Below are 144,179 nucleotides of genomic sequence, written 5' to 3'. Positions count from 1 at the left end.
GTCTCCCAGCTTGATCTTGAGCCACGTGTTGGTGTGAAGTAAGATGAGTTGCCTCAAGAGGGGGTGGGGTATCCCCCATTTTTTAAGCTTTTCCCATAATTTTCCCCGGTCCACGTGGTCAAAGGCTGAGCTATAGTCTATGAAGCACAGAATAAGCGAGTTTTTTCCTAATTTTGCCGCGTCTATTAGTAGGGATAGAGCCATGATATTTGTGGAAGTGCCCTGTCCTCTGCGGAATCCTGTTTGGGTCGGTGGAATTATGTGCATTATCTCTGCCCATGAAGTCAGTTCTTCTAATAGTATGCCAGCGTAATATTTGGCCTCTATATCTAGTAAGGCTATCAGCTGATAGTTGGCAGGATTGCTCGTGTCTCCTTGCTTGTAGATAGGGCTTACGATAGATCCTTTCCAGGATTCCGGGCATGTCTATTGACGGTGGTATCCCGTTTGGGCCCGGGGCTCCTTCCGTTTTCCCTTTCTTTATTTGAGTTTTTATCCGATTAGTAGTTATTTTGATGTCGTTTTCAGTGTTGAATGTTAATGTGCTGTTTTTCTTTTCTCCCCCTGCCTTCTGTTGGTCTTGTTGTGCTCTGATGTTTTCTTCTGCGTTTCTGGGCCCTTTGTCTACCTTCCTTGTTTCACTGATCTCCGTGATAAGCTCATGTCCTTGTGTTGACGAACCTGTAGAGTTGTCTACGTTTGGTTGATTAAAATGATTGTGCAGGTAATCTGCCCAAACTGGCTCTGATATATATGAGCTTATCCCATGGTGCCCTGGCCGCTGCAGGCTATGAATTCGTTTCCAAAAATTGGCGCTGTTTTTTTGTTTTGAATCGTGCTTTATTTTTACCCAAAGCTCGTAGTTCATCTGCCTTTTGTTCTCCCAAGTTGCCTTTTTCAGACTTGCTTTTAAACCGCGTAGAATATAATGTAGGGGCTCTTTTGTAGGCTATGTGCGCAATTGCTTCAAAGTTTTCTTGATGTCCCTTTTGAGGCTTTTTATCTCCGGTGTACTTATCTTTCTCAATGCAGCCTTCGAGGGTTTGCCTTTAGACGCCATTGGTTTTGTTGCATGTTTGATCCCAAGGGCCTTCGTGAACCCTTCCCAGCCCTCTATTTGGTTTCCGGCAGAGGTCCCTTGATGTATTAGTTCCTTTGCGTCAGTAGACAGCGCCTCAATGTTGTCTTGTTTGAGTCTAGTGTGTTTGAAGTCTGTTGTATGTTCAGAGCCTGCGGTTGCCCTGGCTTCTTTGGGGTTCCCACTAAGAGGTTTTAAGACTATTTCTTGTGGCAGGTGGTCGCTTTGGTCGCTGGCGCCCAGTTGATATGAGCTGATGACGTCGAATAGCGGGAGTGTTACAAATGCGTAGTCTAAATAGGAGGAGGTTGTAGCGGAGTGGTAAGTAGGTGCTGGGGGGGTGTCTTCTGTATACCGTCCGTTCAGCGCCCTTAAGTTTAGTTCATCTAGATCTTTTAGCAATTGAGTTGAGCATTTTGTTCATTTAATTACCGGCACTTGTACTTGCGCTGGGATTCCCCATGCTCTGTCGAGTTCGCATGATAGTTCCTCATCCGCGGCTGTTCCAAGGAGAAAAAGATTGAAGTCTCCTGCCAGGATTAAGTCCTCAGCTTCCCCCTCATCCAGGATTCTTGCTGTTTCCTTGGCCAGCTCTCTTGCACCCTTCTGCTTATGCTTCGGGTGTATGTAGGAGTTGATTATTACAAGAGGGCGGTCCGGCTTCCTAGTGTTGAGTGTAATAACTGCCGCCTGTAGCACTTTAGGAGTTATGGTTTTGGCTTTTATTTCCCTCATCGATCTGATTGATGATATTGAGGCAAAAATCGTCAATCCTCCTGAGCTGTGACCAAAGGTTGATGTCCTGGTCGCTGGGGAAGTTTGCATCATATATCCTTCCAGGGATATTTCTTCTACTTCCCAAGTTTCCTGGAGTAGTATTAGGTCAAATGACCTTAGGTACCTTAATGTGTCCTGGTCATCTAATTTGTCAGTCAAACCGTTGATGCTCCAGATGCAAATTCTGAGGGTGATCAGATTTTCGAGGCCCGGGGGCTCTGCTGAGTATTCTTGTCAGTGCCCACCTCTGTTTGTTATTGTTCGCAGTATTATGTCGGGGTTCAAAATTGGAAATTTTGTTGTTGCCACTTCGATGTGGGAAGGCCTCCCTTGGTAGCCTGGTGAGTGGCTGAGTGCTCCTTTCAATATTGATGTAATTTTGGGGCGATGTTCTTTTCCGCCTTCATTTAAAAAAGGTGTTGGGTAGCAAGGCCTTTTGCCTAGTTTTATTCCCCACTGGGCAAATTTGGTCAACTTTCCTAAGATGCGATCGACCAGGTCATTTGATGACCATGTCGTCTTAGTTGTTTCTGATTTGTTCTGCACTAGTGCAGGTAGGAATTCGAGTTCGAGTAGGTCAGTTGAAGAGATGCCCTCCAGGCCCTCAATTGAGTTTATCAATTTTATGATGTTCCCTCTGTTCAAGACGTCCACTCAGCCTCTAGTTTTATATTCTGGGATGAATATTAGTATGTCTGTCTTGTTAGATGGAGTGCCGCGTGGTTATTTGACTGCAGTGAGGCCGGGGTCATTAGCCCTGTTGAAAGATTGGTCACAGTTGTAGTCTGCTATGACTGTGATTTCCCTTGGTTTGAGATTTTTCTGGTCCTCCTTCAGAGTCGGGGGGCTCTCACTTTGGGGCGTGATGTTGTGGTTCCTGGCTACGCCACATTCATAGATCTCCTGCTCGGGAATTTTCCGCTGTTGTATGATTTGTGTGTCTGACTCCTCCTTGTGTTCAAGATTATCTGTTATTAGTGCAGTTACTTCTATTGTAGTTGTAGTTGGTTTTTTAAATTTGTCGTAGGAGTTTTCCTAATCCTGCTTCAGGCCCAGCAGGCTCTCGCTTTGAGACACAAAATTTTGGCTCCTAGCTTCACCGCGTTCGTGGGGCTCTTGCTCAAGACTTTTCCACTGTTTAATACTTTGTGTATTTAACTCCTCCTTGTGTCCTGATCCATCAATTATTATTGCAATTGTTTCTTTTTTGTTTGGTTTTTTGGGTTTGTCGGATTTGTCTAAGGACCTTGAGGCGATCGATTTTTTCCCTGGAGTCATTTCTTTGCCTGTGGTCAAGGTCTGCTCAATCTCATTATGGGAGGATGAGGTCTCTTCTTTTGTCTCTTGATGGTAGGACTCCTGTAACTGACTTTCCTTTCCTTGAGTTATGGCTATCATTCTCCTGTTCCTGCCTTTCCTTTTTTGTTTCCGGCGAGTTCGTGAATTTGTAGGTGCTACTGTGCTTTCTGTTTCGGGAATCTTGAGAGCTGGGGTTAGATTTTTTGGCGATTGAGTCGCTTGGGGAGAGCTGGTATTCCTGGTTTGGAGGTGTTTCTTCTCTGCCTGAGTCTGATTTCGGTTCGCTTGTGGGTCCCTAGTCTCGTTTCCCGTAGTGACTATGTCTATTGGTGTCGGTGCCTTGAGAGGTTTCAGCTCGTCCAGGAGGTTTTCTAGCATAGTTGGTAGCGTCGATAGCTTATTTATTATTGGGAAGCAGTCACATTCTGTTTTTGCTAACGCTGAAAGTTCTACTGCTTCCTGTCCCCTTTTTATGAGACCGTTTAAGTCGCCTAGTTTCCTCTCGATTCCTGAGGTAAACTCTGCGAGTGTTTGTAATACTGTTAGTTGCATGTCTAATTTCTCTGATTGATATTGTAGTGCTGTTGCCGATAGTTGTATTGTGTTTAGTAGATTTGCCCAGAACGTGATGCACAAGCCTTTACTCTCGTTCTCCGGTCTGGTGGTACTGGGGATTTTACTGGGCTTTAGATTGTAGGCCATCACTAAGTCTTGCCACTCCTGTGATGCAAGAAAGGTCATGTCGTTAGCTGTGGTGTAGGTGTTCTCTTTTTTCCGACTTTTAGGTGTGTTTGGTATGTTAAGACGGCCTGCATCTCTCTGCTCTGTAAGGGCCGTTTGATGAGTGTCTCGCGAGCTCGTGAGCGTCGGTGGACGGGTGCTGGTCGGTTGAGATGTTGCTCCCATTCCTTCCTGCTCACTCAGAGCTTTTTTGTGCGATGATCGGGATGAGAGGTCGCCCCAATCGTTTGAGTCTTGAAATTGGAGGATGATGGAGGCGTCTAGTGCTCCGGTTAATCTTGACCCACTTGGAGAGGTCTCCTTAACCGGGGAGCTTTCTGCTATTATCCTTCTGAGCGGAGTCTGTGTGTTTTGGGCGCTCTTTAATGCTATATTTGGTGGACTGCTAAACTCCGCTGGCTGGTCTATTGTCGTGCGGGCTGTTTCGTCTTTTCCCTTATTAGTTGTTTGTCCGATTTCAGCTTGTACCCTCTGGTGACTGTTGATGTGAATGTCCGCCATTACAAGTTTTAGGGGTCTTTCTGCTTCCAATTGTTGTTGTGCTTGTAATGGGGAATATTTTATCTTCCCAGGTTCCAAAGGAGTGGGTAGTTGTTCCAAGTTCTCGTTTTTGGTAAAAATTGCCGCTCCAGGTTGTTTTAGGAACGCAAATTTCGTGTAGATTTTCGGTTGGTAAGTATGTGAAGATTTTGCAACTGGTTCTCCATCTATAGTTATGAGGTCTTCAGTGCTGGCTCTTTTTAATCCTTTCAGTGATTTGCTTTGTTTTGATGCCTTTTTTTTGTCCGTGGTGACTGCGGGATTATTGTCTTTAGTAGGATCCAAGCCTGTAAACCAGAGGCAGCCCATATCATCATTAATTTCCTTGCTAGTTTTGATTTCATTGGAATTGACTTTTTCCTTTCCGTTTATTGTAGAACTGACATTGTCATCTGTGGGTAATGGAGAGGTTCCAGCATCTTTGGTTGCCCCCCTTTTCCGTCTGGGTGCTGGTTTTGTGAGGGACCTTCTCACTTTTCCTGACCTCGTAACTGTCTGAGAGCTAAAGATGGATTTAGGTTGTCGCTCTACGTTGCTCTGGTTCTTAGCCCCCCCACCGCACAGGCCTCTAGAGCTACTGCGCAGAAGTAAGTGCCAATTGCGGCGTGGATGGATCTTGTATCAGTCTTAGGGCTGTCTTTAGCGGTTCCTTTGCCTTACATCGCTGCACACTCAGCTCTGGCTCTAGCACAGAACTCCCCAGCTGTGCTCCAATAGTCGAGTGTTGTATTGAAAGGTACCTTGAATGGTAATTGCTTAGGCCCTTTTTGGCATGGTCAGATGTAGATATGCTTTTCGCAACCCTAAGCCTGCAAGGTTTCTTCAAAAGAAGGCTTTTGGAATGAAAAAAACAGTGCCTTGTGGCGAGTTAGTGTATTTTCTCTTGGGACACTCTCTGGTTAACAGGACATCGCATAGCCCCTTTTTTTTTTTTTTTTCTGTTACTGTAGTCTACTGCCACACTGTGGTTTCACTAATTAGTTTTTGGGTCCTACCTTAGATGCCGGTTCTATAGTTGGCTCGCCGAGGGAGACTGTAGGCTGAATGGAGCTGAATGGTCGGAGCTGAATGGAGCTCCTGGTGCTGCCTCGGCGGTGTTGTTTTTGCAGCACTCCACACCCGCTGGCAGCTCCTCACAGGTGAGGAGCCCGAGGCAGATCAGGTCGGGCCTCACTCAACTGCCCTCGGCAACAAAATCAGCAATGAGCCAAGCTGCTCTCCTCTCCGTGCCACGACGCTCCACTCAGGGAAATGTGGAACCAAACAGGCATGCAGGCAGGCAGGCGGACGAGCAGGCGAGCAGGATTCCCCAGGCCACTCACACCGCCGCCGCCGCCGCCGCTGGGGGTTTTGGTGAAGCTTCGGTGCCTTCCACGGCAAGGACCGCAAGATGGGACAAGACACAGTCACGGTCTAGGCGCGGCTGGTGCGCGACTAGGGTGGCCCCGCAAACTGTCAGCCGATGACAGCGCTGGTGGTACCGGAGGTACAGGAACAGCACCGAAGCAGTAGCACTGAAACAGCAGCAGCGATGTTTCCTCCCGTTGGTATGGCGTTTCTGGCTCGGTCTCTGGCTCGGCGTTCTCACAGCTCTCTGGTGCTCAAAAACCAAAAGCTCAAAGTGGCCGCAAAAACCACCAGACGTAGGGGATCTACAATCAATATTGTGAGGGAGGCAACGCCCTGGGGTGAAAATGACTGCGCAATGACTGCTGTCTGAGGGGTTCAAGAGAAGGACAGGTTAACTGAGCCTGCCCCAAGTCTGCCTTAGAAGGTCCCCCTGTCCCCAGAAACTCAACCTGATCAGGTTCATGCTCTTCAGGGACAGTTCCTCCAGGGGTCTCAAGATCATCTTCCTGTGAAGGCTGATCCTCACTTGTAGGCAGTTGGGAAGGCAGAGCCTTTACCCTCCTGTTCCTTGTCTTGGGAGGTGCTTGGTCCATTGTTCCAGGATCCAAGACCTGACGTTCAGAGAGCCACTTTTTGGCCTGTGACCTGGTCACAGCAAGGACATGTGATGATATCCCTAACATCTCTGCATGAGTCCTGTACTCAACTTCTGACCATAGAGAGCTCTCCAGGTCATTGCCCAACAAACATTCAACTGGGAGATCAGCACTAACCACAACTCTTTTTAGGCCAGTTACCCCTCCCCAGGAAAAGTTAACAATTGCCACACTATGTGTAGTAGTGAAGGTAATTATCACCTGGTATGTATTGTCCAGGGTCCACAAAGCTAGGTGTCACCATAGTGACACTGGCACATGTGTCCCTGTATGCTTGAGCCACTTTTTCATTAATCAAAGGCGTCTGCCTGTACTTGCCCAGATTACTGGGGCTGACAGTAGTGGACAAGTCTATGTCCACATCACAAATCAGAACAGCCTGTGTAGGGGTTCTGACTAGGCCAGACTCTCCCTCAGTTCCCAAGGTGGTACCCACTACCCCCTTAGTTTGTGGACCAACACTGTTAACTGTACTAGTGGGTGCAGGTGCCTTAGGGGCTGCAGTGTTGGGGGCTCCACCCTTTTTACACTCACTTGTCCAGTGAGAGGTGTTTTTACAGATACTACACCAGGGTTTTCTTTGACCTTCTTTCTTCTTCTTCTTGGAAGTTTGGGACCCACCCTCAGTATTAGTTTGGGGCACTGTTGAAGACTTCTGCTCTTTAGCTTTCTGCTCCCCATCATTCTGGTCTGTTTTTTTTTGGTCACCACCCTGGTTCTGGTTCTGGTTCTTTTGCTTAACTCTGGTTCTAACCCTGGTTCTAACCCATTTGTCTGCCCTCTTTCCCAATTCTTGGGGAGAGGTTAGATCTGAGTCAACCAAATGTTGATGCAACTGCTGGTTCTGACAGTTATTTAAAATCTGTTCTCTCATAAGCAAATTGTACAATCCTTCATAGTCTGTAACCTTACTTCCCAGCAACCTGCCCTCCAGAGCCTTAGTGGCACATTCAACAAATTCAGACCAGTCCTGAGTCCGTGTCTTCTGGGTATCTCTGAACATTAACCTGTACTGTTCAGTGGTTAAGCCTAACCCATCATTTAGAGCACTCTTCAGGACCAGGTAGTTTCTAGAATCCCCATCACTAACTGTGAGGAGTCTGTCTCGGCATCTACCTTCAAAGGAGAGCCACAAGATTGCTGCCCACTGCTCCTGAGGGATCTGCTGTACTCTGCAGGCTCTCTCAAGTGCAGTCATCCATTTGTGGATATCATCCCCAGCTTTGTAGGGGGGCACAATCTTACTCAGGTTTCTGTTATCAAAAGACCTGTCTTTATCCTTGGGGGGGATAATGCTGCCACCAGTGGATCCTAATCCACTCTCTCTAGGCTGCCTTGCTCTAGCAAGTTTCTCTTTGGCCAGGGCAACTTCTAATTCTTGCTTCTGGATATTAAGTTCAGCCTCTCTCATTTTGGCCTCATGTTCCCTTCTGTGAGGGCTAGTCAACCCCTTCTGGAGTGACCATGAGAACCTCTAGAAGCTTGTGAGGTATTGGATTCACCTGAGTGATTCCTCCTCCTCCTTTGCTCCTGGTTAAGTCCACTTGGGGGTCTGAATGGGTTGGACCCACCTTCAGTCCCAAATAAGCTTAAGTTAGCCTGGTTAAGCCTGCTGACTAGCACCTGACTATTTCTCTCATCATCAGACCCACTTTCTTCCTCCTCCTCTTCCTCTTCCTCTTCTTCCTCATCCTCAGGCTGAGTATCCCCAGTGGTCTGGTTTTCCTCATCTATCTGGATGACAGGGGCAGGGGCATCAGTGTTATCATCTTCAGAAGGAGAGCCTCCATTTCCAGTCCCTGAGGGGCCTGGTTTGGAGGTCTTTAGAGCTTCAGGCATTTCTAAAAGCTCTCTGAGGTGATCTGCTGTAGGGGTAGGACCCGTTTTGATTCCTCTTAAGGAACACAGCTGCCTCAATTCTTTAAAGTTAAAGATAGCAAATCTGGATGGTGCCCTTGGAGGGTCACTCTCAACAGAGATAGGTCCAGTGGATCCCTCTGCTCCAGACATTGCTCTAGTGTGGGTGGATATGTTGCAATCTACCTACACTGGTGTTTACCTACTAAACCTATCTAGTAGTTGTAGTCAGGGTGTGCTACTCCCTATCCTCTACAACAACTAAGTTCAGTAGAACTTAAGTATACTAGTCTTGTTTTAGTGTACCTATCAGGTACCTGTATGATCTTTAAAATGATACTCTCAAAGATTGTAATGGTAAAACAACAGCAAGCTCAAATCCCACCGCTGCCACCAATGTGAGAAGTTGGCCTGGTATATGATGCTCACTAGTTCTAGTTCTAGTGATCACCTTGTACCATGCCAAGCAACCCTTATGATGATCGGTTGTAAGTCAACCTGGTAGACCAGCTATCCTAGTGGTAGCATGGACAAAGCAGTCTTTAGGCTAAACTCTGTAAAGGCATGTGAAGCAAGCTGTTTTACTATACACAATCCCCTTGAATACCAAATGAAAGGACACCACACAGATATATATTGAAAATATATATAGATTTATTTACTACAAATATCCCCTATACTCTTTATGAGCACAGAAGCAAATGCGTTAAAACAAAACACAGTTTAAATATACAAAAGTTGCACTTTATGGATGAGCCCTAGGGGTCACGTAAACCATATACTAAAATAGTGGTATAAGAACACTATGGGGAAAGGAAGGAGGCCTAGGGCCTGGGGAATCGCTGGAGCTGTTCAGGACTAGCAGTGATGAAGTCGGGAAAGGCCCGCGGGACTCGGGTGCAGCGCTTAAAGCGCACGCATGCACCAATGCAATTTCAAAGGTGCATAAAAGTTACAAAGTTAGGGTTTAAGGAACCTTCTGATGGACCTACAAGGACAAAACTTTAGACACAGGCACTAGAGGTGTATACCGGTGTGGTAACACCGGCGTTGCTGAGTTACCTCACCCACAGGAAGAGGGTGCACAGGTGCGAAGTAGTGTCGGGTTTCGTCACGCAGGTCGATGGTGCTTGGAGCTGAAGATGCTGCAGGCGGGTCGTCGAGGAGAGTTCCGGTAGATCCAAGGGTGGATCTGAAGAAGTGAAGACCTGAAAGCAGATGGGATAATGTTCAAAGTCACTAGCCAGTGACCACCGTGGAACCAGGAGGGAACCAGGCAATGTCGGGTGCAAACAGGTGAAGACGGGAAGATTGTCTCTGCAGCCACGTGGACACGAAGAGGTCAAGGATGTCCAGGCGTTGTTCACGAGCTGTCCCACAAAGGCTCTCGCTGATGGTGGTGTCGGCAACTTGATTGGAGCAAACAGGCCTTGGCTAAAGCAAGCCACGCAGGAATCGATGCAAGCTTCTCACTTGGACCAGCAAGGTCAGAGTGGGTGCTCCTTTTCAGGGGAGCAAGGGCCAGTCTGGAGCAACCAGACCAGTGGTGTAAGTTGTAGTTTTCGTCGCCAAGATGGCCGCTAGCCACGTGGCAAGTGGCCGGGATGGCGCGTCGAGTGGCAAAGTGCAAAAGGGCCCCACGCAGATCGTGGAGATGCTGGGGGGCTGATCTTCAGTGCAAAGGCTTCTCGGTGTTGGGGCTTCTCAAACCCCAAAGCACAGTGTCGAGGGTGCCTCGGGTGCTGTGCAGTCAGCTTTTTGGGGGTCTTTCAAGAGGTCCGGTCCCACGTCTCTCGGTGCCTCCATGGGTCTCTTCTTTTCAGGGACTGTGGATCGGGCTATGGGATGTCTGGGAATCCAAGTCTTGTCGGGCTCTGGGCTCGGGCTCCGGCGGGAGGCGGCGGCAAAGCAGACGTCGAGTTGCTGGTTGGTGCCTGTATTCACAGGGTGGTCACTCCTTGGCCACAAGGGAGATTCTCTTCAGTCTTCTGTGCAGCAGAATGTCGAAGTCCAGGTTTCTTCTTTGTTTCAAGTCGAGTTCAGGATGATCTGAAGTCTTGGGACACAGCTCCTACTCTTATTCCAAATCTGGGGGCCGGATCACCTACTAGGTCCCTCCTCTGGTTGGGACCAGGAAGGGGGGCGGTTACACCCCCTTTCCTTTGTGCAGCTTCGCGCCAATACTGGGGCTGGAGAACCCCAGCACCGGTTTGAACTGGCAAATGCACAGGGACACCTTGTGTGCCCCAGGCATGTCTGATTCTATTCAGCCCTGTCCTACCCAATATACAAAATCCTGTCTGGGGTGGTGCTAGCACCCCCCAAGCAGGAAACCCTTTGTCCAAGCCGCCCTCGCTGGAAGGACTCCCAGCAGCAGAAGGTCAGACTTGTGTCTGTGGTGGCAGCATCCATTTTGTCATGCTATGGCTCACGTTTCACTTTAACCGGGGTTCAGGTTAGGTACATGTCGTATCCCTCTAGAAGGGTGGAATGCTACCCCCGTCACCAGAACTGGCGAGGGGGTAGTATTCCAATTCGTATGACACCTTACTCGACATGTTTTGATAAAGCCAAACCAAAGTTAGCATTTAACCGCGAGGTTCAAAATGCACTTAAGAGTATATGGTATGGCAGTATCATGAAACAGCTAAAGGACTTGGTTCCGAAAGCTGCAGACAGGCTCAGCTCATGCCAGAGCACTATCTCACATATTTCCAAGCACTCTGCCTCCAGGATTGATGAGGCCTTCCATAGGAGTGGCTGATAGGAATATTATGTGTCCATTTTAGGTTAGGTATAGGCATACTACACCTAAGTAAGGGGTGGTTACACCGACTTACCCCAGCTGAGTGATCAGCCAGTTGTGTCAAATATGGAGGCCAGGCCAGGGGTGGCACAATACGGGCTGCAGCCCCTGGTGGGCCTTGGAAGCACCTATGCCCTGGGTACCTGAGGTACACTGTTACAGGGGCCAATAAGGTGAATCAGTTCCAATTTCGTAATGCACCTAATGTACATTGGCATTAATTTAGAGAGAGAACAGCAGGCTCTGGGTCTGATTAGTAGGCCCACAGCCACATTAATTCATAAACCAGTGAAGCAAAAAGCAAAAATTTGGGGTGACCATAGGATAGCAGACCCTACTCTCCTACAGTAGGTCCCTCAGAAGACACCACAATACAGACTACGAACCACAACCCAGTGGTGAACATCTCATCATACCCCCCTAAATGAGAATGAAACAAATGTGCTAACTAAAGGATTAACATTTGTACCGACCAATCAGCTTAATGTTTTCAACATCAAAACTGAACTTTTTGCTTTCTTCAGGAAAATGTGCCTTAAATATTTTTTCAGGAACATTGAAACCCCCCTCAAAAAATCATTTACTTGTCTCAGAGGTCCCATCTACTTTCTTCCCTCCCAGCCACGCCATGTCAAACACTATATTAGCTTATGAAAGCGTTGTGGCCAGGGACGTCCTGAAGACACTAGAAACACACAAACATACTGTCCAGAATATCAGCAAGTCGGAGAAGGCAGCACTCACCAGTCTCAGGAACAATATAGAGATTGTGATAAAACCTGCTGACAATGGTGGCGCAATAGTGGTCCAGGACACATCGGCTTACAAGTTGGAAAGTGAGAGACAGCTACAAGATGGGATTAGCTATGTCCAATTAAGAACTGACCCTTGCAAAGATTTGGCCAGGGAAATATTAACCATGACGTCAGAGGCCCTACAACAGGGTTTCCTTAGTGAACTCGAGTTCCAATACCTGAACCAACTGCACCCTCATATGCCAACGATATACACGTTACCTAAGATTCACAAGGATTTGACCAACCCGTCCGGCAGGCCGATAGTGTCCGGCTGCGGCTCCCTCCTGGAACCACTGTGTAAGTACATTGACTATTTCCTGAAGCCCATCGCGGAGAACACAGTGGCATATCTGCGTGATACTATGCAAGTTATAGCATTAATTGGTGATCGTCCCTTCAACCAGTAACCCTCAGGACCCCGCTTTGAAGATAATAACCACCTATCTTGACAGACGTCCAGCACCTGTGGAGGTGCCGACTAAATTTATCATCGAGTTGCTCACCATAGCGATGAAAAAGAATTCCTTCCTATTCCAGGACCACTACTATTTTCAGACGAATGGGGTGGCCATGGGCGCTGCCTTTGCACCGGAACTGGCTATAATTTATATGGACCATCTGGAGCAATCCTTCATTTTCTCGAACAACCCATACCATCAGAACATAGATCTTTGGAGGCGCTATATATATGACATCCTTCTAATATGGACAGGTACTGAAGCTGAGCTGGAAAGCTTCTACAACTGGCTTAATCAGTGTGACAGCGAGATCAAATTCACTAAGCAGACGGACCCGCTCAAAATTGCTTTCTTGGACATCAAGATCTGTCATGAGGACAATAAACTGTATTCTACTCTATACCGAAAACCGACGGAGAGGAACTCGCTGTTACGATATAGCAGTCATCATCGCAGGGCCCTTTGGGACAACCTCCTGGTGAGTCAGTTCTTACAATTTAAGAGAAATTGATAAAAAAAAACGACTACCAGAAGGAATCTGACATTCTAAGCACTGGACTTGTGGCCCGAGGTTACCCAAAAAGAATGGTCAAAAGGGCACAGAAAAGGGTGTGGTATCTCCCTCTTCATCCCCCCCCGGCGGCTCTGCTCACCTTGGTACTGCTCGCGGTGACATCACTCAGAATGTCACCGCGACCAGCGTTCGAAGGCGAGCGCCGGGGACACACTGAGGGACATCGTACCTATAGGCTGTGGCTGAGGTCGCAGGTTCTCTGTACTTATTTAAATAAACATTCTGTTCACTCACGTGACGGCTCCGACTGTCATTTGAAGCCGTCACTACACTGGCGACGAGGGTGACCTCCTGTGACCTCAACACGCTGGTGAGAAACAGCTGACTCGAGCTTGCAGCCGGCCATCTGGAAGTGCTTCGCGTTGCTGTGGAAACCCAGGCGGCAGCGCGGAGAGTGTGCAGCCCGGGGAAGAGGGAGAGAGAGGAAGGATCGAAGCCCAGCAAAGTACTTGAAGGGGCGACCTCAGGTCGGGTTTTGATCTTCATCTCCCTGAAGTAAAGGTAACGAGTGTCTGCCTTCCCTGCACGCGTACGGAGGAATCTCCTTAATGCTCCCTGTGGCGAGAATTTAAAGCGGTGGACAGAGTGTGTGAGACGTCACTGGATGTCAGTGCCTCATCAGTTTATCAATCAGCGCTGTGAAGGAAGGCGGGAGCGAGGCGCGCAATTCACGTATCCACCTCAGGAGTTGTTTGGAAGTTTGCCTCCAGCTGTAATTCTTCTGTAGGAACTGTACCTTCATTTACGTGAAACTGCCACGCATAGGGAAAAGGAGTTTATGTTGGTTGCTCAAGCGTCGGAGAAGCTGGCATTTCACCTGGAGAGGGCACGCTCTGCGCAGTGCAACGCGCGAAGGGACCTGGCGCATAGGTAGCTGCCTAAAACATTGAGTACCCTTCGGCAAGCTGTGAGGCTCAAGTGACTCAGACTGGCGTGTAACCGGTGTGCTACCACCTCTCCGTCAGGGAAGTCTCTTCTGCATCGGAAGCACACGCAGCTGGCGAGCGCACGTTTGGCTGCTCTTCTGTCACTTCTGACGGGGGTGTAAATAGGCACGGCAGGCGAGACGGATCATTACTCCACGTTATTGATACCCTGCATGTGCTTTGGCAGAGACATCAATTGGTTACATCGAGAACTGTTGGTGGTTTCAGCGGTGGGCAGTGGTTGTGAATGAAGGAGTTTTTGCCACCTCTATTGGAACAGTGCCGGCAGTAGGGAGATAACTTCGTGTTTTCACACCCTGAACTTGTGGTGACTCTTTATTTCTCTGCCTACATTTGGTCATGTACTGAATACTCTCTGTTCCATGGTGCAAGGGCCGCTCAGGATATATATATGCAATTGTGTCATTATACTGCTGTTTAATATTTTCACTGTATATTCAATGTCCCTTTCACCTATTCTTGTGGATGTGAACTCACAAGTACCTCTGTAGTTGGTTTTTAACAATTGTAAGTACATTATCCTTTTGATCCAGAGGGTTACATTGCCATTGCAAGTTAGTGGCTTTTAGTAGTGTTCCCTGATATACCTTTGTAGTACAGGCTTATTGTGCTCACCTATTACTCCTCAAGTCACACAAGGGGGTTAGTGCAGGCTTACAGGTTCTAAGCACACTCTGAGACCGTTTGGCTTTAAACATGCAAAGTGTAACCCCTCCACCCTTTTTCTTAACCAACCCAGGTGACCCCACCATCCTATGGAAAAAATGGAAAAAAGTTTTTTTAAATTACGCCACTGTGTGTGGGCCTAACTTAGGGTTAGAGAGGAAGGTTGCTTTGTTAGCCTATTACCTGGGCGCAGAAGGGGAGGAAGTCCTAGATCATCTTCCGGATTTAGGGGCACAGGAGGCAAGAGGACTAAATGAGTTTGAAGTTAGCCTGAAGAAGTTAGATCTGCACTATCTCCCTAAGACTAGCACGATCATGGAGAGGTACCACTTTGGGAAGAGAGCACAGAAGGAAGGAGAGTCTATAGAAGATTTTGTGTCTGAATTGAGGAAATTGGCCGCCACGTGCAAGTTTGGGGGAGCGAGTGAAGAGAGGATTAGGGACCAGTTTGTCTTGACCTGTAGGATTGAACGAGTGCGTGAAGAGCTATGGCTTAAAGATGACCCGCCGTTGAGAGAGGTCCTCATCATAGCCAAACAGGTAGAGCACATGTTGCAGTGCGTCAAGGAGATTAAGCAGGATGCAGGGGAGAAGAGGAATGATGACAAGACCAATGTCAGTGAGGTGGTGTCTGAATGTGAGACTGTGTCTGTAGTTAAGGGTCAGAAGGCAGTGAGTAAGGAACAGAAGGAAGGCAGGCCTGGAGGTTTATTCAAAGGTACCTGCTACAGGTGTGGTAAACAAGGGCACTTAGCCAACGACAGGGAGTGTCCCGCCCTCCGATTCACATGTAACAAGTGTGGTAAGAAAGGCCATTTTAAACAATACTGCAAGAGTGGGCAGGGGGCCAGTCGTCAGAGTAGAGACAGAACCAATGTGGTGTGCGACGAGTTTGTGGTGCAAGTGAAAGAGTTGAAGGCACCTGGACCCAGAAGCCCCATGTGTGCAGAAATTACCGCACTGGTTGACGAAGATCAAGTCTATAGTCCCAAAGACACCATAAGAGTAGGAGAGGTAGAGCTAGAAGCATTGTTTGACTCCTGTTCCAGGATAACTATTATTAATGCCAAGGAGTTCTCACGCGTGTCTAAGGGGAGGATAATGTTGAAGAGGTTAGACCTGAGGCCTGGAGGGTATGCGGGGCGCCCCATCTCCATGAAAGGGTACTTTCTGAGCAAAATTGAGTACAGGAATAGGTCTACCGTGTCTAAAGTATATGTATCCACTGTAGGAGACAACATTTTGGGGTGGCGAGCTCAGAAGAATTTGGGTGTGTATCTCAATCCCAACAGCAATCCCCAGATTTTGATACAGGAAATAAAGGAATGTGGGTCAGACATCACCAAAGAATTTGAAGAAGTGTTTAGGGAAGGGCTTGGTTGTTTGAAGAATTACTGCCATAAAATTAGATTGAAGTCGAATGCCAAGCCTGTCGTGGCAAAAGTCAGAAGACTCCCCATAGCCATCCAGGAAGAGGTCAGATCCGAATTGGAAAAACTGTGTGAGGCCGGAGTAATTGAACCGGTGGAAGCGACTGAATGGGTGGCGCCCATCGTGGCAGCGAAGAAGAAGGATGGGTCAGTCCGGCTCTGCATTGATTTGAGGGCTCTCAATAAAGAGGTCGTCGTTGACCGATACCCCTTGCCGAACATCACCCAGATGATGAGCACGCTGGAGGGTGCCAAAGTGTTCTCAACCCTTGACCTCACCTCGGCCTATTTCCAGATAAAACTTCATGAGGAGTCTCAGGAACTCACTGCTTTTGTGACACCTATGGGCGCCTACAAGTTCAAAAGGATGCCGTTCGGTTTGGTCTCGGCGGCTGCCGTGTTCCAAAGAATCATGGGCAACATCCTGAAAGGCATCCCAGGTGTCATGTGTTACCAGGATGACGTGCTTGTCTTCGCTAAGAACCAAGTTGAGCACGATGAGAGGCTGAGATGTGTGCTGAGGAGGTTTTTGTCCCAAGGTCTTACTGTAAAGAAGAACAAATGTGTCTTCAGTTGTGCTGAGTTGGATTTCCTGGGTCACAAGATAACAACAGAAGGCATACGTCCCAAGGCAGAACTGCAGAACACCATCGTGAACCTGTCACCCCCCAAAAGCAAAGACGAGATCAAATCATTCATGGGGATGTTGGAGTTCTATGGAAAGTTCATAAGAAACTTGGCAGGCAGGACTTACGCCATCAGGTTATTGCTAAAAAAGGATAACGAATTCAAATGGAGCCAGGAATGCCAGAGCGAATTCGAGGATGTAAGGAGGGCTCTTGCAGAAGCTCCTAGTTTGAAATCGTACCTGCCCGGCCGGGCAACGATCCTCACCACTGATGCAAGTGCAAAAGGGCTGGGAGCTGTACTCACCCAGAAAGGCGTGGAAGGAGAAGAGACCGTAGCCTTCGCCTCGAGGTCACTCCAGAATTCCGAGAACAACTACTCAGTTATCGAAAAGGAGGCATTGGCGGTATCATGGGCTGTTGGAAAATTCAGAGACTTCCTGTGGGGTACGCAGTTCACCCTCCGCACCGACCACAAACCGTTGGTAGAAGTGTTCAGCAAAAAGGGTTTGGATGCTATCTCCAGCAGAATAAGGCGTTGGGTGGTCAGTCTCCAGGAGTACACATTCCATGTCGAGTATGTCCCTGGGACGCAAAATCTTGCAGCTGACTGCCTGTCCAGACTCGTCAGCGGTGTTGAAGCAAATGTAATGCGAGAGAAATCTGATGAAGAAGAAGAGGGATACATGGTTGAGAATGTCTGCGCCATTCAGAAGGCGTTGGGTGAAGATACGTGGAGAAAAGCGCAAGAAGAGGACAAGATCATGGAGGAAATTTGCAGAAGAGTGAGGGATGGTTGGAAGCACAGTGACAAAAGAGATGAAAAAATGCGTCCTTTTCAGGCCGTCAAGGACGAGTTAACCATTGTAGACGGATGCCTGTTCATGGGGACTAGGCTCGTGCCACCTGCATCTGTGAGGGATAACCTGATCGAGATAGCTCACGAGGTACACTTGGGTATCACAAAGACCAAGCAAAGACTCAGGGAGAGCTACTGGTGGCCGAATATGGACCTGGTCACCGAAAGGAGAATCAGGGAGTGCATCCCGTGCTGCAATAGTGACAAGGTATTGAAGCAACAGACGCCACCCATGGTGTGTAGGCCGCTCCCGTCAGAACCTTGGAACGAGTTGGCTTTGGACATCGTAGGCCCGATGACTGGGGAGCTGCGGACACCGTACATTCTAGTGCTCATGGATTTGTATTCTCGGTGGCCGGAGATAAAACTCGTCAGTGAAGTCACAACCAAGACTGTCATCGGATTCTTACAGGAGGTATTTATACGAGAGGGGCTCCCCAGCAACATCCTCACTGACAACGGTGTGCAACTGTGCTCAAAAGAGATGGAAGACTTCCTAGAAGAAAGAGGCATCAGACACAAGCGATGCGCTCTATACCACCCGGAGGCCAATGGTATGGTCGAACGTTTTAACAAGACCATCAAGGAGAGCATCCAGCTGGCAAAAGCAAGTGGCATAAGTTGGAAAGAAGAACTGTGGAGACGCCTGGAAGCTTACAGGTTCACCCCGCATCAGACGACGGGCGTCACCCCGTTCGAATTGCTCCGCGGGAGGACACCCAACACTAAGCTCGCTCCAGGGTGGATGGAATGGCACAAGGGGTGGTCAGACCGCGCCATAGAAAAGGATAGTCTGAGGAGGCAAGAACGAGCCATGAAATCGAGGAAAGAAGGTTATGACCAACGCAAGGCCACACGGGAGGTTGAGTTCAAAGTAGGTGACAATATCAAGATCAAAGCTCCCACCGGGAAGGCAAGCTGGTCAGAGTACAGCAGTCCCACGAAAGTCACAAAACTTTTCAAGAATGCAGTCAAAACCCGAGAGGGGAAAATATGGAACCTAGGGAGAGTTGTAAAGTACCACCCTCCAATAGAAGCCACTGAAGGTGCAAGGGAGGGGGAGTGTGGTTCCAGACTAGATAGTGGTTTCACTGTTAGGAGGCCTTCAGGTGTCCCCCACCCGGGCCACAGGCCCAACAGGAGAGTGACCAGACCTCCCAGGCGTTTTGATCAGTATGTGATGATGTAACTATTGGCATTCCGCCTTGAACAAAATGTAATGTTGTAATTATTACTTTCCTGCCTAATGTAAGCTTTTCTCTGTCTTGTTTTCTGCACATTGCCTTATCTAATGTTTTCCATGTCCGCAGGGAAGGGGGATGTGTGGTATCTCCCTCTTCATCCCCCCCCGGCGGCTCTGTTCACCTTGGTACTGCTCGCGGTGACATCACTCAGAATGTCACCGCGACCAGCGTTCGAAGGCGAGCGCCGGGGACACACTGAGGGACATCGTACCTATAGGCTGTGGCTGAGGTCGCAGGTTCTCTGTACTTATTTAAATAAACATTCTGTTCACTCACGTGACGGCTCCGACTGTCATTTGAAGCCGTCACTACAAAGGGCTTTGTTCAGCCCCCGGGAAGACCTTTTGACTCCACGCAACAAACTAGACCCGGCCAAACAGAGAATAATCTGTGTGACCACTTTCTCTAACAAAAGCAGTGAAATAAAAAAAGTGATAAACTGACATTGGACACTAGTGGCGGAGGATATTGACCAACCTGAGCACCGATGCATGCTTTCCGCAAAGCTAAAAGCATTAAAGATCATGTACTGAACTCTTTTATAGCCACAGACAAGAATCCCACGATACAATCTATGTGGAACTTGCCGCCTACCATGGGCCACCATCGATGCGGGCAATGTAAGGCATGCCCCACCACACTGCAGACTAAAAGTTTCACCCACAATGAGCAAAGACTGGACCTTAAATGGTTCACTAACTGCAACTCAACTAAAGTTATCTGCGACTTGATATGTGTGGGTCAAACCCAACAGAAGGTTAAGGCAAGGATTCTCCAACACCAGAGCAGAATACGCTGCCAAGTACAGGGAGCACCCTTAGTGGACCACTTTGTTAATCAGTCACATTCCCCTGATCAAATGAGATGGCTTGTCCTTGATAAAGCTGAATTAGGCCATAGAGGTGGGGATATAGGATCCATCCTTAATGTAAGGGAATCAAAATGGATGCTTAAGTTTGATTCTATCACTAAGGGGCTCAACGAGCAAGACACCAGCAATGCACAGTTAGCGAGCTTGGGTCTCCGCTAATGACATCTGCATCATGTAATGAATATAATTTTTCCAATAGTACTGAACATTTGTGCGATAATCTTTACTTCTGTTGATAGAAAACAATGAGTTTTTTCAGCTCTGTTTTTGTAGCCAATACGTTTTTTCTTAACATTATATGGATGTTCATTCTGCCACCTGTGATGAATATGCCACTCTACCCATGTGATAACTCGCTCTTTTGTGAATATATATGTGATATTTGTACAATTGTGTAATGTTTCTGCATATATGGGTGTTGTTAACATTGACCCAACAGGGGACACTAAGAGTTTTGTCATACGAATGTAACATCTAATGAACCCCTTTGCCACTGATTACAATTATCTTGTTTATACTCCAAATACGCTTTTCCTCATCAACTAGCATCATGATCAGCAAGATGCAATATTATAAGCCCTTCACAGTGTTCTCGTTTTCTGAATTCTAATTACCGCATGCTGCGGCCCCCCTCTACTATTTTTAGTATTGGGCCTCCAACTTATTATGTAATATTACAACCCCCTAACCCATGGGTAACAATATCAACCTGTGTGTAATTTTTTCTTTTAATTTCCTGCCTTGCTTCACACGTCTTGAGAACGCTGTGCATTATTGCTTCATAAATTATTTGAGTCCAATGCAATTTATCCCATGACTCAGGCATCGGACACACCCAAACATTGAAGTCTTTCTTCCTCCTCTACCCACGCCCCGACGTCACGCCGTCCGCCGAGCGTGCACGCTGGAAACGTTAGATTCTCTCATTAACCAGCAGCCGTCGCCACCACGGCTGCTTTGGAGGACGCGTCTGCTTTCAACCCTCGGGTAAGCCGGCTTTGTGGCTGAATACCTATTCCCCTCATAGACACACGATGGCGCCGCGGCCAAACATTTCATGTTTTCTTTTTAGTTTCACCCCTGGTCCCTGACCATGTGTGACTATCAAAGCTTGGTGTAATCACCGAGATGGCTTTTTAAATTATTTTTCGACCATTAGGCCAGTCTTTTTCTAAATCATTGATGCACGGCTTGTTGCCCATAGTTCTTTCAGCCTTCGGCACCCTCGTTTTTTTACACCCTTGTACTCCTGCTGTACAGAGGCTCTACTGGCCCATTTGGCTTAATCTCTAGTTTTTACAAAATGATAGTTTCTCTGATCATTTAGACTAACCAACCCATTGCATCTCCTCCCCTCCCCCCCCTTTTTTTGACATCATTGCCGGTGCCTATTAGCGCCCATTCGGCAGCATCCACACAAATCATGCAGGCCCTTGGCCTGCTTTGTTAACGTTCGACTTATTGAGTAGACCTATTTAAGGTCAGCTTCTCCGCCTTTGTCATGATCACCTTGATCCCTTGACAACCTCAAGGCTCAAGTTACAGCACGCCGTTCCACAGACAACCGGTTCATCCCTTTTTAATTCTGACTGCATGCACTTCAATACCCCAAAGCCGTTCCATTAATGCCCTGTTTTTACAATGCGCAGCCAACTGCTGCACACCCATTCATTCAACACACGCAGCCATGCGAATTATCGCTCACGAATGGCGCCCGGACATAGTGTCCCTGCACTTGTTACATTTATTTGGGCTTGGACACTAGGGTTAACTATATACAGGTTGTTTGCTCCTCTTCAGATTAATTCTGGGACACCCTCTGGATTCACTCCGGCCCGATCTACTTACCTGCATTGAATGATGACTGGAAGGTCCGATTAAAACGGATATACACACCACTACCACAGTTGTGTGATATTTAGTCGCAACAATAGTAAGTGCATCTGGGCATATTAAGATTGTGTTCCGTCATCCACATTTGCCCACAGCTAATCAGTCACCTTTATCCATCAGGTGACGCCTCCTTTCTACCACACAGCATCTTTGGAGAGCCTTGGAGCCCCCCCTTCTTCCAACAGTTGGACTGTGAGAGTTGCCCCTCCCTGCCGCTGCATTTATGGTAATGATTAAGTAGTCTTGCCCACTATCCTGGGACTTTGTTTAGTTTCTCCGCCTTAAGCTTGATTTTAAACACCGCCCTTTCCTTTTAGGTGCCCACTCCCTTCCACACCCCACTAGTCCTGATGAAAATCCCAGCAGTAAGGATATAAACACCTACAGACAAGGGGTTGAAACATCGACTTCAGAAAATTTGCCATCACCCGTTCAACCGTGATCTATTAACTGTGATTCTATGTGTGTTAAATGGCATTGTGTTTTTAATATTTTGATGTTTTGCATATGTGGTATATAAGCATCTTTTATATCAGAACTGCCTGTGATTCATTGTCACTACCCTAAACACTCTACCCATCACCAACTACCTTGCACTCCCCCCCCCCTGTTTTCCTGGGGCACCGTCCATACTAAAACTTATGAGATGTTCTCATGCAAAGTCATACATGTGAATAAGTACTTCCTCCAATGTGATTAAACAACAATGGCTGAAATTACATTTTTCCTTTTGTCTGTTTGAAGTTTCACTATAGAATGTTTTTCGTTCATGTTTTCCTCCCTATGTGAATTGAAATATCTCTATTACACTGGGATCCCCCCTCTTGCATTCAAATTAGTACCCAGATCCCAGTGATTCCGGGTTTACCCTTTTCCCGTAACTACTGATTAGGGACATGAGCACATGCCATGCGGTGCACATGGTACCCATGTTCTGTACCAATGTTCAAAACATTGTTTTGTTTGTAGGTACCCCTGATGAGATGTACCCTACTCCGCAACTCCAGACAATGCAGAACTCCGCCGCCAGACTTGTCCTCGGCATCCCCCGGCACAAACCTATCAGCCAACACCTTCAAAGACTCCACTGGCTCCCCGTGGAGAAAAGAGTCACCTTCAAAATCCTCAGTCACGCATACAAATGCCTACACAACAACAAACTCAAATAACTCAATGACAGAATCAACTTCCACGTACCCAAAAAAACCCTCCAATCTTCTAACCTTGCACTGGCGAAAACCCCACGCATCCACAAAGCCAGGGCAGGAAGAAGATCCTTCTTTCACATTGCAGCCAAGACCGGCAGACATCAGAAGCGCCCCCTCCCTGAACACCATCAGGAAGGCCCTCAATACCTGGCTCTTCAGATAAACAGATCTTCGGTCCACCGCCCCTGCTTTGAGACCCTCACGGATGAGTAGCCCAGTTACAATTACCCTGATTGATTGATTGATTGAAAAGGATAGTTTCACAAACACACACACACACATGCATTCGCACACACAGCTGTAACCGCTTAAAATCAGCAGTTTCAGTAGCATTATACTGTTTGGAATCTGGGGATCAGGGTTCGATCCCCGGCTTCGGCGGCAGGTTAGCCCAGCACCATGTGACTCTGGGCAATAGCTCGCTTAATCTTCCCGACGGCCCCCAGCGCCTAGAGACCCTTACGGGTGATTGTGCGCTTTACAAATGTGGATTATTATGGGAAACATCAATTGCAGTAGATGAAATGAGTTTGCTCATTACAGTTGATGTCTTAATACATGCAGCCATGTTTAAAATCAAATCATGGAACATCCGGGAAGGTGCATTTTAAACAATAGAGATAAAAACTGACTTTTAGTACATTCATGGGAAAGTGAAGTGATTTGTCCAGAATCGCAGGGGGTCTGGGATTCAAACCTGAGCCCAGATTAATTAAGCCTTTGCCTTGTCCTTGCATCAACAAGGTGAACACTTAAGTAAGATTGACAAAACCACACGTGTGATATGCATGACTTTGTAAATACATGTATTTCAACACATTGGCTAGTGCCTCTTTGCTTTGGATCTCATAGTTGTAGGCATTTGATGGGTGAAGCATGGGAATTCCTTTGCATCCTTGTGAAATATAAGCATCCATCTGCAACCACAATTACATTTGATGCAATCCTAGATATACTGAAATCAGAAAAACTATGTTTAAACCAAAATGGTGCACCAGTCCAACCATGGCGCCATGAGGAAAAATATGTTTACTTAGCCTCCTTATTAGCTCTTTCAATGCTTGAAACATTCTGCAATACACATTGAAAAAGGAAACATCTTCTATAAATTGTTTTGTGTGGGAAGGTATTCCTTTTTGCATAAAAACAATCGTGCCTATAAGGCAGGAACCCTTCCTCGATGTGCACGTGTGCCTACCTTGGCTCTAGGCAGCCTCAAATGCGCCAGTGCTAGGTGAGAGGTGAGGAGCACCATAACTTAGTAGATATTTATCTCTCTTTAATTAATGCAGCAAGGATCAAGACCATTGACTCATTGGCAGTGAAATGGCTCTCCCTCCCTCGCAGCTCCACCATTAAGTGAGGCCCTCCCCCGAGCCCCTGCACTGTCGAGTGTTGGTGTTCGAGGCCCTCCTCCACCTGCAGGTTTCACCTGCGCCTCATCCCTGGTGGTCCAGAATACCTCTGTCTCCATTCTCTTGCTCCGCTTTGTCCTTCCTTTTTTACTAGTTTTTACCCTCACTTCTATCTCCCCCCATCACTCTCCTTCTGGATCTTAAACTCCATTTTCTGTTGTTTTCCCCTCATTTCAATCTCCCCCTTTCACTCTCATTTGTCATCTATGTCTTTCCTCCACTCTTTCTTGCACTTTTGCTGCCTTATTTGCACATTTCTCTCTCTTTTTGCGTTTTTCCTATTGCCTTTTTTAGCCCGTTTTTCCCCGCCTCTGCTGCCCCCGTGGCCCTATCCCCTCAGCACGACAAGTGCGACCGGCCCAATCCAGCTCCCCTCCCGCTCCCGCCTCCCTACTCCTACTTAATGGGATCCAGCCCTCTCCGACCCCTACTTAATGGTGGCCACTGCGCGGCTGCTGCAAAGGTCGCGCCGCCGGGGCGCCAAAGGCAAGTCCGTCTACACCCATCCGCGACCCGACTGCGACCATCGCCAGGAACCCTGGATCTCTGCACCGCCAGCTCTACGACCCAGCGGCAATCCATGTTGCAACAACTGCAGGCTAGCATCACCGGCCGACACCTACGGACCCTTTGGCTGTCACCGCTGCCTGCACACCTGCAGCACTGCCAAAACCACTGACCCAGAGCAATCCGCCCGCAAGAACACAACCAAACGGAAGACCCTGCAATGCATCTTCCTCATCATCCGATCCCTCCACAAACACGCCACAAAAATCTGGGACCTGTTCGACAGCACTACCCCGGACGTAGCATTCTTTACCAAAACCTTTGGACCTGGCATCACCATCACCATTCCCCGATACAAGATCTCCAGGAAGGACCGCCCCACTGGCCCTGGAGGAGGAATCGCCATCATCCACAAATCTACCCTCCGCCTGAGCACACTCCCGATGAGCCCACAGACCTGATGGAAACCTTCACTTCAAGATACTGACCAGCCCTACTGCCACCCTCCGTGGAATCCTCATCTACCGACCCCCTGGACCACGTAGACTTTTCGCCAACTCCATCATTGACATCATCGCCCCGCATGCCATCGCGTCCACCAAATACACCCTACTGGGAGACCTCAACTTCCATCTGTACAACCAACTGGACCCCAGCACCACATCCGTCCTGGACAACCTCCACAACATTGGTCTACGCCAGATCGTGACCGAACCCAGGCACTCAGCAGGACACACCCTCGACCCCCTCTTCACAACAGGAAACTCCATCACCTTCAGCCACACTACCGAACTCCAATGGACTGACCATCGATGTGTTCACTTCACCTTCAGACCACCCACCATCCACAGACACTAGCACCTGCTCCAACAAAGAAACTGGACCAGAAACACCGAAGACAGCTAACCTAATCACTCCACAACTCCACCCCAACCTTCGTGGAAACCATTGACGCCAACAACGCAGCTCGAACCCTGCACAGATGTATCTCCGACAGCGCCAACACCATAGCCCCCCTCAAGAAAAACACCCACACCAAGAAAGCTAGATGGTTCACCACCGAACTCAGAGAGTCCAGACACACTTGCCGCCGCCTCAAAAAGGACTGAAGGAACACCAAATCCACAGAAACCCACAACGACTTCAGAGCCACCACCAACTCATCAGAAAAATGAGGAAAATGCAATTGAAGACAGAAATCCCAGTTTGCCCAACCCGCCAACGAGTCCACCGACATCCCTCCCTCACAATACTGCAGTGACAAACTCAGAACCTTTTTCCACCACAAAATCAAGAGCATCTACGACAACTTTGACGAAGACAACCAACGCACTTAACCCTCACCAACCACCCCGATACCCTGAAGCCAGTGATCGACAACTGGAGAGCCCTCACCACTGAAGACACACTGAAGACAATGAAGTCAATACACTCCGGGGCCCACGGAACCCTGCCACCACCACATTTTCAACAGAGCCACAGACACCATCACACCCATGCTCTGCCACACCATCTACCGCTCCCTGGCAATCGCCTCATTCCCTGATGACTGGAAACACGCTGAGTTCAACCCCCTCCTGAAAAACCCTCTTTGGACCACACCGACTTCAAAAACTAAAGACCCATCTCCCTGCTCCCGTTCCCAGCAAAAGTCATCGAGAAAGCCATCAACAGCCAACTCGTCACATTCATCGAAGAGCACAAAATCCTTGACTCCTCCCAATCCGGCTTCAGAAAAAACCCACAGTACGGAAACCGCCCTCCTTGCCACAACAGACGACATCCATACCTTACTGGACAAAGGAGAAACAGCAGCCCTCATCCTCTTGACCTCTCTCCACAACGTAGGGATCCAAAAAAAGGCCCTCAACTGGATCTGCTCCTTCCTCTATGGCAGAATGCAGCGGGTCAGACACCCCCTTTCCTCTCAGACCCTACACCTACCACCTGCGGAGTCTCCCAGGGGTCCTCCCTCAGCCCTACTCTCTTCAACGTCTACATGGCTCCACTCTCTCCATCGTCAGAACCTTCGTACTCAACATTATGTCATATGCAGATGACACCCAACTCATCCTCTCCCTATCCAACGAACCCAACACTGCCAGACACAACTTTCGAGAAGGCATGGAAACCGCCCGTCGCCAAATGGATGAAAAACAGCTACCTACAACTACACACAAACAAAACGGAAGAACTCATCATGGGCCCAAACCCCGATGCCTGGAATGACACCTGGTGGCCCACCGCCCTTGGAAGTCCGCCCACCCCCACGGAACATGCACCCAACCTGGGAATCATCCTGGACTCACAGCTCAAAAATGACCCCCAGTTCAATTCTACCTCGTCCTCCTGCTTCCACACCCTCCGCCTCCTACGTAAGACCTTCAAATGGATCCCCCTTGAACACATAAAGACAATCACTCACGCCCTGATCACCAGCAGGCTCAACTATGGCAACACACTCTATGCCGGAATAAACAAAAACCTCACCGCAAGCTACAGAACATTCAAAACGCTGCCGTAAGACTGGTCCTCAACCTGCCAAGCCACTGCCACATCTTCCAGCACCTGCGCACACTCCACTGGCTCCCCATCGAAGCTAAGGACAAAAGAGAAACAGCAGCCCTCATCCTCCTCAACCCCTCTCCACAACGCAGGGATCCAAGACAAGGCCCTCGACTGGACCTGCTCCTTCCTCTCCAGCAGAACGCAGCAGGTCACACCCCCCCCTTTCCTCTCAGACCCTACACATTCCACCTGCGGAGTTCCCCAGGGGTCCTCCCTCAGCCCAATGCTCTTCAAAGACCTTCAAATTGATCCCCCTTGAACACATAAAGACCATCACTCACGCCCTGATCACCAGCAGGCTCGACTACGGCAATACACTCTATGCCGGAATAAACAAAAACCTCACCCGCAAGCAATAGAACATCCAAAATGCTGCCGCAAGACAGGTCCACAACCTGCAAAGCCACTGCCACATCTTCCAGCACCTGCGCACTCCACTGGCCCCCATCGAAGCTAGAGTCACCTTCAAGATGCTAACCCACGCTCACAAGGCCCTCCACGACACTGGACCAGCATACCTGAATAGCAGACTCAAATTCCATGCACCCCAAAGTACCCTACAATCAGCCCAGCTCTTCTACGCCGTGGTCCCCTGCACCAGAAAGACCAGATCGGGAGGCCACCCCTTCTCCTTCCGCGCGGCCAGTGCATGGAACAACCTTCCGCTCCACCTACAACCATTGGACCATCATTGAATGCTGCTCTTCTTTATCTCATAGTGTGCCCCACGTTTAGTCTGCTTTGTACCTGCTTATTGTATTACTTTCCTTTGAAGCATTTGTCTTGTAATTATGTGATTATTCTTGCTTTTATTCCTACTTAGGGGCCGATACCGATCCGGTAAAATTCTCGTCCGTATGATTCGCATCCGGAGCCGTCTCCGTATGACTCATACACACACCGTACGACTCGACGAGTATGATCCGGACCGGGGTATCAGGACGCTATTCGTACGGTCTACGTCAGGTAAGGGTGATTCGTACGGAAAAGCGCACATTCACATACACACCGTATGGTGCGTACCCCCCCATGATCGCAGGGGTACGCACCGTACCCCTGCGATCATGGGGGGTACGCACCGTACACCCAGCGGACATGGGGTACGCACCGTACACCCAGCGTATATGGGGTATGGTGCGGACACCCCAAGATCGCGGGGTATGGTGCGTACACCCCGTGATCACAGGGGTACGCACCGTACCCCTGCGATCATGGGGGGTACGCACCGTACACCCAGCGGACATGGGGTACACACCGTACACCCAGCGTATATGGGGTACGGTGCGTACACCCCAAGATTGCGGGGTATGGTGCGTATACCCCGTGATCGCAGGGGTACGCACCATACCCCTGCGATCATGGGGGGTGCGCACCATACCCGGGGGGGGGGGCGTTCCGTACCTGTTTCGGGGCAAACTCTGCTTTTACGGCTGTTTTCAGCTCCCGTAGAAAAAGGGTTGTACGGTGCGTACCCAACACAAATCGTACTTGCCGGTTCGGAAAAAGCAGCCGCGAACCGTACAGATGTCGCGTACAGTGGGTTCCGAGGGCGATTCGTACGGGGATTTGATTCGTACGGTCCCTGTACGATTCGTACGGAGTCCAGCTCCTGGTACGAATCGTACTTCGTCGTACGTACGGGGGACGTTGCAGGGTACGATTCGTATGGGAAAAACGCTCCAAACAGCAATTCGGAGCGCTTTTTACCGCATCGGAATCGACCCCTTAATGTCGATGTATGTATTACCCTCCTTTCATCCTTATTGTAAAGAGCTCTGATATCCTTTGGGATCTTGTTTGCTCTATATAAAACTTTATAAATAAAGAAATATAATAAAATGCATTTTACATCTCCTCTAAGATTTCCACTGCCCAACAATCTGACCTATAGTCATACATGTACAAGCGTAAGGAAAATCACAGTTGTCAAAGCACTACTAAGAGAGTCTAATATGGATCATTGGATTCACAGAGTTTGTTCAGGTGGTTCACGAACACCAAAACCCCTGCCTACTAGGAAATCTATCAAATTTCCATCTAACAACATATCTGCCGATAGGCTGAACATAATGAAGTAACAATCCATCCTTATGAGGCTATTGTTTTTAGCAAATGCTTTTCACGCTACGTAGCTTTGGCCTACTGACTTTATCATATTGATTTATGATAAACAGATGAAATCTTTGAAATCTGTCACCTTTACCCTTTATGATTGCTTTACACAGGGAAACATCCACAGTCATTACAACCACCTACCTTTACAACACAACTGTAACAACGCAACTGCATTCACATCGTATGCCATTGCAATGCATGCCATTTATTGATTATTTATTATTTATTTTTGGCGCTTATATAGTGCACAGCTACCCCCAACGGAATGTCACTTGCTACGGCGGTAGGCAGCAGTAAGTTTCTCAGTGTGGCTAAGGGTTGGAAAACAGCCAGGTTTTCAAATTGCGTCTGAACAGGCATTCAGATTCAATCATACAAAGAGACAATGGCAGGCTGTTCCAAGATTGAGCAGTAATAACTGCGAAGGCTCTGCCCCCCATTCTGGAATGATAAAATCGGGGAGCACATAAGAGGCACAGATGATTCGATCTAAGTGATCGGTTAGACTGGGCATGCATAAGTCTGGCTCTGAGATATGCAGGCCCATGACCCTTCATTGCTCTAAATGCCAGGACCAGAGATTTGAACTGTATGCGGCTAGTCACTTTTTTAGTGAGGAGACATTGAGTGATGATAAGGGATGTTGCATATCATCCTTGCCGCCGTATTTTGTACAATCTGGAGGCGTTTGACCAAATAGGCTGTTGCTCCAACATACAGGCTGTTTGCATAGTCCAAGTGTGATGTTATAAGGGAGTGGATAATGGTCCTACGTGTATCCTTGGGCAGAAAAGGGAGAATTTTACGAACCATGCGAAGCTTACCAAAGCACGCAGAGGTGACCTTATTTATTTGAGCCTTGCAAGACAATTCATTGTCAAATTGGAAACCAAGATTCTAGCTGAGTTCACCGGTAGAGGGGGAGCGTTTAACTCAGGTGGCCACCAAAGTAAGGGTAGAGGGTTTTTTTAAACTAAAAAACAATGGCTAGGTTTTATCCAAGTTGAGTCTGAGAGTGTTGAGTGACATCCAGGACGAGATGTTGCTCAGGCAGCATCTGAAGTTGGAAAAGCTAGCGTCAGTGTGATCTCTAAATGAAACACAAGTTGAGTGAGATCACTCTGACCCCACATGATTGAGCCACCGTAGCCAGCAGTGAAAGATAGACATTAAAAAACAGTGGGCTCAGGGCAGAGCCCTGAGGGACACCGCAACTCAGTGTTTTTTTCTCTAAGACAAAAGGTTGAAGGTGGACCTATTCAGTACTTAGGAAGAATCCAATCCATTACAACGCACATCACTGCAATGCATGCCTTTGTAACGCATACCATTACAACGGATGCTATAACAATGCATTATAAGGTAAACAAAGGGGATTTTTTTTAGTATAACGGTGGGTATGAGTTTTGGGTTGCGTGGGAATAATAATTTTTACCCCTACACTATCTAACACTTTCACTCGTCTCACTGGAGTGGGAATAGTAATTTTTACCCCTACACTATCTAGAACTTACCCTACTATTGCACTCACTAAAGTGGGAATAGTAATTTATACCCCTACACTATCCAACACGTACCCTACTGTTGCCATAAAAGTATTAGGTGTTGTAATGTTATGCATTTTAATGATATGCGTTGTAAAATCATGCAATTTATTGGTAGTTGCAATGTAAAGACTGCGTTGTAAAAGCATGCATTTTAATTGCATGTGTTATAACATCATATATACCTTTACACTTTAACAATGACAGGTGTATTCAAGTGCTCATATGCCATCATGCATACAGATCAATTACAAATATGTAGCGAAATACAGATGCAAGAGAATAAACAACCCCTCTAAATGGAGTCTATCACAGACTATCAAATTGAAAACCTTCAACATTTGCTAAAGTGGGAGGCCAATACAATGATTCTTGCCCTCTATGATAATCTGTGAGATTACATATAACACAAAATCTGTCTAGAGCCTGTAACACCATGTAATAACCAACTCTGAAAAACATTCTGGCTTTAACATCTGCTTTTCACTCTTGGTAAAGTAGACCAACTGCCTTGTCATAATTCTTCATAATAAGAACAACAGACCTAAGTGATTGAACATAACATTACTAGTGCACCAAACAAGTTTATAGCTTGTCACCCTAACCTTTCAAGGCTTACCGTTTTGAGAGTAAGCTTTTACATAGGACAACCATTGGACACACAGTCATAACACTATAAAGGTGTACAACATACTTAGAGCCAGATGTAGGTAAATCTCATTTACCGATTCATAAATACCGAATTTTACAGATTCTGTATTTATGAATCTGTAAATGAGATGTAGGTAAAAATTCGGTATTTTTTACCGAATCGGTAAGATTCGGTATTTACCGATTCAGTAAATACCGAATCGGTATTTGCTATTTAATCCTGTGGGCCTTGAAGCCCATAGCATTCAATAGCAAATACCGATTTGGTATTTACCGAATCGGTAAAAATACCGAATTGCTAAGGGGGACAGGGTGTCACTTTGACACCCTGTTGCACCCCTGTAACTGGCTTTTGCGCCATATGGCACACATACATGCCCTTAGGGAATGTCTGTGTGCCACATGGCACAGGTGTACATGCACAGATGTGCATGTACACAAGAATTCGTAATTTACAATGCAATTGTATTGCATGGTAAATACCGAATTCTTAAGGCCCTGTAGCACTGTTAGAAGTGCTACCTACATCTCGAAATACATATTCGGTAATTTTACCGAATGGTAATTTTACCGAATCGTTAAACTTTACAGAATCAGTAAATTTACCAATTCTGTAATTTTACCGATTCGGTAAAATTACCGATTCGCTAAAATTACCGAATATGTCCGTTTTTTGTGCCCATACATCTCCATACCCCTTTACCGGTCGTAAACGGCCGAAAATCGGTATTTTTGGCCGATTCCGACCAGTAAAGGGCTACCTACATCTGGCCCCTACTGTCCAAATACAGGCTAATAAGTATTCTCACACAGCAAGCCTTCTATATGCACAGTTTGTTACCTCAAGTGACCAACACAAAAACATTGGCTACTACGGCACATATGTGAGATTCCATATTATATCCTACCTCTTTGTAGGTTTTAAAACAGTCTAATAACATTCCAACCTGAAAGCCTATCGACCATAACATATGCATTTTACAATAAATGTGTCAGGTCTAGTGCCATTATCCTAACATTTTATCATAGACCATTCAGGCTGATAGTCATAATCGCTGACTTACCACTATAAACTGCTCAGTCTGCTACATTGAGTGTACATTTTGCACAACACAAATAGTGAAATACAAGTAGTGTTTTAGTGGAAGAACATGCAAATCCAGTTATCTTGAGAGCCATGATGTGGGTGGGGCCTATGCCCTTCTCTCAATAAGATTTCCAAAGCTCTTTTTTGATGATCAGATACAGTCAGGTAAGCGTTTCACTTTCACGCTGAAAGAAAAGTCCATATAGAATAGTTAAGCTGTCGGTCTCAAACACAAAACTGCAGTCTGAAGTGCAAAGGCAATAAACACCATTCTTTCATGTGTGCTGATGCCCGAGAACAACAAACACTGTATATTATCTTGATACCTAGGACAACGTTTAGACTCAGGAAGCTGGTTACATATGTTAAGTTAATCTAGTTAAGCTAGTTTGTTTGTATAGCGCATGGCTACCCCAGCAATGGGGCGTCCCAGCGCTTGCAGACATGCCAGATGACAGAACATTCAAAGCCAGTGAGAGTGTCTTAGATGGAAAAAAACAGCCAGGTTTTGATTTGTTTTCGAAAGAGCATGTGGTTGGTGGTGGCCCGTGCTCTTAGGGGGATCGAATTCCAGAGTTTAGGGGCCAGATACATAAATGAGCGGCCTCTGGCTCTGCTCCTCCGGATCTTGATAGTACGAGCAAGGAAAAGGTCCACGAGCGGAGAGCACACGTAGGGGCATAAAAGGAACAGAGTCCTTACAGGGTTTGGGGGACGACGCAGTACAGGATTTTGTGAATTAGGCAGAGAGTCTTGAATTGAATACGTTGTTTTACAGGCAGCCAGTGCAGGTGACGAAGGATCGGGGATGTGTGGCAGTGTTTTGGAAGTGCAAACAGGATGCGGGCGGCGGCGTTCTGAGCTCTTTGTAGCCTATTTATCACTGTGAAGTTGGAGCCAAGCATAAGAGTATTGCAGTAGTCTAGATGGAATAAGACCAGGGCCTGGACTATGATCTGACTGGTGGGAGGCTCAAAGAAGCCCAGGATGGGCTTGAGGGAACGTAGGCGGCCATAGCAAGTGCCTGCCACTTTTTTTGCATGGGACTCTAGGGCAAGTGAGTTGTCCAAAATCACACCCAATTTTTGACTTCCTTCTTAGGAATGGGAGGCGGTCCCAGTGTAGGGGGCCATCAATGCTCGTCCCATTTCTGTGCATCACTGCCAATTAGGAGTACCTCGGTTTTGGATGAATTCAGCTGGAGACAGTTCTTTGACGACCAGCTTGAAATGGCCAAGATATCTTCTTGGAATTTGGCTCGGTCCCCCACAATGTCATTTGAAAAGTTGAAGATAAGTTGCGTGTCATCCGCGTACGATATTAATTTGATGTCAAGTTCCAGAGCCAGCATGGCCAGGGGGCGGACATACACGTTAAACAGTGTGGGGCTGAGCGCAGACCCCTGCGGAACCCCGCAACCAAGAGTGAGCCTGCTGGACGAGTACGGCGGAGCATGTACCTCGAAGGAACGGTCGGATAGAAATGACACAAACCAATCCAGAGCTCTATCCCTGACTCCAATCTCCCAAAGTCGCGAGAGTAAGATCTCGTGGGAGACCGTGTCGAACGCCGCACTCAAATCTAGCAGGACCAAAATCGAGGTATTACCCAGGTCCTGTGCCGCCCTAAGATGTTCCGTGACAGCCAATAAAGCAGACTCCGTGCTATGTTCAGCGCGAAATCCGTTTTGAGACTCGTCCAGAATCCCATTGGACTCCAGGTAGCTCGTCAAGATGGAATTCACATGTACTTCCGCCACCTTAGCAAGTTACGGTAGTAAAGAAATAGGTCTAAAACTATCTGGCCTGTAGGGGTCCAAAGTGTTTTTTTTTAACAGGGGGATTACCTTGGCATGTTTCCAAGATTTGGGGATTGAGGCTGACTGAAATGAACTGTTGATCAACTCCCGCCCCTCCCGCAGAATGGGGTTCTGGAATAGTCTAAACATTTCAGGGTTGACGGGATCTTCCGGAGATCCAGACTTTACTTTTAAAAGCCAGGAGATCCATGTCTGCCTGCGCAATAGGTGGGAGGGCTTGTAGTGAGTATGGGAGAACTGGTGAGCCTATGGCGGGGCTAGAGGTCGTAGTGGATCCGTCCGGATATAAAGAGTTATAGATCCCTTTGACTTTATCGACAAAGAAACAGGCTAGTTCTTCGCACTGCGAGTCGCATAATATCATGCTACTTGTTTCCTCCGAAGTCTTGGTCATATCCTTCACTAGAGCAAAAATGGTTTTAGAGCGATTGGTACTGGAATTGATCAAGTCAGTATAATAGCTGGCTTTGGTCTTTTTTATAAGTCTGTGATAGGCTTTGAAGGCGACTCTGAAGTTTGTTTTAGCCAGGGGATCATATGATCGCCTCCAGATACGCTCAAGTAACTTGCATTGCTTGTTTTTTAATTGCAAGTGCCTCAGAGTACTATGGATGGGACTGCTCGCGCTTGGGCCTCGACCTTTTCTTAGGAATGAAGTGATCCAGTGACTTAATGAGCCACTCCCTGTATGCTGCGTCAGCCTCCTCCATGCTGTCAGGCCAAACTGGGCGGGAAGTTCTCAGTCTGGCCTCAAACATGGACGCCTCCAAAGAGGGGGGGCTTTTCCCTAAAACTAGCTGGGATCTTTATCGAGATGTGGATCGGGAAATGGTCGGTCCAGCTGAGGGGACTAAGGGTAGAGGATGTAATTCCCTGCAAGTTTGTGAACACCGGGTCTAACAGGTGGCCTGCCAGATGAGAGGGCCCATCAACCAGCTGATTAAGCTGGCAGGCCTCCAGGTCACCCAGAAACTTCAGTATAGTAGGGGAATCACGATGCTCAAGATGGAGATTGAGGTCCCCCAGTACGCTAAAGTTTGCTGACTGTAGGGCTCACGCCGAGATGGTCAAGACCAGTGACTCCTGGAAAGCGCTCGGAGACCCAGGGGGGGCGATATATCAGGAGCCCCGTAAGGGTGAAGATGTCGGAGATCCTTATCTTAAATAGCGCACATTCACAATTGACTATGTTTGTGGGGAAGAGGGTACAGGAATAGTTAGATTTGAAGATCACCGCTAATCCACCCCCCTTCCTTTAGGTCTGTTCTGAGTACGTATGAAATAGCCAGGGGGAAGGGCAAAGGCTAAAATAGCCAAGGAGTCATCGGTTAGCCACGTTTCCATCAGAAATAAGAGATCGGGGAAGCAATCTATGAGGAGCTCATAGACATCATCGTGATGTTTAACTAGGGACCTGCAATTCAGGCTCAGTATGCTTAAATTTGTGGTATTTATTGCCACTGAGGCTATGGGCGATGGGGGTAATAAGATCTCTGTGGCCTTAAAGCCGCAGTGGTCACACTGTGCACAGAAGGAGCCGGGGTGCCACAGATGGGACATACAGGCTGCCTGACACCGGAGAGCAATCAGCTCCTCCCGGGCCTATGGGGCCATTCGATTACCTGTCAACCAGGGGTCCTAGCGACTAGCGACGGAACAGCGCGGACGGGCGCAGACGAGCTCGCCTTTTGTGACCCGCCGGCAGTCCGCTGCGTGGGAGAAGGTGGTGCTGCCTAAAAAGGCACCAGTCCAGCCTCTGGCGGAAGTGTAACGCCCTCAGGTGCCGGGCCAAAGGTCAGGAACGCCCTCCACACTAGCGGCACAAGCCGTGGTGGAACGGGGCGGCGACCGAGTGAGATACACAGTAGGTTTTTACAGTTTTAAACACTTTCAAAAGACAACACACTAAAAGAGCAGTTTCGTGATTTAAAAATAATCAGTAAAAGCACACAATCACCGCTGCGGCGCCTAGAACATCAGGCACGTCCGCTGCGCGGGAGAAGGTGGTGCTGCCTAAAAAGGCACCGGTCCTGCCTAAACAAGATGATCACAGCTGTGTATAGGACAAGCCATTTTCTGTAGAAGCCTAACCAAAATATGTATTCCAGGCTTCAAACATGAGGACAGAGTCAAAGCCTCTTACTTGTAAGTGCTCCTTAAAGTTTGTTTTTACATTGATCGCATAATGTCTGGCAACAGCTGCAATATCAGCCAGATCCCATGAGCTTGCTTTTGAATACAGATGACAACTGTACCACAAGTGATACATTCCTCTATCGGGGGAGCAAAACCCATTGGCAAGCAAATTGTTCTGTGTTTTTCCTGCGGGCCCGTTTGGGGAAATACTGCTTCCCGATGGTGTGTTTTCCGTGCTATCCAGATCATAATTTGCTCCGGTTTAGTGGCCATTCTTGCCATAACCGAGTTTAGAGTTTGTGGGCTGATTGTTTGTGTCATCATTTGATGTTGGGCAACATGAGCAATCTGTGCAGGTTGAAGTGTAAGTGTTCACATTACGAACTGTTTAAGGTTTCTATATAGTTTTACGACATCTCTGTAAAGTGTACTAAATTCGACTGCTGGCAAGGTAACAAATATTCACATATGGAAAGTATTCTTCCAGTGTGCTTTTTTCAAAGTAAGTATTTAAGAACCCATGAATAGAATACCTCTGTTTTGAATGCCTTGTGTGCCTCAATAACGAATGTAACTTCACCACCCGTTGTCGGGAAGTCGTGTTGTAATAATTTTATAGTAATTGCATGTCTGCAACTTTCTGTAATGTTAAGCTTCTGCTCTTCTTCCCCTGTATTTTCAAAGCAATCTCCATGGACATACTTTGTGAGAAAAAGAGATAAGGTTTGCACAATGTGGGGAGGTTTTTTTTTATAACTTTTTTTTATTTAAACAAAGATTGCCAGGACAGAGAAGCAGATTGTGGATAATCATGTTGGTACAATGTAAAGCCGGTGAGCGGTAATATTTGATGGCACATTGTTCGATAGGCTGATTCTAGGGGAGTTACACCCACGCTACCCTCCCACCATGTGGGCTTTGGACCCTGGGAGGAGCTGCTGGTCCCACCTCATTCCTCTGTCTCAGTCCGGTGTGTGACTGCTGTCACTGTAGTTTTTTTCCTATCTCTAGGCCATAATGTCTCAGCCTTCAGGTCCAAATTCTTTTTGCGGTACCCCAGGCTTTATATGTCACCCTTTCTGTGACCATTTACAAGTACATACCCGTCTTCCATTCTGTGAGAGTAAGGAGATCGGGGGCTCCCCTGTGCTTAGAAATGTCTCTTTTGGTGACTACTAGTCCCACGTTGCATAATATGCGCTTAGCATAGGTTATATCAATTGCTTTTTAGACTCTCAATTGCAAATGTTTGATCTCCCTGCAAAGATGGGCTTCCAGTATACCGCTCGGCTCCCCCAATATGAGCGCCCAACAGTTCTCTACAAGAGGACATTCCCATAATGTTTATATGTTATGTTATGTTATATAGTTTTGTATAGCGCTCAGCTGCTCCAGCTAAGGAGCGTCCCGGCGCTTTTCAAACAGTAGAAAGAGAGCTGCACCACCACACCTTGGCAGGCATAACATAACCGAATCAAGTGCTCCAGATTATGGAAAAAGATACGTCTTAGCAGCCTTACTGGATGTCAGAAGGTCATTTAAGCCTCGCAGCTGGAATGGCAGTGAATTCCATTATTTTACAGCCAAGTAGCGGAATAAGCGGCCGCCCATCCGCGCACGTTTTATCCGAGGTACCACCACCAGGTGCTGGCCTTCCGAGCGTAACGCTCGCTGGGGAACATACGGGGTTAGCAAAGGGCAAAGCATAGGTGGAGTCACAAGATTCCGAATTTTGAATGAAAGACAAAGGGCCTTGAACTGAATCCGCTTAGCTACCGGTAGCCAATGAAGTTTCATCAAGGTGTCAGTTATCGGATGAAAGCGGGGAAGACCTATCAAAATTCTCGCTGCCGCATTTTGCACCCTTTGCAATGTCTGAACCTCAGCCTGATTTACCCCTAACATCAGGGATCTCGCATAGTCCAGGCGCGACAGAATAGTAGATTGCACCACGAGCTGCCGAGTGGGGGGATCGAAGAATTTTAGGATAGGCCTAAGATTCCATAAAATCCCGAAGCAGGTGGCTGCACTTTTCTTAGTGTGAGTAATAAAATTGGGAGAGGTATCTATCCAGACTCCCACGTTCTTTACTTCAAGTTGTGGGTTGGGAAGGTTGCCCAAATTCTCTGGCCACCAGTTTTCTCCCCAAGCAGCTGCATTTTTCCCAACCAGCAAGACCTCTGTCTTGCTGGCATTGAGCTGTGGATAGTTTGAGGTCATCCAGTTTGTCACTGCCGTTAGGCCGTTCTTAAACTTAGACGAACTCAGGGCAGATTTGTCACTCAGTGCCACCACTAACTGAGTATCGTCCGCATATGAGACTATTGAAAGCTCCCATTGCTTGGCGACCTCAGCCAGTGGCTGGACATATAGATTGTATAATGTGGGTCTGAGTGCCGATCCCAGTGGGACCCCTTGCTCAATTGGCCGCTCCTTAGATAGAATTGGGGGGGTTTGAAACCCGGAAGGATCTACCAGTTAAAAAATTCCTGAGCCATTCCAATCCCATGCCGCCGACACCAGCCTTCTCTAGTCGATGCAGGAAAACCGCATGAGAGACGGTATCGAAGGCGGCACTCAGGTCTAACAAGATCAGTGCCGCCGTCTGCCCTGCATCCAAAATGGTTCGAATGTATTCCGTCATACTCAACAGCGCCGTTTCGGTACTGTGGTCAGCTCAGAACCCATGCTGCGAGGCATCCAGCGTGTCATTGGAGTAAAGGAACCTCGTCAGTGTGTGATTGACGTGTGATTCTGCCACCTTGGCTGGCCAAGGGAGCAAAGAAATAGGCCTAAAATTCTCTGGCTTGGTAGGGTCTAGTAAGGGCCTGTTTCCACTTGGTTGGGATCACTGCTGATTTAAACAAGGAGTTTATTATCTGGCAGAGGGGATCAAGTACGAGTGTTGATGCTTCTCTAAATTGGGCGGGTTTTAGAGGATGTGCCGGGGACCCAGATTTTATTTTCCCACATATCCTGAGAAGTTCATTCTGAGACATCTCAGGGAATATTGTAAGTATGTTAGTCGCCTCTAAGCGAGAAGGAGAAGGGCAAGGTGTAAATGAAAAAGATTCAGAGATCACCTGTACCTTATCTACAAAAAATGAAGCCAGTTTTTCACAGTGCGTTTCAAAGACCATCACTGGTTTCAGTACTTTCTTAGCACTAAGCTACTTCAAGATTTTAAAGATAGATTTTGAGGGATTCTGACTAAGCCTGATCTCATTGGCGTAATATGCCGCTCCTGTTGTACAGATTGCTCTGTGATAGTTTTTTGAACGGAAGTGTAATGACCTTTTATCACTGGGTCATACGAAACCCTCCATTTGCGTTCCATTTTTTTACAAGTTTTCTTTAAAGAAGCTAGCGCCTCGTTATACCATGGATTGAATTCATGAGATCGGGCCTTGATCCAGCTAGCCGGGATTTGAGAGTCTAGGGCCTGGCATATCCAGGTACAGAACTTCTCATATCCCTGCTCTGTGTTATCTCGAAATTCAGGGGGGTCAGCTTTCAGCAAAGCGTAGAAATCTTCGAGGCGTAGTTTCCTCCAAGGACGTTTATACACTGAGTGTGTGTTACTCTTGTTAAGCTGGTCATTTAGCGGCAGAGACATAGTGACCACTGCCTCTTCCATATTGGAAAAGATGGGGTCTAACAAGTGGCCACCTCTATGAGTGGGGCTGTTCACCAGCTGACTTAGTTGGAATGCCGCAAGGTCGGCTACCAACCCATTTATTTTCTTATCCATGAGATCAAAATGAAGGTTTAGGTCTCCAAAGATGTTGAAATTTGACGTCCCTATTGCCAATGAGCCTACCACTTCTGGGAGGGCTTTAATAAAGCTGCTGTCTTGTCCCGGGGGCCTGTATATTAGAACACCAGATAGAGTCAAATGAGAGTTGATCAATATACTAAAGCGAGCGCACTCGCATCCCTCCATGTCCACCTTGGTGAAGACGCAAGTATATTGAGATTTAACCATCACCGCAATACCCCCACCTCTAGCTTGCCTGTTTAAGGTATAGATATCATAACCAAATGGCGTCGCTAAGTTAGGAACTGTAGTCATGTCATCCTGAAGCCATGTCTCCATGAGAAACAGGATGTCCAATGCCTTGTCCTCGACTAAATTTATGTACTTCAGCATAGTGTTTTGCTAAAGACCTGATGAGCTATAGACAACTGTTGTTGAGAGCCAGCATTTATTGGTGTCGTGAGTGCTATAGGTGCCAATAAGGAGAATCCGCAAGTACAATAAAACGGGCCTCCCCGATGGTGTATTGGGGCCTTTGTACAAGTGGCTGCTTGCTTATTGAGGTCTAAGAGGGATTCCCTAGTATATGCAAAGCCAGCCGACTCGTCACAACCAGGGTTCCTGGCAAGAGTCGACGGACTGGCGCGGACGGGCGCAGACGGGCTTGCTACGCGTTTGGGAAAGCATCCCCTTATAATTCTAGGGACCGTCTGCCTAGTGCAGGATGTGCCGTCCCGGAAGTCTACTCACTTCCAGTGTGCTCAACGCCGCAAAGCTTCCCTCCACATCAATCTGACACAAGTCAGTGGTGGAATGGGAAAACGGCAAAGGTGCTATTTAAAAAACAAACAGGGTAAGTGTCTTTAAAAAACGCAACTGCAGTACATAAGTTATCAGCCCTTCGCGCAAGCGTTCCCTTACTTTTTGAATCAAGAGCGCTGGCAGGAAATGGCGCCTTAAGTATTGTGGTCCAACAAACGACTAGACTGCTGCCTAGTGCAGGATGTGCCGTCCCGGAAGTCTACTCGCTTCCGGTGTGCTCAACGCCGCAAAGCTTCCCTCCACATCAATCTGACACAAGTCAGTGGTGGAACGGGGAAACGGCAAAGGTGCGAATGAATGTGGCGAGTAGGGTTTCACACCTCAGGTGAGTCCGCTCCCCCCATAGTATGAAGGCTTGCCCTGTCAAAGTATACTGTATGCAAGATCAAATATTGCACTAGCCGTAGTCGCAGCTTTATTGCGACTTCCCTCAGGTGCATTAGGGCCTCCTACTAGTCAATGTCTTGCAGCTGTCCAGTTGTTGTTTCCCATCTGGACATAAGGGGCCCCAACTTGTCTGTGATAATATTGATTAACGTTTTATAGGTGCAAGACTGTGTTAACTGGAATTTAATCCGGCAGCGGCCTACCTTCAAGTGGGTTGAATTTGGGGAGAGCAATAAGGTATAACGCCTTCTGCTTTCCAAACATGCTGTAATTAAAATCTTTGAGAAATGTGCATCTGGAACTCTCTAAGTGTATCGCCCAATCTGGAGATCCCTATTGTGTCCCACTTTTTAAATCCCTGAAGTCTGTTTATCGCAGAGTGGTGTCGCCTTTGACGGTTTTCGTGTCCCAATTCATTTAAATGTTCGGCCCTTTTCCATGCCTCTATGACCCTTTGGGTGGCAGACAGTGTTCTGCTGGTGCCCCCACTCCTGTATAAATAGTGTATGTATGAACGCTGTAACAAATTGCAGCCTCTCCAAGGCACAGGTGGGGTTGTCTCCAGGCATATGTCCCCAATCATTAATGACTGTCACATGTGCTACCCAACAGTAGGATTTTATGTCATGTAGGGCTATCCTGCCATTGTATAGGTTGTGTTGAAGTATGGATATGGCTATACGCGGTGATGCCCATCCCAGAGGAGGGTGCACAGCTCCACATTGATGGCAGCGAAGTTTGACTCCAGTATTTGCCAGTTTGTGTTTTGCAATCCATATAAATCCATATAAGAGGTTTTGTTTTGAACATAGCCTCTCCCGTCAGAGGGAGCCGTCTACAGTGCACCCCGTCCTCCCTGAATTCTAACAATACCTGTTTGATGATACGGGTAATGCATGTTGCATCGTCGGTAGAGACATAGAGAACCAGGCACTGAAAGCCCTCTGTTGTGTCTACCAGAGGTAGCCGCCTTTTCTTTCAGGTATACCTTTATTAACTTCTTGGTTGCAGGATGGTACATTCATACACCCTTCTATGAGTCTGGTTATCCTTATACTCCTGCTTCTTCTGGACATACACCAGCCCCACCAGGAGCAACCTTCCTGCCTGTCAGCCCATCTCCAACTGTCACCACTCATCCACACAGAGACCCAAACATTCCATGCATCACAGTCACACCAGCATTCCAATTCCAACTCTCACTTTGCCTGAGCAGCAGGGAGACAGCTAGGTAGGAAACATATACTCATACAATCAGGATATTACACCCTCCTTGGACTCTGCAAGTAGTAAACAAATTCTCTGGAACACATCAACGGGAGTACCGTATCTGGGTCGCTAATGTATAACAGTACATCATCATGTGTGCATAGGGAGATTCACTCATCTCCTAAAACTACTGTGTCATCTCTAAAACCACACAGTTCTGGGTGGTCCCTGAATAACCATGCAAGTGGCCTTACTATAGAAGCAAATAGCAGTGGGGACAGCGGACACCCCTGTCACATGCCTCTTTTCACTGGAACGTCAGCTGATGTCTCGCCGTTGACATGCACCCTAGCTCTAGGGTTTGTGGATATCAGTTCTATCCATGCCATGAAAGCTGGTCCAAAACGCAACTTCAGCAAGGCCGAGTGCATGAAAGGCCAGTGAACCACGTCAACATTTTTCTCCGCATTTAGCGAGAGGAGGGCATGTGGGGTTGGCCTGTTCCTGATGTTTTTTTGCCAATTAGGCAAGCAGCAGAGGCTAAAGGGAATGGTGGGTTTCTGCATGATCCCTGACTGGTCACAGTGGATCAGTGAGGTGTTTATTGTGAGTAGACTGGATGCCAGGATTGAGGCCAGTATTTTGGTTTCTACTTTAAATAATGCTATTGGGCAAAATGATCCTCATTTCGCGGAGGGCTCACTCAGATCACCGCTATGGTGGCTTGATGCAGGTCAGGTGGGAGTGTCCCTACCACCAATGTTGCATTAAACCTATTTAAAAGGTGTGGAGCTAATAGTCTGGCATTGGTTTGAAAAATTCAGATGGCAGTCCATTTGGTTCCAGAGTTTTGTATTGTATTGTATTGTATCTGTGCTTATATAGCGCTACTGCCACCCTACGGGTATCCTGGCGCTTTAGATATCCAGACACGTGGTCAGCTGGCTGGTGAAGAGAGAGATTGTAACATAGATCAGAGTTTTGGGAAAAGCCAGGTTTTCAGGGTTTTCCTAAATTCTATTAATGAGACACTCTGTCTAATCACTTGTGGTACCTTGTTCCATAACTGTGCCCCTACCACACTGAAAGCCCTCCCTCCCATCCGGGAGCGTTTACATTTCCTGACTGCCAGCAAGCCGGTACCCGAGGAACGGAGCTGTCTCTGAGGGAGAACCAGGAGAATCTTTCCTGTAGTGGGACTGGGCCCATCTCATGTGAGGCCCTAAACACCTGGCAGAGTGACTTAAAAAGAACCCTTTCCCTGATTGGTAGCCAGTGGAGCTGCCTCAGTGCGGAGGTGGAGGAAGTGTCACGTCGCAAATATAGGGAGTTACAGTAGTCCAGTCTGCTCAGCACTGTGCTGCTTACTACCACAGCGCGCTGTTCTCTTGGTAGCATGAGGAGTATTCGACAAAGCAGGCGCAGCAGGCCAAAGCAAACATTAGCTGTCTTGGTTGCCTGCGACTCCATCTGGAGGTTTTTGTCTATTAGGACCCCCATGTTCAGCACCGTATTGGCCGGGGTCAATAGATCTTCCTCGGGAGTAAGTCTAAACTCCAATGGGGAGTAGATGGTCGGCCTTGCAGGGGAGCAGTAGAGCACTTCAGTTTTTCCTCCATTGAACTGCAAAGAGTTCTCCAAAGCCACTCCGCGGTTTGGCGCATACACTCCTGGAAGTGCTCCAAGGAAACTGCCTGTTCTCCTTCCAAGGAAAATGCCAGCTGCGTGTCATCCGCATAGTTGACCAAGTCAACCCTGAACTATTTGATGATAGAAAACAGCGGCTGTAGATAGGCATTAAAGAGAACAGGGCTAATAGCAGAGCCCTGAGGCACCCTGTGGGTGACCAACCTCTTGCAGGAGGTGATAGGTGCCATAGAAACTGTCTGTTCTCTTTCTGTCAGATAGGAACCAAGCCATTGCAAGGCTTTACCCCTGACCCCCACCGTGTCGAACACCGCCGACATATAGAGAAGTACCAATACTGCACCATTCCCGTTGTCGGCCCTCATTCGTAGGTTGTCCAGCATATTCAAGAAAGCAGACTCCGTCCCGTGCGCCGGCCGAAACCCAAACTGATCCTTGTCCAACAAGTGATGTTCCTCAAAGAAATCTGACAAGGACCTGCTTACCGCTCTCTCCAAGATTTTGATAGGAAAAGGGAGCAGCGAGATTTGACGAAAGTTGACAGGGTTTGTGGGGTCTAAGAAAGGTTTTTTAATAAGTGGTGTCACCACCGCCTGTTTCCATTTCCCTGGGACAGGGCCTGTTTCCAATGACTGATTGCATATCTGTCTAAGCCAGAGTTTCGTGGCCGTAGGTTTTCCATATTTTCTGTGCAAAGGGTCAGAGGGAGATCCTGAAGATATATTTTGCACTACCTCACTAAAGGCGGAGTTTGAGAGAGCCTGAAAGCCATCAAGAGTGTATAATTGGTTTAGGGCCCTCTCCGTCTCCAATGGGCTGTGGGGCTGGGTGTCGGTATTAGGCACCCCAAGTGATCTAACAATCTTTTCCACTTTATCCAGGAAGTGCAAAGCTATATCATTACATAGTTCCTGGGAGGCCACCACTTTAGTGCTCAGACATGCTGGGGCTGATAGATCTCTGACTATCCTGAAGAGTTCTCTAGTCCCATTAGAGGCGTGCGAAATGGAGTTAGCATAGAAAAGGGCCTTGCAGCCTAGGATCCGTTGTTTATACGCAGTCTGTGCTGCTCTCAGCTCAAGCCTATCTCTCTCCAAATACCCCTTCCTCCATTTCCTTTCCGCCTTTTTACACAACAGGCATAGATGTCTCAGTTCATCATTATACCATGGTGCTGAGATTTTATTTCTTATTTTGATTTTTTTATCGGGATTATTTGATCCAATGCACTCACGATATAGTTCTGATAGATGTTGCAGTTAGTCTCCACTGAGGTGGAGGCGCAGAAAAGGCTGTCTGGTGGTGGAGTTAATGTGGCCCCTGACCTACCCAACTTCGCCCATTCTCTTCCGACCCTAAATGCCACAGGTATCTTAGCTTGTCCCGTGTGTTCTGGGAGTAGGGTTTGAAATGAGACTAAGTGGTAGTAAGTCCAATTTTGGGGTGTTACACTCAGTACCTCAGTCTCCAAGGCATTGGCAAAGAGCAGGTCAAGTATATGACCTCCATGGTGAGTCGGGAGTTTAGCTAGTTGTTGAAGACTTAGGTTAGCACAGGTGTGTGTCAGTTCTCTCAAATGAGTACCCAAGGAGGCATTCTCCCACATATTAAAATCACCAAGGACAATCATTCTGGAATGTGCAAGGGAGAGACTGGTAATGATATCCAGGGCATCTTGATAGTGGGTGACACTCCCTGGTGGTCTATAACAAACCAGTCCCGTGAGTTGGCTACCTTTGGGTACCTGCAACGAGAATTCCATAAGCTCTAGCCCACTAACTTCTTCCACTTTTATTGAGGCAAAATGCAGTCCTTCTTTATAGATCATTCCAACCCCTCCTCCATTGCCCTTAGGCCTTGGATTAAGTAGGATATTAAAGCCCGTTGGGCAGGCAAGTCTTATTTCGAGTGCGGACTCTGCTCGAATCCAGGTTTTGGTTAGGAATAAAACATCTAGATTCATATCTTCAATCAATATAGAGATTTCTGTGTGATGCTTGAGCAACGACCTACTGTTGATCAGTCCACAACTTAGTCTGATATTCCTAACCTTACTTCTCTCTATTCCAGCAGGGTCTTGATTAATGTTACCAGGCTCTACTCTCCCACCTATTTCCGGTAGCTTAGTCCTTGTATACACAGTGCGATGTCCCTGGCTCCCCAAACGGGCAGCGTGGCTGGAACTGAGCAAGTCCGGAGCGCGGACGGGCGCAGATGGGCTTGCCCCCTGGCGCGCCTCCGGTGCACCATCGGTGCGCCCGCTGCGCGCTTGCATTGCCCGGATTAAATAGTTGCCACGCGTGTCTGGCCCAGCCACTAGTGCGCTCTCCAAAATGGCGCTCTCGAGTGGCACCTCCTCACCCAAGATGGCGCTGGAGCCCCCGGACAGACAGAAGATCCCGCTCTAATCAGCGGTGTGTGCAATTACTTTTAAATGCAAGCATGCGACAATTTTTAAAAACAAAGATGATTTAAATGCAAAGAAAAATTTATTTTAAAAAGCAAATTACAGGTCAAAGGACGATTTTGATTTCCCTAAAAACGCTCTTGTTCCTCCAAACAGCAGCCCAAAAAGCGCTAGCGTATCTATCAGCTGGCTGCTTGTAATGCCCCAGATTAAATACGCGGCACGCGTATCTGGCCCAGCAACTAGTGCGCTCTCCAAAATGTTTTTTTTATAAGGTTTTGCCTGGAGATTGCATTTGCCACTTCCTTTATCAAGGGCTGTCCGGTCCTTGTGTGTGATCTCAGGGAGTGTATGGTAGTAGGGTAGTTTACGTTTTGTGACTCACTCTCTAAATGTCTGTCTTCATAGTGGGCTTTGTAGTAGCGAACAAACACGTCCGCCACTGCTTGTGCAGTTGTGTGGGCCACCCCATTGTCCTAAACCTCTACAACCCACTTTGCCTCTCTCTCTCTCTCCGCTGCCTAGCCACGCTAGAAGATTCCCATCTCTGTCCCTGGACTCGTAACGTCTATGTTGCATGGCAAAAAGTTGGGATTTCACCTTTCGCTCCACTAGCGCTCTGTACTCTCCTCTCAACACCACCAGTCTGGCCTGGGACTAATGCATCTCTCCAGGTAAAGGGGGTTCAGCTCTAAGACTTCTGTCTCTTGAGTCACCTCTCTAGGGTTTAGGGCTGGTGTGTTTTGAACCAGTACTGCATTGTATGCCTCCCATAATGTTACTACCAAGGGCACTGTGCCCTTGTTTTCATGACAATACAGCTCAGTGGCAGTGTGAACCTCCCTGGCCACCTTTTGTTCATACAGATCCCAAGCAGACCTCCTTAAATCCCGCCACAAACTGGTGGTGCTCCCACCTTCTGTCGACCACAGACGTGAGTGCTCGGATATACCTTTAACTAAGTACTCTGCTCTTTTAACTCCATTCAGTTACCCTGCGGGTGCGAAAATGTAGTCACGTCAGGAGAAGGTTCTATGAACCCCTGAGAAGTATGAGTAGCCCCATACTCTGGAGTTATGTCTACTCCAGAGGTCAATCAGTCCTAAAGAATCTACAAACTCTTCTAGCAGGATAGCTGAACGCAAACCTTCAGTTATTTTGGAGCGGTACATATGAGGGTCCAGGACATCATTAAAATTGCTACCCATTATGTGTGGAGAGGGGTCAGACACAAGGAGTATCTCAGCTGGCATATTCAATGTATGGCTATGCAATCATGCTAAAGCATATGCACTGGTCAGGGTGCACCCTGTACTGTGGCATATGTGCCATTGGTATCTGTTCAGGTCTTAGGTAATGTGTATGGGTGTAATTTTCATGACTAGTATAGTGACTCCGATCGATCCTGATGAAAAGCCAGTGTGCGGTAACACAATGTATGGCCCCCTCCCAAGAAAGGTACAGCACTGACTGCGTAGGAGTGTCTCCTGGAGGAGGACTATGTCTGGCTTAAGCCTCTTGAGGTATCTGGTGACAAGCCCCCTTTTAACCATGTTCCCCATTCCGTTGACATTCCACATCAGCACTGAATAACTCCTGTGACCCATTATTCCTGTGTGTGCTCTCCTACCTGCAGCTCATTTGCTCCCTGCAGCTGCTCGGTGTGCTAGACTGTTTGTGGGCTGCTCCCAGTTCCTGGTGTCTGGCTTGAAATGTAAATAACTATTTCTCCAGCAACATTATTTGTTGTCTGTCCCCCCCTTTCATCCCCTCACCCCACACTCTCAGGACCACCCACACCAAATTCCCCAATGGTCAACATGACAATCCTGGCGTAGGTGTAGGATGAGAGCTCTGTAGCCCCTCCTCCTATTAACTCAAATCAATCTGATGTAAATTGTGAACAAGAGATCAAACAATTTTCATTCTTTATTAAAAAACCTATACTTCCAACATCCTCACCGGGTTGTAGTTTGAACATATCGGCCACTAAGGACCATCCTGCTATTATAGGACCAACAGGATCATTAGTTTGGATTGGTGCACCGGAATTGGGGGCGAAGTTGTCAATCCGGATAATGTACAAGAATCATTAAATACTGTCCCTACTACCATTGACCCCACTACTGGTATGAAGCACTGGTCGGCTGCAATTGTTCCAGCATAAGGAGGAAACTGCTCTGTCAACTATCCAGAGTGGGAATTCTGTAGTAAAATTGTCAACTCCAGATAATAAGCCAGCTGGCGATCATGCGGAAGATCTCGCTAAGCGTTGACACAGTACTTCATCACCCTTGTTCACAACTTTGGCTCTGCCCACTGACTCGCAACAGGAGGAGTCGGTGCAAGGAACTTTATTTCCGGTTGTAAATCTTGTTAGCCCCAATCCTAACCTCAACTCTACTCTTAATCCCCACCAAATTCCTAATTCAAAGATATGCTTAATCTGATTCTAGAGGAGGTTCAAGACCTGAAGAAAACCCAGAACGCGGAACTGGCCTCTTTTAATTCACGTCTAGAGAAAATCGCAAGTACAATGGGGAGTTTCCAAGTTAAGCTTCAGGAGGCTGAGGAGAGGTTATCAGCCCTGGAAGACCAGTTATTATCGGTCGTGCAGGAGGTTAAAGCAGTAGTCAAAAGCAAGCACACTTTGGAAAACAAGGTGGAAGAATTGGAGAATCACTCCCAAAGATCAAATCTCTGCATAGTAGGTCTTCCAGAGCGACTGAAAGGGTCCCAAATGGTGCAATGGGTGAACACTTTTCTGAAACAAAAAGTCATCCCTGAATTCCAAGGTGATCTCACAATCACAAGGGCTCATCGTGTTCCGGGTCACCCATTCCCCAACTCTATACTGCCACGTACTATATTGATAAACTTTGCTGACTTTCGCGCAAAAGAAACTATCCTAACAAAAGCTATTCAACAGCGGCAATTTGCAGAGAACGAGACAGCTAAGTGTCGAATTTTTTCAGACATGTCAGCCGCAGCGGCCCGTCGCAGGAAGGAGTTTGTGAAAATTCTTCACTTGTTTAAGGCAAATGGGGCTCAGGCTTCTATTGCCCTATAATATAGAGAACAGTGGTCCCTATTCTAAAAGAGTAAACAAGGGGTGATAATCATACACTAGATAGTATGTCTTTTGTCCAGCCGGACAAGAATGTATTTTCATAATAGTTTTCAATTAGTAGCGTTAAAGAAACAGTCAATAACAAGTGGGCACAGCCGTGACCCACAAAACACAAGACAGAACAATGAAAAAGATTGGCCAAAGGCAAGCCAAAATTGGTCTGTATGCTTGTACTCAGTTTACACAGACATGGATCAATTTCTAAACACGATTGCACACTCTAATAAAGCTCAATCTTAGTGCATAAGGTGTATTGGTGTCGACGACGTTTCGATGCCACTATTAAATACAAGGCATCATCTTCAGGACAATAGAATTATACATTGTAGTCTTGACAGTAATATGCTGCGCCTTTTTACATTACTTTACATTTTAAAATGACAAGGGACAAAGGTAAGATACACACAGGAAAAAAAGAGAGGGAGAAAAAGGTGTAAATCATATTTAGAAAAATAAGCTAGGCATGTTTTCAGCATAGAATTGGTGACATTTGTGAATAAAACGGTGATTTGTATGGTAATTGCTGTGCAAATTTCATGCTCGGGTGATATAGATATGAGAATCATGTCAGAACCTCGTTAGGACTATATAGGTGGTTGTTCATAGTTTTCTCAAGCATAAAGCGCGTGACCCAGTCCTGTAGGTTAAAAATAGCGTGTTTAGCGGGTTAGTCCGGACTTGGCTCGTGAGGACGGGCTCCATCATAAGTACATGCTGATACAAAATGTAAAAACGTCGCAGTACATAGTAGTGAAGGGTGATTGGAAAACCGGGTAGTTATTAATGCCGCGTGTGGTTTAAAATCGGCGCAGTGCATACTAGTAAAGAAAGTGCAATGTGAACGGGGATTTACCTATGGCAGGAGTTATAATCGAGTCTCACGTAATTCTGTGAGGCGCGCGGGCCTTCACAATTTAATTATTAAAGGTTGCTCGGCCAGCAGCCAGGGTACCTGTGTCGGCGAAATTCCAAGGTTACAAGGAGTCTATGTGGGAATACACTGGTGGGTGGAAGAAAACCAGAACACATATTTACCAGTTCCACTTAATAAGTCTCAGAGCGTCCCTGCGCAATCGCGTGTGTTGGACGCCAGCCGGTGGAAAATGCACAATCGCATTATCTGAGAACAGAATTGCAAACAGGGTTTAGGCGGGACCGCCAGGCTGTGACAGCAGGTGGCCGGGGATCGCAGAATTTAGGCGTGAGCACTTACTGTGGTAGTGGTGAGCCGGATTGCTACATCTACTTCCGTGTTTCCTGAGAGACTGGTGATTGCCGATTACGGGCCCGGTCTATAGATCAAGGCAGCACTATCACCAGAAAGTGATGAAGGACTAGGGAATCTCAGGTGAAGGGATTAGGATGAAAAGGCGGCAGCCATCTTAAGGTGGTGTGGGATTGGTAGTGTTGGTGCAGATGGGGTGAGATAAAGTTACAGGGGTGAAAGCATGCAAGGTGACACAGCATGTGACTTAGATACATGTTATAGTACAACGTACAGAAGGCATTTTATAATAAGGAGGTCCAGTCCTCAAGGCGGTTGAGGCCACTGTGAATGCTGTTGGTCCTTAAAATCCAGTGTAGTCCCTCTTTGTTAAGTAGTTGCGATATGTCAGCCCCTCGTGGAGGCGGTTTGATCAATGTTATTATTGTCCATTTTAGGTCATTCTCAGTATGTCCTTTGTCTGTAAAGTGATCCACAAGGGGGGCATTAGCAGTTTTGCAGCGAATCCTGCTGCGATGCTGTCCGATCCTGAGTTTGATTTTCTGGCTTGTTTGACCTATGTAGATCATCATGCAAGGGCACAAAATAGCGTACACTACATTTGCTGAGTTACAATTTGAAAAATACTTTCTCTCAAATTTGATGGTTCCATACTCGAAGGTTTTACCTTCAACAGTGTAATCACAACATACGCAGCTGCCACATTTAGCATGCTCTGTCAAAGTAGGTAGGCCCCATGCATCATTAAGTGTGGTTTTCAAGGTTGATTGAGGGAGACATGCCCGGACAAGATGATCTTTTATGTTTTTTGCCCGTTTAAAGGCGAACAGCGGACGAGAATTACGTGAGACTCCTGCCATAGGTAAATCCCCATTCACATTGCACTTTTTTTACTAGTACGCACGGCGCCGATTTTAAACCACACGCGGCATAAATAACTACCCGGTTTTCCAATCACCCTTCATTACTATGTAGTGCGCGGTTTTTAAATTTTGTATCAGCATGTACTTATGATGGAACCCGTCCTCACGAGCCAAGTCCGGACCAACCCGCTAAACACACTATTTTTAACCTACAGGACTGGGTCACGCGCTTTATGCTTGAGAAAACTATGAACAACCACCTATATAGTCCTAACGTGGTTCTGACATGATTCTCATATCTATATCACCCAAGCATGAAATTCGCACAGCAATTACTATACAAATCGCCGTTTTATTCACAAATGTCACCGATTCTATGCTGAAAACATGCCTAGCTTATTTTTCTAAATATGATTTACACCTTTTTCTCCCTCTCTTTTTTTCCTGTGTGTATCTTACCTTTGTCCCTTGTCATTTTAAAATGTAAAGTAATGTAAAAAGGCGCAGCATATAACTGTCAAGACTACAATGTATAATTCTATTGTCCTGAAGATGATGCCTTGTATTTAATAGTACAAAAAAGGGGGAAATGTACCTAAGCCTCTGATCTTATTTCAAACAATTAATGCTTCAATAGGGATAAACAAAACTTTATTAGTTTATCCTGACATCTTATTTATGTCGTTTTGTTTAATTGTCAGACATATTTAATAGTTAGCCAAAGAAAGAACATCATCAACTGAACGTGTTGTCATACAATTAAAAATTCATAAATCAAGCAAAAATAGACTTAAAGGTGAAACACACAAAGAAATACTGAATATATTCAAATGTGAGAAAAACCAAATTAGTACAGTTGCCAAGAAACAAATATATACACAAATGAATGTACAATTATAAACAGTTCCGTGAGTGAAATGTAATCAACCGCACTGGAGGTCAGAAAACTATAAGGCTAGAGGACCGCGAGGCATTTGACAAACAGCAGCATTGATTCCCGCCCCTCTCCGGTCACCTGACGAAAATGCAATTCTAATTAAACCAGCACTTGGTCAGAGGCTTAGGTAAATTTCCCCCTTTTTTGTAGTTTTCAGGGGCCCAACCTACCCTCTTTCCCACAGGGCCCAACCCCCCCTTCTTTTCAAAATTGTATTTAATGGTGGCATCGAAACATCGTCGACACCATTACACCTTATGCACTAAGATTGAGCTGTAGTAGAGTGTGCAATGGTTGATCCATGTCTGCGTAAACTGAGTACAAGTATACAGACCCATTTTGGCTTGCCTTTTGGCCAATCTTTTTCGTTGTTCTGTCTTCTGTTTTGTGGGTCACGGCTGTGCCCACTTGTTATTGACTGTTTCTTTAACGCTACTAATTGAAAAACTATTATGAAAATAAATTCTTGTCCGGCTGGACAAAAGACATACTTTCTATCTAGTGTATGATTATCTCCCCTTGTTTACTCTTTTAGAATAGGGACCACTGTTCTCTATATTATGATACTACCCAAGGTCCCTACCTAATTACCTTTGGGTTCCCTTGTCCTTGTATAATAATAGGCTTCTATTGCCCAGCAATAAAAGCTGAGAGTATTGGTGAAGGGCACATTTGTCATGTTCACCGATGTAGATGAAGCCCAGGAATTTTTAAAAGAGATTTCCCAGGCTCCAAAGGGTTGAGGAAAAGTTATATATATTCTTTTTGATTATTGTTGTCAGGGCATCGATTATGATTGTTTAGACGGCCAAATAGGGGGCCAAACAGAATGCTAGTACGGAGCTTGGAACGCTCACTAAAGGTCACATTGCTGGGCGGGGGGTTTGGGAGCATCAGGGTGTAATTACATGACACCTGAGTATAATGGGGGGGGGGGGAGTGCGGATTGAGGTGGAGGGAGGAAGGCCCACTTTATGGGGGGGCACGGTACGAAAAATGGAAAAGTGAAGCTGGTTATTTTTCAGGTCTGTGTCTATTACTGGCATCTACTACCAAATGACTCTCCGCATGATGGTGGGGCTGTAAACATTTTAGTTTGGTTTTTGATATGGCTAATAGGTTAATGTTAAAAGTTGTTTTGTTTAATGTCAATGGTTTGAATGATAGTAGGAAAATACTGGCAATTGAAATATGGCTAAAAACTGAAAAACCGGGGGTTATTCTACTACAAGAAACCCATATTCCAATTATGAAACTTCCAGAATTTTCAATGTTCAGATCTTGGGCAGCTTAAAGGGGGTTTTCCTCGCCCACAGCCTCTCATAGAGGGACTGCCAAATTTTTGAGTAAAAATCTACATGCTAAGTAGGTTAATACTGGTAAGGACCAACAGGGACGTTGGTGTTGACCTGTTCATTTAGAGAAAGACTCCGACCTTTGACGTTTGTTTGTTTTTATGCTCTGGTGGAAGATTGTCCTCAAGCATATGAGGAGTTGTGTCAATCACTGCTACAGGTTCCGGGGGACAAAATAGTAGGGGGGATTTCAATATGTTAATGAACCCCCACTTAGATTCCTCAGTGCCGGGGAAAAAAACAAACCAAATCTAAGTCTTTTAAGGTCTGCAGAATTATGCTAAGATGTTAGATCTAGGAGATCTTTGGCGAGAAGCATTCCCTTCCAAAACTAAATACACTTGTTGGTCAGGCCGGTTCTGTACCTCATCTCGGATTGATTTTTTTCTGATTTCACATGGTTTAGATTTTTTCCAGCAAAAATGTTTTCATAACGGTTTTTCCGATCACCCAATGCTGGCACTGGAAATCAATTTCGGCACAAGGGCAAAACTCCCTAAGCGATGGACTTTAAATAAACAATACCGCAATGATGAGGATTGGGTGAAGTCAATGGGGTCCGAGATTAAAGAGTTTTTAGTCCAAAATATTCAGTCTGCCGTCATAAATATAGTCTGGAACTCACTCAAGGCTTATGTACGGGGTTTAATAATTGGAAGGGATGCAATATTCTCAAAAAAAGCGAGATCAGATAAGGAGAAATTGGAAGATAAGATCCAGGTACTCCACGAGGCATTTTTGCATAATCCCTCCCCCCTAATTAAAACCCAGCTTGATCAGGCCAAACGGGAACTTAGTTCCTTTTACTATACCCAAAGTGAGACCATCCATCAACAGTATTGTCAGAAGACGTATGAGGACAGTAATTTCAGCGCAGGCGGCAGCAAATCATATTAAAGAATTAATTTGCCCCCTCACTGCCTTGTGTACAGAGGACCCGGTAAAGATCGGGGGTATAGTGTTTAATCATTACTCTTCTATTTATGGCAGGCTTCAGACGGTGGATGATCATTTATTGGAAAAGTTTCTCCAGGATAATCCGCCACCAATACTCCCGGAAACAGAGAAATTATCTATGATCAATTCTTTTTCTCTGAAAGAGTTGGAGGAAGTTGTCCAAAGCCTACATATTGTTACGGCCTGTGGCCCAGATGGTCTCCCCTCCGAATTTTATAAAGTTTTTTGGGGGCTTTTTTCTGATTTTTTTCTTCAATTAATTAATCCTATGTGAGAAGGGGGGGTAGTCCCAGAATCTTTCAGACAGGGGAATATAGTCAGCTTTGTAAAGAAGGGCAAAACAGCAGTGATCCAAATCCTTATCGCCCAATAACACTGCTTAACTCGGACTATAAATTCGTCACAGGACTTCTGTCACTGAGGTTTAATAAGTATGCGGCGAACTTGATCCATTCAGATCTAAATGGTTTTATTGCAGGCAGACAACTTGCTACTAACACTCACTTTTTGACAGAGGCTCTGGATTATTTTGACATGCAGAGGATTCCAGCCCTGGTTCTACTATTAGACGCCGAAAAGGTATTTGACCTTGTGTTTTGGGAGACACTGGTCACAATCTTACAGCATTTTGGCATTCCATCCCAGATGATATGTTTGATCCGTAATCTGTATGCCAATGCAGTTGCTAATGAAGTTATTAACACGGCTGTGGCAGGATCGTTGGTAATAAAGCGAGGCACAAGGCAAGGGTGCCCTCTATCGCCAGTTCTGTTTAGTTTTTTTATTGAGCCCTTAGTTATAGCCATTCGGAACTGTCCTGAGATTTGCCCACCAATTCCGTCAATGCCAAAATTAAAATTGTACGCAGATGACATCATGCTCATAATAACACCTAGAATTGAGGTTCAAGCCAAAGTCTTCGTGCTGTTTGCAGACTTTGAGGCTTTAGGCAGCTATCGTATTAACAAATGGAAGACCGAAGTTTTGCAGTGTGGGAGGGTATCGTTAGATTTGCATCCCGATATCCTTGCCTCTGTCAATACCAATCCAAAGAGATATCTAGGTGTATTTTTTTCAGAATCGGTTAACGATCTTTATCATTTGAATTATGCCCCTCTCCTCAAGAAGGTTCAGGGCTTGTTTACACGATGGAGTATGCTGCCCCTCTCCATCCTCGGGCGAGTGGCCTTAATCAAAATGTCTGTTCTTCCTTTATTTAATTTTCTTTTTTCTACTATACCATGCACTTTATCTGGTTCTTTTTTCTCTCAGGTAGAGTCCATGTTTACAGCCTTTCTCTGGGCAAAAACAACTCCCCGCATAGCACTGAGCCCTTTATATGAAGATGTGAATCAGGGAGTGTTATCTCTACCCAACCTTAGGGAGTACTATTATGCGTATTTTGTACAGTATTTATCTAGATTTTAGTCTTCGCCACATCTCAAACTTTTTTGTAATGATTTCATGAACTTATTTTGTAAAGACAGTCAAATCCATTCCCCCTTGCTCATTTTTAGACCCCCGAAACTAGTTTGTTATAAGTGCCTTCTTTGTTTTTTTTTAAAACGACAGGCTTTGTTCAAAAAGTACTCTATGCCAGCAATCAATTCAGCCACATTGCTAGAAGAAATCCTTCCTCTGGTGGGGGTAAGAGATTCTCTTCATCTGGCTTCAAAATGGGCGCGACCGGATTTACTAAAGTGTTGGATTTCTTGTAAAATGGTAAATGGGTCACGATAGCTGAGATGGCACAATTAGTCCCGAATGATTTTATTTTGGCTAACTCTTATGACACTTTGTATAAATATCTTATGGAAATTGATGCTTCTCTTTTAATTGAACAAAGTAAGTTGTTAGATGAATTACAAGTGAGGGCATCGGATAAGAAACCCGGTGCCTGGAAGAAATATTTAGCTTCAATTAAGGGAGTCGATCTTGAGCTAAAAGCCATTTAAAAATGGTCGGATCACGAAAATGTTGAGATGTCATCCCATATATGGTCAACTATTAATAAACTTAATTTCAGTACATTGAGGGGGGCACATTGGTGTAGGATGTTGTTTTTAGTAAATGGTTATTAGATCGCACTCCCCATTTTTTATCTAAAATATATCCTAACCAGTCCTCTCAATGTTTTTGCTGCACAAATCATTCATTTGCCAATTGGTCTCATATCATGTTGAGCTGTCCCCAAATTCATAAGTATTGGATGGATTTATTTAGTTATTTGGGATATGAATGTAACATCCAATTGGCAGTGAATGATAAATTAGTTATTTTCTGATTCAATCCTGATCTGTCTTTTGTGGACCCGAAGATAAAATTGTTATATATAGCAATGGCAGTAGCTAGGTCGCTCCTACTGCAAAAATGGCGAACTGACTTGATTGCCTCGGTTTTGGAGTGGGGGCACAAGATGAAACTAGTAAAGAAAATTGAACACACTTTTGCACTTCGAAGGGGAAGTATTAAGAAATGTAATAAGATATGGGACAGCTATTTTGATTAAATGGCAGAAGGGAGTAACTGTCTTTTTATGATTTATTTATAAGATGGGTGTTGTCTATTGAAATTGTATGTGTTTCTTATTGTACAAATGCATTTTATTTTATCCTTGTACTGTGTATTATGATTGTATTATTTGCGAATTCTGAACTTGTTGTAAGGATGCAAATGTTTCTATGTTTTTTGGTAAAAATGTCCGGCTTCAATAAAAAAAAAAAAAGGATATGTAGGTTCCCGGTCGTCCTGGACTAGCTCGGCCATAGGTTAACCCCGGATTGTGTCCTTCTTCATTCTCCCCAAGGGGTTGTTGATCTGCTAGTGTTAATTTGGTGGGCTCCTCGGTCGTGCGTTCCATGAGATTAATGTTGTGAAGTAGCGAGTGGTCATTGTCCTCATCTGCTGAGTCATCTCCGTCCGACTGATACAACATTCTGTGTTCCCACTCACTAGGTTGTTTCCTCCTGGATTTAACTTTCGATGACTCCTCCTCTGAGTTTGAGAATTGATCCCCACTCCTGCCTCAGGATGGCATATGAAATGGGGTTCATTCTCGCATTCCTTGTGTTTCGGCAATCAGGTTTCCTCTTTTTTATCTCCTTGGCCTGTGGTGCATTCTTTTCTGGATGCCCCTGTGTGGAGGTTCCTTCACTCATTGGCTTCGCCTCAGTGTGGGACTCTCTTCAATGCATGCCCAGGCCTCTATGGGCATTTGAAAAAAGTATGTTTTGTCCTGAAAGAGAACTTTAAGCTTCGCAGGGAAGAGGAGCATATATTGGAGAAAAATAACTCTGAGTTTGACCTTGACTGAGTAGAATGTGCCTTGAAGTTTTTTCACTTCCTTGGAGTAGTCTGGGAACGCCATTATCCTTGTGTTTGCATGTTTGAACTCCTGGAGTTTTCTTCACACCCGGAGTATTAATTCATGGTCTTGGAAGTTGAGAAATCGAGCAATCATCGTTCTCGAGGGGACCCGGGTGCAGTCGCATACAGATCATACTGTGGACTGGCTTAATTATGAAGCAGTCCAAGAATTTGGCCGCTAGTAGTGAATCTTTAGGAACGCACCAGGGTCTGTGTCCTCTGTGCCCTCCAGAAATCCAATGAAGCGCAGATTGATCCTGCAGACCCTTTTTTCTGCCTGATCCACTCTCCAGGTTACTTCCTTTAAAGACAGTGTTAGGCCAGAAATCTCTCTCTGCAGGTTGCCTGATTTATCTTCCACTTCGGAAATGAGGCATTCTCTTTGCGTATTTCTTGGTGCAGGAGCGTCATGTGCGATTGTAGCACAGCTATTCTCCCCTCCAGCACCTCCCTTAAGGAGTGGAGGAGTGGATTGCCTGATCGAGAGTTGCGTTATCTGGCAAGGTGCTCATATTACTTGCAGCTTCTGATGGGGGGATCGCTTTGGTATATCTATCTATTTTTTCCTGCTTGGTGGCTTTAGGGTCTTTATCTCTTGCCATTGTGCACTGTCCTCCACTGGCAAGTCTAGGGGCTTAAGTGCACTGTTGCGGTACAACAGCGCTGTCCCCCAGAATTGCCCTCTGATGTCTGCTGGTCCCCCGGCATAACTCTCAGTGTTCAGTGTATGGCACCTGCTTCTGTACCCCCGCCTTTGTGCTGTGTCAGGGGGCAAGGAATGGCAGTTGAAGATACAACTTCTGGTGTCTCCCACCTCTTCACGGTGTTTCGGCATCCCTGCCAGCCAGCAGTTCCCCACACCTCCTCCACTATCTGTTGGCCACCTGGTGTGTGTTGTAATTCCCTTGTGCAGTAGGTCCAAGCTGGCTCTACTCTCGAGGTCCCAATTTTTTAAGTTTCAGGCAGGTTGATGTACACAACCCTTCCAGGCCTCAGTCGGCCCACAAGCCTTTTCTTCACCTTTGCCCCCAAGCCGGTAAAGCCCAGGGCTTACCTACTCTCTGAGTTTGTGAACAAGGCCCTCTCCCCACTCCCTTGCAGCAGCCCGATGAGCCACAGGGGAACCTTGCCTGATCTCTGGGCCTCGCACTCCCCTCTTGTCTGGCAGTCTTCAACCTTATCACTGGTTGTCTCCAAGCTTGATAAACCTACAAACAATACATAGGCTTTTACCTACTCAGCTGAGGTGTATTTCCCTTTCCCACTACAGACACCTCTGATTAATATGAGTAGGGGACTCTGAGAAAGCACAACTGAACTAATCAGATTTGACCATTAAATGATAACCAAACCAACGTTGGCGGCGCCAATTAGTGTAGTTCCTAATAATATATAGGATCTCTGGGCCTCGCACTCCCCTCTTGTCTGGCAGCCTTCAGCCTTACTGCTGGTTGTCTCTGGGTCTGCAAAAGGGAGTGCTGGTGCTCCACCCCCTGCCTGCAGTCCTCACTAGCATGTCCAGGTGTCTGCTACCACGGCCACAATTCCTGCTGGGCGGCATCTGCATTTTTTTTCCCTGCAAGCCCCAGTTGGGGCCCACAGAGTTTGCTGGCCATCATCTTGTCAGCTGGACCTCACATCAGAGTGTTGACACTCCCCCACATCAGTGCTTGATTCACCCTTGAGCGTCCCGGGGGAGGTCTGGTGTGACACCTCTAACGACTGGCGTGGAGTCTCCTCAGTCACGGAGGGCGCGTCCGGTACTCTGTTCCTCTTCCTGTTCCTAGCCGCTGCATGGCCCCAGGTCTACACTGTTGCTGAGCAGTCTCTGCAGGGTTAAAGCGCCCCACTCACCTGCTCCTCTCAGGCTGTCACCTCACCTGAGGTGCTGGCTCTTACTCCTTCGCCATTTTAGGCAACTGCTGTGATCCCATTCAGGGTCGCCGGAGCTCGTTCCGGTATGCTCCTTTTCTTTGAAGCATGACCCCTCACCTCTCTAAGTACTTTGGCACTGGAGGGTGCTGATTTAGTCAGTTAAATTGAGCTTGGAAGCCAGGATTTATTATAGGATTTAATATAGGCAGCTTGGTCATGCTGTTAGCCACGCACACCCCAATATCGGGAGGTTTTAATCTTTCAAACTTGATAAACCTAACACCAATACATAGGCTTTTATCTACTCACCTGATGCAAATGTCCCTTTCCCACTACAGCCACCTCTGATTAAGTAGGAGGCTCTGAGCAAGCAAATCTGAACTACTCAGATGTGACCATAAAATAAGAACCAAACCAATGTTGGCGGCGTCATGTAGTGTAGTTCCTAATAATACATAGGATCTGTTTTTTAGGTAACATAAACTAAGGGCTTGGTGTCAAGGCTGGGTCCGGGTAACCCCAAAGGATATATCTTAGCAAGGAGAGAACATTTCTGACAACCATTAAACATGACAACCCTTGATCCGTCAGGGATCATGGAAACAGTGCAGTGCTTTTTACTCAAACACTTGAGCTCACTTGGTCTCAGAGAGCATTTATTGAACCAGTGTCACTTTAGCGTAAAACATGTTTGCTGCGACATCATTAGACAGAAGCAAATGTAGAAGATTACAAGCCCCAACAGAGTGAATAGAAAATAGAATTCTAACATGATGCTAAAATAGTGAATATATGAAGGCATATATAAACATGAATGCAATCAAGCTTACCCCTACCATGTGGACCCTACCAAAGTGTACCTAAATGCACCTAGCATGTATGTGGGTGTAAAGACAAGAATCACCTAGGAAAGAGCCAACCCAATTACCTGATTAAAGAGAACAAAGGACTCTGTATTGGTCTCGAATTAAACACCATGCAAGGGATGTCAGACTACTGAGTGCTGGAATCTTCTGCAGGCCGGGACACCAGTGTCTTGTGTCAGTGTGGAAGTGTCTCCTCCATCTGCCTGGTGAAGGTATGGAGCTTTCATACCATGAAGATAGACTTGCAGTTCCTAACACAATCTATATGTTGTGAGTGTAATTATGTAAATGACCCTAAATCAATAGCTGCAATTATGCAAAGTAGTTCCTTTGTCCTATGATGAGGATGACCATGACTTTTATACAGAGCATCTTCATCCTGTTATGTTCATCACATGCAGGGGACTTTTCTAAGCATCCTAATGCATACTACATGACGGTAGTTTCAGGGAATCCAATCAACATTTATTCAGCACATAACGGGGTCAAAGGTAAGTGCTAGAACTGTTATGCAGAGCAAGGTAGGACACATGAAGTTAAAAGGTCACTTTGCTATTTAGGCCTAGTTTAGGGAACATAACAAGAGACTGTCTAGGTTAGATTTAATCAAAGAAGGCCGTGAAGGTTTGCCATCTGCTTTTGCAGGAATTAACACAAATGTAACAAATCTACAACAACACTGCTGGTGGCCTAATTTATATAAACAGACTAGAGATTATGTTAAGCAGTGTGACATTTATCAGCAGATTAAACCCTTCACTTTTAGAAGACCATCAGCAACTCCCTTCATTATTTCAAACATTCCCTTCCGGGTGATTTATTTGCAATACACTCAGCCATCAGCTACATTTACATTCTGTTGGCTTTTGATTCATGCTCTTAGTTCCTACTGGTTTGGCCAGAGGGAAATGCATGCGCTTCAACAGTAGTAAAATATTTACAGGGCCTAGTGGCAATTGGGATGGTTCATTCATTTAATTCAGATACCAGTCCTTCATTCACCTGCAAGACTTACAAGGTTTCAAAGTCTACCCTGTGAGTGTGTTTGCAATACAGCAACTAGTTCAAAGCTGATTCGAATGGCATTGTATTGTATTACAATGACATGATTAAACATACTTTGTCTCATAGGGTGCTAGATATAGGTCTAGTTGGTACCATAACTTTTAGGGAGTTTAAAGATCATTAAATAACTTGCTTGGTGAATTATTAGGAAGCCTCTCTCCATTTGAGTTTTTTTCAGAATTCCCATGTGTGTACCTGACTCAGATATTTCCGTGAAGATGATGGTCGAAGATACATTTGACTTGGAGACATGTGTGAGTGTATTACGTAGTATCCAAGTAGTCAGAGACAAACTGCCCAGCTCAAACTGCTCTAATACCACCACCTGTAAAGCAAAATGTATCATTGCAGCTCATGGGTGGGTTCCCAAAAATGGGAGAAAAACCACAATAAACAATCATTTGAACCATACTACAGACCCAGAAATGATATTCTGCCTCCTCTGCCTGGCTCAAGGAAAAACTGACTGGAGTCTATCAACCATTTTAAGAAGCCTTAAATACACACTTCATTTGAGCCAGTGGTTGCAGGTCCCAGGATAATGTGCTGCTTGGATAAATATTAAGAAGGTCCCAAAGGTGAGACTAATTGCACTGAAAATGCTTGATTTAAAAGTTGTAAAAACATTGACACAGGTGTTCCTGAAATGTTTTTTTATAATTTAAAAGATGTTGCCCTGTGGAGACCTGACTTCTGGTCCCCATGGTGAAATCAAGTCCCAACAGTGTAAGTGTGTTATCACACCCAAGTCCCCACAAAGATAGTAAAACAAAGTCAAACACACACACATGCACATTGCTGTCATTTCTTAACATCTGCACTTTCAATATCATTATACTGTGTCGGAGACATCAGTAGCAGTATAAATTAGGTCAATAAAAACTGACTTTTACTTTCATGAACTGTTTTGTAGAATGAACAATGGACAGCAGAAAGGAGATTCTCATGGTAGTATTCATTCGAAACAAGAACATTGTATGTAATATGATTTATATTCAACTGACTCTAATACTTGTTTGCAAAATATTACTAACTGCTTTTGATGGGTTTTTCATTACTACAGGTTCTGCTTTTATTCATCATGTATGTGCCATACTTTGTCTTGCATACAGCAAAACAAGATTCTAATAATGTAAATAATTTCTGGAATGATGACGGTGTGACCTACAATTCTGCCATGTTAAAATGACTTTGGATGTCATATCTGCCTTTGGCCTCTTTGCTCTATTGCCAACATAACTCATCCGTGACCTGTAATAGCCTTATAATATACAGCACTATGTATAATTCATCTCTAGGCATATTTTACATGTGTAAACTCTTTCTCTCATTCCATTCCAGCTTCTTTCTATAGCATTGTATATCACCCTTATCCCTCAACTCTGTATTCTTCAAACCTTCCATTACTATTCATTAATCAAGGTTTTTGCATTGATGCTGGGTTTAGAGTAAGGTGGAAATTATTCATTCAGAGCACATTTTTCAGTGAAAGTGGAGTTTAACCTGATGGTGTCACACGATTCTTTGCATCTGGTCTTTGCCATATGTAACAACTGACTGCTGTCTGCAATATCAGCCTTCAGAGTCACCAAAGAGAAATTATCCAGTTTATTACTGGCAAAATTGGAAACATGTGCATTATATTAAAAGTCTGCTATTACCCTATGGCAGGCGATTTATATACTGTCTATTATTTCATCATTACATATATGGTTTGGCCAAAAGAAAAATCAATAGCTGTGTCATGATTATGTCACAATCTGTATTAAAACATTTTGTATTCTTTCTACTTTTTCCGTCTAATTTAGCTATTTAAGGAATTCTCATCATCTTTTCCCTTTTTTTTTTGTAAGATTGCCTCTTCAATTCTGGCAAGGTCAGTGGTAGGTGTTTCGGAGTTTGAAGCTTGGCTTTTGTCATTTTTGTGAAGCATGACTAGTATTTATGTATGTGATTCTTTTCTTCATAATTGTTTTTGTCTTTCTATGGAAAAAGTCATTTAACCCTGAGAATACTTCTCTTTGCATAATTATGAGTACCTAAATTCATCTTAGGACCTATTTTACACATTTCTCTAAATGTATATGTTCAATCAGTGGTGCAGTAAACATGATGCCAGGTTAAATGGAAGTTCTGTGCAAACAATGGAATATGCTTTTCTTCGTTTTTATTTGATTTTAATCAGTAAAAAGCTAGTGGAATCTTGATAATGAGCTCCCACATATAATTCATGGTCCGCTTTAGAGTTGCAGAGAAACATAACAGTATATCTTCATACTACCAAAATATTATGTTCATTCTTTAGGTATGGCTCTCATGTTGCTCCACTTGACAACATGAATATTCAGCAGTGCATCGACCTGATAAGAATAAAGAACTGAGCAGCAGCTGCATTGAGTCTGACCAATGTGAATTATGACGTGTGAGTCAATGCACACTCTGGGTTAAAATGCTATTTTTATTTGCAAGCATTACAGTGAAAATTGGTTATGAAAGAAACATTGGTTAGTATACAGTCAATCATAAGCCAGAAAAGTGATAGTCACATTGAGTGCAGATATTCTGTGAAGAAACTCAATGGCATCATAATCAAGAAGCATAAATTACAAAGCAAGAGAAACACAGGTGCCACCTTTAATTTGATGTATTTGATAAAAAAAAAGGTAGATGTCCAAGTGATTATCTTAGCATAGTGGCAATGGGCATTGCATCGTACTGATAATTTCAGATTCCATTACTTTGGAAAAATGCAAGTTAGTGTGTGGAAAAGTCTGAATTCCTTCATACTATTAGGGTCAGAAATACAAGTTCCCTTTCATGGTTAGTCGATGTCTTTCAGGTTGAAATCATCGCAGCATCTGTTTCTCACAGTTTCATATTGCATGGACCTGACCGGGGGGGCATTGGAACACTTTGCAATAGAACAAGATGTACATCCATGGGGAGATTTGCAGGATTTTGAGCTGAGGTCCAGGATTCAAACCAGGCCCAGATTAACTCCAGGTCCAGGTCCAGGCCCAGATTAACTAAGCCTGCATCATCACGGTAAAGGCATAAGTAAGATTTTCAAAAGCACACACGGGGCGACATGCATGACTTTGTCAATAAATGTGCTCTAGATTTCATAGTTTTAGTAATTTAATGGGTGAAACATGGGCATTCCTGTGCATTCACATGAAGCATGAGTATTTCTATGTATCCATGAATAAATGTGATGCAATACTAGATTTAGTGAAATCAGAATAGATGGGAGTACCCCAAAATCATACGCCACTCCAACAATGGCACAATGAGGAGAAATATGTTTATATAGCCTTGTTATTGCTTTTTCAATACATGATGCATTCTGCATCGAACATTGAAAAAGGAAATTTCTTCTTTGAATTGATTTGTGCAGGAAGGTATTCCTGAATAAAACAATTCAAAAACAAGCAAGCAAAAACAGATAAGCCGGGGTTTATTTGGCTTGATAGCATCAGAAGCCTCGATCTTGTTATTCTAAATGGTACACACTTAGAGCCTTTTAGACCATGTGATTGTTTCTTACCAAATGTTTAGGGCTTGTGATAACCTCTTCGTCTGCCCATCGATATGGAGCGACCTCAGTATAGTGGGTATGACAGTGGCTTTTGATCTACCCACATTGGATTCGGGGAATGCTGGTCAGGGCATGGCCACTTTTAACATAGCAAATGGTTGGTCCTTTTGGACGCAAAAAAACATCTTTGAAGTAGGCTTGATTGTGAAGATGGCTTATGTAGAAAAGCAGGGTTTTACTCAATCCAATATTATACCCTTCTTGGAGGATCAGATGGAGAAGATTTGTAATTTAAGCTCTACATCTTCTGAACCTCGCCTGTATAAACAAGAAACGTCCCATCTGATATCTTTAAAACAGGCAATTAACCATCTTGTCCGAAAACAGCATATACATTTCTCACTGGTCGGCAGCAGGAAATTATTTGCCTTAAGCAAATGAGAAGATGTTTTATGCTCAGTGAAAAAAGAAGGGAGCCAAAGACTCAAGAAAGTATTGGCTCTTGATCACGGAATACTGCGATTCCAGGAAGAGGGCTCTACCCATACCGATTCCGGAAAAGGACTGGGTGAATTACATCTCCCTATTATTAGGAAATATTAGTCCAGTTTCTCTTGTGCTGATGGATGAGGTTAAATTCACGTCCACTGAAATTTCTGATTTTGGCTCCCCGTCTGGAGCGGAAGTGGTAAGTTATATAAACAATGCTAGATCCTCCAGGATGCAAGGGCCGACGGAATCCCAATTGCACTAATCAAAAAAGAGCAAGATGCCTAGGGTGATTTTTTATGAGACACTTTTTAAATATTGTTTTTGTACGAATAACATAAAAAACTCGGAAGGGAAGCATTATAGTCACCCTGTAAAAATGAAAATGGTGCCGGCTAGTTTTAGACAGATTGCCCTCTTATGCCTCAGGCGAACTATTTACAAAAAGCATATTATGTCATCTACAACAATGGGTTTATGATCTGAACATTCTTCCACCGAAACAAGCTAGTTTTAGGATGAACCATGGCACCCTGGATAACATAGCGGTTGTTCAGACAATCATAGAGAAATATGTTTTCTCCCGGGGTATACCAATATATTCAGCATTTATTGATTTCTCCCTGGGGTTTGACAAAGTGGCCAGCCAGACGCTGTGGCATACCTCATCATCCTTTGGGTCTGATTATAGAATTGCACACAGACACCTGGTGCCAGGTTCTAATGGGAGATTCATAGGGGTTATCTTGTAAAATTAGAACGCACAAGGGGCTGAAGCGGGGTTGCCTATTAGCACATATTTTCTTTGTATATTGCTGATCTCCTCTGCGCTCTGAATTCTGTAAGGGGGGATGCCTCCAAAATTGGTACAATGCCTGTTGACTCTTTATTATAAGCAGATGATGTTGCAATATTCGATCTAATGCCTATTGGCATGCAACATTGTCTGGATGCCCTAAGTAAATATGCAGAGGCTCACTTCTTGGAAATTGATATTGCAAAAAGCAACACTTTGTTTTTTTGTAAGAAGGGGCTTAGAATAAAGAGAAGTCTGAAATGAATGCTTGGTTCTGAAGAATTGGAATTGGTTGACTTGTACCTATATCTAGGAAAGTTTTTTTCTAAAACAGGTGGAGATTTGGAACATATTAAACACTGAGTTAGTAAAGCTGTCTCCCAGGCAAGTGCAGTAAACAGATTCTATAAAACTTGCGGGAGATGCCATTCTGCCCATGTTTTATCTGTTTTTAAAGTCAAAATCCCTCCTTTGTTAATATATGTTGCCGAGGTGTTGGACATGACTTATTGGCTCTCTATTGATAAGGCAGAAGTACTAATCTTGGGCCAAATCTGCAATATAAACTCTCTATCCCTGGCAGTGGTTCTTAGGTGGGGTAACTCCCTCTTTTGGGGGAGGAGGGCACACTTCGGGCTACCCTGAGAATAGAAATGTTTGGCACGCTAAAAGAACAATCAACGCTTTTTAGGTCTTTTGTATGTGCAAGTGATACATTTGGTCTTAGTCTGAACCCCGCTTCTCCTATGCCTAAATCTGTACTGAAACAGCTTTTAACAAAGTCTAGATCCCCTGTAAGTTTGGCGAGAGACGCTGCCTCAAGTCAGTCCAGGTCCAGTAATGAAGGGGTCAGTGGAGTCAGCCGCGGCCGGTGGAGGGAGTTGCGGTGGGGCAGAGAGGCGGGGTTGGGAGGGGCAGGGTTGGGGGTGCTAAAAATCAGAATAATTGGAGGTAAGTAAACAATTGAATTAATGAAACAAATTTCGTAGCGCGCGCTGCATCGCATTTTGCAAAGCAGGGCACGCTACGAAATTCGTTTTATTAATTAAATTGTTTACTTACCTCCAAGTATCAATGGGGTGGGGGGTGTTTAACACCCCCCACCCTGCCCCTCCCCCGTCCCACCTCTCTACCCCACCGCAACTCCCTCCACCGGCTGCGGCTGGTGGGAGTGCTTTCAGGAATAAACCACAGCCTACTGAGATTTAATTTGCTGCCTCTAAGAGAAGTCACTGGTATCTCGGATAAAACACCAAGAGAGAAGAGAATTTGCGAATTGTGCCAGTTGCAAATCCATGATCTGAATCATGTTTTTTTTCTATGTCCAAAGCTGCGAAGTTCTAGGTGAGTATTTTTCCAGCCACTTTTCATTAAATGTAATATTCATTCTGCCAAGGAGGCACAATCTTTGGTTTTGTTCCCTCCGATTGAAATGGTTTGTTTTAAGATATATCAATTTTTAAAAACATTTCTGTCTATTTACTAGGAACTTTTTTTAACAGTAATTTTATTTTCATGACATAATATTGATTGATTATTTATTTGATTGCTTCGTGTATTTATAACACTATTTGCACATTTCTCAGTATGTTTGATATATGAATTTTTACAGCAGTGTATAAGGAAGAATGTTGTATTGTGTGAAAAGTTTGTCTTTGTTTAATCTGTTGGTGTGCTTTTGTGGACTTCCGTAGGAGTTCCATCACAAAATAAAGAAATAAATTGGTAACATTGGTAAATTGATACAGCACATTCCTGGCCTTTCCTTTGTTGTAGGGCAGCAAAAAGGCGTTCAGAGCTGCTCTATGGCAACATATTGTAAATGTGGCCCTATCTTCATAAGAAGTGGCTTTGAAGGAGTTCAAAATGATGGTGAGATTGGAGAGAGATAGGAAATTGAAGACTTATTGCTGCTGGATTTTATGGGAAGGTGAAGGTGCAAGAAATGAAGGAAGGTTGATGTTGTTAATGTGCTGTTGGGTGTTCTTCATTCATTCACTGAAAAAAGTTTCATGGGATTGCATTTTTCTGTACAATGAGTAAAAGAAGGGCCAGGAAGGGGGTTGATGCCGTGCTTGGTTGTATGCCTTCTTTAGTCTAGAGGACCTGGTCAGCTAGCAGCCCATTCACAACTCAGGAGAGAAGCTTAGGAGAGGTGAGAGCTCCACCCAAAGGTATTGCAAAGAAAAATACATGAAAAGAAGCAGATGACAGGGATTGCACACAAACTGCAGTGCTATAGGAACACACTGATTTAGCGTGCTGCAGCTTTCTTCAACCTGCTGTTCGCCTCTGTCAGCTTGTGTATGATGGTTGGTAATTTAGCAGTGATCAGGAGTGAGTACTCTTTACTACTCTCAACCAGGGGGCGTAAAGTCACAACGATTTCATCCAAGACTCCCAGCAGACCATTAAACTCAACGGATATGCTTGCTGCACTGGTCTTGCCAGCCAAGGTGCTCAGGAAACTGGTGCATTTCCTCAATGGGATGAGGAATTTGTTTAAGTTTTGATACAGCGCCTTTTCCGAATTTAGGTCTCGCTGTAGGAGTTGAATTAGGTCAGCGTTAGCCACAATTTTCTTTTCAATGGAACGGATTGCCGACTTGTCGGATCGAAGCTGAGATTCATACTGGTCCACATCAGCCTTGTTTATATTTTTCATCCTTTTAATTTCTTCAGCTTCATTTAATGCTCGTCCTATAGCTTCATTTGCTTTAGCGATCATGACACTACCTAAAAGAAATGGAAAAAAAACTACATGTTTATTGGCATACTTTAACACTGAAGTGTGTGAATAAATATGAATGATAAATTATGAGATTATTCAGGTCATGCAATTACCAGTGCATAAAGTATTTATTTGCAATTTATTTTTAATTTGGCTATGAGACACCTTCTTAAAAAGATGTCATGTTTTGCTACTAGGATGACATGCTAACTGTTAATATTGGCCCTGGGTGTATTTTTTAATTCCATCAGTGGAATTTGGTAATTCTGCATTACTCTTGTTATGAGTAATTAATCTCTGTTGCTTCATTATTGGGGCACCACTGTGTAGTGTAGCTCCTATTTTCCCAATAGGCTCTGCGCATTGGAATAGTACCTACAGCAGTAAAGGCCTAGGCCAGACGTTAACTAGGTCTACTACTGTCGATACTAGACTTAATTTTTGGGTTTGCTAGCTAAGCTCAGAGTTCGCTAGAAACTTTCTCGAATGTTCAAGGAAGGATTAACTTCCCTGATTAGACAAGAAGGGATTTAGTTTCTGACAACCATAGAACATGACAACTTTGCTCTCCCCTAATCAAGAGTCAATCTCAAGAGTCGTGTGAGCACAAGGCAATTATTTTACTCAGTCAGTACGTGCATTCTTAGTCTCATCAGAATGTAGAGAAAAGGAAGAGACGGGCGTGTTCAATAAAAGATGTTATTTATTGATCAGTCTCTTTTCTCGTACAAGAGAAATGGATCGATATTATTGCGATACTTATAGTTAAGTAAAGTGCATACATTAGAAGCAATAGTATAAAATAATACTGTAAAAACATTGATATGGTTTCTGAGCCATATGATGTTTAAAATGATTAAAATATATTTACATACACATATGCATTTGACTAAACGTACTCAACTGGTGTTTCTAAATACGCCTACCCCGTGTACCTGACCTAAGTCTAATACGTGGGCGGGAATAGAAAGTTACAGTTTAAGTTAAGTTTGTTTTTGCCAAGTGAATAACTAAAGAATTCTCTGTGAGGGGTTATTCAGTTCTGTACCTGGAATTTAGGATGAATGAGGAATGGTATCTCTTTCTCTGCTCTCGATATTCCAGGCTGCCTGCAAGGGCTGCCCAGAAGCGCCGGTGCCGGTGCTGGGTCTCTCGGCTTGAGATAGCAGCGTGTCTCTCAGCGCGTCAGGAAGGCGGGGCTGCTGCCTGCGGGGTCTGCTTCGGCTCTCTGCTTCGGCAAGTATGGCTGCTCCGTCTTGTCACCACGCGTGTGTTTTGCATAGGGCAAGGTCGGCAATATTTATACCTTAAAGGTGCCGGGATTGACGTAAGGATGGACATAGGTACGTCAATAAAGATGTCATACGACTTGCTCGTTAGCACATTCTTTACTAAAGTTCTCTGTGAAATCAAAACAATGGCCGCACGGATTATCCAGGTTGTCATAGGTTTGATTTGTTATGAGAACGTCGTATGCCTTATCAGGGGCTGGAGGAATATCGCTTGTCTAATTAGATCTCAAGCGTTATGACCTAATCAGATAACACGTTCCTGTGCCGTAGTGTGACTGCGTCAGATAACGGTATCTGCATCATGGGGGATTTCTTGCCTCATGGGCTGACTGTTAGTTAACTAGCTAGTAAGTTTAACCAGAATAGGGTCAGGAATAGGGGGATCGATTCAGAACCTATAGAAATACACGACACCCACTCCACGCTAACTATGGTCATATCTACTAATCTATGCATAGTATAACATAGTACAACATACTATAGAGTATAGTGTATACCTTACCACCCCAAAATACATAAATGCATTTTGAAATTTTCAAATATACTGGAAAATTGCAGTCATATATATTGTATGCACTTAAGCTATGAATTAAATGCAAAAGTAAACACGCATTGTTATGCATTATTGCTTGTTGGTATATGAGAAATACACATGAAATGGCTCTTAATATGGCTATACAGAAAAAAAGTCGAAACCATTTCATCACATAAAATATATTGTGAACATACCAGTGGGCAGCTAAAGTCTATATAAAGTCTATAAAGTATCTAAAAAAAATAGAAATCTTAGTTCTCTAGGAATAGTTTCTTACTTTAAGCAGAAGATCAGTGTCCCGGGGAAAAAATATATAGAAAAATATTTTAAGGGCTTGCTGAAAAAAGTTGCTGTCCGTGAACTGGATTGTAATTGTTCATGTGACTTTATTTTTAAAGTTGAAGGCCGAATTCAGGGAACGCCGTGTGCGAGTTTACTCAAAAGTCTCTATTTCTGTTCCGGAGAGAACATCATATCATTCAGGCTTTCGAAAAAACTGTCAACAGCTTCATGGGAAAGTTCCACTAAGTCGGAAATAGGGGTAACCATGCATTCGTGTGCATGATTGTCTCCATTGACATTCTGATTTGCATTGCTGACAGAAGGTCGTACCTGTTCGATGCTGCTTTCATCTTGAACTTCACTACTCTTCAATCGCAGTGGTGAAGATTCCAGGAATGCCGTCATCAGAATTGGCAGCCTTTGAGGGCAGCACAGTGCGTGAACCTTGGTAGGAACCAACAGTGTATCTGCATCCACCGGCGCATCCGATTGTAGCGTCAGACAGGTGTCTAACACGCATTCTTCTCCGCATAGCAGACACCTTAGTACAGGTAAAACACACCTTTGCCACATTGGTCGAAATGATAGAAACCAAGTCATGTTTAGGTCTCTAAGCCGGGAGAGTCCCAGGATTTTTGATATCCGGTCCCGGTATCCAATGGCTAGGATCGTATCTTCCATTGTCGTGAGATTTTGTTCTGTGACATGGGTTGCCATAACGAAAAATAAGGACCAGGAATAGGATTCCTGCAATTAGTCCTAGGATCAGGGGAAGTCCGCCAAAAATCGAATGGACGAAATCTGGAAAAATACCCAGTATGGCTTTGAATGGTGTTAATGCCATTGAAAATACTGTCTTAAATACCTTTGAGACCCCAGTGGTATCAGAAATATTTAAGATTTCGCTCAGGATTTCCGCGAAATGTACGGGGGAATTGGTTGATAATAATGTATGTATCTCTGCAGTCGTCCTTGCGACTTGTAGATCATACGTTTCTTTAGATGACGTGAGCCTTGTAGGCGTCTGAAGAAGCACTGTTTTCATTCTGCTTAAAGTGTCTATTCGAATAGAAGTAATTTTCAGACCGGGCCATGCCCTTGCCTCCCTGTCTGGAAAGGAGCTGGGGAACAAAGAACGTCCACAGCACTTGACCTTCGCCGTCGTAGTGACGAGATAAGGAGTCCCGGGCATAAGACTACAGCATCTGCGGTCTACAATAAGAATGTAACTCCCATTATAGAGTCTTTGAAAGAATGGTTCTGTTTCAGTTGCAGGTGCGCCTTGCTGGTGACATGAAAGGTTGTATGAATTCCCTTCACAGGCTCCGTGCAAACTAATACCGTTACACAGAAGCGTGCCGCTTAGTGACATAGCACAATTGTTGCCACTAAGAAACACTTTCTGTCCTTTGTTACTGACACATGCATGTGAATAGGGCAGGTTCCAAGTTGTTTTGAGGTACCCCTTTCCCAATTTCTCGTACATGCCAGCCTGTATATATTTTTGGCAGTATTGAAACCTGAAGGTTGAGATTGGAATATTTATGATTCCGTGGATTATCCATTCACTGACAGGTCGTTCTGACATTGTCATTGGTAATCTTTCTAGTTTTTCAATGCTCAAGATTGTATAATCAGCACCCTTCTGCGCCATACCGATTTGTCTATCAGTAAGGTTAAAGATTTGGAATAGTGACGTAGTGTTGATTAAACGCCAAGGCACGTAGCCTGAACGCAGATTTTGTAACGTCCAGCCAAGCTGTACGATAGAACGCAATTGTGACTGACCATGTTGTAATAACAGTAAGTCTTGCGATAATATATCGATTGCTGAAGACACAATGCTGTCCAATGAAAAAATTCTGGAGGACAGAGTCATTAACCCATTGTCCACTACAGAAAGTGATTTTTCCAAATTAATACGGTCAATTTCCCGTATTCTTTCTGCTGTCTCAATTTGAGTAACCTTCCAGGCCTCATTGTATGCTGCATATACAGAGGCTGCTATGAAACGCTTATGACGCTGTTTGCGTGGTCCCAGTATGAAATCACGCAAGTCAGCACCATCAGTAAGTAAAGTTAGGTGTTGCTTAATTTCAGGCAGTGTGGAAGTTTGTAGCCATTGAAGGCATAATTTGCCCACACTGTAGGTTGTTATTATCCCTGGGTGATGTCTTTGGGGATATCTAGGGTCTGGCCTGTTCATTTTGAAACCCTGTGTTTTATTCAGGAATCTATCTTGACAGTTATTTGTATCTGTGGGCCAGATCAACCATTGTTTCCAATCAGGATGTGTTCTGTTTTGGTTAAGTATATGGTTTATGTCTATATCAGAGTTATTGCTAAACATTGTTGGCTTTGGAATAGACAGGTTATTTAAATCTTTGATTTTTGCTAGGCCAAGACAGGTGGTTTGTTGAACGGTGTCATTTAAAAATATCATTTGTTCTGGGATCATGCAGGCTCTAAACAAAGCTTCTAAACCCTGTACTTGCCATTCTTTTGTACCCCAAACACTTTTCAAATCAACATTTTTGTCCCAATAATCAAATCCAAAGGTATTCATTTTTTCAAAGAAAGAATCTGAATATATCAATTTTGTGTTGGTTATCATGGTTTTCATCCCTGTCTTGTTTGACAATTTGTAATAAAATGTTTCAGCATTAGTTATGTTAAAACCTGAAAAATATGAATATTTGTCATAAACGGTTCTAGAGCTCCCTTTTGGAGGTGTAGCACAATGTTCCCATTGATTATAACTTAAAACATTTCTAGGTTGTGCAGATTTATGCACGAAATGGTTACCATAATGGTTATAGCAGTACATGCTGTCATAATTTGTAGAACCCTGCAAATAATCATGTTTTGTAAATTTAGCAGACATTACTAAGTCAGACATCATATTGTTAATACTTTCAAAGTCCCAATCATCAGCAAATGAGTTTGGTTTTGCAAAGTCACTCAAAGAGATCTTAATTTGGTGTGGATATTTCAGGATCTCGACCGGACCATAAATTTCATAGTCAGTGTTGTCCCAGGCTACCCCACCAGGTATTGGAATTGCTGTGAAGTTGGCTGAAGAAAGTTCTGAAGAAAGTTCTCGTTTCTCGACGTGTGAAGATGTGTGTGGTTTGAGGACCAAGTTGATGTTCTGACTTGCTGTGTCCATTTTAGCATATTTTCCCTCAATGAAGCGTCCCAAAGTAAATACCATGATGAGCCAAAGTATGAGGATAAATGCACCAAAACCCACACAAAATTCAATCCATGGAGAAACCAGATATGTTTCTTTCAGTTGTTTCAAAAGTTCCTTAGCTTTGTCTTTAAAGGATTTTGATGATGGCTGTGTCTTTTGTTCGCTGAAACCTTCAGAGGAATCATCGAAGTTGATGAAGTAACCAGATGCAGTTCTGTCAATTGTTCCAATTGGTTCAGGATTTTTGTTTCTTGCATTTTCACTTGGAACTTCATTGTAGATTGGTGTGTCTCTGCTAAATGTTTTTATTTGGGTTTTCAGAGGTCTTAGTTCTATTGCATTGTTGCATAGTCCTTGTTGTTCTTCTGTAGGCGTTTCGAATGTGATGAGCCTCTTTGATAGGACCTCTGTACTGGTAGCAAACCTTGGTGTTCTGCTACTTATTGGGAGTCCACTTGGCCTACTGTTTGTTATCGGCCACATGTTGTGGTTTTACCAGGTCGATGGATACAACTCGGTTCTCCTTTTTTCCAGCAAGTGGCGGTAGTACAACTGATCTTGTCCCGTTGACAGACAATACAGGAACTGCTTTTCTGTAAGAAGGCCCAAATTCCTTCTTTACCGCGATCTTCTCCCTGACTAGATCCCCGACTTTTGGAATCCAGACAGGTCTTGCTGGGACAGGTGGTGAATCTTCAGTGGTCGTTGGCTGTTCTTTCAACTGTATGTTGCTCAGGTCTTTTCTTGTTTTGTTTAAGTCCTGCAAAATAGCCAAACGGTCTTTGACATCAAAGGTTTTTTCTGTTACCACTGAAGTCTGACTATCAAGGTCAGAGATCAACATCCTAGTTCCGAATAATAATTCGTACGGACTGAATCCCTTCAGAGAATTTCTTGGCAAGTTATTTAGACTACGTTGGACACTTATTAGATGTTTGACCCACCCAGCTCCCGAACCTAATATCCTTTCTATTATAGATTGCTTTCTGTCTTGGTTTTTTCTTTACACCATCCCATACCCTCAGGAAGGAAGTGAGAAGATTCCCGCTGGGCTGTGCTCATTTGGCCATTCTTTCCCCCCCCCAGGCTGGATTGCCTGAGAAAAAGAAAAAATTGGTCGAACGTAGCATGCTCTTAGCGTATATGCCATTTAGACTCGCAAATCTTGTATAACAGTCCGGACGTCAGCCGAGTGCTGTGGATCTACATTATAAGTGGGAACTAGCCTGTATATGTTAATCGCAAGCCATTCTTTTTACTGGTAATATTATCTGCCTTGATACGACGAGGTATTAAACTGCTTCTCTCCCCACTGCGATCTCTGTTGCAGTTTGGGCAGTTTTTTACAAACATGGTGTAGTGCAGGCTCATGCCTGGCCACCAGTACCGTGATTGTAATTCTTCCAGAGAATCTTTTAATTTAAGGTGTCTGAGACCCTCGCCCATGTGTGCGTCTGCGATTAACAGGTTTCTCCTGTCCATGTTTGGAATCACTCTATCCCCCACTCCAGGGATTCGAGCAAAAGGAATGGAGTTTGCATCTATGATGTATGTGTAATGGAGTGGATAGTTGATCGGTAACGCCGAGCAGTCGCCTTTTGATGACGTTTTTACTGCCAGCAATGTTTCGCCGTCAATGTATTTTAATGTACGCTTTTTCCGATCTACGGGAGCCGGTTTACTGGCTGCCGCTGCGGCTGTTTCAGCCAATGAATTCCCTACAACGTGAACGCCATCACGCTGGTGACTCAGTGAGTGTGTCACGTGAGTCTTCGGTAGTTCTTTTTTTCAAAAGAGCTACCTGTTCCCAGAGCAGTCTCTGCTTTATTGGTGCATCCGTGTCATCTTTGTAATCGTTCTGAATCCAGGTCTGCAAATCCTTGTTATATGTTTTGACGCAGAAATATGAATCTGACACTATAAGTGTCGGGAATTCGCGATCCGCATTATCTAGCGCCATTTTCAAAGCTAATATTTCAGTTTGTAGTTCTGAATTAGTTTCTACTGAGTGTGATTTTGTTAATAGAGGTCTTAGTTTACCTCCGTGCCACACTTCTTTTGTAATCTCACATGTGGGATTGTATGCATGTTCTCCCCAAACGGAGGGTTGAGCATGTCCGTCTGTATAGATTACACAGGCGTAGTGTCGTAGAGGCAGAATGTCGATTGGCAGAGGATACGTTTTTTCATATTTTAGATTTTTTAATTCTTCTAGTTCTGGATCAAAGAAGTAATATACTTTGTCCGTTGTGATTGAATTTACCCATTGTAACCATTCTGGATCCAATGTTGTTGTTGGTAAATTACACGGTGTTGTTAATGCCTCAAAGGCTGATTCTGCTGTTCTGACTGTGATATGTCTACCGTCAGCTATGTCTTTTTCTCTAGCTATTGCGGTTTGAACTGCTTGAACAATTTTTCCTTTGTTGTTGAATCTCTGTTCAGCTTTTGTGTACAAATGTGATTTGAATGCAATTGGTACCTTATCTCCTTCATTAGAAGTCAGGTATGTGAATCCGCATCTCCCTGGGATGACTCGAATCACAAGGTTGCGTGTATTATCACGGGTTTCTAATTTTGTTTTAATTAGCATGTCTGTTTGTAAGGATCTCAAAATTTCTGTGTGTGCTTGAGTCCAACTGGATCTTTTAAAGTCTGGTTTAATTAGATCATAAAGGGGTTTGACCCTTTCTGCGTAATTTGCAATATATGTTCTTCCGAAATTTAGGAAGCCTAGAATTGACTGTAGGTTTTTTAGTGTTTTAGGAGCTTGGATTACGGCACATTTCTCTAGGAAATTGTCTGCCAGGCTTTTGCCTTCACTTGATAACTCATATCCTAAGAATAGGACCGTCAGATGGGCAATTCTGGACTTTTTGAAGTTGAATTTGTAACCCTCTGCAGCGAAACCAAGTATTATGGTGTTCACTCTTTTCAAGTGAGTCTCCAAGTCATCATCTGTTAAGTAAATGTCATCGACATAAGATAATGCTTCATCATCATATAGTTGTAGTAATTCTGTTACTCTCGCCGAGAATACCCCCGGGCTGTTCTTGTACCCCTGGGCTAACCGACAGAATTGTTTTTGAGTGCCATTTACTGAGAATGCAGTTAAATATCTGCTCTCTGGTGCTATGTTTTGACAAAAGAATCCGTTGGAGATGTCCAAGGTTGTTTTGTATTTTTTGCGCACTATGTTATTCATTAGTGCAGCACTGTGTGAGTTTTGCACTGCAAAAGTTTTGCAACATGTGTTAAGGTGTCGGTAATCCAAAACTAGACGGTACGAATTGTCTGGTTTGGAGACCGGAAACAAAGGATTGTTCATTTGTGAGGTGCAAGTTTCAATCACCCCCTGGTATTCTAGCTGATCTAGTATTTCATTTACTTGTTTTTTAGCTTCTTGCTTAATTGGGTACTGCCTTTGTGCAGTAGGTTGTGATTTTAACTGGATTTTGTGAGGAGGAGAATCCTCATCCCATCCTACATGATTTTTATATAAAGCAGGTGCTAAGGCCACTGCCCACTTTCTAGCAAGTGTGTATTTTTTATGAATCGGTATTTGATTCGAGAAGGCAGGCATAATTACTTCTTCGCCATGAGGGCACTCCCTGACAAACTCTGGTGGCCAGTCTTTTTCAGCTAGAAGTATGTCATAACCCTTTGAGAGGTTATCCCAAAATAGTCCCCTTATTTTCCTAGTCTTATCTCCCTCTATACGTAATGTTATCTCGTATATTTTGTGGGGCTTGCTAACTCTGGTATCTGCAGTTTCCACTTGAAGGTATTCATTCGTGTCCACTGTCTCCAGATGATCCATAAGGACTTTGCGAGCTATGCTCACCTCTGCTGCGCTGTCTAGCATTGTCTGAGCCCATTCTCCGTTTTTCAGTTGTGTCCTCAGTATTCTCGGCATTGTTAACTACCTTGATACTGGCTACCTTCTTTTTTGGAAATTGTGATTTCTTTTTCAGTTGAGCAGGTTCCTTGTCTTTGGACTTGGCGTGCTCTTCTGATCGTCCTCTTCTTTCCGATTTCTGCGAGGAATTCTGAAAAGATTGAGAGGGACGTGTATCAATGTCTTGATATCTATCAGGTTTTTTAATATTATCCCTATTTCTAAGGTTATATCTATTCCCAGAGGGTTCACTCTGAGGTGACCTTTGTCTCGGGTTTGGAGATTTCTCTCTTCGCCTAGGAGACCTTCCTCTGGACTGGAATTTCTTTTCTTTTGGATTGGATTGTTTGTTTCCATCCCAGTTCTTTTTTGGTGAATTATTATTATTATTAAAAAACATTTTTTCTGGACTTGTAGTCAGTTGCGGTTTCACTGGTATTCCACCTAGACTATCTCTGCCTAGTTCTTCATAGGATTTTTCTATGATTCTGGCAATTTCAGCTGGTTGGTCTGCTATATCTGTCTCTTTTAACCTCTGGCGGATCGCCACGTTTGCTGCTTCACCCTTTATGTTGGCTAGTAATATAGCCGAGACCTGCTTGAAGTCTTTTAGTAATTTCATACCAAGAGTTAAAGCAGGCTCTGGACCATATTCATCTTGAATTTGTTTTAGCACATCTGGTATTACCGAAATGGATGGAACACCGTGCGTTTTTGTGTAGATGGAAGCAAAGACTGTACCCCAAGTGTCACAGTCCTCAATGTGTGGTGCGATTCCCATTGGGAGACATATAGTCAGAATTCTGTGTTTTTCCAGCGGGGTGGTGTCAGGAAACACCGCCTCTATTTGGGTAATTTTCTGTGCCAACCAGAATGGTATCTGTTCCCGTTTAGCTGGAACTTTACCTAGGCAGGATTGGATGTTCTGTGGTGTAATTTTATTTGTGTTCCCCTGGTGAGGGGTCAGCTGTGGAAGTTTAATCGCTGGCTGAATTGTTGAAGTCCGCATTACATACTGAACTAATTGTCTGTGAATTTTTAGTAGTTGTTTTAGCTGTATTAACAGCTCTGCTGCAGGCATTCTTTCGATGTCTGGATATGGTGGTAGGCTAAGACCGGCCACGTTGCTCCTGGTCTTCCTAAAGGACCGAGCCTTGTAATGTGATTATTATGTTTTAGGGCGCCATCAAATAAGAGCAAATGCTCTTGGAATTTGAGTGGTACTTCCACCTCCTCGAAAGGAGTGTACTCATTAGGAGGTTCCTCTACTTTGTAATAGTGGAAGTACTTTGTTACAGCATTTGCTGCTGGAAAATGTATCCATGTATAGTATACCTCTGTCTGCCGATATTCGTGTGCCTCGATTATGAATATGACTGTGCCACCTCTAGGTGTCAGTCCATTTTCTATAAGTTTTAAGGTTATAGATCTCCTTTTAATGACCGGAATGAGTATTATATCCGCGTCTGCTGCTTGCATGGTAGCATCAGCATCTGCTATTTCAGTAGCTAATCTAATTGCCTCTCTTTCTCCATCACTGTCTCCCATTTTACTGACAGGATGGTATTATTTTTATTTGCAGATCAGGTTTCTTATGGAAACAGAGATTAGATGCACAATATTCTGGAACTGTTTTATCCTTCAACGTTGACTAGACCAAAAACCATACATAGGAGTTCCCTCCTGCGAGGTTTTGGAGGATATAATAACCTTTCACCCACTCCAGACGTCTTTGGAGTATTTGGAAAAAGGGGTCTGAGTGAGAAAGCACGACTGAGTTACTCTAAATGTCTTACGTTAGTTTTATCGCCCTTTCCAAACGCGTTGGGCGCCATGTAGTGTAGCTCCTATTTTCCCAATAGGCTCTGCGCATTGGAATAGTACCTACAGCAGTAAAGGCCTAGGCCAGACGTTAACTAGGTCTACTACTGTCGATACTAGACTTAATTTTTGGGTTTGCCAGCTAAGCTCAGAGTTCGCTAGAAACTTTCTCGAATGTTCAAGGAAGGATTAACTTCCCTGATTAGACAAGAAGGGATTTAGTTTCTGACAACCATAGAACATGACAACTTTGCTCTCCCCTAATCAAGAGTCAATCTCAAGAGTCGTGTGAGCACAAGGCAATTATTTTACTCAGTCAGTACGTGCATTCTTAGTCTCATCAGAATGTAGAGAAAAGGAAGAGACGGGCGTGTTCAATAAAAGATGTTATTTATTGATCAGTCTCTTTTCTCGTACAAGAGAAATGGATCGATATTATTGCGATACTTATAGTTAAGTAAAGTGCATACATTAGAAGCAATAGTATAAAATAATACTGTAAAAACATTGATATGGTTTCTGAGCCATATGATGTTTAAAATGATTAAAATATATTTACATACACATATACATTTGACTAAACGTACTCAACTGGTGTTTCTAAATACGCCTACCCCGTGTACCTGACCTAAGTCTAATACGTGGGCGGGAATAGAAAGTTACAGTTTAAGTTAAGTTTGTTTTTGCCAAGTGAATAACTAAAGAATTCTCTGTGAGGGGTTATTCAGTTCTGTACCTGGAATTTAGGATGAATGAGGAATGGTATCTCTTTCTCTGCTCTCGATATTCCAGGCTGCCTGCAAGGGCTGCCCAGAAGCGCCGGTGCCGGTGCTGGGTCTCTCGGCTTGAGATAGCAGCGCGTCTCTCAGCGCGTCAGGAAGGCGGGGCTGCTGCCTGCGGGGTCTGCTTCGGCTCTCTGCTTCGGCAAGTATGGCTGCTCCGTCTTGTCACCACGCGTGTGTTTTGCATAGGGCAAGGTCGGCAATATTTATACCTTAAAGGTGCCGGGATTGACGTAAGGATGGACATAGGTACGTCAATAAAGATGTCATACGACTTGCTCATTAGCACATTCTTTACTAAAGTTCTCTGTGAAATCAAAACAATGGCCGCACGGATTATCCAGGTTGTCATAGGTTTGAATTGTTATGAGAACGTCGTATGCCTTATCAGGGGCTGGAGGAATATCGCTTGTCTAATTAGATCTCAAGCGTTATGACCTAATCAGATAACACGTTCCTGTGCCGTAGTGTGACTGCGTCAGATAACGGTATCTGCATCATGGGGGATTTCTTGCCTCATGGGCTGACTGTTAGTTAACTAGCTAGTAAGTTTAACCAGAATAGGGTCAGGAATAGGGGGATCGATTCAGAACCTATAGAAATACACGACAACTGAAAAAAAAACATCTACAAGAACCAAATTCATATTAGACCATCTCGTGCGTTTCAAAGATCAATTAGCTGCAACATCATTTTGTCGTCTAACCCAAATTGAGTTATATCAGAAAAAAAGAGATAAACCTATTTGGGTTAGACCACATCTGTTTAATGAAAATAATCACAGCAGGAGAGTTATCTCGACAGAAGCTGCAAGTAAAAAGTCAGCGTATTCTTACATTGAATATCCATCCCACTAGAGCTGTTTTTCTTAAATGTGATTTCGAAACTGGGAAGGAAGGTTGAAGCAGTCCCTCTATGTTTAAAAAACATATTTTAAACTTCAATCTGCAGTGTTTTTTTAATGCAGAGGAATTTCCCCCACTTTCTGCCCTGTTTAGAAACCACTGCCCAGCAGTGCATACCCCTAAGCACCCATACATACTCTGTAGTAATCATTGTAGAGTATATAAGGTCACCAAGGGGTATGCAATGCAGTGCAGTAAGTCTTAGTGCAAAATGCATAATCGCATTAAGAAAATAGTATGAAATGCTCACTCTGCCCTATCGGAATACTACAGAATTCTGTGGGATTTTAATAGAATTCAGCAAAATCAAACTCTGCACATTCCACCCGACGCTTGTCATTCTATGGAAAAAAACTATTAATTCCTTGAAAACATAGACATGAGTGAGGCTGTTGTGAGTGCCCCCCCCGCAGATGTCCCATGTGCGTTTGATTTTAGACTAATGAGAGCAGTATATGTGTGCGCCCGTTGGGGTACTTCTATGCACATCTCTGCAATAACTCCCCACAACAAAGGCTAACCAGATCTGTGGTAGAAACTCAGACCCCGGTTATGGACACCCGCTTCTTATATAATACTGTTAACCCGAGCGGACCTGGAAATGTTCTCAACACACGGAACAAATCTAATTTCATGGGTCATCCTCAGCACGGGTTTAATGTTAATACACAGAATAGGTACGAGATTTTATCTGGCCTGGACATGTGTGATTGACATGAGGTGCCTGTGGGTCAGGGCATCATAATTCCAGACGAACAAGTGCACATTATGAACTCACAGGACAAAATTTGTGGCAGTAACGTGGACTCGTGGAACATTGCGGGGCTGGCTGCAAAAATGGCAGACACAAACTGGGTCAATTATATCAAGCAATTCAATGTTATTTGCCTACAAGAGACTTGGCTGGTTGAGTGCGATCTGTTTTTAGAAGGGTACAAGGCTTTTTATGTACCAGCTACACCATCAATTAGAGGCAGACCAAAGGGAGGCCTGGTGATTTTTGTTTCCATTCTTGTCACATTTAAAATTCGCAGAATTGATGCACACCACTCTGGTATAATGGGCTTAGCTCTAATCAGAGAAAATTGTTGTGTCGGTTTGGTGAATTTTTATAATGCTACTAATGATATTCCAGCACCTAATCCTATATCTGTTTTGTATGCTTTTATTACTTCCTCCATGAAGGATTTAAGTCACAACCTTATGATCATGGGTGATCTCAATGTGCACCCGTGTGGAGACCCACTGAAGAAATGCCTAGCAGAATTACGTTGTGAGCGCATGGATGGTTTACATCCGTAACATACACTGGATGGGGAACTTTGTAATGCTTTATTGGACAATCTGGACCTCTCTCTGGCCATGACACTTAGGGATCCTTTAAAATGTTTTGAAACTCCCACTTTTAAGGGGCATGGGAGGGGCACCTTCATTGATCACATGTTATTATCACTGACTATGCTACCTTTTTTGGATTTGTTTAATATTGTCCAAAGCGAATTCAGTGACCATAATCCTTTAACTATTCGTCTGAAGGGACCTTGGACTAGCAAGTTAAAACAGATATGTAGTTCAGGGAGGCTGGGTACAACAGATGGGAGGCGGCGACTCATATGGTCAATGGTTACCCCTGATCTACTGTATAAAAATATTGTAGACACATGTACTGAGGATATTGTGAACTGCACTCAGGAGGGGGCAGAGCCACGGCGAGTACTTACTGCCTATCAAAATCTGTCGGAGAAGGTGTCAGATCTGATGTCGGTCCCAGTAAAGAGGAGTATGGAGAGATGTGGGCCAAGGTGGTTTAACCATGATTGCTCCAAAGCTGCCCGTAACCTTAGGTTAGCCCTGGCAGCTACCCCGAGGGTCCAGGAGAATGTCAACTTGCGCCGCAAAGAATATAAGTCTGTTCTCAAATCCCATAAGGAGTTTTTAAGAGAAGAAGCATGGAGCGAGATACTTGACCCCTCCACCTTAAAATGTAGCTCCAGATTTTGGGCAATAGTTAAAAAACCTTTCCTGGTTGTAGAGCCGGGTGATGGTCTGGATTGCTGCATAACCAAGGAGGAGTGGGAATTGCACTTTAAACAATTGTATTTTTCAGAGGCCCCTGTAGAAGTTGAGTCACTCCTTGGCGTTAGGGAAGGCACTATTAGGTTTGATAGCAGTGAGGTCATGGAGGCCATAGAAGGACTTACTGCCAGAAAAGCCCCAGGTGCTGATGGGATCCCTCCAGACTTGTATAATTCTGACCCGAGTTTTTGGGCGCCCATTCTGGCTGCAGTTTTTAATGCAGCTGCGAAAGTGGGCTGTCCCATGTCCTGGGGACTTTCAACGATTGTCCCCGTGTTTAAAAAAGGAGACAAGGGTAGTCCCCATTGTTATCGCCCAATTTCTTTAATTGACTCTATGGTTAAAATTATGGGGAGAATCCTGCTGCAGAGAATAACATGCTGGGCGATCGAGAATAACATCATGTCGATCTCCCAGTATGGTTTCTGCGGCGGGCGCTCCACCATAACTCAGTGCCTTAACCTCTTTCTTGTACTGAGTAAATACACTGTTGTGCAGAAGGGAACAGTCCACCTCGCCTTCATGGACTTGTCATCAGCCTTCGACTGCGTTAACAGGGGAAGGCTGTGGCAGTCCATGAGGGAGAAAGGTGTGGACACAGGGATAGTCAATTTTTTGGTGGATGTGCACAGTAATACCAGTGCCAACGTCAGGTATTCTGCAAATGGGAATACCACTGGCAACTTTGACATTAAGAAGGGAGCGCGTCAGGGTTGCATTCTTGCTCCATTTCTTTTTCATTTTTATAATAATGAGTTAGATGCTGTTTTACAGAAGGTGCAGGCAGACTGTCCTAGAGTTGGCAGGCGGAGCATTTCAGTTCTTTTATACGCAGATGATGCGGTTTTAATTTCTAGAACGGAGAAAGGACTCCAGGCGCTTTTAAATGCTTTTAACATTTTTATGACTGACAGAAATTTACTGGTCAACAATTCTAAATCATACATTATGCATGTTGGCCGCCAACCTAAAAAGAATTTTGTTTTTAAATTAGATGATGTTTCTATCCCCGTCACGCAAACATTCTCATATCTTGGTGTCCTATTTGACTCCAAGCTTAGCTGGGGTCCTCATCTGGCTAAAAAAAAAGGGGAACTGACGAGGGTTAATGCCTCTATTTTTAACTTTGCAACGAAATTAGGGAAGAAGCCAATTAACGCAATAACTAAACTCTATAATGCTAAATTGGTTGCAACAGCCGCATATGGCAGCGAACTATGGGGTTATGTAACCGGAGAACAGTAACAGTTCGCTGAAAACAATTTCCTAAAACGTCTTCTCTGCGTCCCCGCCAGTACACTTAATTTCGTGGTACATGAAGAATTGGGGACACAGTATCTATGTGACACCTTTGCTCTAAGGCCTCTGACTTGCTGGGTAAAACTGTGGATAAATCAAGATATACCTCTTACCCATTTGATTGTAAGAGACCTTGTGTCTCAGGATAACTCAATGTGCATCCCCTGGTTAAAATACTTGAAAACTGTTTTTTCCAGGTTGGGTCGCTTGAACTTGTTTGAAAACCCAGGCGAGATTGTAAAGGGGGATGTAGCCGCAATCAAACATGCATTTTATAAGGACAGGCTGGCTCAAAGAGAAAGTGAGGAGCTCATGAAACCAAGTATTAGGAAATATGTTATGCTAAAAACCTGTGACAGTATGGAGCCATATTTCATGGGTACTTTTACTTCTCATGCAAAAATGTTGTTGTCAAGGTTTAGATTTAATATTTTCTATCATCTTTTAATTAGACCAAAGTCAGACATTTTTAACAAGGCTGCAGCACCCTGTGGCTGCGACGGGAAGTCTCCACAGGACATGCTGCATTTTATGTTTTTATGTAGGTTTTATGAATACCCTCGCAGACGTTATCTCTTTGCCCTCCTAAGAAAACTTAATTTTAACCATATAAGGACAGCATTTATATATTTACAGCTTTTGTACAGTGACAGTGTTCTCCAGGTAATAGAATTTTTATAACTAACTGTTAAATTGAGAAACTGCTTGGACAATTGATACTGTATTTTCCAATGACCGTCCAGCCTACCCATTGAAAGATCTTTTTGCGGTATCGTAGCTGGCACTATTTGCACTTTACTATCTACCAGGTTTACTTATTTGGCATTTGGACACGTGTAATATGATTTTTTAATGTGACTATGAATTATTGTAATACTATGAGTAATGTTATTTAATTGTATTGTATATATGTGTACTTTTATGGTATGAAATATAACCGAAATAAAGTCTCTATTGAATTGAATTGAATTGAATTGACTGCACTTGTCACAGCCAGGGTGAAACATTTAAATACATGTCGATTTCGATATTCATAGATTCATAGTGAGCGAAACATAACTTGCAGATCCACTGGAGGTACATTTACTAAACATCCCTGCGATCGTGAGCAGCAAGCAAAGATGCTGGACTGCACTGATTTGCGAATAATGGATACAGCAGAAATGCACTATTTTTACAAAGATATAAAACATTCCTAGTCTCCTCTGGACATAGTTCACTGTGTGCAGCTAACAGCCATTGCTGACACCCGTGCATCATAGTGAAAGGTTCCTGCATTGCAGGGAGAACTGTTTCTGTACAGAAAGGGTAACCTTCTTGCACAAAACAATCCTGGGAGGTATTTTCCTCTTTATAAGTGTGCTGCAGAATGCAGCTCAACTGAAAACAGGAAATAAACAGAAATAAAGATGTTTCTCCTCCCACACCTCACTTGGGAAGGTGCAACATTCTGATGTGATCAAAGGTTTACTGACCTCAGTAAATATGGGATTGTGTCAAAATTAATAGGCGGACCCACGGATCTCCTCATCAATACAGAGTAATCTAAGACACTGATTTAGGCCAAGACATGCAGAGCCACTCAAGGTGGGTATACATGGCTCAGTAAATGCCATTTAAAGGCTAGTGTTGCCTTCTGTCACCTTGATGTCTTTCTGTAGTTATGCCTGGAGAGTTTGTATTTGTCGCACTGTGTGTGTGTGTGTACGTGCAGGTGTGCACGTGTGTGTTTGTGTGTGATTTCGTGTTTGTGAGTTATGTTTGCAGCTGAGCCTTTTCATGTGTATCTATCAGTGTGAGCATGGTGAGTTTATGTGAATATGTCTTTCAGTGGATTGTGCCTCTGTATGTGAAAGCGTGTGTTAGAAACCAGCAGGGCCCACGGTGCACCGCAAGGGTGGGGGCCGGTTTTGGGCCCCTGGGGGCCGTTTTTTGTTACAGGGCCGTTTATGCAGCATGCAAAATCGGCCAAAAACCGCCCTGGCAAAGAGCTCAGACCTCCCCCCGGGGGCCGGCCGAGCACTTTGCGGGGACGGTTTTTGTTCCCAGTCCGGCACAAATTTGCAAATATTTTGCATAAAGTTTGAGTTGCAGACCCGATGCAAAATCCAGGGTGGCATTTCTAAACTAATGCAAATGATGAGATGTGTTGTCAAATGACCAAAAGTAATGCAATGCGGTGCAGCGCTCTGACTTGCTTTAATTTGCCTGAAAGGAGTGTACTGTGGACAGTGCATAGGCATTCCTCTGCGTCCACCAATGGATTTTAAAACAAATTCACATCAGCGCAGACTGGTATACATGGATTTACACCTCCCTGCGGCTGGCATCATTATTTTTATGTTTCCTCCTTTCTTCCTCTCTGGATGTGTGCTGCATTCTGCAGCACACCAAAAACAAAGGAAAGTGCATTAAAAATAAAGCATCGTTTCTGGGCAGAGAGGAAATCATTACAGCACAAAAACGTACCCACAACTCATTTGCCCCCGTCCTAGGTCGCAAGGGTGTCTGCCTTGATGCAGTGCTGCAGAAAGAGTGACAGCACATGGAGCCAGCATCACTGCGCCAATTCTTTGTAGAAATGGCACAGGTCAGCTCTCGCTAAAACCACACCGAGCACCAACACGTTTTTTGCTGCTCTGCGTTGCAAAAAATCTTAAAAAATCTGGCCCTAGGTGTTTATCTGAGTGTCATCTGTGACTATGTGATAAGAAAGTGCTTTTGCTATTCATTTTATGACAATCAATACGAGCCAAGAGCAATATATACCTGCTATTGTTCCAACTATAGGAATAAATACCAGGCCCATCCCCGCTTTCTTTTGATTCTCTGCAGACTGCCATGCTTGCATCGTTCTTTCTAGTGCAACATCTGCATTCTTAACAGCATCCTTTGCTGCCTGTAGTTGCTGTGTGGCAATGGCCTCCTGCCCTTGAAGTCCAGAGAGTAACCCTTTAAGACTTTGTTCCTTGGCTTGTTGAGCCTTCTGATCATCATTCAGACGGTTTATGTTGTCTAAGCGCTCTTCCATAGTTGCGCTCAATGCTTTCACTTGTTCCAGGGATGACTCCTCTGCCTTTGACAGACTTCTCTCGGATGCCTCTAGGAGTTGGCGGACATTTTGAATGCCCTGCTGAAGGTCGGTGCTGGCCAGCAAGGTATCAGCAACAGACATCAAGGAATGTAGGCCATCCACAAAGGCCGGCAGAACATCCCGATCAAAACTCATTTCTTTAACATGAGTGGCACCCACACTGTAAACTTAAATGACAGAAGAGAAGAATAAATGTTAGAGACCTATTCAGGAGGAGGCAGTCGTGTTTTACAATAGTTTTAGATAGGGGGGTTGTCAGAATAGAAAGGTTATACTCTACAGTTTGACAATATTTTTAAATAACAAAGCCAAGACACTTCAGGCCCCAAAATAGTGTTGGAAATGCAGGAGATACATCTGGATCTTGGATCTGGCAGCTATTGCAAAGCAAGATCCGGTTAACCCCGGTGAAATGTGCCAAATTTGTCCTGGTGCCGACATCAAGAAACTTTTAGCAGAGTGGCACATTGTGTGCTTTGCATTCAGAGCATTAGCCTGCAAGAGATGGGGAGATGGGGAAGGCCTCTTGATGTCAGTTCCAGCTGGGGCCGCATAAATGGCTCAACTAAGAGGTCAGCAACCCTCCTTATATTTGATTCTTAGGGCCACAAGTACATAGCATGTTTGCAGTTGGAAACAGCCAATTAGGTTGTTTCTGATTGAACAAATGCTTATACATATGCAAAAAACACAAATTACGATTCAATAACACATTACTGAATTGCAATTTGTGTGTGCAATTTGGTATTTGGAAGAGGCGTGTTTAAGGCGTCACTTCCAAATAATGAATCTCAATGGGTTAATGTTTAGGGCCGCAAAATATTTATGATTTACCAACTCCTAAAAGGAGGCAGTAAACTATTTGCAAATAGGAAGAGGTCCCGAGAGCACCCCTTTCCCTTTAAAATGATAAAAATATATTTTTTAAGAGCAGGCAGATTCATGTATTTCTTTTTTAAATGCATCCCATTTCCCTTTAAGAAAAATGGGCTATATTTTTTAAAACAGATTGATTTATTAAAAAGCAATCACAGATATTTTGGTCTGTTGACCCTAGCAGGCCACCATCTATATGAAGGCTGCACATCCTAATAGGTCACACATTGCGACCCACACCAAGGAATCGCTAATGAACTCAAACTCAAAAAGGTTTCATTAATAAAGAACTCCGATTTCTTAATCGTGTTTCATGAGGACAGCTGAATTAGGAAACCAATATTCCTAAAATTGATACATCTGACCTTAAGTCTTGGCTGGCGGCTCCATGGAGCTTTAATATCTTTAACATCTTGTTGCCAGGAAGCAAACAGTTCACAGGTATTCAAGAGACAAACTGTGATTTGGGGGGACGTTTTGAGTTTTCTAAGCTTGGTATGAAAGTTATGCATGCACTTTAAGACTGTCAGATTAAACTATCTTGGAAGCATTTTTAAATTTTCAAAGCTTTATATGAAAGTTATGGATGTCAGATACAAATGTACCATTAATTCTTTATAACTCTCGAAAGGAATTCATTTTAGGAACACTGGAACAACAAAATATTAAGAAGAAACAGGAAGGCACTAACATTATGATTTGCTATTTAAATGTAGCTCCTAGATGCCAGTCCAAAAAATTCAATAACTGGTGGTACTTGTGTCACACCAGTATTTTTGCTACGGAGCCAGTAACCTCCTAAGCTATCTGTATAAAATGCAAATCAGTGAACCTTCATACTAAATGTAGTTTGTTTCAGAAGACTCCATAATTGTCTATTCAATTTTTTGATGAGTCAACGTGGTGATCAGACTGCATGCTGATTTTATGAACCACAGCATCAAACACTAGAGGTTTCTTGTTAATTTCATACTGCTTAACTTGCATGGGACACAAAGGTCTCTGCAGCAGCTGCATTAATTCCATATGCAATTTTAAAATACAGAAGATTTTCCACAAGGAAATAAACCTGAGTGCATTAACTATCACATTTGTATTTTTTGCTAATTTCTTTGTAGGAGTGTTTAAAAAATAAAAAAGAGGTGGAATTTGACATTCATATTCATACACATTCTCTCCAATGCCAATCCTTCTCCCCAAACTTGTAAATTCTCACAGTAGATTTTGCCAGTTCAAAATCATTAAAAATCTTATCCATTGAATCACTGGAAGTGACATCACATGATCTTTGCCCTGATAAAAACAGTTATATAAATCATGACAAGACACAGGGTCCTAATCAGAGGAAATCTCTGTATGGTTCTAACTACAACAACATCTTGTGATCTATCAGCAAAACCTTTGAGCACTACAATAACCCTTCACCTCACAAACACTTCTCTTCGTCATCACCACACTTTAGCAGCGTATCATGTTCAGTTAGTAACCCCAGAAAAATTTGAGATACATCAATTTCAGGAAACTGTGTTGCTTTTAGAGACGTTTTTGCCATTTTAGTTTTGCAAGGAGACTTTTTTCATTCCCTTTACCGTATCACTATATAGATTCCCAAAAATCAGGATGATAAATGAAGTAATTGGTAGACTAGTTTGAGTTTGAGTTTAAAATATTTGTATAGCACACTTTCACCAGCGGTTTCATGGCGCTGCAATAGACAGATCTCCAGAGTGGAGGTGGGGGAAGCAGAATAGGAAAGGGGAGACACCGAGAGGTTTAGTTAAAACATTTGACAAATAGGTGGGCTTTAAGTTGCTTCCGAAATTGAGGGTACAGAGTTATAGATCTGAGCTCAAAAGGAAGGGAGTTCCACAGAAGTGGGGCAAGAGTTGCAAACTTGGATCCTCCCCATTTCTTCCTCTGAAAGCGGGGGACTGAAAGCAGGAGTTGCGAGGAGGAGCGCAATTCTCTGGTTGGGACGTAGGGAATAATTTCAGATGTTATAAAGGCCGGAGTCACGCCCAGTCGTGCTTGACTATAGGCTATGTCATGAATAAATCATTTTTTGTGGGTATGACCCAGGTAATCACAGTACAAAACTAAAGTGCAGCCTCCACCATCTACATGTAAACTCTCTCAAATATGAAAATATTGCACATGGAGGTGTCTCTCCATTCTCCAGTTCTAAACCAAAGCCTGTTTCAAAGAATTGTGTGCTTCATCCCAATAACATAAACGTACATTCAATACACTTGTAGAGCACTGTCCTTACTGAGGATTGTAATAAGTTCTGTGTACTAGTCGCTAATGTCTCCTTCCATCTCATTACATACTGTTCCAATTCAAGAAACATTAAGGGAAGCATATTCTCACTTGAATCCAAAATTGTGATATTTGAGAGTAAGAAGTCATATACTAGGAATACTTGCATCTTTGTTTTCTGTTTTGCAATTCCTGATTCCAGATTTCCAGTCATACTCAGGCCTAACTCTAGTGTTGCATTCATTGTCTGAGACATCCAGTGGTACCACATGAAGTGAACTTTGGGCACTGCCATGGATCTGCTTCTTCCTGACTGGAAAAACACTGTCAGCCAGCATGATACTGTACACCTCTGATGCCTGCAACCTCGTCTGCAGTGTTCTGCAATGATATTTCCTGCATAAATGATTTTTTGGGCCAGAATCATCTGTTCTCATGACATCAATGTCCTTTGCTATGGCAACAATACACAAATCATTCTCTCTCTCATGGATTAGACTCCCAGTACTCAATCAAGTTCAATGCATGAATGCCACATATTGACCATTGGATGAAGACCAACTGACTGAAGCTGAACACTGCCTAGGCTAAAATTGTGATATTTGGGAAGATCACTCCACAACGAGACACCACCTGGTGGCCATCAGAACTAAGAATGACTGACACCCATCACCCATGCCAAGAACCTCAGGATCCTCATCACCATCAAACTCGATTTGACCACCCTGGGTAATTCCATCAACATCTCAAGCTTCCATTCTCAAGATGCTGAAGACGATTGTCAAATGTGTCACAATCAGCACCCAGAAAACCGCCTCCCTCATCCTAAGCAAGCTGGACAAGGCAACACACCCATATGCCGGGAACAACAAAAAACTCACCTGAAGGCTATAGAACATTCATAACTCTGTAATATAAAATACTACGGGGTAACCCAGTATCCCTCAGAACCTGGGCAGTACAGTATTAAATAAACAGTGGTTATGTCGGGTTTCAGACCTGGTTGCTTTCAATTATAAACAGTTTGTTCAGAGTTTCCTTGGTCTTTAGTTGAGTCAATCAAATCTATAGACAATACAAAACTGCAAATCCAAACCAAGGTAGGGTATAGACAAATCTTTATATGAATGAATTGCATTCATAGATACCCTGTTTTACGTGTTAAAAATTCCAGCACATTTTCAGATCGGCGCATCCAATACAGTGAGCGTGATATTATGTGCGCAGTGACATGTAGTGATTATGTGACATATAATAGTGACTTTATGTACAAGTGAGCAATGGGATGGGAGAAGAAATATTGGCCAGTATAGCACTCAACTGCAGTTATCCCTATATGCCACTTCTGTTATCTTTTGACACAGAATGCTCTTTGCTGGTCCAAAGGCTTTTGCCGTCGACGTTTCAACCCTACATACGTCCAGTTTGTGGGTCATGGTGGGTCTTCATCAGGACTGGGGGGCAGGAAAGGAAGGAGGTACCGCCTCTGGTACCCCGTGTGGATGTACCCAGGCCTGTGTGTAAGTTAATTCACATTTAATGTAGCAGGGAGTCTGGCCCTCCTGAGGATCAATTCTGATTCAAGAACAAACAGCCTCCTAAGTCTCTTTGTTCCTTTCAACAATTATAAACATGTAAAGTTCCAGCAATGCTGTTCAAAGCGTAGAAAACATGATCTTAGATTGGCTATTATTTCTCCTTCACAGGCAGCTGACACGATATGTTTCTTTCTCGTTGTCAGCGTGCGGTATGATTCAGGTTTGTGACAGCCGCGACGCTGCGAGGCTGGTATAAACTAGTCCGACAGCCTCGAGGATGATAGGCTAGCACAAGTAACCTGGAAGGAGTACTAAAGCTTATATGAAGATTTTTTGTTCCAGGGCAGTGTCATGTGGAACCATTTCCCTGTATATTCTTTGCAAAGTGGCTTTGGGTGTTAAATTCAAGACATTTAGTACAAGACTCTGAGCTATGAGAACTATTTCAGGTCAGTAACAACAACTAAGGGCCTGATTCACAATGGTTTTGATATTCATCAATTGAAAATGCAAATACAGGTCCCTGGTTTGCAAAATGTCAAACTGAACTTCGGAAACCCACTTACTCATATTTAAAATGGTGAAAATATGGTGAAATGTATTACCAATGGTGACATTTGTGGGTGGTCAATGACATTGATTTGTACCTAAGTAGGTGAGGGTGTTCGCAGATATGTGGCAAATACATTTCAAACCGTCAATATAGTTGACATGGACAACTTTTTCCCTATATAAATTTTGCATGTCCATTTCCACACTGGAAATGGTGGGAAATGTATACCAGATACATCTTGTATGGTGGTTAGGTTAGGAAAGGATGGGGACTATCTCTAACATGGGTAGGGGCAAAGGGGAAACAGACACTGAACTGAAAAAAAATGCAAACAAAAATCTGTCATCTGCAAAAGAAATGTTCTGTGGTGGAAGTCCCGGGTATGTTCATAAAAAAATATATATATTGGGCATGTTGCTTAACGTTTTTTTAATCTGTTTACACAGTGTGTAAAATCGTTGCATGTGGAGGACTCATCTAGACAGAAGACAATCATGGAGTTAGCAGTAAAATTACTCAGGCATGGTGAGAGCAGTGGAAGTGGAAATAGAGGGAAGCAGCAGAGGAGCGGAAGTAGAGAGCCGCAGCAGCAGAGAGTAGCGCCATGGAGCACCGAGGTGCAGCCGGGCGTCTGACCGAGTCCGGGGGGAGTAGCTCTAAGCACAAGCCACTCCTCAGGACAAACCGGAGGCGGCCCCATGAATCTGCAATTCTCTCTCATCATTTCTGCTGCGGTTGCTGCGATTGCTGCTAGAGCGGGAGCTGTAGAGGAGGCCCGGCTAGGTCCAGGTGCAGTCTGCAGTTCACCTAGTCTGCCCCAGTCGCTTGGCAGACTTCTGGAAAAGGCACCGCTGGTGGGGGCACTGCAGGCGAAAAACCAGCAAAACGACCAGGATCAGGACCAGGTCCAGACTATTGGGATCCATTGAGGAATCAGACCAACCCTGAAAAAGTGGCAGCAGAGGGGGCTCTGCTACAGGCGGCGGTTCTGTGCCTTGCAAAACTGTTATGAGGGTGTTTCTGACTGCCTTATGTCACCCTGCACTATCCCCCATTAAGGGCTGTGAACCTGTGAAGCAACTTCAGAGGTATGCTGATGGCGCAAGGTGGCACGCAGTGGTGAAAGCAGTAGCGGGTAGAGTTGCGGAGGTGACCAGTGTAAGGTGGGTGCAGCTTGCATGTTTTGTGTAAAGCAGACCTCTTTCCTGCCCCTTGCCTCAGGCTGCCCTCAGACTGCTCCGCCACATCCTGTAGGCCTTCTGCCTTCCGATGATGCTCTGCTTCCTTCCCCCCACCTGTTGCCAGCTAGTCTCAAGCCTCCCTGTACCCTTAAGCATTTGTGGGGGTTGGCAGTATAACAGGAGGGCTGGGTGGGGCACTGGCGTGGCTCAGTGGAGCAGCAAAATTCAGAGCCCCCAAATAAGAGCAGGGCCAGTTAAAGGAAACGCATTAGACTGCCCGCCAATTGAGAAGCATTGTGCAGGCACCAGCAGCAGTCCAAGCAGGGGCCTCATAAAACAATCAAAAACTGTTTGTACTGGACACATCTCAGCGATCAACCCCGGCATTTTACCAGTATCAACGTGCCCCTAGCTCAGACTACGCTTCATCAGTCCAGGCCAGAGCCAACCAGGCAGGATGGCCTGTTTAGTCAGTTAAATCACTACATTGTGCCATTCAGAAAGATGGGACCTAAAAGAAAGATTGCCTACTTAGGATCCCTGAAGAAATGTTCGGCCTGCAATCGTCCATAAAAAGGATTAAAAGGAGTACAATTCTGCCAGTGAGTCCTAACAAAACCCTCCAAGCTGCCCCATAAAGTGGATCAATTATGAACTTTAATTGTTTTTGATTGCGACCCCAGCACCACCCAGGGCACTGTTTAGGGCTGGCAAAAGGATGAATCCCAGGATGCACTGCTTTCCGGTTCGAACATGCACATTTTAGGGGAAACCAGTATCACAAGTGCTAGCCGTAAGCCAACCGGCTGCTCGCATATCCCCAAAAGAGCCCTACTTTTAAGTCTGGCAAGCTGCAGTGAGCCGGAAACGGATGACTCTCCTCTTATCACTGGGTCTCACATTGGCAACACTGCATCCTCATCCAAAAAAAAGGCGCCTGACCTCCCACTTGACTGGAACTATGAGGCAGCATCGTCAAAAGTGGAACATGCGCTAGTGGAAGTGGCTCAAATTTACTGGACCAAAAGCCATGATCAAAATACCCAGAATGTCATGAACACAAAGCCTCATCTATCAGCCACAAGCTTTGTCTCATCTTTAGATGACACAATTCCAGATTATCCAGTGGTAGGGGACCTCACCACCTCGTTCCTCCAAAAACTGGGCAAAAAAATGTAAAGAACTCCAGAGCTAACCCAAAAACTGATAGGGTTATTAGAGCCTCCACGGGACGCTAAAGTGGACCGCTGTATTTCAAATGACAGTGTTAATGAACATTTACAAAAAATGGTCCACAAACAAGACGAACAGCTCCATTAATAGAGCATTACTGTGGCAATCATCAAAGATGGAGGTCCAAATAGACCTCCTGCAATCAATAGCAGCCCACCTAGTTAATTTAAGCTCCAGGGTGGACAATCTGGAAAGAGGATAGTTCAGAATCTTGTTACAAACCATGGTACATTTTCCAGCCCAATTCTCATTGACAAGTGGGCTTCTCTCCCTGAGGTCCTCATGGACATAGTAGAGATAGTCAGAGGAAGTAAGGTCATGTTGACTTCCAGTACAACAGATGGCCGGGCGACCTCAAACATTCACCATCTGGCTTTGAGCAAGAAAGAGGCAGTCCCTCCAGGCCCGCAGTTAACAGACAATGCCAAACCCATTCAGGTACAAAGGCTGGGGAGCCCAGCAATGGGTCCAATGCATCTCAAGGCATACACAGGGAAAACAGCAGGGAAAGCGATGCTCCAACAGCCAATACTCAAGAGAGTAAAAAAAATAAATCTTGGGAAACACCTGAAAAAAGAAGGGAGTCAACCACAGCTGTGGAAGACAGGTCACTTCCCTCCACAAAGTCATGTTAAAAATAGACAGTTCTAGCCAATATTTATAGCCAAAAAAAGGGGACAAGATGAATGCTTCTGATGAAACCAGGTCAGGGACAATCGATATTTGCCCGGCGGTATCGCCTCTTTAACCCACGAATTATTAATCAATGAAGAGGCAGGCGCTGGAGACGGGAAGGCAGGAAACGGGGTTTATTCTCTCCGGAGGAGAACACATCAGTTAGACAGCAGGTATCGTCATGAGGTGCTCTAACTGCATCTCTGACGCCTAGCCTCTTATATACAGGTTTACTGCTTTATTACATATAACACATTCTTGGAAATGCTTTGATGTACGGAAAGACATTTCTCGGAATCCCCGCTCCAAGCCCGTTCCCACACACATTTACAGTTGAAGTCCCCATCCTGGTCACAACAGGTGATGATTATCGCGCAGCTGGACATTCCGCCGATTCACGGAATGTGGGGGTTTGATCGGATCTCATAGGGTGGGGGCTTTGATCAATTCGGGGGTCCTTTGATGAGGGAAGCTTTCTACTGTACGGGGAGGGGCAATAAACAGTATCGGCAGAGCTAGGTGTCGGCCTGGGAACGAGGAAGACAAACGGGCACAGGAAAAAAGGGGTTTTTGCATCAAAGGATCTGGGACCATGAAAGGAATGAAGGGAGGGGTCGCGCCGGGAACAGGATGGGGCTTTGAGGCAGAGCTGCGCTAGAGAGGGGTTTATGACCCAAGGCATGTGAGAGCGGGGGGTTGTCAGCGTGCGGGCTTTGCGAGGGTGAAGGGTTATGCTGGGGGGGCTCAGTGGCGTGCAGAGGGTGGTTCTGGTCGAGGTACCTAAAATGGCGGGTGCGCACGACAAAAGTGTGGCATCCGGGGAAAAAGGCAAGATGGCGTAGATAATGTTTACCAAAATCGTACTAATTTTCCACAGTCCTCCCTTTAACATATCCAAGACATCTTGCTAGTCTATTTCCTATTCATGTCTATTGTGGTGGTCATAAGTAAAAAGTAGGAACCCAGGTGAAGGAGCTATAAACATTACATTTAAAATCTTTCGTCTTAGGAGGCGGGTCTATCGAAAAACTCGTTCGCAGGAAAGTCATAGTAATGTAATACAAAAATGATTCTGTAGTGAGAGCAGTGGGTACATTTCATAATGTGAACCGATAGGTTATTACATATACAAGTTCAGTTCAGATTTGGTTGGAGCATAATCAATACAATGGTGGCTGGGAGAGAAATGAGACGTAGTAGAAACGATGATTGAGGGTGTCAATGTTCGAAGTTAATGAGTTCTCAGCATTCTTTGTCGTCTTTTGTTGGCGCTGTGGAGCACCAACGGTGGAGCTACGGGTCCAGCTCTATTCTAGGTCCCGCGTTGCAGGGCACGACCTTTCCCTCGCGTTTCTGGTCATAAAGGTCCTTTTCGCCCTGTGTCCTTTGAGTTGATTGTCAAAAAGTTCAGATGGAAGAAATGTGCGTGTGAGCAGTCCTTTAGGGTAGGTCGGAGAAAAAGGGGGATGGAGCAGGGCCAGATCGGGAACAGACTAGGGGGACGGAAAATTTCAGGTAGGCGGGCTCATGACCGAGTTCAGAGAGCGGGGACTTTTCGGCGTACGTTGAACATCGAGCAGGGGCATCAGGTCAGCCCTTTCCTCTCATTTTGTCGAAAACAGTGCCTCGTCCTGCAGCTCCTTACTGTCGCGGTCTCGCCTTGGCCAATGTCGCAGATGTTCCATAGTCTGTAGTCAGGCCACGTGCTCCCACATCCGGTCCTTCTTTCCTCCGACAGTCGTACCCTTAAATGAGTTTGAAAAGACAGTCTTTAGAGAATTGGTAGAGGAAGGTAATCACATAAGTCTATTTCTCTCCCAGCTCCAGGCAAAAAATGGAAACGTCCGTTATATTAGGGTTCACAATTAACATATAAATGATTGATGATGGGCCTGCTGGATTTACTATAACTTTCCTTCACAACTATTTCTTTGGTGTTTGTTGGTATTACAGTTACTTCTGATGGAGACCCACCTTCTTAATACGAGCCTTACAAAGCTATACTGTTCTTCAGGGCTTTATATTTACAAAGGGTGCTGTGAGCTATCAGCATGGTCTGATAGGTATCTTGCTGAGGGACGAACATAGGCTAAACATTTTTCATTCTATCAAGGCATCCTGCCTTTCAACTAAACATTTTCGCTTTCAATAGGGTTCATTGCAATGATTTCTTCACTTCGGTCTAATCTTTAACTTTGTAAACATCATTCTGATTCCTACATAGCCTCTTACGGCCTGACTACTTAATTAGAAAAGACAGGGGTCTTATGGGAAACAACTAGGGACATAGAAAACTGTGGTAAGGGCGTAAATCGACCCATCTCTTACAACCGGGGGTTGAGGGACAGTTTTATAACTCTCGTCTGGAGCAGCTGATACGGAACAGGGGGCGTTCCGGGAACATGAGGATGTTTCGATCATTTTTCTGTTAGGGTATTGCGACAATTCGGGATGGGGAAGGTCGCGTTATCTGAGGCATCTTTTCATGAGACAGGAGCTGCTGACATGTAGTTCCCTTATTTCGGGTCAGATTAGGGAACCTCAGTCGTCTTACCTGTCCTTTCCCTTATGGCCAAATCTCGGTTTCATCAATTTTTTTAGCGGAAAGGAGAGGTAGTGACACAGCGTCAGGGTGAGTTTATTAAAGACAAGTTTTGTGCAAATACTGGCGGTATTTGGAGCCAATTGGGTGGTACGCTAGGGGTGGCGGTTTGCCAATTTCGGTGCTAGTCGTTCGGAAGAGTGAGAGTGTGGAGGGGAGAGAGAGAGAGAGAGAGAGAGAGAGAGAGAGAGAGAGAGAGAGAGAGAGATGTGCAACCATAGGCTAGATAGTACACGTGCAACATAGGGAGCGGCCGTGTATTAAGATAGGCTATTCAGCGCATTACTCGACACGAGACATCGCGGGTCTGTGTTAGTATTTTGAAAGCATGCGGTTCAGGACGGGCAAACATTAGGCAGGGTAGAGGGGACATGCTTTAAGTAGAGAAAAACACCATTGTATCGCACTTCTCGCATTCTCGGACCTTCGATCAGTCAAGTCCACGTCTCAGTCGTACAAAAACATTTTCCCATAGATTCAGACATACGTGACACGTGTCCATTCACGTAACACGGCACAGGTTCAGACATACGTGACACGTGCCCATTCACGCAACACGGCACAGGGGTGACCGTGTTTTATCGTATCATACAACCTCTTGGCTCTCCCACTACAAGGGTAGTTTGCAGGTGTGTTTAGGTGCCATCTGGCAACGTTAGTCCGCTTCGTGCATCAGGCATGGCGTGACTTCGGATCTCCACCATACCTAAGTCGTGATTCTAATGTAACCTGCAGAGGGAGGGAAAAAAGGGGGGGAGAAAGGAGGGGGGACAACATTCGCGCATTTCAAATGCATGGGCACAAAAGTTCTTTATTTACCTCATACTCGTCTTGTCTCCTCGGGATAGAATCCCTGGGGTCTTAGTTTCCGAAGCCGGGGGAGGGGTGGGGTAGTGTATCCTTATAGGTCGGGTGCAGGGAAACGTTAAAAAGGAAACCAGAGGTACCTAGTGCGAGGTATCTAGTTGGTAGATGTATCTAGCTATCGGGGTCCTTAAATCTCTTTCAACGCTGTGATGTTCTAAGGTTCATCAGTTCTTCGGTCAACTCTGTTCCCTAGTGCCTTTGAGTGTCGTATTTTATAACATTCTATCAGTTACATCGTTTCATTTTACCCATCTTTTATATTCCATCATTTATACCGTTTCGTTTTACCCATCCTCAGAAGTCGAGGTCTTTCTCCATGCGCGAGTTCATGAGTCAGTCGCGTATCTGAAGGCAGAGTATCGTGTCGCAGATTCGATCCTTCATCCGGGGCTGGGCACCCATCTTTCGATAACCTTAAAGAGAGAACAAAGTAGGGTGCACAAAAAAACTCTCCCACTGATCCCATATTTTTTTTAAAAAGCATGCAATACCTGCTCATAGTTTGGAAAACCTTTATTTTGCAAAATCATTCAGTACGTAGATTATGAGGGTGCAGTCGTACTTGGCCGGACACGGCAATGGCTAAAGTGCGTACAGTAGGGGGTTGTTTCGCAGCAAATAAAAACATTAGAAAGGTTTATTCATTCATTCGTAGGAAACTAAAACGTCTATCAATTGGTTGGGGGATCGGGGGCATTTATTTCATAATAGTCAGACTAGTTGCAATCAGATTTCCTATATGCATACCGCGTGCGTGCGTCATAAGCGAGGTTATACATCAGCTATAAAAATATAATACATCGTACATTTGTAATCAACATTTTTAACGGGATCCTTTTACATGTTCGTCGAGTGAGCTCTCCTTCTTTCTTGTCAAGTGTACAAAGGATCATATATATGTCTCAGAACATCAAGTTTTTGTATTAGTAAAAAGGAACACCACGAGGTGTTCGTAAGTTCCCATTGATACCGGCGCCATTTTGGGCGGGGCCGGGTTAGTCCGGAAGTAGCATCAGGGAAGAATGTTTCCTAAATCCGGCCGTTGGACCAGAGTCCTTTTCGGCAGTTCAATAATTCATGCTAACAGAAGGAGTGGCTGTGTCATGTTTATTTCGTTTAGCGATCAAGGCAGTTGTTCCTTCACCGGAAGCCTGCAGGGGCCGAGGGCTCCTGGGACTTTTGTAGAATCTTCAAGGCTGTGGAGATGCTGTTGGAGGTGGGGGCTCGTGGCCCGGTGGGCAAGCGTCCGAGTTACATTGCTGGTCAAAGTCACTCTAGCGGCCTAGACCCGCCTTCCAGGGGCTCAGACGCCATTTTGAGGCCCTGCAGGGGCCGCCCTTCGTCGAGCCTGCAAGAGTGGAAGAGACCCTTTGGAGTGAAAGAAAAGGAACTCTGTGTCGTAGGAGCAGGACATTCGGCTAGGGTGCAGCTGTGGCGCCCCCACCTGGGGGGGCGGGGGAGACTCGTTCGCGCCATCTCCCTCTCCCGGTGCACCCCACGCTGCTCTCTTTCATGGGCCTGCACGATGGCCTTTCCACATCTCGTGCTCTACAAGTCCCATGTTCAGTGCTACGGAAGTACGGCCACCTGCGGCGCACATTCGGTGCTGCACAAGTATCGGTGCAGCCATTGCATATTCGGTGCTGCGCAAATATGGGCACCGTTGCATGTTCGGTGCTGCGCAAGTATTGGCGCCGCCCGGCTGGAGGATTTCGGTGCCGGGCCGGGGGGCTGGGAAACCTCCTATCCATGGAGGTGGGAGAGGCTCGTCCGCGTCGCCTCTCCCTCCCAGCCCAACTTGGACAAATTTCTGCAGAGGTATTTGTGATGGCCGGACTGGGGCTGGGAAGCCTCCTACCTGTGGAGGTGGGAGAGGCTCGTCCGCGTCGCCTCTCCCTCCCAGCCCAACTTGGACTAATTTCAGCGGAGGTAAAGAAGTGGCACCTGGCGTGTTGCTGCTGCCATTACGGAGGAGAAAAGAAAGAAGTGTCCCGTCCGTTTCTGGGCCGGGCTTCCGGTGGATGTCGGCCGGACGCCCCTGGCTTTGGCCCCATGAACGGGTTCCTTGGGTTATCGGCTGCAGCCGGATCCAGCTGGCCCCAGTCCCTGGCCATTGGTGGCCGGACCGGGGGAACATGTGGCGGGACTACCTGCAACTCTCAAGGGCCACTGCGACCGGACCGGGAGAGCATGTGGCGGGACTATCTGCAACTGTCACGTGCCACCGTGGCCGGACCGCTGGCCCCTGTCTCTCCTCCCTATGTTACGATTTCCTGGACGAGTGTTGGCAGCAGGACCCGCCTTATATGGGTTGCTGCCGGCTGGGCGTAGCCGCAATCCTGCCCCACCTTGGAAGTTTCCAGAGTGGGGGGATGTCCTGCTGACTTTCATTTTCTACAGTTTACCGTTCTTGTTTCTAGCGTTTCCTGTTGTTAGGGCATTAATAGGAGTTATTATTACGTTATTGTTATTGTTTCTTGCTTGTTATGTTAAATAAAAGTTCGTGTTCATCAGTGGCCTATTGATTTCGTTTTCCCATTCCTTTCTTTCCAGGTTGTTTCATGCTAAAGTTTCTATTAACAGAGGTTAAGTAACACGGAAACACAGGCAGAGGGATGACGTAGATTCATGCCTCACGTACACACAAACTCAGACGGGGAGACAGTACAAGTATGACACACAAAGACCCAAAGACAAATATAAAACAGTTATTGGCCATAATTATCTCTTTCTGTCTGTTAATTTAGAGCTAGACTGGGTTCCCGTCTTAACATTGTCCGATCTATGAAAACTCGAACATGTCACTGAAATCGGTCTGGCGAAATCTGTGCCATCGGGAATAATCAAACGTGGTGGTTCTATCTGGCCTGACCATGTCAGTCTGATTCTTCTTTGTCTCGAGCTTTTTCCCTTTCTTCCGGACTGTTATTCCTGTCGATCCTCTGTTCCTACTCTCGCTCAGTAAAGTCGGGCATTGGGCTTTCCAGTGCCCGACATATTTACAAAAAGCACATTGGTCTTGCCCTAAGTCTGGCCGTCCTGTGCGTAGTGTCGGGGGATTACTTTCGGGTCGTTGTGTCCAGGGGTTGTCCTGTTGATATATTCCTCTACCTGCTCTGTCCTCGTCTCTTTTCTTTCGCTGCATTGCTTCTTTGCGCCACATACCGAGGCTGTCGAGCATAATAGGCGTTGTCTTATTATTACGAAGGGCTATTTCTAACGTTTCTATTTTATCAAGGTCGAAGGATCCTACCAGTGGCCACTGTTTCTCTTGATTTTCTTTGGTATACCTGTGCCACAATTTATTATAGGCTATGGTAACTAATCCATAGTTTATGAACATGTCTTTATTAGGGGTGCCTTCCAGCGGAGCTAGATGATCCACCTCTAATAAACGGTCCGGGCTGAAACAGCTATCAATCAGTGGGGAGAAGACAGACATGACGGCTCGCAACGAGGGACAAAAAGTCAGCACTGCCTATCTTATCACTGTGTGCAAAGACTAGACAGAATATTTCTATTCTACGTTGTTTGCAGGCAGTGAATACCTCATGAACCAATAACAAAACAATAAATAAATGACCAGTGGGGAGAGTAAGTAGATCCGCAAAGGTCTGCGTCCTCTACCCTTTCACTATCTGCAAAGGGGAACCAGTTCTTTCCTGTTTGTAGACAGAGAATCTCCAGAAAACAATCTGCGAACGGTAGCTCGGGGTAAAAAAAAACCAGTTAATCAGTGTGGGAGAGGGAATCTCCCGAAAACCGTTAATAAATAATCAATTCAGTGAAGGAGAAAAATAGGCACGACGGCTGCGTTACCTATCCTTCACTGTTTGCAAAAGGGAAAGAGCCTACTGTTTCTCTGTGTGCAGACAGTGAATCTCCAAATAAGTCAAAAAAGAGTAATACTAGTATTTTCTGAACAATCAAACAATTATTTTGCAGTTCGTCGTGTTTACACGACCTTAACCGGACCGTATGGACAGTTTCTTGTCTTCCGAATCCAGCGCCCGATCGTCCTCTTTTCCTCGTATTCCTCGCAGCACTCCTAATGGTTCCCAGTCAGGACCGTAGATCACTCGAGAGAGGTCTGTTCGGAACTAGTGAAGTTCGGATGATCGGCTGCCAGACGAGGGTCTATTGGGCAAGAGCTCTCCCGATCGTTGCAGTCGTTCACTCTGTCGTCAGGACCTCTCCCACTGGATCCACGAGTCGCTGATGGGCCCCACGCTTGGGACGCCAATTGTTGAAACCAGGTCAGGGACAATCGATATTTGCCCGGCGGTATCGCCTCTTTAACCCACAAATTATTAATCAATGAAGAGGCAGGCGCTGGAGACGGGAAGGCAGGAAACGGGGTTTATTCTCTCCGGAGGAGAACACATCAGTTAGACAGCAGGTATCGTCATGAGGTGCTCTAAATGCATCTCTGAGGCCTAGCCTCTTATATACAGGTTTACTGCTTTATTACATATAACACATTCTTGGAAATGCTTTGATGTACGGAAAGACATTCTCGGAATCCCCGCTCCAAGCCCGTTCCCACACACATTTACAGTTGAAGTCCCCACCCTGGTCACAACAGGTGATGATTATCTCGCAGCTGGACATTCCGCCGATTCACGGAATGTGGGGGTTTGATCGGATCTCATAGGGTGGGGGCTTTGATCAATTCGGGGGTCGTTTGATGAGGGAAGCTTTCTACTGTACGGGGAGGGGCAATAAACAGTATCGGCAGAGCTAGGTGTCGGCCTGGGAACGAGGAAGACAAACGGGCACAGGAAAAAAGGGGTTTTTGCATCAAAGGATCTGGGACCATGAAAGGAATGAAGGGAGGGGTCGCGCCGGGAACAGGATGGGGCTTTGAGGCAGAGCTGCGCTAGAGAGGGGTTTATGACCCAAGGCATGTGAGAGCGGGGGGTTGTCAGCGCGCGGGCTTTGCGAGGGTGAAGGGTTATGCTGGGGGGGCTCAGTGGCGTGCAGAGGGTGGTTCTGGTCGAGGTACCTAAAATGGCGGGTGCGCACGACAAAAGTGTGGCATCCGGGGAAAAAGGCAAGATGGCGTAGATAATGTTTACCAAAATCGTACTAATATTCCACACTTCGTCTGGCCCGACCCATGGAGACAAAACAGAACAGATAATCTCACCAAGCCATAGCGTGAGCTCAATCTCTTGATTTATAAATGATTCAGCCCTGGTAAAGTGGCATCAAGGGGGCCCAACCCCCATGTCCGCCAACCCCATTAGGAGTACACATTTTTCACCAGAGAGTAGTAGGCAGCAATACGTAGTATTGATATTTTACAGGGAATAGCAGTGAACAATATATTACAAAAATCCTTGACCACAGTACCGTTAACTGGCGTAGAATGTATTTCCAAATGTCCGTTGGAAGGGGAGTTGCCCTGCCCTGCCTTGTCCTGCCTAGGACGGCCTAAGACGGCCCGCCCTTTGCCCAGGCTTAGCCCGGCGCGGCCAGTGCGCGTCCCTCGTCGCGGGGGCTTTGCTGGAGTTTTATGCACCTCTGGGCGTGGGACAGGCGTGTGCGGCTTCCTGCCACTAGGGATTCTGGACAATGCAGTCCCCCCCTCCCTGCGGCCGCGCCGAGATTGCAAGAGGCTGTGGCGGCGGGGGGAGACCAGCGCAGGAGGCAGGCGCGTGGCACTTTCGGCAGGGAGCAAGGAGCAAGGAACTGCGCGGGACCGCAGGAGCCAAAAGAGAAGGCCAGTACAGCTGATAGATTCGAGCCCCCGCTCCACCGGGGCTCTGCTGGAGTTTTATGTGCCTCCGGGGGTGTGACAGGCGTTGGTGGCTTCCTCCCGCTAGGGATTCTGGATAATGCAGTCCCCCCTTCCTGCGGCCGCGCCGAGATTGCAAGAGTCTGAGGTGGCGGGAGAGACCAGCGTAGGAGGCAGGCGCGTGGCACTTTCGTCAGGGAGCAGGGAGCCAGGAACTGCCCGGGACCGCAGGAGCCAAAAGAGAAGGCCAGTACAGCTCATAGATTCGAGCCCCCGCTCCACCAGGTCTCTGCTGGAGTTTTATGTGCCTCCGGGCATGGGACAGGCGTGTGCGGCTTCCTGCCTCTAGGTATTCTGGATAATGCAGTCCCCCCCTCCCTGCGGCCACGCCAAGATTGCAAGAGGCTGCGGCAGCGGGGGGAAACTAGCGTAGGAGGTGGGCGCGTGGCACTTTCGGCAGGGAGCCAGGAACTGCCCGGGACCGCAGGAGCCAAAAGAGAAGGTCAGTACAGCTGACAGATTCGAAAGGAGGTATAACCTCAGGAATAGGGATACTTTGAGAAAACCTGATAGATATCAAGATACTGATACACATTCCTATGGTACCTTTCAGACTTCATCACAGAAATCCGAAAGAAGAGGACGGTCAGAACACCAGGAAGAATGAGTGAAGTCTAATGACGATCATCACGTGCAGAAAAATACGAAAAATCAAATCACCAAAAAGAAAGTAGCAGGTCTAAAAATCAGACATGCCGAGGATCTTGAGGCCACAACTCAAGAATGGGGAATGGGATCAAAGGATGTTGGACAGTGCAGCAGAAGTCACCATAGCTCGCAAGAACATGAAGGATCATCTGGAGACAGTGGACTTGAATGAATACATTCAAGTTGAAACTGCAGATACCAGGGTTAGTGTCCCGCATACGTTATATGAAGTAACACTCCGGATGGAGGGAAAAATAAAAAATAGATAAAATAAAATAAAAAACACCAAGAAAAATAGGAGCACTCTTTTGGTAGCTGCTCTCACAGGGTTATGGCATTCTTCTAGCTGAACAAGACTGGCCACCTGAATTCGTCAGGGAGTGCCCACATGGTGAAGACATCATTATGCCAGCCCTCTCCAACCACATTCCAATTCATTTAAAATATACGTATGCCAGGAATTGGGCAGTGGCCCAGGCTTCTGCATTGTATAAATATCATGTAGGATGGGATGAGGATTCTCCTCACCATAAAATCCAATTGAAAAATCAACCAGCTGCACAAAGGCAGTACCCAGTTAAGCAAGAAGCTAAAAAACAGGTCAGGGAGATATTAGATCAACTTGAATACCGAGGGGTGATTGAAACATGCACCTCGTCAATGAACAATCCTTTGTTTCCTTTCTCCAAAACAGACAGTACATATTGTCTAGTTTTGGATTACAGACATCTAAACTCTTGTTGCAACACATTTGCAGTACAAAATGCACACAGTGCATCACTAATGAATAACATTGTGTGTAAAAAATATAAAACCACATTAGATATTTCTAACAGTTTATTCTGTCAAAACATTGCACAAGAAAGTAGGTATTTGACCGCTTCCTCAATTATGGGGACACGGCGTCACTTCTGTCCTCTCCCTCAGGGATTCAAGAACAGTCCTGAGTTATTCTCAGCAAGAGTAATAGAGTTACTACAAACTTATGAGGATGAAGCATTATCATATGTGGATGACATCTATCTAAGAGATGATGACTTGGATAGGCACTTGAACAGGGTGAACACCATAATATTGGGCTTTGCCTCTGAAGGGTATAAATTCAATTTTAAAAATTCACAAATTGCCCATTTAAACATCCTCTTTCTAGGATATGAATTATCAAGTGAAGGCAAAAGCCTGGCAGTCAACTTTTTAGAGAAGTGTTCCCTGCTCCAACTCCCAAAAACGATGAAAAAAAGTCAATTCTAGGTTTACGGAATTTCGGAAGAACATACATTTTAAATTACGCAGAAAGGGTTAAACCTCTCTACAAATTAATCAAACCTGATTTTAAAACAGTTAATTGGACCCAAAAACAAACTGAAATGTTGCGTGCGCTGCAAACAGACATGTTAGCAACTTAAACATTTACTAACACTCCTAAACGTACGCAACTTAGTGATTCAAATCATTCCAGGACAAAGTGGATTCACATACTTAACCTTCAATGAAGGAGAACAAGCACCAATAGCTCACAAATCACATTTGTACCCTCAAGCAGAAATGAAACTCACTTCTACAGAAAAAATTCTGACAGCGGTTCAAACTGCAGTAGCAAAAGAGAGAGCCCTCGCACAGGATACGCGCATCATGGTCATTACACCTGTACTTGTCTTAGAGGCAGTGATGAAAGCGAGCATTCCCAGTGCTAACGCTTTACATCCAAGATGGATGCAATGTGTTAATTCTCTTGCTGCAACAGACATTGAATACATTTTTTACCCTTACTTGAAAACACAAGCATTTCTACAATACGAACAAGAATGTCCCCTGCCTACTGAAATTCTGCCTCTAGAGCAGTATTAATGTATAATTTATACTGATGGATCAGCACAACCTGCTACGGTGGGGTAAACAAGCTTATAGTGCTGCGTATGCGATCATTAAAGGTCGCTGGCGTGATGGCAAATTCCGACCAATGGTCACTAAAACACAATCTCTAGGAGATTGTACAGCTCAGCGAGCTGAACTACAAGCATTCAAGATGGCACTTGAAAATAAAGATCGTGAATTCCCCACACTCATAGTGTGCAATTCGTATAATTGTGTTCAATCTTACAATGAATACTTGCAGAACTGGATTCAAAACGGTTTCAAAGATGCAAAAGGTGGCACAATCAACCATAAATTGTTTTTGGAACAAGTAGTTCATTTACGACGAGAACTACAAAAGGCTCACGTGATACTTACACTGAGTCATCAACGTGATGGCGTTCACGTTGCAAGGAATTCATTGGCTGATGAAGCCGCAAAGGCAGCTGTGCAAAAGGCTTCTGTAGCTGCAATCACTCATTAAAACACGTAAATAGACAGCAAAATAATGCAAGCTGTCAGTGCTTCAAGCAAAGACAGTGGTAAGTCATTACCGAAAGGCTTTCCACTGAAGTACTCATACATAACTGATGCGAATAATATTCAATTTGCTTGAATCCCTGGAGTGGGGGATAGAGTAATTCCAAACATGGTACATAGATTAGGACTAATCTAAGCAGCACATGAAGGGCTTGCCTCGGCACACGCAGGTGTTTCTGCCACAGTATCATTATTAAAACAGAGATACTCGTGGCCGCGTATGAGGAAACAGACCAGAAATGTTTTAGAATGTGAAATCTGCCAAAAGATGAAAGTCTCTAGAGTGAAACGTCCTGTGCAGACGCCCCTGTAAATTTCAGACAAACTATTAGCTTGCGTTTACCTGGATCCCTGCGGTCCCTTACAGAGGGATGGTAACTATAAATATATCATGGTTGCAGTGGATTAGTGTTCAAGATTTATTTGGATGTGGCCTCAGTGCTCGGCTGACCCTTGAACTGTTATAAAAGATTTGCAAGTCTTTATCGGTACATACTCAGTCATGCTACAATCTGACCAGGGTGCCGCATTTAGCTCTCGAGCTTACAAGGAGGCCATGGCCAAATTGGGCGTTGCATTTCGGTACTCTAGTTTATTCCATCCTGAGGGAAATTCGGGACATAAAGCTATCTATAACAGCTAGGGTTTTAGGCTTGGGTGACGGGTGGGTCAAACATCTAATAAGTGTCCAACGTAGTCTTAATAATCTTCCAAGAAGTTCTCTAGGGGGAATCACTTTATATGAAATTCTTTTTGGAACCAGAATGATAATTTCGGATCTCGATTGTCCGACTCAGTGGTAGGACAAAAACCCTTTGATATCAAAGATCGTTCGGCTGTTTTGCAGGACTTAAATGAAATAAGAACAAAACAAAGTAACATGTTCCTGAAGCCAACAACCACTGAAGAGAAACTGACCATCCCAGCAAGGCCAGTCTGGATTCCTAAGCTTGGGGATCTAGTCAGAGAAAAGATTGTGGACAAGAAGGAATACCTGTCTTAGCCATCCATGGATCAAGAACAGTATTACTGCCTCCCCCTGCTGGAAAAAAGGAGAACAGGTTTGTGTCAACCATTATCATGTGGCCGATAATAAGCAGAAGGCCAATTGGACTCCACAGATGTAGCAGACGCCCATGTCTGGTAACTATTCAAGTGGTTCAAACTGAGAGACTCATCACCTTTGAAGAATCTGCAGTGCGAAATGAAGGACTAAGCAACCAAGCTATGGAACTTGTACCTCTTGAAACCCAAATAACAGTTCGTCAAGAAACGCCTGTCTACAATGAAATAACATCTGACTATACAAATGTAACAAGTGAACAAGTGGTTCTAGTGATCCCTACAATTGACAGAACTGTCTCTGGCTATTTCATTAACTTTGATACGTTTTCCGAGGATCCCAGCAAGCCTGATTCAATGCCAGCTAAAACAACTTTCAAAGAACAAGCAACAGAACTTTTTCATCATCTGGAAAAGACTTATCTGGTTTCACCATGGATTGAACTTTGGATTGTGTTGTGTGTGCTTTTTCTTCTACTTTAGTTGGTAATAACTTTAAGTATGCTGATAAATGGAAGATATGTTAAAAAAGAACACAGCAAGTAACATCAACTTACTATTCAAGCCACACAAATCATCTCATCGTGAACAAAGAGGCTTGTCATCAGTGAACATCACATCCAATCCATTACCCGGTGGTATAGCTTGGGACAGAACTGATTATGACATTTTTGGCCCGGCAGAGCTGTTGAAGAATTTACACCAGTTCAAGATTTCCTTGAATTACTTTGTTTCATCTAGTACCTTTTCTGATGATTGGGACTTTGAGATTGTTAATACTATCATGTCAGCCTTAGAAATGTCTGCAAAATTTACAAATCATGAATACTTAGAAGGTTCACCATATTATGAACAAATGTATTGTTAGAATCATTACGGTCATAATTTCTTGCACAAATCTGCAAATCCTAGAAATATATTGATGTATAACCAATGGTAACTTTGTCCTACACCACCAAAGGGTAGCTCAAAAACAGTTTATGGCAAATTTCCATACTTTTCAGGTTTTAATGTTTCAAATCCAGAATCATTTTACTCTAAAATTGTAAACAAAACAGGAATGAAAAGTATGTTGACAAATACCAACCAAATTTGTTCTGCAGCCTTTTATGCTCAGGTGTCTACATTAGGTTTTGACTTTTGGAAAGACAACATTGAGACAAAAACTGTCTGAAGCACAAAAGACTGGCAAGTGCAGGTATTAGAAGCTTTATTTAGAGCCAGCATTATCCTAGAGCAAATCATGTTTTTGAATGACACTGTCCAACAGACTTCTTGTCTTGCGTTAGCCAAGATAAAAGATTTGAACAATCCGGCCATACCTAAACCTACACCTGATAGCAGTAACACTTCAGAGGGGGAGGTTGACGTATATACTATTTTACATCACAACAGAACCGATCCACATTGGAAAAAATGGTTAATCTGGCCCACAGACACAAACAACTGTCAAGATAGTTTCCTGAATAAAACACAAGGGTTCACATTCACTAGGCAGGATGCAAGATATGTGCAGTGACAGCATCCAGGAATAGCAACAGCATAGAGTGTAGGGAAACTGTGCCTTGAGTGGCTACATAGATCTACACTAAAAGATGTAAAACAACATTTATCTTTACTTAAAGATGGCGCTGATCTAAGGGTCTTCTTGCAAGGACCTACTAAACCGCTTCATAAAAGTTTTATTTATGCTGGTATCTATGCATTGGATAATGAAGCATGGAAGATTACGCAAGCAGAGACTGCAGAACGAATACGAGAAATTGATTGTATTAATTTAGAGAAATCTCTCTCTGTAGTTGACAATGGGTTAACGACTCTGTCGTGCAGGATATATTCTTTGGACAGCATAGTATCCTCTGCCATAGACATAGTGGAACAGGACTTGGTCATGTTGCAACATGGTCAGTCGTAATTACGTTCTATAATGCTATTAGGCTGGACAATATAAAACCTACATTCAGGCTACGTGCCTTGGCGTTTAATTAATACTAAGTTACTGTTTTCAGAATTTAATCTCACTGATAAACAGATCACACTGGCACAGAGGGGAGCAGACTATACGGTGCTCAGCATTGAAAAACTGGAAAGATTAATATTAACTATCGTTGAAAGACCGGGCCACAGAATGGATTATATATGTGGCAACAAAACCAATACTAAGCCCTCTTGGGTGCAGCCATTCAAAAACCTTACTGCGAAACTCTTCCAAAATGTTTACAGCAATATGGGATTTCTCCATGGCGAACATGGCTTAAGTTGCATGTTTCCGAGTAGCTTTAAAAATGTCAGCTGTGTCAACAGCACCTCCTTCAGATAGCTTATCTCTAACCCCCACAAAAGAGACCAAATTTGCAGTGATGCACATGTAATCTGTGGCTTGGCAACTGGTCCACAAGTCTGTTGTCAGGTGGATATTGTGAACAGCACTCTGCTGCAAAGCTTGTCCAACCAATTCCAGCACATCTTGATGTCGTGCCGTAACAGCATTTCTTGCGACATAGGGACGGCTGGGAACCTTCCATTAGGGCAGATGGCTGACACAAATTGAAGGAAACGCACACCTTCCACAAATGAAAAAGGGAGAAGGTCCAGCGCTAACATTTTAGCCAGCTTCGCATTGTACAACCGTGCCGTTGGGTGGTTGCGTTGGAACTGCCCCTCCAACCTAAGCATGCTCTTAATGGTAGGCTGGATCACTTTACTTTGTGGTGCTGTTGTTTTCATTAACCCACTTAGGCTCAACTATGCATTTTGTCTCATTGCAGTACTCGGTAGCCTTGGTTTCTCAGCCTGACTCTGAGTATGGCTCTTACTGCGGTGGCACTGAGATGTTGCTGAGGAGGATGTGGGCGGTACCACTACACTACTGGGTACAAACATCTCCCTCTTCTTCACCTGTAGCTTAGAACAAGATGCTACTTAGACCTTGGCCACCAACAAAGAAATCATAATAAAACCTGCAGACAAAGGGGGAGCAATTGTAGTCCAGTCAACAACGGCCTACGAGCAAGAATGCTCAAGATTACTATCAGACCGAAGGAACTACACAATCCTACGAGAGGGTCCCACTGAGTCCCTTCGCATCACCATTGTGGGCATTGTGGAGGAAGCTTTAGCACATGACTGGCTGACAAAAAAAGAGGCTGAGTTCTTAATTAAAAAACACCAAGGATCCCGTATTTCTATTGCATCCCTAAAATACACAAAAACCTAGAAAAACCACCAGGGAGACCAATTGTCTCGGGCATTGGATCCATCCTGGAACCTTTGTCAAAATTTGCTGACGCTTTCCTCCGCCCTCTGGTACAAGCTACAGATACCTATTTAAAGGACACCAAAGCAGTCCTTCAACTGATTAAGGACTTGCCTTTCGATCCAACCTCCCAATTACTGCTCAGTCTCGACGTTGAGAGTTTATACACCAGTTTACCACACGATGAAACCCTGGCCATAATGGAAGAAGTACTATATACAACCCCCTGGAAATACCAAACACCAAGGGGAGTAGTGCTTGAATGCATATCCACAGCACTTACAAAAAACTTTTTTGAATACAACACCACCATCTATCTTCAAAGCCACGGGACCAGCATGGGCAGTACTTTTGCTCCTAGTCTAGCCAGGTTATACGTCCACCACCTAGAAAACACCAAGATTCTCAACGAAAACAAACCTTATAAAAACTGCATAAATACCTGGAAGAGGTACATAGATGACGTGTTCGTCATCTGGCAAGGAGATCTCCAGTCAGTCAACAACTTCATGGTTTGGCTGAACACACAAAACATACCTAAAATTCACCAGTTCGGTCTCAAGAGACACTTTGGTTTTTCTTGATTTAAACATCTACCATGAGGGCGGGATTTTGAAAACAACCACACATTTCAAACCAACGGCCAGGAATTGCCTCCTCAGTTTTGATTGTTTTCACCCCGGACACCTCCGGGAAAACCTACCGTATGGCCAATTTGCGCATGCGTAGAAATTGTACATATGTGGCAATGTTCAAATCACAGGAGGCTGATTTAAAAAGCAAGCTACAAAAAAGACAGTATCCGGACCGTATCATCAACTCGGCCTTAAAAAGAGCACGCAATAATAACAGGGATGCCCTCCTGGAAGAGAAGGTTCAAAATGAGAATGAACAATACAGACCCATCTGTGTAACCACATACAACTCGCACTCGAATGAGCTCTCCAAGATTGTAAATAAGCACTGGCGAATACTAACATGTGGAAATTTAACCATGGAGAAAACAATGTTTGCACACAGACGGGGGCGCAATCTGAAGGACATTCTTGTCCATACATGTCCCAACAAGTACCAGGCAGTCACACCATCTATACAAGGAATTCAAGGACATTTCCCATGTGGCAACTGCAGTAGTTGCCATTTGACAAAGAAAAGTAAGCAGTTGACATTCAGGAATGGGACAAAGTGGGACCAACGCAAAATGACCAACTGCAACAGTAAAAATGTAGTGTACCTGATCACGTGTCCTTGCGGCCTGGAATATATAGGCATGACCACACGGCCAGTGAAAACAAGACTAAATGAACACAAGAGCAACATACGTTGCAAAAAAAGCACAACAAAAATGGCTACCCACTTTTTAGAGGCTGGGCACTGCGTCAATGACCTGCACTGGACAGTAGTAGAACAACTGCAGAATGAGAATGGCCTTTTCGAGAAGGAACAACGTTGGGTGTTTCGCCTGGGCACACATATCACAAGTCTCAATGACGAGATACCGTGGGGCCAGCTGAATTGACATCTCAAATCCACCACACATACTTTAATCCCTCATAACCTGTTGTAAATACTGACCCTCATGACAACAAGAGGGTGCGTTATAGCAGTCCTTTTCTCACATAGACTAAGTTAATCCGGCTACCTTCTATAGTTAGTACTCATACATGTACTCAGAACCAATTAGAGTATTTTCTTGTAACGAAGGTTATATCCATTTTTAGGAGGTACTCCATAGACTGCATTGGTTGATGTACGCTTGCGCAACCCACATGTGGGGCCAGCTGAATTGATATCTCTAATACCTCATAACCTGTTGTAAATACCGATCCACATGATAACAAGAGGGTACGTTACAGCAGTCTTTTTCACACATAGACCTAGTTAAACTGGCTACCTTCTAAAGTTAGCACTCGTATATGTACTCAGAAACATTCAGAGTCCATGTAACAAAGGTTATATCCAACTTTAGGAGGTCCTCCACAGACTGCAATTTCAGTTGAATGCATGCGCAACCCACACGTGAACAAATTAAAGTGACAAGACGAATCATGTGTGCGCATGCGCCACTGGTTGAACATTACAACCAACCAGATACGGTTTGCATTGCGCTTGCGCTGGAGATCAGCATCAGGTTGTCTTAGGAAGCTCCGCTACGGCACAGCGCTTTGTTACAGCGCAGGCCCAGGATAAAGCGCTGACACATAACAAAAACCGGATTACCCAAGTATGGCCTGGCTACTTTATCCGGTAAAGAATCCGAGCAATTAGGCCACCTATATAAGGGCCACACCCACGCTCTGACACCGCACTCACAGCGGAGCCGCATACGGGGCCGGAAGGGACATTTTATCCTGCAGATCGTGAGTATGGTAACAACGTGTGTTGAGGATCTCTACCAACAGCTAGGTGAGTAATCTAGACTAATAATAATCCACATTTGTAAAGCGCACAATCACCCGTAAGGGTCTCTAGGCGCTGGGGGCCGTCGGGAAGATTAAGCAAGCTATTGCCCAGAGTCACATGGTGCTGGGCTAATCTGCCACCGGTGCCGGGGATCGAACCGTGATCCCCAGATTCCAGCGTCAGTCGCCCTGGCCGCGGCGCCACACCTCTTCCACACCTCTAATAAACGCATGTTCTTTACAGGTAGCAGTGTGGCACGACAACCTCTACGTTGAGAGGCTCATGAGGCATTTCCTGATGGTCTAAACAAGTATGAACCACTTTAATATATCAGAGCCACCCCTGATATAATTATGACACAGACACTGGATTATTACTAACTAATGGAGCGTGTGTTTTATGTTCTCTGTTTGTATGTCTTGTATGTGGTACTTTTTTCTTTATAGGGCACGACATCACGGATAGTATGACACTGAGTGTCTAGTGATAGCAGCCCACACTATATATAATTATATATATTTTTTACAGGTCACTGTACCTTCATCTTTATGGGGATCGGATCACCAGATTTTTGTTTTCTCCTTTCCAGGTTTTGCAAATAGCAGAAACCATCAACGAGTAAATTGTAGGTACATTTAGCCTGCATTACATTGCACTTTTCTTTATTTCTCAAATATTTTTGAGGGTAGGGGATTTGTGCACCCTGTCCTGAAGAATGAGTTGACACTCCGAAACATGTCGACGCACCCAAGAGATCATGCACATTTTATTGTATAACATCTCCAATTTTCACTCTTTTTAACAGTACCAGCCCGGGGGCTCATTAAAAATTCTTTTTTGCCTTCCCCATGAGCCAGGTCCTTTTTAACTTTTTCATCACTCACTAGATAAACCCCACCACTCACGCACATTATAATTTTTCAAAACCCTCACATGCACCACACACATAGACACCAAAATAAGTGCTCCAGCGTAGCCGTAGGTCGCAGCACACCGCATCCCGTAGAGGGGTGCGAAGACCCCAATGATGAAGCATGACACCAAGGGTCCTTTTGGTGTGTGAGGGGTATTTATCACACACTGTGTGCTCCCCACCTTTGTAGGGAACACCATCGTCTTCATCAAAATTATCCCCCTCTTGTACATCTACCTTCATAACTCTAAGTTTTTCTGGAACCTTCCTTTTCAGAAGCATTGTCTTATGGCGTGCATCACTCTCAGACTGAGCTGTCACGATCATCAGAAGCAGGGCTTGAAGAAGAAGATAATGGACTAAGCCTCCTTTTCCTTCCTGGTGGTCTGGAAGACAATAGATCTTCTGAAACAGTGGTTTGCTCCACTTTGTCTGCAGGAAGCTCGATTTCCTGAAATGCCCCTACTTCAGGAGAAACTACTATTGTGGGCTGTTCTTGCAGCTGCTGCTGTTCTTGTGGCTGCTGCTGTTCTTGCAGCTGCTGCTATTGTTGTTGCGGCTGCTGCTGCACACTTATCTGCTGACTTTCCGCCTGTGTTGATTGTGTACTACTTTGCGATAATGACATTTCAACATCGCTGCTCATTAGTTAACTGGCTACCTCTGCGACACTCAAGGGCTTGGGCATAGGTTGGTGGGGTTGGACCACTGGTGCGGAGGTGCTGCTCCCAGCTTGGTTCCCTGACTAGGCTGCTGCTGGCATAATTTTTTTGGTCCCCAAAAAAACATTGGCCGGCACACCAGTCATGGTTAGTGGCACTGCCTTATTCTGTTCCTTCTTCTCATCTGCAACTTTCTTGGTACTGGACCTGGTACCTTTCTTTGGGGCCATCTTCTTCAGATGTCAGGCAGGACGCAGGTGCACAAGTTGTGGTCACACTTGGATGTGATGCACAGCAGGACTTCTGTCTGGCCGGCAGTACAACGGGTGATGATGATGACACCTCCTCCTCTGGCATTTTGTGCACCTAAAAGCAAATAAGCCAGGAGAAGAACATCAGTGAAATGTTGCATTTGTTGTTGTGGTGCAGTTACTACTGTACTAGTACAAACACACAAACAAACAAAAGATATAGTCTAGCCATTTCTGAGACTTTCACAACAAGGGCTATGTTATACTACTGTGTACACACTACACTCTCAGGAAGGATAGGAAAGAGAATAAGAACCATCAAAATAAAAATGTAATGGAAGTGGGGTCGACCCGATTTGCCATTAAATTATTTGAGCATCACATCATTCATGTAGCTGCTGCTGGCAAAGGGGATGGATGGATGGAAGCAGTAAATCAATAGGAAAACCATGCAGGCATATATGGCAAAATCAGGACACTAATAACTCCCACCACAAAAAAGGCCACTAGCCACATGGACACTCACAAATCACAAGCAACAAGCAAGCAGGAGGCCTGGGAAACACCATGAGCTGACAAAGGCCTATAACAGCCTGGCAAAGGATGCATGCTAAAGCCCACTGCTCTGCCTTTTTCATGCAATAAAATGCAAAAACAAAAATACAAAGGCCCAAAAAAGGTCTGCAGGGTGCATGCATTGCACACCAACACACACCAGACACACACACAACAAAGGCATGTCTTTAAGACACCCAACATCAGAAACCCCACCCAACAAACACACATTTCCCAACTCAATCCAATGCCATCCATGCCCCAAATTATGTCTACATTCAACAGACCACACAGAAACACTTGTATAATGCAGCTGTGGCTACCTGCTCTGAGCCTCCTGGATGAAAGCAGGCCTGTTGGCAGACAAGGCCAGACAAGCTTGTAGGCCTAGGCTTCAAAATGGCCACCAGCCACATGGCCAGCCCACCCAACTACAAGAAACAGAAGACAGACAATGCACTGCAGTCCCATTGCAAAAAGCACACTGCCAGCCTTTATAATGTCCGCCAGCCTCATGGCCAGGCCTACCCACACCAACAAGAAGCCTAGGCCACAAAGGAATAGCATGCAGGCCTATATGGCAAAAGCAGGACACTAATAACTCCCACAACAAAAAAAGGCACCAGCCACATGGACACTCACAAATCACAGGCAACAAGCAGGGGGCCTGGGAAACACCAGGACCTGACAAAAGGCCTATAAAAGCCAGGCAAAGGATGCTTGCTAAAGCACACTGATCTGCCTTTTTCCATGCAATAAAATGCAAAAAACGAAAATACACAGGCCCAGAAAAGGTCTGCAGGGTGCATGCATTGCACACCAATACACACCAGACACACACAACAAAGGCATGTCTTGAAGACACCCAACATCAGAAACCCCACCCAAAAAAACACATTTCTCAACTCAATTCAATGCCATCCATGCTCTGAATGATGTCTAAATTCAAAAGACTGCACAGAAACACTTGTTTATTACAGCTGTGGCTACCTGCTCTGAGCCTAGTGGATGAAAGCAGGCCTGTTGGCAGACAAGGCCAGACAGGCTTGCAGGCCTAGGGTTCAAAATGACCACCAGCCACATGGCCGGGCCCAGCCACAGAAACCCCACCCCACAAAAACACATTTCCCAACTCAATCCAATGCCATAAATGATGTCTAAATTCAACAGACCACACAGAAACACTTGTTTAATGAATATGTGGCTACCTGCTCTGAGCCTATTGGATGAAAGCAGGCCTGTTGGCAGACAAGACCAGACTAACTTGCAGGTCTAGGCTTCAAAATGGCCCTCAGCCACATGGCCAGGCCCACTCAACTACAAGAAATGCACTTCAGGCCTATTGCAAAAAGCACACTGCCACCCTTTAAAATGGCCACCAGCCTCATGCCCAGGCCTACCCACAACAACAAGAAGCCTAGACCACAAAAGAATAGCATGCAGGCCTATATGGCAAAAGCAGGACATTAATAACTCCCACCACAAAAAAATGCCACCAGCCACATGGACACTCACAAATCACAAGCAACAAGCATGGGGGCTGGAAAACACCGGGATCTGACAAAAGGCCTATAAAAGCCAGGCAAAGGATGCCTGCTAAAGCACACTGATCTGCCTTTTTTCATGCAATAAAATGCAAAAAACGAAAATACACAGGCCCAAAAAAGGTCTGCAGGGTGCATGCATTGCACACCAATACACAACAGACACACACAACAAAGGCATGTCTTGAAGACACCCATCATCAGAAACCCCACCCCACAAAAACACATTTCCCAACTCAATCCAATGCCATCCATGCCATAAATGATGTCTAAATTCAACAGACCACACAGAAACACCTGTTTAATGAATATGTGGCTACCTGCTCTGAGCCTACTGGATGAAAGCAGGCCTGTTGGCAGACACGACCAGACAAGCTCGCAGGTCTAGGCTTCAAGATGGCCATCAGCCACATGGCCAGGCCCACCCAACTACAAGAAATGCACTTCCGGCCTATTACAAAAAGCACACTGCCACCCTTTAAAATGGCCACCAGCCTCATGCCCAGGCCTACCGACAAAAACAAGACACCTAGGCCTCAAAGGAATAGCATGCAGGCCTATATGGCAAAAGCAGGACATTAAAAACTCCCACCACAAAAAAATGCCACCAGCCACATGGATACTCACAAATCACAAGCAACAAGCATGGGGGCTGGAAAACACCAGGAGCTGACAAAAGGCCTATAAAAGCCAGTAAAAGGATGCATGCTAAAGAACACTGCTCTGCCTTTTTCATGCAATAAAATGCAAAAACGAAAATACACAGGCCCAAAAAAGGTCTGCAGGGTGCATGCATTGCACACCAACGCACACCTGGACACACACACCAAAGGCATGTCTTTAAGACACCCAACATCAGAAACCCAACCAAAAAAAAACACATTTCCGAACTCAATACAATGCCATCCATGCCCTAAATAATGTCTAAAACTCAACAAGCTTGCAGGTCTTGGGTTCAAAATGGCCACAGCCACATGGACGGCCCAGCCACAGAAACCCCACCCAACAAAAACATATTTCCCAACTCAATCCAATGCCATCCATGCCCTAAATGATATCTAAATTTAACAGACCACACAGAAACACTTGTTTAATGCAGATGTGTCTACCTGCTCTGAGCCTACTGGATGAAAGCAGGCCTGTTGGCAGACAAGGCCAGACAAGTGTGCAGGCCTAGGCTTCAAAATGGCCACCAGCCACATGGCCAGGCCTAACAACAGAAACCCCACCCCAAAAAAACACATTTCCCAACTCAACCCAATGCCATCCATGCACTAAATGATGCTTGAAAATGAAATACATTCAAAACACACCAAAGAAACAGTTGCTTCATCATGCACCCACCCATGACTAGCTCTGGGCCTACTGACTACTACTACCCACAACAATTTAAAAAAAAGGAATGATCAGTACCAAAATTAAACAACTGCAATGCCCCCAATCAAACAGACACAACAACCACTTACTTGTAAAATATCTAATTCTAAAATCCTCAAATCCATTGATAATGATGCAGCAGACAAAAAGAGTGATCTTTCCAGCTCAAAATCCAAAGGCAGAATGAGCAGGAGATGGACAAAGCCCTGGGAGGAGCGTGCTGGACAGGAAGAGGAAGTTGGAGATTCTGTGGCACTTCCTCCCTCTCCCCCCATTTTAAACAAGCATTTGCAAAGCAATGGGTCTCGCATTAATTAAGTTTGAGCTATTGGCATTGCTAAATATTGCAACACTAATTGCAACAAAAGTCTATGAATTGTAGGCCAACAAAATGTGTATTTATTTTTGTAGCAATGGTGGCATGCTGCACTTCAGATGAATATGTTTAAAAGTAAAGTGTGCCATACTGCGATTGCTACAATAGTTAATTGTGGATGCGTTAACAATTGATGTGGGCACGGATGGCTGGTGATGTGTGTGCCTGTAGAAATTGTGCACTGGTGGTGTGTGTACCTGGTGGAAGCGTGCACTGACGACTGGTGGTGTCTGTGCCTGTTGAAAGCGTGCACTGACGACTGGTGGTGTCTGTGCCTGGTGAAAGTGTGCACTGACGGTGTGGTTGTGTGTGTGGTTGTGTGTGTGTAGTTGTGTGTGTGTGTGGTTGTGTGTGTGTGGTTGTGGTTGTAGTTGTGTGTGTGGTTGTGTGTGAGGTTGTGTGTGTGTTGCGTGTGTAGTTGTGTGTGTGGTTGTGGTTGTGTGTGTGGTTGTGGTTGTGCACAACTGAAATGTACAAAAGTTCGATTTTTTATCTAAGTTTACCATTGTGAATCGGGCCCTATTTTAATCAGGACTTAAACACAATCATCTTTGTGCACTATCTCTATGGGGACTTAAACATCACTATAATAACACTCTGTATTTGTATGGGCTTAAAAAAAACAATAATACTTGAACATCACTATAAAAACATACTATCTCTGTGGGGACTTCAAGTAACTAAACACAAGCTCTATTTCGACTTGAAGCACCAGGTGGTGCCATGAGGCAAAGTTAGACTTTTGGTCAAAATTTACCTTTGGGAATACTGAAAAGTAGTAAAGATAGACTTTTTGTCTACGTTTACCTTTGTGAATCGGGCCCTATTTTAATGAGGACTTAAACACAATCACCTTCATGCACTATCTCTGTGGGGACTTAAACATCGCTATAATAACACACTATCTTTGTGGGGACTTGAACAACACTGTAATAAAACACTATCTTTGTGGGGACTTGAACATCACTATAATAACACACTATCTTTGTGGGGACTTGAACAACACTGTAATAAAACACTATCTCTGTGGGGACTTGAACATCTCTATGATAACACACTATCTCTGGGGGGACTTGAGCATTTCTATAATTACAGACAACCTATGTGTGGACTTGAACATCATTAGATTCACACCCTTTATAATGGGATTCAAGCTTTGAATGTACACACTATTTCAGTATCTCTGTGGGAACTTAAACATCTATTTTGCTAAAAATGTCAGCAGCTACTCAAGCTCTGGATTCCACTTGACCATATTCCTTTGTTCCATATGTTAATTTCTGTATGTGTTACTTCCCTTATCTCCTAAGATTTTAAGCACTAATAAGTAGGTTAAATGAAGCTTTAAGTGTCTTTCGTTAAGCATGATATGGTATTTGCTGGCACATTAAGACAATCTGCCTTTAATGTATACACCTATTATATATGCAGCAATTCATATATGAATATATTACAATGTTGTTTGTGTATATTGTTGCTAAAATAAACATTTAGCCATGTGCCTTCAACTGTATTCAATCACAAATAGTGTTATGGACTAGGTCCCCACAAGGATGGTAGCACATGTTCAAGTCCCCACAAGGATGGTGCTGTGCACACGAATAAATAACAATATATTTGCAAATTTGAAGCAGGATCCTGTATCATGAATTTTTTCTTAACATTTTTCTGTTAGTTGTGTGTTTTAAAAACATTGGGAAAGGTAAGTCCCCACAAGGCAGGTATTCACACATAGGGGCATATTACCAACAACTAGCGATAATTATCGCTATGTTGGCTTAGCGGCAATAATTTTATCGCCGAGCTGCGGCGATTTTTATCGCTTAGGAACCTTGCTATTATCAAGGTTTATCTCCTAAGCAATAAAAATCGGCCAAAATGCATGAATATCGCTGAAAAGTCAGCGATATTCATGCATTACCGAGCTAATGCTCTTAGCCATGTTATCCACCTACCATTGGATAACATGGCTAAGAACTGCTCAGGGGCAGGTGTTAACTTTTGGAGATATTCGCGCTTAGCACGAATATCTCCAAAAGTTGGGAATAGGAGATAGCCATGTTAGCGACTGTTTCCAGTCGCTAACATCTTGACACGCCCACTTTGCATGTCATTAGTGATAAATTTCACTGACATGCAAAGCGGGGCCCAAGATGGTCGCTATCTCCTACTAGCTGTCGCTAACTGGTGTTAGTGACAGCTAGGTAATAGGGAGATAATTTTATCTACGCTTTCTTGGCTTTTAAAGCCAAAAAAGCGGAGATAAACCCCTTGATAATATGCCCCATAGTTCCCTGTCAGAACCATAAACTTGTTCTAGCCTTACCGACTCTTGCACAGGAACAGAGATGCTTGAACCCAAATTCCTCTCAGTAATGCTGGTAGGTCTTTACACAGAACCTCCCATCATTACCTAAAGGGACGGGGGAATTGGATAAAATAACAAACAGAGAAGAGACTGGTCCTGCATTGGCTCCCTCAGTCAGCTACCTTCTGGGCGGACTCCTTTGATGGAAACCTAAAACAATAAACATCATTACTTTCCTGACCCCCTACAGTCTATGTGAATCTACTCTATTATCTTCTCTCACCCACCCTTATTATGCTGGACCTTAGCTCCTCTTCTGAATTTTGGGTAGTGATTATTTTCTCCTTTAATTAGTTGTCACTAGTGTGAAAGAAGAAACAGGTATATTAATTTCCTTCTCTAGTGAGCCTAAAACTAATATTATCTAATAGTTGTAGTAAGTGCACTTACTTCACTAATTAGCGGAGTTTCCTCTAATTGGGGGTTCTGTTATTCTCTGTATTTTGGTAAGGTTCTTCTGAGTGTCTAACCCTTGCTTGTATTGTCTTTTGCAGGTTGGCAGAGCTATTCACTACTCAGTAGTTCCTTGGTACGTATTTACATATTTACATAGCATTTATAATTCTCTTTCATGACTAGGTCCTGTCCTTATAACCACTTCTTTCTTTTCTTAGGTCTCTCTACATGAAGGCTGTGACACTGGGTCCTTCTCAAACCAGGTAAGTAACTTTGTACAACAACTATGCCTTAAAGTCAATGAGTGTTCACTTAGCGTATCTCTTCTGACGTCTATGCTCCAGCGCGTTCACTCCTTTCCTCACGGCATGCCAAATAGTCTCTTTTTCACTGATAAAATCTCTCAGCAATCCGAAACTCCCCTCTTTCCCCTTCTCACCGTAACACTCCACACCCTTCTCCTCAGACTTCAGCTTAGCGGCAAATCTCCACAAGACGTTCCTTATTTACAGCTCGGTAACTCGCGCTTGACTTACGCGCCGAGTCCTGACCTGAATTTATCCGCACATAAGATTGCGGCAAGGCGGCGACTCTGTTTCTCAAGGTTGATAATTTCCTCAGGACTCTTAGCGCTTGTGCAGGAAACAAACACTCCAGTCAAATTCTTTTGGTGAAGTGCGCCTTCCCCGAGGCGCTCGCGCTGCACGTTGATTTCATTGCAGCTGTGACCTAAGAGACTAGAACGTCTACTGGCCATCTGCCATGGCAACAGCGGCGGCCATCTTATGTCTCCAGGTCCGCACCTTCTCTGCCCAAGTGTCTTCCGCAGCATCTTGTCCTGTTTGCCTCGTTGTTGGGTAGCAGAGAATAGAACCCACGGTTCGGATCCTGACAGTACCCCCCAACAAAGCAGGTCCTCTTTTTTTTGGCTTGGTGGGGAATCGTAGATGAAAGGATCTAATTAAGCTTGGTGCATGAACTTCCTTCTCTTGTTCCCAAGATCGCTCTTCAGGGCCATATCCTTTCCAGTCTATTAAATAGTACAACTTCCCTCTTGATCTCTTAGAGTCCAAAATTTCTTTTACTACGTACTCAGTTCCTGTTTCTAACTGACTTGGCTTCGGGGGTGATTGCCTTCTCAGGTTTGCAGGAGCCTTCTTTAACAATGAAACATGGAAGACTGGGTGTATCTTTAACTTGGGTGGCAGTTTTAGTCGATAAGTAACTGGATTGATTTGTTCATCGATAGGATAAGGGCCGATAAATCAAGGTTGAAACTTTCTGTTTCCCCTTAACCTCAAATTTCTGGTACTCAACCAGACCTGATCTCCATTAGCCAAGGATGGCCCCTCACGTCTCTTCCGATCGGCATATTTCTTGTACTTTTCTTTGGCTACTCGTAGATTGTCTTCAGCCCTTTGCTGGATTTGAAACAGGTGCGACATGACTTCCTTTACTGCTGGAACTGATGTTTCCATTTGCCGAATGGTAGCATTTGGATGCCTGCCATAGTTCACGAAAAAGGGGGAATACCCTGTCGAGCTGTTCTTCGCATTATTGTGAGCGAATTCCGCTGTCCACAAATAATCCAACCAATTTCCTACTTCTTTCAAAAGGAACAGCCGCAAATATTGTTCCAGTTCTTGGTTCACCCTTTCAGTCTGCCCATCAGTTTCTGGGTGGTAACTAGTGGAGAATCTAACTTCTGTTCCCAACCCTTCCATAAAGGCCTTCCAAAAACGGGATACGAATTGGGACCCCCTATCAGAAATGACAATTTTAGGAATTCCATGTATCTTGACAATCTGGGAGCTGAAGTGAGCAGCTTACTGTTTGGCTGAAGGAACCCCTTTTAACGCTGTAAAGTGGGCCATCTTTGAAAAGGCATCCACCACCACCAGGATGGTGTTGTACCCTTGACTAGTAGGTAAATATGTAATAAGATCTAATGTGACTGTGTGCCAAGGATGGGGAGGTGTGGGTAGAAGTTGCAATAACCCCTTTGGAGCCTGCCGTTCTGACTTCCCCTGCACGCAAATCTCACAGGACTTAACATACTTCTCAATATCTGATGTCATCTTAGGTCACCAATAATGTCTCTTAATTATCTTCTCAGTCTTGGCTTCTCCTTTGTGACCAGCTAATTTGTCATCATGGCATTCATGCATTACTTGTTGCTGTAACTCAATTGTCGGAAGATACAAGGCATTCCGATGATAAGGCATTTGTTGAATGATTTTTCTGTTGGCATCCTTCTCCGCCCAACTCTGCATGGCCTCTGAACTCATAACGTCTGCAATCGACTCCTGTAGTTGAATGGAGGTTGTGGCCCCTATGATCTTGTCACTGGGAATGATTGGCAGAATGTCTGTAGCGGTCTTCTGAAACTCGGTACCAGTCCTGGATAATGCATCCGCTTTTCCATTTTGAACTCCAGGACGGAACGTGATCACAAAATCATAGTCCGCAAAATACAAGGACCATCTCAGTTGTCGTGGAGTAAGAATTCTGGCTGTTTTCAGGAATTTTAAATCGCGACGATCCGTAAACACTGTTACTTGATGCCGGGCTCCCATCAAATAGTGTCGCCACTCCTTAAATGCGTCCTTAATGGCCAACAGCTCCTTCTCTGTGATTGTATAGTTTATCTCCGCTTGAATCAACTTTCTTGATCGATAAGCGACTGGGTGCAGTTGGCCTGTGGTCTTATGTCGCTGCGATAACACTCCTCCTACTGCTTGATCTGACGCGTCAGTCTCTACATAAAAAGGCTCTGATGGATCAGCGTTTAACAGGACTGGCGCCGTGGTGAAGTCTTCTTTCAAGGATTGAAAGGCCTCCTCAGATTCCCTTGACCACTCAAACTTGGTTCCTTTTCTCAGCAATTTAGTAAGGTGAAGAATCTTTCTGGAGAACTCGCTGATAAATCTCCGATAGAAGTTAGCGAATCCAATGAAGCTTTGGACTTCTTTTACACTCCTCGGAGATTCCCAGTTCGTCACCGCTTCTACCTTGCGTTGATCCATCAGAATTCCGGAAGGTGACAGTACAAAACCCAAGAACTCTACCCGGGATACATCAAACGCGCATTTTTCTAGCTTCACAAACAATTTATTCTCCTGTGCTTCTGCAGCACTCCCTTCACTTGCTCATGATGTTTTGCCACATCTGAGGAATAAATTAGAATATCGTCAATGTACACAATCGCACACTGATCATTAAATTCTTTCAACATGTCGTTGATGAAGTGCTGGAAGGCTGCTGGGGCATTACACAGTCCATAGGGCATCACCTGATATTCGAAAAGCCCAAATCTAGTCCGAAATGCCGTCTTCCACTCATCTCCTTCGCGCATTCGAACTAGATGGTAGGCCCCCCTCAAGTCGAGTTTTGTGTAGATGTGAGCGCCCTTCACTTGGTCCAGAAGCACCGAAATCAATGGTAAAGGATACCGGTTTTTCTTGGTTATCTTGTTGATGGCTCTGTAGTCAATGCACGTCCGCAAATCCCCTTCCTTCTTCGGCACTAAAAATAAGGGAGATGACACTGGCAACTGGCACGGCCGGATGAACCCATTGGCTAGATATTTATCAAAGTACTCTTTTAGATGTTGGTGCTCTTTCTCGGTCAAGTTATAGACACGACTGCATGGCAAATTTGATCCCGGTTCTAATTCTATTTTGCAGTCATAAACTCGATGTGGTGGTAAATGTTCTGCTTCCACTTCATTGAACACCTCCGCAAATTCTTTATATTTGTCGGGAATTTCCTGAATGTGTATCACGCACATGGAATGCTCAGTGGAACACAAAGACAAGGCTGGGTTGTTTCTTGCTAGTCTGATCTCAGAATTAAAACAATTCTCATGACAATAACTCGAATCCATTACAATGGTTCTGGAGGTCCAGTTGATCATAGGATTATGCTCAGTGAGCCACGGGAGGCCAAGAAGTAGTTGGAACTGGGGAGCATCTATTAAATTAAACTGGATCTTCTCTTGATGCCCGTCATTAGTCGTCAATTGGATTATTTCCGTGTGGCTCACGATGGGTCCTGAAGAAAGGTTCGTCCCATCCACTGCACGAACAGGTTCGCTCTTCGCCTTTCGGATAGCCTGGATTCCAACCTTAGCGGCAAATCTTAAATCACAGAAATTCCCTGTTGCTCCCGAATCAATCATAACTGATACTTCCGTTAAGGTGGTCTGTCCGAATTTCACTTCCATGGTTAGAACTAAATGCGGAGCCGCTGATTGTAGCGTATTCGCCACTTGATGTTCATGCGGAGTTATTTCCTGAATCGCACTCACCTGCTCAACTTCTCCCGCAAGTGGTGCCGTTAGTTTTCCTTCGGCTTGAAGGTTCCCTATGGTTTCTTCGGGCAATCTCGAACAAAATGACTCCCGGATCCACAATACATGCATTGATTATTTGCCCTTCTTTTTTCCTTCTCTTCCTTGGTCAAAGGGCCTCTTATTGCCCCAATCTGCATTGGTTCAGCTCCTGAGTGAGTCTCTGAGGTTCTAGGGCCATCTGACCGAGCCCGGTCAAATCTTGCAGGTATCATCTTAAATGTACATTTACATCATCTTAAAGTCTTTCTTCTTTTCTCCTCACCTCTCTCCCTGGCGGAAATCTATCTCCAACACCAAGTCTATGAGCGCTGAAATCTCGGTGGACCGATTAGGAATCTGGGCTAAAGTGCCCTTTAATTCATCTCTCAACCCACGATAGAATACCGCAGCCCTCTTGCTTTCTGGCCAATCGGTTTCCACCACCAACTTATTGAACTGGGCCAAATAAGCGATTAAATCTCGGTTTCCCTGTCGCAAATCTAGCAATTCATTATCCACCACTTGAGATATCCTCCGTCGGTCAAATATCCGTAAGAACTCTTGTTTGAAATCTTTAAAATTCCTTAACAGAGGATCATCTCGTGAGACTAAGGGCATGGACCACGAAGCTGCATCCCCACTTAGATATGAGAGTATGAAAGCCACTCTAGACTGCGTGTCTGGGAGCACATGAAATGTAACGAGCATTGAGAGAGGAATATCTGCGCCTTCTGTGGATCCCGTTAAATCTCTCTGGAGCAGCCAAGGGTATGACTGGGGAGAGAGAATGTATCACATGTGTGGTAGACCTATTGGTAGTCTCTAATACTGGATTCATGGCTTCCCTCTCCAAACTACTAGGTTGGCGTAATTTTAACGCCAATTTGGCAGTTTCTTTAATGGCACAAACTACTTCTTGCCTCAGGTTTCGATTTTCCTCCCTAACCGCTCCCAATTTCTTCTGAATCGTGTCTAGAATTGTACCTAAGGATTGGATATCAATTCCTTCCGCCATCTCTGTTCGGGTGCGAAGGCAACTTGGGCACTTCACTCTGTCAGAACTCTAAACTTGCTCTAGCCTTAATGACTCTTGCACAGGAACAGAGATGCTTGAACCCAAATCCCTCTCAGCAATGCTGGTAGGTATTTACACAGAACCTCCCATCATTACCTAAATGGCCGGGGGAATTGGATAAAATAACAAACAGAGAAGAGACTGGTCCTGCGTTGGCTCCCTCAGTCAGCTACCTTCTGGGCGGAACCTTTTGATGGAAAACTAAAACAATAAACATCATTACTTTCCTGACCCCCTACTGTCTATGTGAATCTACTCTATTATATTCTCTCACCCACCCTTATTATGCGGGACCTTAGCTCCTCTTCTGAATTTTGGGTAGTGATTCCTTTCTCCTTTAATTAGTTGTCACTAGTGTGAAAGAAGAAACAGGTATATTAATTTCCTTCTCTAGTGAGCCTAAAACTAATATTATCTAATAGTCGTAGTAAGTGCACTTACTTCACTAATTAGCGGAGTTTCCTGTAATTGGGGGTTCTGTTATTCTCTGAATTTTGGTAAGGTTCTTCTGAGTGTCTAACCCTTGCTTGTATTGTCTTTTGCAGGTTGGCAGAGCTATTCACTAAAGTAATCAAATGGAAAAGGACACTTGTATCTACAAACCCATTGGTTCACTTTGACAACCCTCATAGAAGCCAGAAGTGTTTTTTACGATGCGGTATATTCGTTTATCCGCCCCTCTTTTAGCGACATGGCATAGTCATTGGGTGGTCAAATGTAAGGTATGCCTGCCTCACCCGAGGCACCTCTGGAGAGTGTAGAAGTGTCCAGAGATCAAAAAAGATAGGTGCAGTGGCCAACCAGTGAGGGTATAGTTAAAAAACAGTATAAGCACCAAAACCAAATTTAATAAAGACGGTGAATACTGTAAACTAAAAGTCAATGGATATATTCGGTAATCGTGTGACTAGATTACCATATACGTTGTTTTTTTAAAAGTCGACATGTTTCAGCTCCTATAGGGCCCAGAAGGGTCGGTTGGAGCTTTCGTCAGGACGTACACACAAAATTGTACTTACACTACTCGTGCAGTATTCGAATGCTTTATAGGCAATCATGGGAAAATTATCCTCATCATGCTGTTCAATTCTCAGTGTAATTTCACATGAAGTTTCGAAGCATACCTGACTGTTTCACACACAGTCTCCATCACACTGTATTCAATGACAAAGTGTAATTCTGAAGGTGCACAGTGATTAGTGCGAATAAACTCACAAAAATGGTGAAACACGGGAGTAGGGAAAGGGGGGGCTTTAGTCTCTATCGCGGACAATGGAGTGTCAGTTTTTTGTCAAAAATCTTAGTTGGAAGAAATATATGACGCCTGTGAAAAATAAATAAATAAACAAACAGAAGCCAGAATTATGCTTCTCTAGTCTCTATTCTTATAATTCCCAGGCAGTGTGGGCTCTCACAACCTAAGTAATATGTGCAGCCAAGCACAGTTATCAATGTATGTAAAACACTCTCAGGCACACATGCTGCAGTAATACGAGCACTTGGATGTAAGCACTCAAATGAGCATACAAAAATATTGAGCGTTTGTTAAATGCCTGAATTCCAAGCAGAACATCTCCTCCTCTGACACACACCGGTCTCAATATCAGTACAACAAATGGCACACACCCTGCAGTAACGCGAGGGCTTAGATATCAATATAGCGTTTTTAGTAAATACCTGATTGCGGGGCGAAAATCACTCCCTCAGGGTGCTGGGAGCCGCCGTTTTTTACTCACCGCTGAAAAAGATGAATGCAGCTTAAAATTAGCGAGATACACCGCCTGGACGTATAGTGTCCCGGGGGCCTCGCACTTACCGACATGCGTTGTGCGCCGTGCTTGTGCTGGCTCTGCCCCTGGAAGCTCCGGGGTAGGCCAGGGCAGCGTGTTATGACAGGCGGAATGAAAACAGGAGAGGTCTGTCGCTTTTGGAAGACAGACTAGCGTCTAGAAAGGCGTCTAGGATAGTAACATTTGAACCATAACATCTGAATTAACAAGTATTACAGCTTTAAGGTTAACACATTAAAAGGTCACAAAATATTTTAACCATTTTTCGTGTAAACCCTCTATTGAATTGTTGTGTGTAATTTTGCTCAAACCACGTTAGGATAATGTGCAAATGCGTTTTGGCTTACAGAATCGGGATATCAATAAAGATGAAAAAATATATATATCCCAATATATTAAAAGTCGCCATGAGTGTACCGCATTGTGCTTGATAACATGCCCAAAAAGATATGGGTGTAATGTAATCATCATGTTATTCTATTTTTTTAATTATTTTATTAATTTAATTTTTTCTTTATTTTCTACAAAAATGCAGAATAGTTGGATTTAAATTGAGATGTACTCTCAGATGAGAATTCAGTAGAAATGATGCCACGGGATGCTGTCGTTCATCCCTGTTATATGGGTCTTAAGACGGTTCACCCATCTTTGCTCTTTTTCGAACAAAATTTGTTCAGCGTTACTGTCTTTGTTTTGGAGCATCTCGAGAATTGTCCATCTCAGTTCATCGCATGTATGGCCAGCTGTAACGAAATGGGCGCATAACTTAGTGGTGTTCTTCTTAAGTCTCACGTTACTTCTATGCTCTCCCAGACGCACTTTCACCTTTCTGCAGGTCATGCCCACATATTGTTTTTGACACGGGCAGGTTATTAGGTAGATTACGTGACTCGAATTACAGTTCGTGTGTTGACGTTGGGTCCATAGCAATTGATCAGTAAGTTGTACAGTTTTTGTTGGCCTTGTGAATTTACACACTCCACATGTGGGATGGTGGGTGCTGGTCTTCATATTCTGAGTAAGAAGCTCCAAGATCGAGACTATACCACTCGCGACATTTCCAAATGCAGAAAGAGGGCCAACAACCAACCACGCGACTGCTTGTTGCAAACATATGAGAAGGAACCAGTGAAAGACCTAGTGATCTGTGTCACGACTTTCTGTCCTGTGACATATGAAGTCCAGAAACTAATAAAGAAAAACTGGTCAATCATCAATTCTGGTACCTATAATTGGCCGAAGCCCAGATTCGCCAATAGGAGAACAAAAAACATCAGAGATGTACTCGTCCACACACGTCCCCGCGTATCAAGACCAGCACCCACCATCCGGGATCTTCATATGGCCCCAGTGATGGGACATTACCCCTCCGGGACATGTGGAGTGTGTAAATTCACAAGGCCAACAAAAACTGTACAACTTACTGATCAATTGCTATGGACCCAACGTCAACACACAAACTGTAATTCGAGTCACGTAATCTACCTAATCACCTGCCCGTGTCAAAAACAATATGTGGGCATGACCTGCAGAAAGGTGAAAGTGCGTCTGGGAGAGCATAGAAGTAACGTGAGACTTAAGAAGAACACCACTAAGTTATGCGCCCATTTCGTTACAGCTGGCCATACATGCGATGAACTGAGATGGACAATTCTCGAGATGCTCCAAAACAAAGACAGTAACGCTGAACAAATTTTGTTCGAAAAAGAGCAAAGATGGGTGAACCGTCTTAAGACCCATATAACAGGGATGAACGACAGCATCCCGTGGAATCATTTCTACTGAATTCTCATCTGAGAGTACATCTCAATTTAAATCCAACTATTCTGAATTTTTGTAGAAAATAAAGAAAAAATTAAATTAATAAAATAATTAAAAAAATAGAATAACATGATGATTACATTACACCCATATCTTTTTGGGCATGTTATCAAGCACAATGCGGTACACTCATGGCGACTTTTAATATATTGGGATATATATATTTTTTCATCTTTATTGATATCCCGATTCTGTAAGCCAAAACGCATTTGCACATTATCCTAACGTGGTTTGAGCAAAATTACACACAACAATTCAATAGAGGGTTTACACGAAAAATGGTTAAAATATTTTGTGACCTTTTAATGTGTTAACCTTAAAGCTGTAATACTTGTTAATTCAGATGTTATGGTTCAAATGTTACTATCCTAGACGCCTTTCTAGACGCTAGTCTGTCTTCCAAAAGCGACAGACCTCTCCTGTTTTCATTCCGCCTGTCATAACACGCTGCCCTGGCCTACCCCGGAGCTTCCAGGGGCAGAGCCAGCACAAGCACGGCGCACAACGCATGTCGGTAAGTGCGAGGCCCCCGGGACACTATACGTCCAGGCGGTGTATCTCGCTAATTTTAAGCTGCATTCATCTTTTTCAGCGGTGAGTAAAAAACGGCGGCTCCCAGCACCCTGAGGGAGTGATTTTCGCCCCGCAATCAGGTATTTACTAAAAACGCTATATTGATATCTAAGCCCTCGCGTTACTGCAGGGTGTGTGCCATTTGTTGTACTGATATTGAGACCGGTGTGTGTCAGAGGAGGAGATGTTCTGCTTGGAATTCAGGCATTTAACAAACGCTCAATATTTTTGTATGCTCATTTGAGTGCTTACATCCAAGTGCTCGTATTACTGCAGCATGTGTGCCTGAGAGTGTTTTACATACATTGATAACTGTGCTTGGCTGCACATATTACTTAGGTTGTGAGAGCCCACACTGCCTGGGAATTATAAGAATAGAGACTAGAGAAGCATAATTCTGGCTTCTGTTTGTTTATTTATTTATTTTTCACAGGCGTCATATATTTCTTCCAACTATTTTTGACAAAAAACTGACACTCCATTGTCCGCGATAGAGACTAAAGCCCCCCCTTTCCCTACTCCCGTGTTTCACCATTTTTGTGAGTTTATTCGCACTAATCACTGTGCACCTTCAGAATTACACTTTGTCATTGAATACAGTGTGATGGAGACTGTGTGTGAAACAGTCAGGTATGCTTCGAAACTTCATGTGAAATTACACTGAGAATTGAACAGCATGATGTTGTTGTTTTTGTTTCCTTAATACAGGATAATTTTCCCATGATTGCATATAAAGCATTCGAATACTGCACGAGTAGTGTAAGTACAATTTTGTGTGTACGTCCTGACGAAAGCTCCACCGACCCTTCTGGGCCCTATAGGAGCTGAAACATGTCGACTTTAAAAAAAAACAACGTATATGGTAATCTAGTCACACGATTACCGAATATATCCATTGACTTTTAGTTTACAGTATTCACCGTCTTTATTAAATTTGGTTTTGGTGCTTATGCTGTTTTTTAACTATACCCTCACTGGTTGGCCACTGCACCTATCTTTTTTGATCTCTGGACACTTCTACACTCTCCAGAGGTGCCTCGGGTGAGGCAGGCATACCTTACATTTGACCACCCAATGACTATGCCATGTCGCTAGAAGAGGGGCGGATAAACGAATATACCGCATCGTAAAAAACACTTCTGGCTTCTATGAGGGTTGTCAAAGTGAACCAATGGGTTTGTAGATACAAGTGTCCTTTTCCATTTGATTACTTTAATATTGTCCTTGGGGAACTGAACGGGACAACTATTCCTCATCCCCCCTTTTTTGATGAAGAGCTATTCACTACTCAGCAGTTCCTTGGTACGTATTTACATATTTACATAGCATTTATAATTCTCTTTCATGACTAGGTACTGTCCTTATAACCACTTCTTTCTTTTCTTAGGTCTCTCTACGTGAAGGCTGTGACACTGGGTCCTTCTCAAACCAGGTAAGTAACTTTGTACAACAACTATGCCTTAAAGTCAATGAGTGTTCACTTAGCTCATCTCTTCTGACGTCTATGCTCCAGCGCGTTCACTCCTTTCCTCACGGCGTGTCAAATAGTCTCTTTTTCACTGATAAAATCTCTCAGAAATGCAAAACTCCTCTCGTTCCCCTTCTCACCGTAACACTCGACACCCTTCTCCTCAGACTTCAGCTTAGCGGCAAATCTTCACAAGACGTTCCTTATTTACAGCTCGGTAACTCGCGCTTGACTTACGCGCCGAGTTCCGACCTGAATTTATCCACACATAAGATTGCGGCAAGGCGGCGACTCTGTTTCTCAAGGTTGATAATTTCCTCAGGACTCTTAGCGCTTGTTCAGGAAACGAACACTCCAGTCAAATTCTTTTGGTGAAGTGCGCCTTCCCCGAGGCGCTCGCGCTGCACGTTGATTTCCCTGCAGCTGTGACCTAAGAGACTACAACGTCTACTGGCCATCTGCCATGGCAACAGCGGCGGCCATCTTATGTCTCCAGGTCCGCACCTTCTCTGCCCAAGTGTCTTCTGCAGCATCTTGTCCTGTATGCCTCGTAGTTGGGTAGCAGAGAATAGAACCCACGGTTCGGGTCCTGACATCCCCACAAGGGTGGTTACACGTGTATGTGTGGTTGTGTGTGTGTGGTTGTGTGTGTGGTTGTGGTTGTGTGTGTGGTTGTGGTTGTGTGTGTGCTTGTGTATGTGGTGTGTGTGTGTGTTTGGTTGTGTGTGTGTGTGGTTGTGGTTGTGTGTGTGGTTGTATGTTGCTCAGTGGGAGCCTCCCATTTTTTCTACAGACAGTTATGGTGCTCAGCTGTAGAAAATATTACTGACAATAAAAATTAAACAACCGGTTACGCTATTTAGTCTGAACCATAAATGCATATCTCTGCTGCTGCAGTGGCTGTGAGTCTAACTGTTGTTCTCCTGCAAACACAGTGCAGACTTGGTACCCAGCAACATACCAGCAGCGTTCCTACAAGGTACCACTGGGGCAGCTGCAAGGGCTCATTCTGCTACAATTCAGTATCTTTGTCATGCACTTAGTAAAAGGAAAACGCTAAAAGTATCGGATTGAAGTAAAACAACCCACATGTTAAAGGAATACATTTTTTCTTCTTTTGAAGTGATCTCATCATATTTTGCATGTGTGACATACATTGCAAGCATTTTCAGAGGTCAGTGTGCACCGACAAATAGAGCCAAGCTGGACCCTTGGCTCGGCTGACCCTGTTAATTTGTTTGCTCACCCATCTCCACTTGGCGAAATAAAGTATTTGACTAGGATCACACAATTTCATCAAGCAGGGAAGCTGGGATTAGTCCCTATACCAGTTTGATGCTGTGAAATTCAACTACTAGATGGTATCTCCGACATCAAAGTTGAACGCTTTGTACTTAATTTTGCCAACAGACCAGCCCAAGATGACAACTGGATCCGAATAAAATGCCTGACTTGCAAAATCCAAACATTTTGGCAGAGCCATGGACTTCCGCAGCATTTCTGTGGGATGCCTGGGATGTGAAAAAAGCAAAGTGTAACACTGCAGAATTAACGGTGCCCATACGCATGGAGAAGAACCGAGGTCTGGAGGAGGCTTTGCATCTGTGCGCAAGCTTTATCTTCATGCCTGCATATCAAAGGGTCACTATTGGAGACTGGATGGACGTTTACGTCACGTTAGTGTAGGAGGAGTAGATTCAAAGGAATAGTGATTGTGGTGAACATATAATGAAAGCAAAATTAATTTAAAGAAACCGGATATTAAAAAGACTACTTGCGTAGAACAGGAAGATTAATATTTGTAAGTTTAGAGGTAAAGGCACAAAGGAATTCTGTTGATGATATGACAATGCGAACAATCCTAATGGGAAATATCCGACACTCAAGTAGAAAGAGTAAGGAGTGGAATAGGGACTTTAAACGTAAGCAACAACGTGCAAACTAACAGGGGAAGCGCAACGAGGGGGAAGAAAAATATACATCTTTCTCCAAAGTCCACCAAAATGCTCTACCGAACTCAGTGACATGTGCGGTCAATACACGGGGGCGGGCCCATGCTACACATACAATCCAAGAAAGAATATGTAGCACTCGCAGGGTCAAAAAATCTTCCTTTTATTCTGCAAGTAACTTGTTTCGGCGTCAACAGATTCCTGCTGGTCTGCACTCTCTGCAGTGAACGCATGCAAAAGAGGGGCGGGATCATGGTAAAACCAGGGCTTTAAGGGAAATTGAAAAAATGCAATAAAAAAAACACGAGTGTGATCGGAGATGTGCGCAAGAGGGGCGGGATCATGGTAAAGCCAGGGCTTTATGGGATAGAAGGTGTCTTCAAAGAACTCTCTTAGTCACCGAAGTTAGGGCAGGCAGGCCTAAAGACTTGGCTCTCCCAGAAGTAAAAGGGGGTGGGCAAGGTTTTAGAAATCAGTTGGCACAATTAAAAAGCAATAAAAGCAATGAATGGGTGATAAAGCATTGAAACCCCTTAGAAAAAGGAAGCACCCCTTCAGACACATTTCAGTTCAAGTAGTACCTAGGTAATGCAGGCAGCACGTTTGGTATGTGTTGATGCAAGTTGTATTAGACAATTCCAGTCACATTCAAGGAAGCTTTGCAACCCTAGTACCTCCATGGAAATGAGGCAAAATGTCCGGTATATGCTGATCAGAGTCGCACCAGACAATTCCAATCACAGACAGTGAAGCGTCATATTCTCAGTATCTCACTGGAAATGAGGCACAACATCTAGTGCATGTTGATCTGAGTTGCACCAGACAATTTCGATCACATGCAATGCAGATGTTACAATTTCATCCCTTCAAGTAAATGAGGCACACCACTTAGTGTTTGTTGATATGGTTTGCACCAGACCATTCCAATCGTACACACACAGGAGCAGGTTTAGCAGGACTGCATGAGGAAGAATGAGGCACTAATATGGGTACGCCCTCACCTTTAAGGGTTGCAACCTTTGAATTGGGCACCGCGTACAATGCAGTTGCCATTTCGCACACAAGAGATGTGGCTTGATTGACAAAATAGGCCATGCTGGATGCCGCAACTGGTGAATCTGCTCACCATCAATGCGTGTTGATGTCCCCATGATGGAAAGACTACACGATTTGAGGCGGGCAAGACTTCTGAACTCCATACAAGGCGAACAAGGCTCTAGGCAAAATTCTTAGTTCCATGCTCACGCCACAATACCAGCTGGGATCCAACAGACGATGTGGGCACTTAAGAGGGGAACCCTGTCCAGGTGTGTCGAGTAGACGATGTGGGTTCATTAAAGAGAACTTTGATTTCCCTGAGATCCTAGAAGAAAAGAGGGCAAGCCAACATGCCCTTTCATTTGAATCACAGCTGTCACCCCTAATTTCAATTCTAAATCCTGTCTGCCATGAGGATGTGGAATGTAGATCTTAATCATTAGTAGGGCCATACTACAGCTCCTAATGGCCAGGTGTAAAAATCTCTCCCTCTAATTTATCCAGCCAGGCCTTTAAATGGCAGAAGTCAGTTGTTCCAGTTGCTTGGCTAATGATTGTGCTGTTGCAGGGGAATGAACAGATGTTCTCCGCCAGCCTCCAATTTGGACTGGAGCCAAGCAAAAATCAAATAGTTTTAGAGCAGAGAAATACCCACTTCCTAGAAGTGGCATTTCTAAGCTATCAATGACAAACTCACTTTTACAACAGGAGAGAGACTGTCATTGTGAATCCAATGATACCAAGCATTATGAGTCTACTCCATTGCATACCTCTATTGCAGACTGGGATAATTTCACCAATTTCTCTATGGTAATTTATGGGAAGAGCAGGCCTCATAAGTAGTGACAACAAACATGGGTATTATTCACTATATGGGCAGAGGACACACATGTCTACCTGCCCTTCCTTTCATTTACCACCCACTTCACCTGTTAAGACTTACCCCAGGGGTGCTCTAGGGGTTGTGAAAGGTCCCTTCAGTTTTGGCCAGTAGTTTGGAAACCAAATCATAAGCTCTATGGTGCACACTAAGGCATGCAATGGCAGGCTTGAGACATGTTTAAATCCACCATAGGGTCAAGTGTTCACACACAGGCCTGCAATGGCAAGCCTGACACATATTTAAAAATACCATGTCAGCACCACTTCCTAACATGTGTAGGAAGGGCACGCATCCTTTCATACTGCAACCACAGAGTCAGGGCCCTAAGGCCGCTAAAAGAGAATAAGAACAACCTGATGGTGCCCCATGGGAACACCTGACCTCCTTGGTGAGGGAAAACCCACTTTGGTTTCCCTAATTAGGAAGCATGGGCCACCCATGTGTATCTGCTCTGTGTTTAGCCTACCACTTGGTCCACCCCTCGGAGCTCCTTCTTGAGGTTCTTCAGTGGTAGTGGAAGGTCCATTCAGGGGTGGTTAGCGAGTTAGGAATGTTTCCCTGAGCCTAAAAGCAACTGTGCACCCACAGACCTGAAATTGGCAGGCCTGCAACATGTTCGAAAGGCTCTTCTTTTTAGTGGCACAATCAGTACTGGGGCCCGCTAGTATACAGTGCAGTAATTGCCCTGGGTATGTGGTATACCTTTTTACATGGTACTCACAGATACAAAACATAAACCAATCAGGTAAGGACCCTTCCTAGTGGGAATAGAAAGGGCATGTGCACTTTCACATTGTATTACAGTGTGAAACTGCCCAGAGTCCTAAGGCCACAAAGGCAGGATCAGCAGCTACCAGAAGGAAATAAAGCAAAACATTTTAGTGAAATCAACTAAGATAAGGCAAGTCCAACAGCCGCAATTCTAATCTCACGACCTAACGCAACACAGCACAGTAATCTTGCTTACTGCTGCTTTTTTGCATCAAGTCTTTGTGAATATGCCCCTAAATGTACTTCCGATCCTGCATCACTTTTTCACATGACACATACCATTCAACCATTCAATCATAATACACGTGGCTGTGAAGCACAACTCAAATAGTCCACATTATTTGTATAAAAGATACATGTTCTACAAGAATATTCTATCCACTCCTGCTCATAGAGTTGGACCTGCGGTTGCAGCTGTTCCTGATGAGAGTTAGGTACCCAAGTGACATATTAATGATAGCAATTCATAATATATGATTTGCATCTCATAAAAAGTTTTACGAATGTTTTAGTTCATGAAAATAAAGATGTTCACGGGAATAGGCAGGATACTTTTTGAAGGACTGATTGAGCTTCTCAAAGGGAACTGTTGCAGGGATTCTGCCCAGTAACAGAAACATGCTAGGGACAATAGAACATTTGTTAATAGGGACTGAGTCAACATATCACTTCAGTACCATGAGCCCGAATCTGACTAGCTAATATGTCTTGCTGAACCTCCTACCCATATCCAGAGAGACAAGTAAATTGACACCCAGAACACAGCACTCCAGACCCACTCAGGGATCATAGTGTCAGGACACCTCCTTCGCTCACACACTTGTGCTCTTCCACAATAAAAAATTACAGAGTCATGAAGGAAGATTGAAATGTTTAATTAAACTAGTGTGCTATAGAATGCAGTATACGTTCCACAATAAGAAAACAACCACCATCAGCGTAGTCAGTAACACATATATTATGAAAAGCCCTGTCATATTATAAGACAGATTAGCCTAACCCCTGTTGACCTTCTACAAAAGCAGATGGACTTTCAACATCCCAGATACAGCTTTGATCTTACCTCAGTGTTATATTGTTGTTCATACCTATAGGCCAAGTCATACAAGCTCCTAAATAACAGCTGCATTTCTACGTTGTGTCTAAGGGTTAATGAATGACCAGAACACAACAACAAAGGACATTGGTGTGTTACCTTGTCAGCTGTGTTCAAGCTAAATCCCAGGAAAGAACAGAATGCAAAAACAACAGCAGGTTATGTGTGGAAATAGAATATGGCACAAAGTGAAACATGTTTAAATAGTAACATGTGCAAAACAAATGTGGCCTGTGTCATACACAGTTAGACTAGAAGGTAAAACTACAATCGAATGAGCCATGCAAGGAACACATGGCAAACTACCCCTTGGTTAGGAAGGTAGCAATTAAAGGGATAACCACAATTTTAAGACAGGCAAACTAAAAGCTGTTGTTATAAATTAAGCATTCTGCAGATTTGGGAAAAGACCATTTGAAAATACAAAAATAAAAAATATCCAAACATTGCATGTCAAAGGAATCCTGTATGGAAGCAACAGACTCCATTATGGGGTCCAACTCCATGTGTACGGACAGGTCTACAACCCTGCACAGTAGTTCCAAGGAGCAGACATGATCTTCAGCTCATTGGGAAACCAGCATCAACTTCAATGAAGCTTTGCTCTAATATTTGCTTTGCTGATGCACAGGAACTCCGGTTGGCTATTTGCTCTAGCTTCAGATTTTGTACAGTTCACAAACCCAAGCAACAGTCCTGATAATGGGCCACCAAGGGACTCACCAACAGTTCGAGATCCAGGGCAGGGGGGGGCCTGTAGTGCCAAGCATATGTCCAGTGTCCATTGAAAGGGACACCTGATGCAGTAAAATACAGGATGCATGCATATGAATTAAGCAAGGTTGAAGGCTAAGCACCAATCCACATCCAATGCCTGCCATGGAATAATGCCAAAGAGCTGAATCATAGGCATTGCTTGCTTACATCGTAGTAATTTAATAGTGAAAGTCATTCATACGAACCTCCTGTCCTTGTGTGAATACCTATGCATTGATGTGACTGGGCAACAATCCCTCATGCAAACTGCACATGTTCGACCATCGCCTTTGAGACAACTTTCCCTTCACAGAACTGATCATGGACATTATTTTGTCCAACAGAGATTTCCAAGGCATGCTGTTCTTCCTGGGTGACTTCAACCTCCACTTGAACGATGTAAACGATGTACTGGTTAATAGCCTTAAATTCTTCCTACTTGACCTTAACCTTATCAAAATATGTGACAGCTCTATGCATACTACAGGAGCCACATTAGATCTGGTCATTGGTAAGTCCAACTCTTTCCTCCTGGAGTCGATCCTCCCATGTGACTGGACCGATCACTATTCCATCACTTTCCTTGTCCATGAATCGGTAAGAGAAAACAGATCCCAACCTAAGAACCCAAAAAGCTGAAAAGATGCCTACAGAAACATCAACTCACAAGACCTGATGGAGCTTTGTGATAACATCTTGCCCCCCCTTTGATTCCCCTTGAACATGTCTGATGTCCACGACCTGGCGGCCCACTAATACCATGCAATGCTCAATGTTCTTTATTCAGTGGCACCACTTCAACTTAAAAGAGTGTCTGGTAAAATCACCAAACCATGGTGTGGTATCTTCCGCCCTCCTCCTTTACAGTGAGTCGCGGAACGCTCCGTGGTGACATCATTTAGAATGTCACCACTGCGAGTGTTCCAAGGCGAGCGCTGTGCGAGATCAGGACCGGTGTGTTTGGTGTGACTCCAGCTGTGGCTGAGGTTGTTTGTTCCGACTTCATTATCTACCCTGTTGAACCCAATAAATGCCTCTTTGAACCTGGCATCGCCTCCCTCGCCTTTTTGGGTACCTGCTTCACATGGCTCAATGATAGTCTTAATGCCGAAAAAAGAAACTTAAGACTTGCAGAAAGGAAGTGGCAAGCCCTTGGAACATCTTTCTCACCTGAGATCCCTGTGAAGCTTATACAACAGGCGCATTAGATGCACAAAGGCCACCTTCTTTAGAACACAATTAGATCACGCAAAATACCTGTCTGATAAAGCTATTTGAACTAATGAAGTCCCAATCCAATAATCACCCCAACCTCTTGGCTCTGAGTTAAGGGACACTGCGGAACTGTGAAGAATTTGCTGTTTTCTTCAGGGATAAGACCACCAAGATCGATTCTGAACTACGCTTGGCATGTGATCACCTCGCGAGGGGTCCGCTGAACACTCTATGCCTCTCAGAGTCAAATATCTCAGAACATTGACAGCCCTTCAGCCCTAAAAAAAATGCCTCGTGGAGTTTGTTCCAAACTGTGGATGAACCTTCTATTCGCCAAATGTTTTGAACCTCGAAACCTTCCAATCACTACAATGATCCTCTGCCATCGAACCTTTTCCCTGAAGTGTGATCCACCTTATTAACTCTCTGGACGACGATCGTCAATGCTTCGCTTTTACAAGGTGCTAACCCGGATTGCCTTAAATCAGGTCCGGTTAC

The 144,179-nt window shown here is 44.6% G+C and overlaps 1 protein-coding gene across 1 annotated transcript; it reads right to left on the bottom strand.

Moving 5' to 3' along the window:
* Positions 1-69,464: 69,464 nt before the first annotated feature.
* On the bottom strand, positions 69,465-126,388 carry LOC144820078 (uncharacterized). The gene is made up of 3 exons (XM_078677731.1): positions 126,265-126,388; positions 88,797-89,288; positions 69,465-69,946 (listed from the first exon to the last, which is right to left on the bottom strand). Exons 1-3 carry the CDS (start codon positions 126,386-126,388, stop codon positions 69,465-69,467), a joined length of 1,098 nt encoding a protein of 365 aa, XP_078533857.1.
* Positions 126,389-144,179: the final 17,791 nt, after the last annotated feature.

This window comes from Lissotriton helveticus, chromosome 2_1 (assembly GCF_964261635.1).
Source record: "Lissotriton helveticus chromosome 2_1, aLisHel1.1, whole genome shotgun sequence".
Classification (NCBI taxonomy): domain Eukaryota; kingdom Metazoa; phylum Chordata; class Amphibia; order Caudata; family Salamandridae; genus Lissotriton; species Lissotriton helveticus.
Note: the sequence above shows the minus strand (reverse complement) of the source record. Positions and strands in the feature narration are given on the sequence as shown.

What these genes read in the sequence shown, in the direction of transcription:
- LOC144820078 (XM_078677731.1), bottom strand. Translation starts at nt 126,388, where the DNA reads ATGGAAACATCAGTTCCAGCAGTAAAGGAAGTCATGTCGCACCTGTTT. An exon ending in ATATGCCGATCGGAAGAGAC is followed by an intron (nt 89,289 to 126,264) that starts GTGAGGGGCCAT and finishes CTGTCATTTAAG; the next exon opens with TTTACAGTGTGGGTGCCACT. An exon ending in TATAGTTGGAACAATAGCAG is followed by an intron (nt 69,947 to 88,796) that starts GTATATATTGCT and finishes CATTTCTTTTAG; the next exon opens with GTAGTGTCATGATCGCTAAA.